Consider the following 144179-nt stretch of genomic DNA (forward strand, 5'->3'; position numbering starts at 1 on the left):
GCGCCAGGGCTTCCAGCCTCTGCAAACGAACTCCAGACGCGTGCGCCCCCTTGTGCATCTGGCTAACGTGGGACCTGGGGAACCGAGCCTCGAACCGGGGTCCTTAGGCTTCACAGGCAAGCACTTAACCGCTAAGCCATCTCTCCAGCCCCCCTTTCTTTCTTTCTTTCTTTCTTTCTTTCTTTCTTTCTTTCTTTCTTTCTTTCTTTCTTTCTTTCTTTCGTTTTGATATCAGGGTGATACTGGCTTTGTAGAAGGAGTTTGGTAGGATTCCTTCCTTTTCAACTTTATGGAAAAGTTTGAGAAGCAATGGTGTTAGTTGTTCCATGAAGGTCTGGTAAAATTCACTGGTGAATCCATCTGGGCCTGGACTTTTTTTAGTTGGGAGATTTTTTTTTTTTTAATAACTGCTTGGCTGTCCATACTTGTTATAGGCCTATTCAAGTGGTTAATCTCATCTTGATTTAATTTTAGTGGATCATATAAATCAAGGAAATTGTCCCTTTCAGGTTTTCAAATTTGGTGGAGTATATGTTCTTAAAGTATTTCCTTATGATTTCCTGAGTTTCTTTGGTATCATGTATAATTTTATCAGTTTGTGTCTCTTCTCTCTTTTGGTCAGATTTGCTAAGGGTTTAGCAATCTTGTTTATCCTTTCAAAGAAACTCTTTGTTTCATTGATTCTTTGGATTTTTTTTTTTTTTTTTTTTTTTTTGTGATTGGGTCTCACTCTAGCAGCTCAGGCTGACCTGGAATTCACTATGTAGTCTCAGGGTGGCCTTGAACTCCCAGTGATCCTCCTGCTTCTGCCTCTTGAGGGCTAGGATTAAAGACATGCACCACCACACCTGCCTCTTGGTTTCTATTTTATTAATTTCTGCCCTAAACTTATTATTTCTTCTCATCTACTTTTTCAAAGACATTAAGGTGAAGCATTAAGTCATTTACTTGTGAACTTTCTAAATTTTTTTTTTTCAAGTTAGTGTCTCACTCTGGTCCAAGCTGACCTGGAATTAACTATGTAGTCTCATTGTAGCCTCAAACTCTTGGTGATCCTCCTACCTTTGCCTCCCAAGTGCTAGGATTAAGGGCATGAGCCACCATGACCTGCTCTTTGATTTCTTAATATAGGCACTTAAAGCTATAAATGTCCCTCTTAGGACTGCCTTCATTGTGTCCCAGAGGTTTAGGTATACTGTGTTCTCATTATCATTTGATTCTGTGAGCTTTTTGATTTCCTTTTTGATTACTTTAATAACCCATTCATCATTTAGTAGTGTACTATTTAGTCTCCATTAATTTGTAGTTTTTCTTATTGCTGACTTATAGTTTAATGCCATTGTGATCAGAAAGAGTACAAAGAATTATTTTCATTTTCCTGTGTTTATTAAGATTTGCATTGTTGGAGAGCCAGGCAGAGGCCCCACGTGGGGCGGCGGCGGGCAGGAGCGGTTCCCACCCGAGCCCGTGGGCTTCCTGAGCTCTCCTCCCACCAGATGACCCGTTGCTAAGGACTCTAGCGCCTGTGCTTTCGTCTCGGTCCCCGCCTTCCCTGACTTACGACCTTGGCCGAGAGTAGCCTTCCTAGGCCTTAAATGCAGCTGCCCACCCCATCTCTTCCAATTTAAAACTTCATTTTCCGCTACTGGTTTCTACAGGACTTCCTCATTTTCCAGCCTTGACGGCACCTGGGTGTGGACGCTACTGCCCTTGGTTATCTGAAAGTGCTAGTGCTGTTAGGGGTTGGAAAGGTGGGATTTAAGGGGTGAAAGGGAAGCAATGCAGAAATCTGAGTGTCCCGGACGTGTGCAGTTGAGAAACAAAGCAACAGGAACTTGTGCTGACAGGACATCTTCTTGAGCCCAAGTGCAGCCAAGAAGTACCATTCAGCAGAGCAAGTCCTCATCTTCCACCAGTTCTCCTGAGGCTGCAAGGAGACTCCATCCTCCACCCAGTGATAAACTCAACCCAAGGACAATTAACCCTTTTGGGGAGCAGTTGAGAGCCCTTTCTGCATTTGCAGCTATTTACTCTAAAGGAGGCACTCCTTGCAGATTGGTACGTGGATCAGTGAAACAGACTGCAGTGGGAATGCCCTCCTGAAAGTCTCCCATTTGATCCTCTTCTTGTCACTTTAGCTGAGGGTCTGAGAGAGACAAAGCATCCTTATACCTTTGTGTCCGAGGAAGGCTTTAGAGAATTACTTTTAGTCAGAGGTGCTTGTGAAAAAGCTGTACCATTGCTCCCAAGACTGATCCCTGTGCTAAAGGCTGCTCTGGTCCATCCAGATGATGATGTGTTTGAAAGAGGACTTGGTGCACTGGTACAGTTAAGTGTGGTTGTTGGTCCTGCTCTGAATGATCACTTGAAGCATCTACTTACAAGTCTTTCCAAGAGGCTAATGGACAAGAAATTCAAAGAGCAGATCACCAGTGCATTACAGAAGCTTGAGCAGCATGGCGGGAGTGGAAGCCTTATTATTATCAAATCCAAAATACCCACATATTGCTCCATTGGTTGTTGAATAAGGAAGCCAACGAAAGTCATCTCTTTTATCATATACAGCAGATTTCCATGGAACCTTTATTCAGCTCAGTTTGCTGTGAATCACAGCCACCATTCATTATTTACTAGGTGAAAAGAGTGTGTGTGATCCAGCTGAATCACAGTAAGATAAAACTTTTTCCCCAAGAAAGGACCGCTGATAATGGCAAGTAATTAAAATAATTTCAATAAAAGTTCCAATTTTCTTTAAAAAAAAGATTTGCTTTGTGTCCTAATATGTGGTCTATTTTAGAAAATGTTCTATGTGCTGCTGAAAAGAAGGTGCATTCTGTTGCATATGTGTTAAATGTTCTGTACATATCTATTAGGTCCATTTGTTCTGTGATCTCATTTAATCCAGATGCTTCTCAGTTTATTTTTTGCCAGAATGACTTGTCAAATTGATGAGAGTGGGTTGTTAAAGTCACCCACTACAACTGTATTTGGTGTTACCAGTGACTTTAATTCTAATAGTGTTTGTTTTCTGAACCTGGGAGCCCCCATGTTAGGTGCATATATGTTTAGGATTGTAATGTCCTCCTAATGGAGTGTTCCTTTAATCAATATAAAGTGCCCTTCTTTATCTTTCCTAACTATTGTTGGTTTGATGTCCACCCTGTCAGATATTAGGATAGTAACACCTGCTTGTTTTTGAGGTGTATTTGCTTGAAATATCATTGTCTTAACTTTTACCCTAAGATCATGTCCATCTTTTATGGAAATGGGAGTTTCTTGAAGGCAACAAATGGAGGATCCTGCTTTATTTATTTATTTATTTACTTATGTTTTCCACTATAGAAGTTTAGTTTAATAGACATTGCAGTGCATACTGAAAGTTGGATAACAATGAAAATGAAAAATGTTACATTAATAAGGAAGCCCAGTCTGTTGAAAGCAGCATTACCATTCATATCAGATTATAATCTATCACATATACTTCTATACTTAAGCAAACTCTATTATAATGACGATGTTATCTGAACAAAACTCACTTGATCTACACAAAATGGGGGAAGGAGGTCTTTAGTGTGCTTATTGAATTCAGAAACAATTTTTGTGACTGTGAGAAGAATGAAAATACTCAGACACTAACAGAAACTTGTTACTGTGTGTAAATGTTTATGCAACTTGTAGATCCATTAAATGTATTGATTCTAGTTTATTAATTCAATCTCTCATTTCATTAAAGTTTGAGCACAAAAGCAGCAAAGTTTGCTTTACCTATTAAATGTTTCTAATCATTGACTTGCATAAATCTACTACTAATTAGATTTGAACAATACCTCAGGTTTAAAAACAACCATAAAAATACCTGATTGTTTTAAATTCTACAAATACCTAGCATCCAAAGTATACTGTAAACAAACCTCCTCTGCTCACATACAAATTCAGAAAAGCCAGCAGCATTTTTTAATATATTCAAAGTAAGATTTGGCCTAAGCCCTAGATGCCTTTTTGACCAGCCATACAACCAAACAGACTCAGAAAATGTTACATAAAGGAGAAGAACTGGCACAAGTTTTACTTTTTTCCCTGAACAACAGAAACAAGGTAAAGCAAATTCAGATATTTTGTGAATGAATGGCTGTCATATTTAATATACTTGGAGCTCTTTAAAACTAGAGCCACTGTCATATCTGCTTATATTGATATATACTTTTTCTTTCCAAGGTAGGGTCTCACTCTAGCACAGGCTGACATGGAATTCACTCGAACTCACGGCGATCCTCCTCCCTCTGCCTCCTGAGTGCTGGGATTAAACACGCTGGCTGATATATACCTATTTCTAATAAATTCTTTTGCTTGCTTCAGAATTCATTTTTCCTGGTCAATCATTTCAGGGGAACAACAAATAAAGTATAAAATGGTGAAATGTTTTACATATTTCTGTGGAAAATCGGAAAACATACTTTGAGAGGTTCAGAAAATCAACTGTACAGAATGAACAGCTTATATACACTGGTCCTGCTCTGAATGATTTTTTTTTTTTTTTTGGCTAGGTACTTAAATGCAAGAGCTCCTCCAGTACAAGAAGCCAATTTCATTTTTGTCCAAATTCCTGTCTTTTCTACTGCAAAAAGAAGGTTTTTTTTTTTTTCCTTTAGTTGTTCATAACTGTTACATGGTGATAGGTCCAAGCTATTAAAACATGTGTGGCTTTTAGGTAACCAGATGTCTTTGCCAACTTTTTCAGTACAAAACTTTGGAGGATCAGTCCTTCCCATGAGCTCAGCAAATCCTCCTAGAAGTAAGCAGCAGGTTCCAGTGACAAACTGCAATAGTTGAATTCTAACGTCATTATCTGTTTCTTTCACAAACTGCCAAAAACCAAATAATTTGCTTGCTGTTTCTTGTATAATGTTGATACATAGCATTTCTCTGCCAGTCTGCCAAGTCAGCCTCCTGCATACCACACAGCATAACCTCCAGTTCCTCATCAAAGTGCTGTAGCCACTGACGGGAACAACTTCATTAGAACCACTAAGGAAGGCTTTGGTTTGTTCTTGTGCTCCTCGAGAAAAATGCCATTCTGTCATTAAACCAAGATATTCATCCTTGTTCTCCTTGGTCACCAAGATGTTGGAGCCTCCTAACTTCAGGTCATGTGCAGTGACTTTTCCCAGGACCTCCATGTCAACAGAACAGTACATTTCTAAGCCACATTCCTCAATGTCATTGTCTCTTACCCAGACAAGGGAGTTATAAAATTCTGTATCAATAGATCCAAATACTTAATAGTAAGTTGTTTTTTTTTTTTTAATTAGGTTACGCTTATAGAATGGTAAAGAGAAACCAGTATCAAACTTTCCATGAAATAGTGCCACTGCAATAAAGCAACCAATGAAACAGAAGTATGAAAGATGGCCTGGATTTATAGTTGATGCTGGATTTATCTGTAAACAATAGTTATTCTTTCCTGCATACTCAAATAAGCAATACACTGGGTTCAAAACTTCATGGAAAAGCAAGAAAAACCATTCTCTTGACTGACCACCACAATTAAGACCTTCTTCTCCTCTAAATATTACATATAATCACCTCTTCAAGTCACATGGTTTTAATGCCATAATTTGTTGAAAGCAATCTGCAAGTCATGTCTGCCAGGACACATTGATCTTTACATGACTTGGTAGTGCATTAGACTGACATGAGTAGCGGAAATGAGCAACTTTCCACCTAAAGCTGCATTCATAAGCAATCTGTGGACCACCTTTAGTTACAGACGACTTCCCATTGCAAGGCTCTTTGAAGGTCGTCATTCTGGTATGATAACAAAGTACCTAACACTGTCTGGGGTATACCTAAGGGGTTCTTCATTTGGTAAGCCTTGAGTTCTTGGATCTTCCCATTGGGCTGTTTTCGTATTATGATTCACAAAGTAAACCCTGTCTGTTGAATCCAGTCTTTTTTCCCTCCCGGGTGGTCAAGGTCCATATGGGTCATTTTCTGCAGTTAACATTGAGGCCGAATAGAGGTATCATTGATTGAACTGTTGCATAGCTCCCTGCAATTGGTTCCGCTGGGATTGCCACTGTTCAAAATTTCGAACAGATTCCATAGTAGGCCTCTGCCATGTCTTTGTTCTGGTGTTGTGATCCACATAATAAACTCTTCCATGGTTATCAACTCTTCCGTTGATAACCAGCCTGGAGGTAAAGGCTGTCTCTCCCAAGTGGTAGGTCTAGTATTATGATCCACATAATACGTTCTAACATGAGCATCTTTTCTCGATTCCCACCCTGATGAAGATTTTATATTGGCATTTCCACATTGCTGCCAGAGAAGCTCCACATACCCATCTGGCTGCTTTACTTTGTCAGAAATGGCAATATTTCCAGAACTACAGTTGGGGTCTACTAGGCTCTGAGCTTCAGATCCCAGTTCTCCACTGCTGGAAGGAGCTCATTTGTTGAGCTCTGAGGAAGCCTGGGTCTCCTGAACAAGAGGATATTTGATGGAGGTGCGAGTGCAGCCTGGAACCAAGGTGGTGTCTTCAGATGGTGCTGGCAGAAGCATTTCGGTCAGCACAGATGAGGACGGTTCTCCCTTCACAGTGACCTACCTGTAACTGCAGCCTTCCACTGTGGTTATTCCCAGTCCCAGACCTCGGTGAAACAGTGGCCATGTCCCAAACTAACTCGAGTTGTGTGTCAGGGACAGTGCCAGACACCAGGGACACACAGCTGAGTAAGACACGATTCCTTCCGTCAAGGAGCTCAGAGTCTGGCGAGGCAAACCCGCGATGCTGCCAGCTCGTCCCTCTGGTGGCGGGCACTCTCAGCCGGCGGCGCCCAGGATCGCCACCTCACAGCTGGCCAGCGTAGGCCCCGGCAGCCAATTTGTTTTTTTTTTTTTTTTTTTCTTATTGACAACTTCCATGATTATAGACAATACACCATGGTAATTCCTTGCTCCCACTTTCCCCTTTGTAACTCCACTGCCCATTATATTTCCTCCCCTTCTCAATCAGTCTCTCTTTTATTTTGATGTCATCATCTTTTCCTTCTATTATGATGGACTTGTGTAGGTAGTGTCAGGCACTGTGAAGTCATGGATATCCAGGCCATTTTGTGTCTGGCATTGTAAGGAGTCCTACTCTTTTTTTTGGCTCTTACATTCTTTCTGCCACCTCTTCCACAATGGACCCTCAGCCTTGCATTCCCCCCAACAGTGTAGAAGGATTCCTCTTTTTGTAACCTGCTTTTAAAATATATATTCATATATGATTTTATTGAAAATACCTACTATTCCTTTGGATTGAAATTATTCTCTTCCTAATGTGCCCTGGATTCTTATTTCATCTCTTCATAGTGTCCTGAATGTCTTGAAATTTTCATTCATGCTTTCCTATTAGTTTGTCTTTCTCTTTGTTGGACTGTGTTAGATCTGCCACCTGATCTTCTAGTTTAGATATTTTGTCCTCTCCTTGATCCATTCTACTGGTGAGACTTTCTACAGAGTTTTCTATTTAATTCGCTTTCTTTTTCACTTCTAGTATTTCTGATTGGTATTTTTTTCATTGTTTCTATTTTCTTACTCATATCTTATATTGACCTTCTTATTTCCTTAAGATGGTTTCCTGTTTTCTCCTTCAGGGGTTTGCTTTCTTTGATTCCTTTAATTTCTTTGAGTATAGATATAAGCAGATTAAAAAAAAAAACTTTGTCAGCCATTTCATCTAAAACAATCTCAATGAAGGTCATTTCTGATGGATTTATTGTTTTTGGACTGAGTGTATTCTCTTGATTTTCATGTTTCTTGCATTATAATGTATAGATTTTTGCATCTTGAGTTAATTTGATGCTTGTGTTTTCTTCTTATCTGTAGTTTTCTTAGCCATGTATATCTGGCTTTATATATCTGAAGGGTAGGAGTTTAAGGTGCCAAGTGTAGCTCTTATACTCCAAGAAAAGATTAGAAGTGGCCCTAGGTGTTGAGTTTTCTGGCTATTGAAATATTCTAGTATACTGGGTGGAGCTATTTACTGGCAAATTCTAATATCCATCTGAGTAGTATACACATTCAATCTAAACCAGCACAGACTGTTTATGAAAGAGGGGATTAAGACAAACAGATAATCTAATAATGCCAAAGTCCCTAAGGGTGTATGTTGCCCCACACCCTTAATCCTGTCAACTAGCAAGTTGAGATTTCTGGTCAGGAATAGGCTTTAGGTCAGCCTGTGCCCGAGTCAGACTCTGCCCCCAATAATGAGAGCAGAAAAGGACAAAGCCCTATGAATCATGTAACATCAAAGGCAGTAATAGACAGCACCAAGATAAAGTTTATTTGAGAATGGAAAGCCAACCAAGAATATGTAACACAAAACCTGCCCTGACAAAGAAAGAGAGATTAGCCTTTCCAATGCAGGCCTATGTACCTGCCTCTGTATAAGTAGGACCTATTACCTTTTGGGATGGCCTCCAATCTCACCAATGCTGAATGCCCTTCTTGATCCCTCTCTTTTGCACTGTGGATCCAGGGTTCTGATTGGCTGTGCTGAATGCCCTGTGGCCAGGGGTCAATGAGTTCTCTGGAGGTTCATGGCACTGGCGGTTGGGGGATGGAAGGCTGTGCAGGATGCCTGGAGTTGCACTGGAGCTGCTCAGTTGGTCCCATTTATGTTCTCCTTCAGCAGCTGCACATCTGGTCCCTGCTGTCCTCCCCTTCCGTTTTCTTGCCTTTGTGAGGAGGTTGAGTGAGGGGGAAATCCTTCCACCTTGTTTCTACTTCTGCAGCTTTGGGCTTGCCAGGTGGGCAGGTGCCCAGACCAGGGCCTCTGAGGCCTCAGCAGGATTCCAGCCAGTTTCCTCCTTGCTGGAAGATCTTATTGTCTCCTGCTTCTCTGTTGTGATTAATAACAACCTATGCACCTTCGTTTTTCAGTAGAAGCGTTATCTTGCTGTTTTTCTTATTTGCTTCCCTAGGCTGCCTTGGGAAGGCTATCATGCCCCCATCTTACTGAGAAGTCCCAGTGTGTCTTTTCTATAAGTACACTTTCTGTTAAATAAAATGTGCCCATTTAAAGTATCCAGATAAAGCTGGGCATTCACATACACACTGGTGATCACTGTGCTTGCTGTAGAGGCAGGAGGATCAGAAATTCAAAGCAGCTTGGGATATATAAAAAATCTAAGACCAGGCCAGGCATGGTGGCACACGCTTTTAATCCCAGCACTCAGGAGGCAGAGGTAGGAGGATTGCCATGAGTTTGAGGCCACCCTGAGACTCCATAGTGAATTCCAGGTCAGCCTATGCCGAAAAAACAAAAAAACAAAAAAAAAAAAAAAAGAAAAAAAATCTAAGACCAGCCTGATTTACATGAGACGCTTCTTTAATAAAAAATTTAAAAGTATATAGAGCATCACTTGGCAGGTATTGTACTTAACTTCACATTGCTGAGAGAAACCACCTGATCAAAAGCAGCTGATGGGAGGTTTATTTTTGACTTACAGTCTCAAAAGGAGGTTTCAGAATGGCAGGGAAAGAATGGTAGAGCAGAAAATGGACACCATTTCTTGCCAAAGAAGCTGGTAGAAAGCAGCAAGAGAGTGAGCTGAACTCAGGCAGGGTGGAACATGGGCTGTAACACTCTCGAACACTCCTTCTCCAGAAACACTCCACCTCCCAAATTGCTACCAGCTAGGGACCAAAGGATATCTGATTCAAACCACCACAGGAGGCTAAAGCAGAAAGAGCGTGTTCAAGGCCAAGCTGGGCTCCATGAGATCCTGTTTCAAAAGAAAGAAAAAAAGAGGAAGACAAAAGAGAGAAAGGAAGGCAAGGGAGGAAAAATGTAGGAGATAGGTGGGGGAGGGAGGGGTTCCAGGGTTGTGAGCACAGTTCAGGTGTAAAGTGCTTGCCTAACAGGTGACAAACCTGTGTTTTATCCCCAGTACCACACACACACACACACACACACACACACACACACACACAAACACACAGAGTACACAGATCACAGAACACTGAAAGATACATAACTACAGCCACAATCAAGATACAAAATGTCTCCATCATGACAAAATTCTCTTATGCCCTCTTTCTTCTGTCTCCCACTGACCCTGGCAACCATTGCTGGTGTCTTGACCACTAAGGAGGATTGGTTTGCATGTTCGAGAACTCAGTGTGTACTTGTTTGTGTCTGGATTCTCCCCCTCTGTGAAGTTGTTTTGAGATTAGCCCATGCTGGTGAAATTAGCAGTGCACTGCTTCCTGTCGCCAGCACTGACGTGTGTGGGCATCTCTCTCACAGTTTGCTCATCAGTTTATCTGCTAATAGAAAGTGAGCTGTAATCATGCTCAGCCTTTCATGCACCAGCCACTCACCCAGTTGCTTTGTGAGCATACGAAATTTTTCTTTTATTATATTTTTAGACACTGGATCTCACTTTATAGCCCAAGTTGGCCTCAAATTCACTATGTAGCACAGGTGGCCCTCAAATTCAAAGCAATTCTCCTGCCTTAGCCTCCCAAGTGCTAGGATTAGAGGCATGTGCCATCAAGCCACTGATTTATACTTTTCTTTTTTTGTAGGCTGAATTCTTTTTTCTTTTCTTTTTCTAGGCAGGACCTCACTCTAACCCAGGCTGACCTCAAACTCACTCTGTAGTCCCAGGTTGGCCTCAGACTCTTGGTGATCTTCCTACCTCTGCCTCTTGAGTGCTGAGATTAAAGACCTGCACTACCATGCCTGGCCATATGTTTTTGAAACTTGCTGAAGTTTGAGTGTATTGCATAAGTCTCTAGATTACTCACAGTAGAATTGGCACCTTAATAATATTTAGTCTTCCATTTCATACACATAGTAAACTCTCCATTTATTTAGGTAAATCTCTTCTATTTTAATTGACTTAATAAAAGATTTGTATACAGACTTACAAAAGTTTACACATCTCTTTTGTAATGTTAAAATTACCAGTATATAGGTGTTGTGCATATCTTATTAATTTTATTCCTCAGTAATTTATGTTTTCTCATGCTATTTATTATAAATTAAATTGTTACTAATACATAGAAATGCTTTTTTTTTTTTTTTTTTTTTTTTTTGGTTTTATGAGGTAGGGTCTCACTCTAGCCCAGGCTTCCCTGGAATTCACTATGGAGTCTCAGAGTGGCCTTGAACCCATGGCGATCCTCCTATCTCTGCCTCCCGAGTTCTGGGATTAAAGGCGAGTGCCACCATGCCTGGCTTGTTTTTGGCTTTTTTGAGGTAGGCTGCCACTGTAGCCTGTGCTGACCTGGAACTCACTCTGCAATTCCCTACTGGCCTCAAACTCACAATGATCCTTTTACCTCTGTCTTGGTGCTGGAATTAAAGACGTGCACCACTACAGCCCAGTATACTACTGATTTTTAAGCCAGGTATGGTGGCGCATGCCTCGCCTTTAATTCCAGTACTAAGGGAGCTGAGACAGGTGGATCTCTCTGGATTTGAGGTCAGTCTGGTCTAGAAGGTGAGTACAGGATAGCCTAGACCTGCATATCAAAGCAGCAACAAAAATTTTGCTTCAAGCCTTGAATTTTTTTTTTTAAATGCTTCAACTAAAATATAAGAAGCAGGGCTGGAGAGATGGCTTAGCGGTTAAGCGCTTGCCTGTGAAGCCTAAGGACCCCGGTTCGAGGCTCGGTTCCCCAGGTCCCACGTTAGCCAGATGCACAAGGGGGTGCACGAGTCTGGAGTTCGTTTGCAAAGGCTGGAAGCCCTGGTGCGCCCATTCTCTCTCTCTCCCTCTATCTGTCTTTCTCTCTGTGTCTGTCGCTCTCAAATAAATAAATAAATAATTAAAAAAAATATATATATATAAGAAGCAGGGCTGGGGAGATTGCTCAGTGATCAAAGGCACTTACAGAAATATATTTTAAAGTATATAAGAAACATCTGGGGGAGAGGTATTACCATGGGATATTTTTTATAATTATGGAAAATGTTAATAAAAATTGTGAAAATTAAAAAAAAGAAACATCTGGGTGTTGTATGTACACACACACACATACAATGCATACAGTCTATTTTTTGTTTGTTTGCTTTTTTCAAGGTAGGGTCTCACTTTAGCACGGGCTGACCTGGAACTCAATCTGCAGTCCCAGGCTGGCCTCTGACTCACAGTGGCCCTCCTACCTCTGCCTTCCATGTGCTGGGATTAAATGCATGCACCACCCATATGGTCTCTTTGATCATAGATATTTATTTAATTTATTTATTAGAGAGTGAGAGAGAAAGAGACAGAGAGAGAGATTGGGCATGCCAGGGTCTCTAGTGACTGCAAATGAACTCCAGACACATCTACCACCTTGTTCATCATGGGTACTGGGGACTCAACATGGGTCCTTAGGTTTCATAGACAAGCACCATAACTGCTAAGCTACCTCTCCAGCCCTAATCATGGATTTAAAAAATACTTTTATTTATTTGAGAGAAAGAAATTACGTGTGTGGGGGGGGGGTCGGGGCACACCAGGATCTCCTGCCACTGCAAACAAACTCCGGACACATGTGCCATGCTGTGTATCTGGCTTTACCCAGGTCTTGAGGAATCAAACTTTGGCAGTTAAGCTTTATAAGCTAGTGCCTGTACCTACTGAGCAATCTCCCCAGCCCTGATCATAAATACTTTCTGCATTTTTTTTCATTGAGCGTTTAAAATATGGTGCTAAAACAAAACAAAATAAAAGAATGAAAAAAAAAAAACAGACAAAATATGGTGCTAACCTCTTGAACAATTTATTTGATTTTTCAGCACTATTTTTTAAATGATTTATTTATTTGAGAGAGAAAGAGGTAGAGAGAAAGAGAGAGGGATTGGGTGCATTAGGGCCTGTAGCCACTGCAAACTAACTCCAGACACATGTGCCACCTTGTGCACCTGACTTATGTGGGTCTTAGGGAATCAAACCTGGGACCTTTCACTTTGCACCTTAACCACGAAGCCATCTCTCCAGCCCAGTGCTAAGTTATTATGTACTGATATTCTAAATCAGCTCTAGTTGTCTTCTCAAATGCCTTGTATTATTTCCTAGTTTCTTGTTATTTTCTGTGTGTTTCTGAATTTATACATACTTATGCACACTAATCTAGCAGAATCATGTAAGCCATTAAACTAGTGCTCATCTCACACATGCATTCACTTGTTGAACAAGACAAATGGTGTGTGTGTGTGTGCGTGTGCCTATGTGTGTGCGCGCGTGTGTGCGCACTTGTGAGTGCCAGTGTCCAGGTGCCACTACAAGCTGAGAGGCAACTTTGGGTCTCAGTTTTCACTTTCTACCTTGTTTGAGGCAGGGTCTCCTTTTGCTGATCACTGCTGCATATACCAGGCTAGCTGGCCTTAGAGCATCTGAGAGGATAATATAATATTATATTTAAGATATGAAGAGGAAGCCAGGTGTGGTGGCTCATGCCTGCAATGCTATACTTGAGAGGAGGGTCAGGAGTTCAAGGCCATCCTCAACTGTGAGTTTGAGGAGAGCCTGGAGTGCATGAGACTTTGCCTGAAAAAAATAAATAGCAACACAAAGAAGCTAGTAATCAGAGGCATTTTTCAAGATCATTGGCCTATTTTATGGAAAAGCCAAAATTCTAAATGTATACTTGTGAATCTAAACTATTCTTATGTCATTTCTTTTATTTTCATTCCTTTTATAGTATTTCATTTATTTATTTGCAGAGGAAAAGGAGAGAGAGAGTGTGAGCGCTAGAGCCTCTAGCCACTGCAAACCAACTCCAGACTTTGTACATCTGGCTTTATGTGGGTATTGGGGAAACAAACCCAGGTCATTTCACATTGGAGGCAAGTGCCTTAACCGCTGAGCCATCTCTCCAGCCCTTACATTTATCCTTTCAGTGTGTGTGTCTATGTGTTCATGTGTGTGAGCAAATGTGCATGTGTGGATATCAGAGGACAAGCTTGGATGACAAGCTCTCACTTTGAGGCAGTCCCTCAGTGACTGCTGCATTTGCCAGAGTAGCTGGTCTACAAACTACCAGGTGCTTCTCCTGACTCTCCCTACCATCTTACCCCCCACAAACTGGGCTTGCAGGCACTGGCTAGAGCCTTCCTAGTGCTAAGATTACCTGGGATTTCAGGCATGTGTGGCTATGCCCAGCTCTGCTCCTTTATTTGAAGAACGGACATATTTGGTTACAGATGAGAACATGATAAAATTGATGTCATTCCACCATGACACAGACGACTAGAACTTTGTCTCTCATATGCGCCGAGGATGTGAATTTTACAAGGGGGAAATTAGAGATGAATGAAAGAGGTTGGAATGTTCACCTCCAGATATCATCTACTTCCAGGTGCTCCTACAGTTAGGCTGTGGAAGACCCAACTATAAAAAGCTCCAGAGCAAATTTCTCTGAGATGTCTCCCCTGCCAAACTGCTCCAAGGTGATTGCATTCCTTTCTGTGAAAATCACAGTCCTTTTGAGTGGCCTTCTATGCTTGACCCTCTCTGGGTCCTGATAATTCCTTCCAGCCTTTATAACTCCCTTCAGGCCTGAAGGCATAAATTTTCACTAGAGTACTGTGCTATTTTTTGCTTTGCTGAAATACTGCTCACATGTTTGAAAATAGTCCCTTTATCGAACCCTCCTGAAAGCAATTTATGTTTTACTGGAACCCAGCAGCTGTGCGATTTATGGTGGTGTGTCCTTGTGTCCTTACAGCGGTGTGTCATGTCCTTATAGTCCCTGTACAAAGTTCAGCTCACAGATGTCAGCATGGACATCTGTGTGTTTGGCAGTATATGGTATATGTTGAAAGAAGGGAATCCCTGCTCCCATGTAACACTCATCCTGGAGCCAATATTCAGCTGCTCATTTCCTGGATGGGCAGAATTTCTAGGCCCGACAGATACGAGCTACAGATAGCTGATCACAGTAGACTCTGTCTTTTCAGAGATTTTAAGTCTAAATAGCCCTTGAAAGGGAACCCGTTGCTGCCAGTTGCCAGAAGATTCCTAAGGGGTAAAACATAATAGCTAAGGCCTTCTACAGCCCGAATTTCAACATGTTGGCAATTCCCTATGTTTTACCACTGATATAAACATATTAGCTTCTATACTGAGTTAGCCATGCATAATGATAACACTGAGACATGGTCACTTTTCCTTGCAGATATTGTCACACTGGGAAGCTCCTTGGTCCCAAACTGTGTTTATCCTCCTGGGATCTCCTGTCAGGAAATGCCCACAGGCAACAGCCTAACACTAGCAACCTCACCATTTACATCCAGAGCTGCACAGTAGAGATGACACATTTCCACAGGAGTCTGGAGTCTGCAGGTCTATGAATGATAACACACATGCCTGACATACTTTACCAATTCAGGGCTCAAGTGTGTCTGAGGGAGGAGGGAAGACAGAGTCTCACCACAGTAGCTTATCTTAGCCTCAAACTCATGGTGACCCTCCATCCTCAGCCTCCCAGTACTGGATTTACAGGTGTCAGCACTGAGGGTTTTTGTTGTTGGTTTTAATATTTTTATTTATTTATTTGAGAGAGAGAGAGAGTATGTGCATCAGGGCCTCCCGCCACTACAAAGTCTAGACACACGTGCCACCCTGTGTACCCGGCTCTATGTGGGTATTAGGGAATCAAATCAGGACGATCAGGAATTGCAAGCAAGTGCCTTTAAACAGCTGAGCCATCTCTTCAGCCCCCATTGTTTTTGAGACAGGATCTTGCCATAGTAGCCCAGGCTGGCCTCAAACTTTCAATCCTGCCTTGGCTTCTGGAGTGCTTAGATTAGAAATGCATACCCCCTACCATACTGGACAATCTACTTCCTTTGACTCTTCCAAACCTTCTTCCATTTTCTTTTTCTTTTCTTTTTTTTTTTTTTTTTTTTTTTTTTTGGTTTTATGAGGTAGGGTCTCACTCTAGCTCAGGCTGACCTGGAATTCTCTATGTAGTCTCAGGGTGGCCTTGAACTCACAGCAATCCTCCTACCTCTGCCTCCCGAGTGCTGGGATTAAAGGCATGTGCCACCACGCCCGGCTTTTCTTCCATTTTCTTGACCTCTTCTTCTTAGGATGCTTTCCTTCCATTATTTGGTTGGACTGGTTTTTTTTGTTGTTGTTGTTGTTGTTGTTGTAGCTTGTTTGTTTTGTTTTGTTTTTGTTTGTTTTTGTTTTGTTTTTTTGAGGTAGAGTCTCACTTCTGCCCAGGAAGACCTGGAATTCACTATGTAGCCTCAGGGTGGCCTCAAATTCACGTGATTCTCCTATCTCTGCCTCCCGAGTGCTGGGATTAGAGGTGTGTGCCACTATGCCCAACCTAACTGGTTCTTTTATTGTTTTCTCCTCCAAGTTTCAAGTGAAGCTCAACTCAAGTGAACAAATTCAACTGCCTCTGCAAGCTTAATTTAGTAACTGTATTTTTGGGTGGAGATAGCATAATTGACAGTGTGGGGCTTTACAGATGGCTTAGCAGTTAAGGCACTTGCCGGCAAAGCCTAAGGACCCAGCTTGGATTCCCTAGTACCTATGTAACCCAGATGCACAAGGTAGCACACGTGTCTGAAGTTCTTTTGCAGTGGCTGGATGCCCTGGCGCACCCATTCTATTTGCCTCTTCCTCTCTCCCTCATGAATGAATGAATAAATAAAATATTTTAAAATAACTATAAAAAGATTTAAGTGTGAAACCAGGCATAGTGGTGCACACCTTTAATTCCAGTACTCGAGAGGCAGAGGTAGGAGGATCACTGTGAGTTCAAGGCCACCCTGAGAATATATAGTGAATTTCAGGTCAACCTGGGCTAGAGAGAGACCCTATCTTGAAAAGACAAAAAATAAAACAAAATAAAAAACTCATGTGGGCTAGAGAGATAGCTTAGTGGTTAAGCACTTGCCTGTGAAGCCTAAGGACCCTGGTTCGAGGCTCGGTTCCCCAGGACCCACGTTAGTCAGATGCACAAGGGGGCGCACGTGTCTGGAATTCGTTTGCAGTGGCTGGAAGCCCTGGCATGCCCATTCTCTCTGTCTACCTTCCTATTTCTGTGTATCTCTTTCTCTCTCAAATAAATAAATAAAAATAAAATATTTTTTAATAATTTATGTGATGGACTATTTTACAACTTCTCTTGAGGAACTAAATTAAAAATAACTAGCCCCTAGACTAAAAATAACTTAGCCCTCGTTCTTTAATTGAACCAGCATGCACACACATGTTCCGGCTGAAGCAGTACCCTGGACCTTAGTGCTTCATGGAAAATGCAAATAAGTAGCCAGGTTTTCAGTCTGATCATACTTGAGATAAAGAAAGCATGTTTTCAATGCAAGCAGATGGATTTGTTTAGATGAACAAAGGCTTCCATTGATTTTAGTATGATTGGTTCATATTCAAGTTTCTTTAGAGTCCTGGCCAATGCTGACCTACACATATATTTAAAATCTTATCCAAAATAAAAGCTCACAAAGTAGGGGCTAGCAGGTGGGCCTTTAAGTCTCAGCATTTTTTGATGTTGTTTTTGCTTGTTTTGTTTTGTTTCCCGCCCCAGGTAGGGTCTTACTCTAGCCCAGGCTGACCTGGAATTCACTATGTAGTTTCAGAATGGTCTTGAACTCACAGCGATCCTCCTACCTCTCTGCCTCCCAAATGCTGGGATTAAAGGCGTGCACCACCACACCCAGCTAGTCCCAGCATTTGGGAGGCTGGAAAAGGAGGTATCATGTGAGTTTGAAGCCAGACTGGGACTGCAGAGCAAATTCCAGGTCAGCCTGGACTAGAGTGAGACCCTACCTTGAAAAAAAATAGAACAAACAAACAAAAAGAACCAGTGGGCTAATGTTGCATGTAAAACACTGTTGGCTACTAGAAGTTTATTTTTCTTTTCTAATTTTAAAGGATATTAGAAAGGTCTGTATTCCCAGACTTAGAAAAGAGTTACATTTTACTGGGTCCCTAAGCACCGTGACTACGAAGCTTGGTGAATAAATCATCTTTAAGAAACTTATAATCCGGGCTGGAGAGATGGCTTAGCGGTTAAACGCTCGCCTGTGAAGCCTAAGGACCCCGGTTCGAGGCTCGGTTCCCCAGGTCCCACGTTAGCCAGATGCACAAGGGGGCGCACGCGTCTGGAGTTCGTTTGCAGAGGCTGGAAGCCCTGGTGCGCCCATTCTCTCTCTCCCCCTCTATCTGTCTTTCTCTCTGTGTCTGTCGCTCTCAAATAAATAAATAAAAAATTTTAAAAAATAAAAATAAATAAATAAAAAAGAAACTTATAATCCATTCTTCACTTTGCCACCAGAGAATAGTAAATGGATGGACCACAGAGAAGCTCAAAGGAGAGTCACATAATGTTTCCTAGATCCTTAACTTGGAACTCAGGACTTCACTAAAGCTGGCTCTGTCTGCCATGAAAACCTGACACCCAAATTCACCTTTCCTTTCTTCAGGCCTTTCTCTGAAGCCCAGTTTAGTTAGGTGCTAGAATAACCTTAAATCATTTTGTTTGTTTGTTTTTATTAGATATGGACATATTTAGTATATCAACAACACATGTTTATTTTTAATCTTGATTCCTAAAACCAATCAAATCTAAATCTCTGGATATGAAAGACAAACATAAATGCTCTTTTTCTCCCTCTCTCCTCCATACCTGTTCCTCCCCCCCCCCCCCCTTCCTACTCTCTGTAGCCCAGACTAGCCTGAAACTCTGGCTTGGCCTTCTGACTACGTAAATATAGTCATGCACCACAATTTACACTCAGCTCTATCACTCATTTTTTTCTTGGTTTGTCGAGGTAGGGTCTCACTGTAGTCCAGGCTGGCCTCAGACTCACAGCAATCCTCCTACCTCTGCCTCCTGAGTGCTGAGATTAAAGGCGTGCGCCACCACACCCAACATCATCGGTAATTTTTTTTTTGTTTTGTTTTTTGTTTTTTTGTTTTTTGAGGTAGGGTCTCACTTTAGCTCAGGCTGACCTGGAATTCTCTATGTAGTTTCAGGGAAGCCTCGAACTCATGGTGATCCTCCTACTTCTGCCTCCTGAGTGCTGGGATTAAAGGCGTGCGCCACCACGCCCAGCTATCAGCAGTAATTTTTAAAGCTTTTCAGGCAACTCTAACTTGTAACCAAGTTTGAGAACCTGTTCTGTAGTCAAGACAAAAAGCCATTCATTCTGAAACACAGTCATTGTGAAACACAGGATGGAGATGTGTGTGCACATATATGCAAGAATCATATCACATCATAATAATTGTTTGACTAAGTCTTTTCTAGGTGGAACACTTCAAGCATCTTTCCACAGTCATTTCTATTTGACCCACCACCCAGTTCAATGACTAGCATTGCGTACACAATGACTGTTTTTACTGAGTAAGTGGATGAACATGTTCTTAAACGGTTACTTTTCCTTTTTCCCTTTCTTCTGCATCGATTTACTCATGCCTGCACATTAAAACTCCCTTGAGGTTGGGGACTGGCATGATGGTTTAGTGGTTAAAGGTGCTTGCTTACAACGCATGATAGCCCAGGTTTGATTCCCCAGGACCCATATAAAGCCACATGCATATGTGGCATATGTGTCTGGAGTTCATTTGCAGTAGCATGAGGCCCTGGTGAACCCATTCTCTCTCTCCCTCTCTCTCTCCCTCTCTCTCTCTCTCTCTCTCTCTCTCTCTCCCCCGCACACACATGCATATGCTTTGTCCCCCCTCTCTCTTTTGTAAAATAGCCTGGGCCCCACACAATTAAACCAGGATCTTGGAAAGTAAAGATCTGTAGGCAGTTTTAGTGCTTAGCTAGGGTTGAGGATCACTGACTGATCCCCCCTCCTTTTTTTTTTTTGAAGTAGGGTCTCGCTCTAGCCCAGGCTGATTTGGAATTAACTCTGAAATCTCAGGGTGGCCTTAAACTCAAGGTAATCCTCCTACCTTTGCCTTCCAAATTCTGGGATTAAAGCCATCCACCACCCTATCTGACTTATCATTTTTTAAAGGCCCTCTTTAATGTCTGACATTTCCAGGAAAGTTTCTGGTACTATCTTATAAACACCTTTCAATTTCATAAATTCTGCTTGATCTTCTTTTGTTTTGTCTTTTCTTTTTTCCCTGCCTTTCTCCTTTCTTTCCTTCTTTCTTTCTTTCTTTCTTTCTTTCTTTCTTTCTTTCTTTCTTTCTTTCTTCCTTCCTTCCTTCCTTCCTTCCTTCCTTCCTCCCTTCCTTTCTTTCTTTCCCTCTTTCTTTTATTCAAGGTAGGGTCTCATTGTAGCCCAGGCTGACCTGGAATTCACTCTATAATCCTAGACCAGCATCCAACTCATGGGGATCCTCCTACTCCTGCCTCCCAAATGCTGGGCTTAAAGGCGTGGGCCATCACACATGGCTTGGTTGTTTTTGTTTTTTTAATATTTTTATTTATGTAAGAAGGGAGTGTGTCGGTGTCTCTTGCCACAGAGAATGAACCCAGATGCATGGGCCACTTTGCATAACTGGCTTTTTGTGCATACTGGGGAATTGAACCTGGACTGGCAGCCTTGCAGGCATGATCCTTCAACCACTGGGTCTCCTCTCCAGCCCTTGGTTGTTCTTTATAGAGAAATGTAATTAGGGGCTAGGATGCCCATATTCTTTTTCTGTCTCTCAAATAGATAAAATAAATATTAACAGGGAGAAACACAATGATAGCCTTATGTTCTTGCTTCCTGTGCGCTGTGTGTGAAGCCAGCACTTGAGAGCAAGCTTCATGCTTTTGATTATTTTGCTGTCCTTAGAGATGAGGCCAGGGTGGAGCCTAAATCCAATAATTAATGACTGTAGGGCTTTAGATGGCTTTTGTGTTAATATTGCGTGTTTCCTCAGCCAGACTTGACATATACACTTAGAAGATCTCAGATTGTGCAAGCAGTATGTTGTTAAAATGCTCAGTGTATTATCACCATCAATTCATTTTCTTAACCAGTCCCGACTTCTCAAAGTTTTGCTCTGCCTGTCATCCCCAGCACTGGGGAGGCTGACCCGGGAGGACAAGGCAGGCCTGGCTAACATAGCAAGTACACGCTGGGAAGACTTCTCTTCAAAATGAAAGAAGCAGAAAAGTTTTGGCTTAAACCAGAATTAGAGTGCATGATGAAACTGAGTTTGGTGTCACACGTGATGAACAACTCCTGAAAGACAAGAGTTCAGCTCATCCAATGAGAAGCAACAGGCTCATTTCAGTTTGATAAGGGAAAAGACAAGGAAGCTCAAAATTCCCATCTCAACATTGTAGCACGGTGCCTACTCTTACTAGATTATTTTCCCAGGGGAAGTGAAGATGGTGCAAGAATTTAGGAGGTTCCTCTTGGCATTCACCTTGGGCATGTGAACACCTGATTAGTGCGGTGGCTCGCTCAGGGAATACCATGACGCTTGATAAAAAGTGCTGATGGCTTTGTTACTCAGCATTACTGTGCCACTCAGTGCATGACTGGCAACTTCGCAGTTAAGGGTATACATTTGTCAGTGGCTAATTTAGTCCAGCACATTACGTATAGATTGTAGTTAACGTATTTTGTCATATTGTAGCATTTGGAAATTCACTCTCATTTCTCAAATCTCTTCATGAAATATTTATTAAAATAACACATTTAGTTGGGGATGTATCACAGTGGTAGAGTCCTTTCCTAGCATGCTCAAGATGGGTTTAATACCCAGTAAAATCGAGTAAATAAATACATCACAGTAAATTACACCAAGGGGAAAATCAGTTCAAATGTCAACATCATTACTGAAAATGTTTACTATCATACCCAAAAGGACTTTATTTGGGAGGAAATTTATTTCCAACTTAAGGCAAGTTCTCCTTTCAAACAGAGAGCCACAGAGCAGCATAATCTTTTAAGGGCCAGCATGCAAGCTGGGCATGACTGCTACTCTTTGTGGAGGGCTTTTGTCATCTCGGTATGGTTCTAGGCACTTCTTTAAGCTCAGTACCAGTGCTGGCATGTAGCTCTGTGGTAGCAGAATCACTTGCCTAGTGTGGGCAATGCCCTGGGTTGGATCCCTGGCACCGCAGGAAAACAAATGAAAACAAACCTTGGTAGCTCAGCCACGAGAACCTACACAGCTACACCAGCCAGTGCTTTCTTCAGTTCCCTCTCCACCGAGAGCCGTCAGCGGATCCTCACGGCCGCAAGCAGCTACCTGAGGCGTCCTTTCTCCAGGCTAATGCTGCCTCATTGCACCATTGCTTATCTTGGTGACCTCTGCCATGGCAGCCAGGCTGCCCTCCCACCAAGGAAGACCAGCTCTGAAGACCATCATCCCCACCCTCAGCACCCTAGACTTCACCCTTAGATTTTAACTTAACTTTTAAAAAAATTTTATTAGCATTTTCCATGATTATAAAAAAATCCCATGTTAATTCCCTCCCTCCTCCCACACTTTCCCCTTTGAAATTCCATTCTCCATCATATTACCTCTCCATCACAATCATTGTACTTACATATATACAATAACAATTAACTTAATTTTTGATAACAGTTTTTGTTGCTTTTAACTTGTTTTTCTCTCTTTTGGACAGGTCCTTGCTATGAAGCCCTGAGTGACCCTAGAACTTACTAAACCAGGCTGATCTGGAAATGATGGGCAATCCTCCTGCCTCAGCCTCCTAAATGGTAGAATTACAGGTGTATGCAACCATGCCTGGCTGGGTTACATTCTTTTCTTTTCTTTCTTTCTTTCTTTTTTTTTTTTTTTTTTGACATAAGATTTTGCTGGGCCTCAAACCCTTAAGTTCAAGGGACCCTTCTGTCTTTGCCTCTAGAGCAGCTGAGCCTTAGGGCATGCATGACCATGCTGTGCTAGAACCTAATTTTCAAGAGGTATTTAGTAATCCATACCTTTTTAAAACAGCAACTTTTTATTGACACCGTCCATACATATAAACAATATACCATGATCCTAATCCCCTTCTGCCCCATTCTTTTGATAGTAAGGATACCTGCTGTTCCTCCATTAATGCTGTTCTTGTTTGTTTTTCTTATTTATTTATTTTGTTTTATTGAGGTAGGATCTTACTGTAGCCCAGGCTGACCTAGAAGTCACTGTATTCTCAGGGTGGCCTCGAACTCACGGCAATCCTCCTACCTCTGCCTCCAAGTGCTGAAATTAAAGAAGGCATGTGCCACCGTGCCCAGCTTCTTGTTTGTTTATTTATTTGTTTGTTTGTTTGTTTGTTTATTTCCAAGCAGGGAGACAGAGATAAAGAATGAGAGAAAGACAAGTAGGACAGGCATGCTCACAGCTTCATGCCCACCAAGAAGTGCAGCACTTTGAACAGTCAGGTAGGCCTTTGACAGCCCTGCACACTTGCAATTTTCCCATTATTAACTTATAACACAAATAATCAGCTATTAATCTACAATATGACTATGATGATAAGTCTTAGAACATGTCCTACAAGTCATGTTACACTTACTAATTAATACTCTGATGTTAATAAGTATTAAATACAGACTGTGTGTGCCTTCTTTATACAGCGTCTCTGTGAATGGTCATACTTAGCTTACCCAATCAGTACTTTCAAAAATGCAGAAATTGTCATAAGTCTTAATCAATTCATGCTCTGCTGAGTATTATATTTTGTCGTCTCTTATCTGTTTTACAGTCCAGTGCATGCGGTTTGCTAAGGTTAAGAAATAATTTTTTTTAAAAGATGGGCATGGTGGCACACACCTTTAATCCCAGCACCCGGGAGACAGAGGTAGGAGGATCGCCGTGATTTCGAGGCTACCCTGAGACTCCATATTGAATTCCAGGTCAGCCTGGGCTAGAGTGAGACCCTACTTCGAAAAACCAAAACAAAAAGAAGAAATAATTTTTTTTTAAAGTATACCAGTTTTAAAGTTGGGATAAAAATTGTGCAAATATACTTCTTGATACTCTGAAATATATTTTGTGGCTGAGTTATCTTATTCTATATATTTCACTTGGTTTTTACTTTCTAATCTAAGGAATTATTGTTCCTTAATAAATATATCTTTCTTTCTTTCTTATAATTTTGGTTAAACTGCTTCATTCAACCAAGAACATTGTAAAACCAGAATACCTTATTTTAACTGTGAAAAAATGTCAATAGGTTTGATCACTTGATATGTTGTTTCCTTGTATTTGATTTCAGCTACTTAAAGAGGCTTACACCTTATAATAAATATAAAACCTTTGCAGGGAAAAAAAAAAAAAGAATGAGAGAAAGAAACAATGGGTGCACCAGAGCCTCTAGCAACTGTAAATGAACTCCAGATGCAAGTTCCACTCTGTGCATCTGGTTTTACATGAGTACTAGGGAATTGAACTCAGGCAGTCAGGCTTGGTAAGCAAGTGCCTTTAACCAATGTACCATTTTCCCAACACCCCTAATATTGTTCTTGAAGTTGTTTAATCTTGTTAAGCACCAATTTTTGGTCAAGCAAAAATCTGCTAATTACCAAATATTTGAAAAATACTCAAGCCCATGCAGACATAAACATAAGGGGCTTGGTTTATAGTCTGAGAAGCAAATAGAGAAAAGATTAAGAAGGAAATTCTCAATGTGGGCTCTTGCACTTGAATGGAAAAACTAATTTCAATGCCTCATATTAAGTCAAATATTTATAGTCTGATATACCAAAACAAATAATAAAAATGAGGCTTCTACTCAGACATTCATTTCATTTTCTTGAAAAACTCTGAATGGATGTTTTTACCCAGGACTGAACCAAATTATCGACCTCTATTTGTGAGCACTGTACTCATGTGGGTACAGTGGTTCAAGTCATCACAAAGCCTGAAGCCAGGTTTGTTCATACTGCTCCCATATCGACCCTTTATATGAGGACCCTTTACATGAGGACCCAGCGTATGCTTCGTAATCTAAAAATCACCTGTTCTTTTTCCATGCACACATAGTTAGTATGTGTGTGGGCGCACATGTATGTGTAGGTATGCTTGCACGTGTGTGTTCCTCAGCCACTTTCTGCTTTATTATGATATCTTCAAGGCAGGGTCTCATTCTAGCCCAGACTGGCCTGGAACTCATTTTGTAGCCCAGACTGGCCCTGAATTCATTGCAATCCTACAGCTCACTCTCTTGAGTGTTTGGATTAGAGGCATAGACCACTATGTCTGGCTCTCTACTTTTCTTTCTTTCTTTCTTTTTAATGTAAGATCTCGCTTTAGCCCAGGATAACCTGGAATTTACTATGTAGTCTCAGAGTGGCCTCGAACTCACAGCAACCCTCCCGAGTGCTGGGGTCAAAGGTGTGCGCCACCACGCCCTACTTCACCTTACTTTTTTTTTATTTATTTATTTATTTTAAATTTTTATTAACATTTTCCATGATTATAAAAAAATATCCCATGGTAATTCCCTCTCTCCCCCCTGACACTTTCCCCTTTGAAATTCCATTCACCTTACTTTTTTTTTTAATTTAATTTATTAGTTTTCTTTTCAGTAAATACAGGCAGTTTGGTACCATTATTTAGGCTCATCTGTGATCTACCCCTTCCCATCAGACCCTCCTTGTTAATGAAAATGGGTCGTGCATTGTGGAGTTAGCCCCCAGTTATTGGTATGGTAAATGTCTCTGCAAATCATGACCCAACATGTGACTCTGACATTCTTTCTGCCCCCTCTTCCGCAAAATTTCCCTGAGCCATGTTGGGTTCATTTTTGGTCTGCTTCAGTGCTGAGGTGTTGGGGGCCTCTGAGGCTCTGGCTCTCTGCTTTGGTAGGAGTTGATTTTTCTCTGCGTTGATCTCCTTCCCCTTTGTGCTGGTATCCGGTTCACAGGAAAATATCACTCTTGCTTATTTCGCCAGTTGTCCTTAGTTTCAGTTGGGCCCCTTTTGAGGTATGTTGGGGCAGGTCTCTTCTTAGGATCTGCATCTATCTGGAAAAGAGAAGCAGATTCTCCAACGGAGAGTAAGTTAGCACCCGGAAAATTGAGATAAGACTTATTTTTTGATAGACAGTATGGTAGGTTTAGGCCCTCTTATACCCCGTGATTGATGGTAGCCTGATATTGTAGAGTGGGCTTGTGTTTGGGTATGGTTCTGACTTGTTTCCCAGCTCCAGCTATGGGTCTAGTACCACTGAGTGGATCAGTTAGCCAAATAAGAGCAATTGATTCCTCACCATGGCTGTGTACCACTATTGCACTTGTGTGGGCATCACATCCGGTTATTTGTTGCTAATTAGGTTAAACAATGTGTCGCTTGGACAGATCTTGGTCATTTCCCCCAGTCGCCTATGTAGCGCCTTCTGGCACTAGACACGCTGACTGTCTGGGGACTGACTCTCTCCTGGCTTCCAGCCATGTCATTCCATTTTACGCGTCAGCTGTGTATGGAGTCTGATGGATGGGAGGGCGGGGAGGGAATCAAAGGGTGGGAAACAGTAATCCGGACACAAACGGCAATGGTACCATAAAATTCTACTTCCTAAAAGACAGACCAAACGGCTGAACCTTCACTAGACCCTTACAGGAAACACCTGAACCACAAGACACTGGAGAGGGTAGGATCAAAACTGACCTAAATCTTCTACATCTTCCCTCCCTCCCTCTCCCCCTCTCCCCTCTATCTCTACCCTCTCTAACTCTTGTATATTAGTTATCTTTTTCCTCAATTTCTTAGTGGACACTGACCTGTAACCCCCACTTCCAGCTTGGGCCTACCATCCAAAATGAGCTTTTGATCAGAGAAACCTACAAGGTTTCCCAAAACAATGACAGACTTCTGTCAGAGTACTTGATGACTCACCTTACTTTTTGAGGTAGGTTTTCCCTTTGAGCATTGTCTTATGGATTGGGCTAAATCCCGAGGCTCCTCCTACCTCTGTCTCCCCAGTGTTCAGATTAGAGATGCAATACCTGGCTTTTATGTGGGTGCTGGGGATCTGAACTCAGGTCCTCATCTTGTGCAGCAAGTACTTTACCCACTGAGCAATTTCCCAGTCCTCTAAAATCATTTTAATATGTAAGTTTTTCCCATAGGAGACTCCAGTTTTACTTTCTCAAATTCCTTTAACCTGTAAACTCAGTAGTAATTGATTTTTGTTGCTGTTGTTGTTGTTTTCGAAGTAGGATCTCACCTCTCTAGCCCAGGCTGACCTGGAATTCACTATGTAGTCTCAGGGTGGCTTTGAGCTCACGGTGATGTACTTACCTCTGCTTCCCGAGTGCTGGGAAAGGCATAGGCCACCACACCCTGCTGGCAATTGATTTTTATATTTGTTATGAACAGAGCTACTTTATGATAGAAAGCTGCTATAAAGAGACATAACTTGATTTTATGATCAGAATTTGACCACTCTATACCTCTCACTTCAATAAAACCTTGACATGAACAAAACCTTTCACCAAACTCCCCAAGCAGGCCACAAAGACTTGGAAAGTACCCCCACCCCCACCCCGGCTTGCTCATTAAGCAGTCATTGTTGAGGTCAGTCCTAAATAAAAGTCCAGATAACCCCAGCAACGGAGAACAGAGCCCATTCATGCTCACTGCCAGCCATCTCTTCAGGCTCAAGAACTGGCATGAAACTGGCAGCATTTCTTCACAAAGTGGTTTTAATAAGTGTTGGTTCCTCACACCACGGTGCTTGTAAACGAGAATAAACTTCCTACAAGGGAACTAGAAGTGGAAAGTTTGATTGGTCCATATTTTATACTCCACTTGGTTAGCATGGACAATTACCCAGTTCCCTGAGGCACATATTATTCCTTGAGTGTTTAGCAGTTAATGAATATAAATAGTACCAAGCCAGTAACTTTCAAAACCTTAAGTAATCGTTCTTCTAAAAGCTCATACTAATGGAAACGTTAAAAAAAACTGATGTAGCAAAATAGGTACATAGGAACTAAGGCCAAAATTGAGGCCTTGAAAAGTTGTACTGTCCCAGGACATTGTAAATCTATCCAACCCATTTAGAAATGGAGCTTAATAAAGATTTGTGCTAAGCAAATGCTTCTCGTCTGTCTACAATATTTATTCATTATATAAAACAGGCATTGATTATTGTCTAACAATGCACTATCTATCATTGATGAGCAATTTTTAAATTATTTATTTATTGATTTGAGAGAGCGAGAGAGGGAAAGAGGCAGACACAGACAGAGAGAGAGAGAGAGAGAGAATGGGTGCGCCAGGGCCTCCAGCCCCTGCAAACGAACTCCAGACACGTGTGCCCCCTTGTGCATCTGGCTAACGTGGGTCGTGGGGAATCGAGCCTCAAACCGGGGTCCTTAGGCTTCACAGGCAAGCACTTAACCGCTAAGCCATCTCTCCAGGCCTATTAGCGTTATTTTGAGGTAGAGTCTCACTCTAGCCCAAGATGACCTGGAACTCACTGTAGTCCCAGGCTGGCCTCAAACTCACAGTGATCCTCCTACTTCTGCCTCTGAGGGCTGGGACTAAAAGCAGGTACCCCCATGCCCAGCTTCAGCTTTTTTTTTTTTTTTTTTGAATGTTTATTGACAACTTCCATACATATAGACAATATAACATGATCATAATTCCCTTGTACCACACTCACTTTTCTTCATCCTGAATCCAGCCTCCACTGAATCTCTTCTTTTCAACTAATCTCTCTTCTAATTTGATGTCATCATGTTTTCCTATTATGTATCTTGTGAAGGTAGCAGAAGCTACTATGAGGTCATGAATACCATGGTCTCTTTGTGTCTGGAAGACAGGATTTCAAAGCACTACTCCCCTTCTTTGGCTCTTACAAGGGCTGAGATTATAGCATGCACTACCATGCCTATCTCTCTCTTTATCTCTCTCTCTTTTTTTTTTTTTTTTTTTTTAGTTTTTGCAGGTAGGGTCTCAATCTAGCCCAGGCTGACCTCCTTCCTGCCTGCCTATCTCTTAATATATGCCATTTAACATCCTGTTTGCATGAGACTGAGAGGCTTAGTGGGTTAGAACTTACTTTGGGATTTATATCATATATGTCACTCATTCTTACACTTTTTTCCTTTGTGCCAAAATGTAAAAACACAAAGGCACAAGAACCACGCCCACAAGCAGAAAGACACATGAAGGAAAACACCCAAAACCCAAACTATGACCTTAAGTACATTTGTCAAACAAAATTCATGGGTATATTGCTGTTAACTTTACTCCAGACTTTATTCAGATTTGGCTAATTTCTCCTAAAAGTCTTTTTTTTTTTTTTTTAACTCCAGACCCCTACCCAAAGTCCTACATGGCATGTGGTTATCACGTCTCTAGTCTTCTCTAGTCTGTCATAGTTTCCTTTCTTCTCGCTCTTAAAGGCCTTGGAACATTTGAAGAGTGCCGATCAAGCATTTTATTATGTTCTTCAGGCTAGGTTTCTCTCATCCTTTCCCCATGGCTACTGGGGCAGTGGGTTTGGGAAAAGCATCACAGAGGTGGCACGCCATCATCACCATATATCACCAGAAATACATCCCTGGCAAAAGTAACGTGGTCACTTGGTTAAGTAAGTGTTTGCCTATTTTCTCCAGCTCACTGTTACTTGTACCTTCCCACACTCTATTCCTTTTTTGTTTGTTTGTTTTTGGAGGTAGGGTCTCACTCTAGCCCAGGCTGACCTGGAATTCACTATGTAGTCTCAGGGTGGCCTCGAACTCACGGCGATCCTCCTACCTCTGCCTCCCGGGTGCTGGGATTAAAGGCGTGCGCCACCATGCCCGGCACTTTTTTTTTTGAGACAAGGTATCTTGTAACTGAGGCTGGCCTCAATGACCTTGGTCTTCTGATTCTCCTCCTGAGTGCTGAGACTGCAGACGAGTGTGCTGCCACGCCCAGCGTCTGCCTTGTGCTGGGGCTCCAAGCCAGCCTTGATGCATACTAGACAAGCACTCCACAGGCTAAGCTACATCCCCAGACCGTGATTCAGCAGTTTTTGAAAACCTTAACCAAACCAGGAATGCTTGCCCAACTTTCCTATTGTGAGAGCCCAGAGTAGAAATGAAGTTATTAATCTTTGCCTCCAGTTTCCTCTAATATGCTGAACCATTTCTTTAATTTCAGTAAACTGTATAAGAAAAGCATCGCGATTCAAGAGAGGAGGTAAGAATGAAAGGGAGCCCGGTGTGGTGGCACCTTTAACCCCAGCACTTGGGAGGCAGAGGCAGGAGGATTGTCATGAGTTCAAGGCCACCCTGAGACTACATAGTGAATTCCAGGTCAGCCTGGGCTAGAGTGAGACCCTACCTTGAACCCCCCCCCCCCAAAAAAAAAGAAGCAAAAGAATAAAAATAAAAGGTCAACACTTGTTAAATATTTGTCTCATTGCATAGCTCTTTTGCATTAGTTTATGAATGTAGCCCAGACTAGTCTCAAACTCACTATGCCTCCAAGGATCACCTGAGTGCTTGAGCTACCTGCCTCACCTCCCAAATGCAGGGATTTGCCATGATGCCTGGCTAATTATAACTATCTTTTTGTTGTTGTTGTTGTTGTTTGGTTTTTTGAGGTAGGGTCTCGCTCTAGCTCAGGCTGACCTGCAATTCACTATGTAGTCTCAGGGTGGCCTTGAACTCACGGCAATCCTCCTACCTCTGCCTCCCAAGTGCTGGGATTAAAGGCATGCACCACCATACCCGGCTAATTATAACTATCTTAATGCACCTCAGGATTTTTTTTTTTAAATAAGGTCTCACTATGTAGCCCAAGTTTGGTTTGGGTTTCACTTTGTAGCCTTTGCTGGCCTCAGACTTACAGCAATTCTCCTGCCTCAGCCTCGTGAGTTTTAAAATTCTAAGTGTGGGCCAACGCTTCTAGCTAACCTCAGATTTTGAAGATAATTTAGCAGAGTGTGTCTAAAATGAAATGGAGGCCAGGCATGGTGACACTTTCTTGAAATCTCAGCAAGGAGATGCTTAAGCAAAATGATGCTAAGTTTGAGGGTAGCTTGGTGTGGTGGTTTGATTTAGGTGTCCCCCACAAACTTAGGTATTCTGAATGCTAGGTTCCCAGCTGAAGGATATTTGGGAATTAATGCCTCCTGGAGGGAGTGTATTGTTGGGGGCGGGCTTATGGGCTTTATAGCCAGTTTCCCCATGCCAGTGTTTGGCACACCCTCCTGTTGCTGTGGTCCACCTTATGTTGGCCCGGGGGTGATGTCCACCCTCTGCTCATGCCATCCTTTTCTCCTGCCATCGTGGAGCTTCCCCTCGAGCCTGTAAGCCAAAATAAATCTCTTTTTCCCAGAAGCTGCTCTTGGTTGGGTGATTTCTACCAGCAATGCGAACTGGACTGCAACCGTAAAGTGGTACCGAGGAGTGGGATTGCTGCTAGACACCTGACTGTGTGGCTTTGGCCTTTTGGTGCTGATTTTCAAGAGGAATGTGGAAGGATTTGAAACCTTGGCCTAAGAGATGCCTCGCAGTGCTGTAAGTACAGCTTGATGGTCTGAACTGCAAGACCTGAATGCAGAAAGAACTATGGACTGTGAGGTTTGGCTTATGAGGGTGAGAAAGAGCTTTGCTTGGACTAGGCTAGCAGTTTGTGTGAGAAGCTTGCTCTTATGCCCGTGTCCTGAGAAGTTGTGCAGGGTTGCTTTGCGTAGAAATGAACTGGTGTGAGCAGAGGGATATGGCACAGAAAGAAAAAAAATCTTTGGGTGAACTGTTGCCCATTCAGCTGCAACTGAGAGATAACAACCTTTGAGACTGGGCTAGCTGACCTGCGCTGGGGCAACAAGAAAAATGTAGACTCTTTTGAAAGGGCCTGAGTGCTCAAGGAGTGTCCTGTTCTTCAAAGTCTGCTTTATCCCCCCCTGGATTAACAAATTGGCACCTACCTGGTATTGTAGAGTATAAAATGCTGGAAAGAGGGTCATTGAGTTTGCAACACGGTCTTGTGTTTTGGAAATGGCCATGGGCAGTGTGAAGCAGGTTTGCTGGTTGCCTACATAGAGACCCCATGGGGCCATGAGGATGAACCGTGGCTTGCAGTGGAGACCCAGTGGAGATGCCGGGACCATGAGATGGCTGCCGAGGAGCTGCCGGCCCCGATGAAGTTTCCCAGGACTGTGAGTAGCCTAGCTGGAGGGGCGGAATTGGAATGCCAGAGACTTGTTGCTGGTTAGAATTATCGGACTTGGAGATTTGTCACTGGCTAGAGTTGCTGGACTTGAAGCTACAGTTTGATATTTGCCCTGGTTGTTTTAAATCTTGTATTGGTTGCCGGGCGTGGTGGCGCACGCCTTTAATCCCAGCACTCGGGAGGCAAAGGTAGGAGGATCGCCGAGAGTTCAAGGCCACCCTGAGACTACATAGTGAATTCCAGGTCAGCCTGAGCCAGAGTGAGACCCTACCTCGAAAAACCAAAAAAAAAAAAAAAAAAAATCTTGTATTGGTTGAATGTTTCTTTGCTATGCCCAGTGCCATCTATTGCAGTGTGGTATTTATTCTGTGCCATTATGGGTTTTTTGAGGTTATTTTTTGGTATTATGGCTCAGTTAAAAGATCTTGAACTATGGGGATATATGAACATCATTGGAATTGATAAAAACTATAGGGACTTTTAAAGTCAGACTGAATGCATTGTATTTTACATCATGTATAGATATCAGTTTATGGGGGCCAGGGGCGGAATGTGGTGGTTTGATTCAGGTGTCCCCCACAAACTTAGGTATTCTGAATGCTAGGTTCCCAGCTGAAGGATATTTGGGAATTAATGCCTCCTGGAGGGAGTGTATTGTTGGGGGCGGGCTTATGGGCTTTATAGCCAGTTTCCCCATGCCAGTGTTTGGCACACCCTCCTGTTGCTGTGGTCCACCTTATGTTGGCCAGGGGGTGATGTCCACCCTCTGCTCATACCATCGTTTTCCCCTGCCATCGTGGAGCTTCCCCTCGAGCCTGTAAGCCAAAATAAATCTCTTTTTCCCAGAAGCTGCTCTTGGTTGGGTGATTTCTACCAGCAATGCGACCCGGACTGCAACACTTGGGATACATATGGAAAATTGCCCAGTTAGCTTGGGCTATACAGTGAGTGAGACCTTGTCTCAAAATAAGTAATTAAAGATTTAGGAGAGAGATAGAAGGGAAAGTAAACATAAGCTGATGGAAAATAAAATCCTCAAGGTTACTTTTTTTCCTTTTTCTTTTCTTCTTTCTTTCTTTCTTTCTTTCTTTCTTTCTTTCTTTCTTTCTTTCTTTCTTTCTTTCTTTTGTGTGTGTGTGTGTGTGTGTGTGTGTGTGTGTGTGTTTTTTTCGAGGTAGGGTCTCATTCTAGTTCCAGGCTGATCTGGAATTCACTCTGTAGTCTCAGGCTGGTCTAGAACTCACAGTGGTTCTCCTACGTCTGCCTCCCGAGTGCTGGGGTTAAAGGCGTGTGCCACCATGTCTGGCTCAAGGTTGCTTTTAAAAGACTCTGAAATGTTATTCCTGGTATTTCAGTAGCCACAAAGACAACTTGAAAGAAATAATAATGTATATAGAACTTGGCTTTTCATATTATTTGAACTCCTCACCCATCCAATTCATAGCGACGGAACACGTAGACATGGTTCTGGGCCCAGAATGAGCAGTGAACAATACAGTCACTGAAGTCATATGCTTTCATGAGAAAAAGCAACCCAGGGGAAAAAGAAAAGTAGGAGGGTGACAGAGACAGACAATAAACAAGCCAACAATGACATAACGTGAGGGAAGGAAGTGTAAACAGTGTTCTCTGGATAATAAAATGGAGGCGGGTGTGGGGAAAGCTCAGGTTACTTTGTATTCTTCCTGTTGGCTTGTTAAACTGATAATGAGGTCATAGTTTGGGCTGTGGGTGTTTTCCTTCATGGGTCTTTTGGCCTGTGGGTGTGGTTCTTGTGTCTTTGTGTTTTTGCATTTTGGTAGGAAGGGGAAAAAAATATTAAGAGTGAGTGACACAGATAATATAAATCACAAAGTGAGTTCTAGCCCACTAAGCCTCTGGATCTCATGCGAACGGGATGGTTAGATTACACACTAACATTGAAACTCTACTACAGACATATTTAAGGACGTCTACATAATGATTCAGAGATTAAAAAAAAAAAGCAAAAGAATGAATTTTTAGTAGAAGTACAAACACATCCACATGAATGCTTTCAGGTAAGAAGCAAACTCCTTAAGACGTTAAATGGTATGTATCAAGAGATAGGTGCATGCCTCTAATCTCAGGTCTCGGGAGCTGGGGGCAGGAGGATCCGAGTTCAAGGTTGTCTACACGGCTAGTTAAACTACATGAGACTCTGTTTCAAAAGAGAGATTGTGAGATTGAAAGAAAAAGATACTGAAAATTTCCTATGAAGTTAGAAAATAAGCTAAATGGAGGGAACTATGTGTCCTGAAATGAACAATTTTGAATACTTTAGTTTTTAAAAATTGAATCATCCCGCTTTGCAATGGCTCTGCATATTCTAGCATAAGTCACTTGTAAATAACATTAGTGGTCATTCATTTTGACCTTGTCATCTCTGTTACACTGTATGGTTTTATAGGTCTTTCTTTAATATTTACACATTATATGTAAATAGAAAGATGTAATGACTCAAAAGTTTAATAAAGGTATGTTGAAGAAATCTTTTAAATAATATAGCTTTATAATTGATGAAGTATAGGCTCATAAAAATATAAAATTAATTTCTTACATAAAAATTCAAAAGCAGAGGCTTATGGCTGGAATGTAGCTCACTTGGTAGCATACTTGCCTACTATGCACAAAGCCCTGGGTTTAAGGCCCACATAAGCCAGCATGGTGGGGTGCGCCTGTAATTCCAGCACCTGGTAGGCAGAGGTAGAAGGTTCACTCATGAGTTCAAGGCCAACCTGATTTACATAGTGAGTTCCAGACTAGTCCTACACAGTACGACCCTGCCTCAAATAAATAAATAAATAAATACAATAAAAGTGGAGGTTTGCTCTTATCTATAGAGAAGACACAGCTTAATGAGATTTCAGAAGTCCTACAAACAAAAGCTATAAAGTTAGTTTTTACTATTAATAAATAACAGTTATTTTGATTAAAATTAGAGTGACTTATGATTTCTGTCTAACCATGCAATTACCGATAACATATAACAATAGTTACTCATTTAATAACTTGGTATTAGGCTTATAGCCTGTTTTAAAGACTTCCACTATAAAAGGAATGGCAAAGAATATGTAATTCTTTAAACATAGTAAGGAAATACATCTTTGATTTTAACAAAAATCTCAGGAGCCCGTGGCCAGTCTTTGTCGAGTTATAGAACTTAGTGGTGCACATCTCACTACCTTTGCAACCAGCTCATCCATAAAAACCTTAGGAAAATTACAAGCTCTCCATTGATAAAGTCTAATTGAAGTGGGCATAGCTGACTAATGACAGCTTCTCACTTCTCACTCATTTGCTTAGCTAGCATTGGGTTGTTCTTTTGCCCTCAGGTAACTGGCACACCTAGATATCCCACGAGGAAGACAATCATTTTGGACTGTCCAAACAAGCTGCTCTGAATCGGAAGTGAACCAAATGAGGCAGAAACATGAGACTTTGTCATTAAAGATGACTCACTGATTCTTGCTAGATCTGGCTACTCCCTGACATCCACCCTAGTTTTTGTTAGCCTGAAAAGGTTAAACTTCTGGCACAAAAGATGCACCTTTCAATTAATTTCACTTGGTTACTATTATCCCTGCTCTCTTCCTCTGTTCCAGGTATTGTGCAAGGCACAACATCAATCACACTCAATTTTACCCTTGAGGCATGTATAATTCAGAAAAGTCAGATAAGCACAAGAATAACTTTGAAACTTTTGGATAAGTGAAAAAAGATAGATGTGATATGCTACATCTTGAGGCAGTCTGAATCCAGCTTTGTAAAGTCCGGAAAAACAGTCAAGCAGAAGTGGAATCTAAGCTTAGACCTTAAATAACTCAACTTTATCCAGCACTGGTCACTATTGCACTCCACAGTGCTGAGTCGATCCAAACTTCGTCTGGAACTATTGAAAACCTTCACATGCTAGGCCTCTCCCATAACTATCTTCATATTGGCAGAAGAAAATCACATTTCACTGGCTTTCTTACCACACACATATGTTATCCCATTTCCTTTATTCCTCAAATATTCTGAATATTACAGCAGTAATAGGCCCAGCCTTTGAATTATTTGTCTCTCTCTTTTTCATTTCTTGAGGTAAGGTCTTACTTTAGTCCAGGCTGACCATTTTAGCCCCTGCTGGCCTTGAACTCATGGAGCTCCTTCTACCTCAACTCGCTAAAGGCTGTGATTATAGACGTGATCCATATGCTAATTCCCAAATTATACTTCCAGCCCAATCTTCTTCCATGAATCCAGAATTACCAAAAATCATACTCAACTTCTCCACCTCCAGTACTAGTAGACACTGCAAACTTAACATCCTCAAAAGCCAAATTTTGACCAGGCATGGTGGCCCATGTCTATAATCCCAGCACTTGAGAGGTGGAGACAAGAGGATCTTGAGTTCAAAATCATCCTTGGCTACACAGTGAGTTTAAGGCTAGTCTGGACTACATGTAATCCTGTCTTAAAAAGAAGAAGAAGGGGCAAAGAAAGGAAGGGAGGAGGGTACTTAATAGGTTGGTATTGTATATATGTAAGTACAATGATTGTGATGGGGAGGTAATATGATGGAGAATGGAATTTCAAAGGGGAAAGTGTGGGGGGAGGGAGGGTATTACCAGGGGATTTTTTTATAATCATGGGACATGTTAATAAAAATTAAATTTAAATAAAAAGGAAAAATGAAAAAAAAAAAAAAGAAGAAGCCAGGCATGGTGACACACGCCTTTAATCCCATCATTCAGGAGGCAGAGGTAGGAGGATTGTCATGAGTTTGAGTCCACCCTGAGACTACATAGTGAGTTCCAGGTCAGCCTGGGCTAGAGTGAAACCTTACCTTGAAAAAACAAACAAACAAAAAAAAAAATGCCGGGCATAGTGGTGCACACCTTTAATCCCAACACTTGGGAGTCAGAGGTAGGTGGATTGCCATGAGTTCGAGGCCACCCTGAAACTACATAGTGAGTTCCAGGTCAGCCTGGACTAGAATGAGACCATACCTCAAAAAACAAACAAACAAAAAAAAGTCAAAAGTAAACTAATATTCTGTGCTAATATCTGCCCTCTCTGTATTCTTTCCCATTCTCTGGTCACAGAAACTCCACACTTCCAGCTACTCAGCCCCAAAACCATTTGCTGTACATTTTGATTCTTCCCTTCATGTTTCATCTCACAGGAATCCAGTAGTAACCACTATCTCCATCCTCAAATATCATCCTAAATTAACTTCCTGTCAATACCACAGGCTCATTTTCATTATCCTAATGGGTTCTCTTTTATTTTTGTTTGTTTGTTTTGGTTTTGTTTTTGTTTTTTTGAGAAAGGCTGGCCTGGAATACACTATGTAGTTTCTGGCTGGGCTCACCCTCACAGCAATTCTACTGCCTCAGCCTCCTGAGTGCTGGGATTATAGGCGTGTGCGCTCCACTGACTGAGCTATGTCCCTGGTCCCTCTGTCTCTCCTTTTTACTAATGAGCATCAGAGTTGTAGACATCCATTTCATACAACTAATTCAAAGGCTGAGAGCACTTAGAAGCTCTCTAGCAGATTCCCTTCCATGTTTTGTTACAAGACTGGTTTATAGGTGCTCTCTCAAATCAATCTCCTAAACTGGTCTATGTCATTGAAGAATGAGTCACTGGGACTTGCTAAACCTGGCTAGATTTGCATGCACATTTTTATTTTACTGGAAAGAGTTGCTTTCACTGGGAAATCACATCCCTTGAATAGGGTGTCACTTGATCCTTAAAGACAAAATACCTGGATGTGTTAAAAAATAAACATTGATTTAGCTAAATGGAGCAATTTCTATCATCTACAAATGTATATACATACATATGTATATGGATTTTAGAGACAGATATTGCTATGTAACTTAGGGGAGCCTGAAACTTAGTATGTGGCCCACATTGGTCTCAAAATCATGGCAATCCTCCTGCTCCAGCCTCCATAGTACTAGGATGGCAGGTGTGAGCTCCCACACACAGATGTAATGATGCTACTACCATGGAAACTTTGAGAAAGCTATGCTTCAAAAATGAAAGGAATGACATACTGTTTTATGGGGTTTAGGGTCTGGGTGATTCAGCCTTTAAGACACTTGCCTATGAAGCTTGCAAGCCTGGCTTCATTTCCCCAGTACCCAGGTAGAGCCAGATGCATAAAGTAGTGCATTCCTCTGGAGTTTGTTTATAGCATCAAGAGGCTCTGGCACTCCATACTCTCCATTTCTTTCTTTTTCTTTTTTTTTTTTCCCTCTCTCTCTCTTATAAATAAATAAATAATAAAATATTTTTTCAAAGACAATCAGAGCTTAGGAGTACTATTTAGGCTTTCATCCTTCCAGTTCAGTCATGGTAGCAGGACTATGCCTCATCTTCCTGAAGGGTCTGAGGGTCTTTTGAGACACTGAATGTGACTGGGAGAATGGAGACAAGGGTCCAGAGGGTAAGCAGGAGAAAGTCCTAAACTTCCCTAGTCTTTGCATGATGAAGCACTGGGTAGAGTTTGGGATTTTCTGGCTGTAAGCCAAACTAGCCTGTTGAAAAAAAAGAAGTCACTCCTGTCTTTGTCAGTGGAAAACTTGGTACATCCCTTAAATGTCTACTACTGAAGGTACCCATGGTTCTCTTAAGCTACAAAACATTTCCCAAGCATCAGGCCTGAAGTGTCCCTGATGCTGGCCCCTGAGGCTATGTGGTCAAATTCTTTGAGCTGCCCTGGTCCTGCTCAACTAAGGATGTACAAAACATTGTCTCTGGCAGCCTAATTCACAGTGGGATGGGTGGTGAGCCTTCCACTCACTCTAGTGAAGGCAGGAGAGAGATGAGGCTTTTGTTGAACTTAAGTCAAAAGACGATGTAAAATTGGCCCTGTTAAAAGACAAGGACAAGCTGGAGAGATAGCTTAGCTGCTAAGGTGCTTGTCTGCAAAGCCAAAAGAACCTCTCTATTCGAGTCCCTAGATGTACAAATTGGCACATGTATTTGGAGTTTGTTTGCAGTGGCTGGAAGCCCTGGTGTACCCATTCTTCCTCTTTCTCTCTCTCTCTATCTCTCCCTCTTTCCTCTCTCAAATAATTAAATTAAATTAAATGTTTAAAAAAAAAGACAATAAAAAGCCAGGAGTGGTGGCAAACACCTTTATTCCCAGCACTCGGGAGGTAGAATTAGGTAGATTACTGAGTTCGAGGTCAGCCTGAGACTACAGTGAGCTCCAAGTTGGCCTGGGCTACAGAATGAGACCCTACCTTGAAGAAAGTAATAAATAAATAACAAGGAAGCATGTGGTACATGCATACAGAATGTTCACATGACATACAACCAGGCTGGATTGGGTGTGGAAGCTAGACTGATTGAGAAGGGGAGGGGATAGGATGGAGAGTGGAGTTTCAAAGGGGAAAGTGGGGGAGGGAGGGAATTACCATGGGATATTGTTTATGATTATGGAGGTTGCCAATAAAAATAAAATTCTTAAAAAGTGTATGTAAATGCTGATAGGTGGGAGCTGAGAGAAGAAAGTGAGCTTCTTGTGAAAGAGGGGAGGCTAGGGCATGACAGTAAGTATCAGGAAGTTTTCTCTCCCACTGATGTAATTAGAAAACACATAAGTTTAAGAAAATTACAAATATAACATAGAAGTTTGAGTTTGGCTTCTATTTAATAACTACCTTTCTATCCTGACAGAAGTTCAAGGTGGTAGGATATTTCCTACATTTGATGAAAAAGGTCAGCATCCTAAATGCCTATTAATACTGCTCATAAAAATACAAAGATCTGGGTATGGTGGTATTGGCTGAAATTACAGCACTGGAGAGGATACAGAAGGAAGGTCATGAGCTAAGAGCAAGATGCCATCTTTTAAATTGCTACTCATTGTCTTAAATGTTTTATTTATTTACTTACTTACTTGTCTATTTGAGAGAGAAACAGAGACAAAGAGGCAGACAGAGAGAGAAGGAGTATGCGTGTCAGGGCCCCCAGCCACTGCAAAGGAACGCCAGATGCATGCACACTCTGTGTATTTGGCTTTACATGGGTACTGGGGAATCAAACCAGGGCCATCAGGCTTTGCAAGCAAGCACCCTTAACCACTGAGCCATCTCTCTGATCTGGAAAATGCCATCTTGAAAACAACAGATAAAATTGTCATTTTTTTTTTCTGTGCTCACTTTGCCAGCACATATACTAAAATTGGAACACTACAGAGATAGCATGGCCCCCACGCAAGGATGACACACAAATTTGTGAAGTTTTCCATATTTTTTTGCACATTGAAAATTCTAACTATATTTGGATATTTTTGAAAGACAAAACTTCAGGTATGGATAATATATCAATGGAGAAGTACAGTGGATATAGGGCCATGCATGCAGTACAGTATGAAGGAAATGGTCTACCTCCTGCTTGTTGTGTACCATATTGTGTAAAATTCTCAGACATTATGACCCACTGTCTCTGAGATGGTCCCCACTTGACTCAGCTCCAGGTATTAACATCCTTGAATGGTGAAGTAACCTAAGAAATTGCCTCTAAGAGAATCTACAAAGAGCATCACTTCCATGGTGATGCCATGCCTTTGAATCTGGGTCTTACAGTTGAGACTGCTCTCTCTTTCTCTGAGTTATGAAGAAGTTGACCCCTGCTGAGGCCTCTGCAGCAAACAAAGGCAGGCAGATATTACCTGTGAAGTAGTCAGCTCAACTAAGCGACAACTATATTGCAATAGGTTTGAGGAACTGACCCCTCAAACAACCCTGTAAGTTTGAAAATGGATCCTGACTTAGCTGAGCCTTCGTCCAGCCTGACCTCACCTTAACTGATATGGGCTAGTAATCAAAATTAAAACTATATATATAAATCCTACTGCGTAAAATCTTAATAACTAAACTTTGAGGGGAGTAGGGAGAAAATGTAGTCAGCTGAATGCCAAGTACTGAATTCAATCTCTAACCCCAATGTCAAAATAAATGCTGCTAGTGTGTGGCTGTAATCTCAGCTCTGAGGGACAGAAACAGGCAGACCCAGGCTCTACATTTAACCAGTTTAGGCTAATTGGTGATTACCAAACCACTGAGAGACCCTCTCAAAATAATTAGCACACTTGAAAAACTCTTGAGGTTGTCCTCTAGCCATATTTTTTTAAAAGTCATTTTTTTTCTTTTTTATTATGGGCTATGTTTTTCTGAATGGATTTGAATCCTCTCAGAAGTAGAAATTTTTTCTTTATATCACCTCCTGATACGGGATTGTGTGACTAATGGATATACAATAGCATCAAATGATTGTGGCCCTCACATTTTTTAAATAAGACTCTAGGGTTTCCACATAAAAGTGGGAATTTTGTAAGTTAGTTTTCCATGTGTGATGAATAAATTCCTATGGGGTAGTAGGCCTAGCATTTGGGACTTAATGAGATTTGAAGTCCAGACAAAATTGGGCATCAGAATTGAACAAAGATTCTACACTAACAGATTATTAGGTGTAGCACATCACCTCAGATGAGCATGTGAATCATCAATGATGAAAAGTCAATTTATGCCTAAGGAGAAACATCAGTCTCTAAATAGCCAGAACAGGTGGGAGGGAATGAAGGGTGAAGCATAAGAGTAAACTTCTACCTATTTAAAACGAATCATAATGCATAAAATGTCACTGGGCAATTAATTGTAGCAGGCCCTATCCTGTCTTGAATTTAATTTTAGTCACACAGTTGGAGCTGACATTTATTGTCTTAGCAGTCAAGTGTGTCACTTCACATTTTATAACTTGCTGCAATTCTTGAATGCATGCATGCATATTGTTCTCCTTTTATAGAGCATTGAATGCAGCATTGATTCAACAGTATTTGATAAATACCAATGCCAACTTCACTCCAAGAGCCAGGAATTCAGACAAATGTGGGCACCTTTGTTTCCAAGTACTTCACAATTCAGTACTGAATGATTTCAACTGGATAGCTTCCACCTAACTAATCATTGCTGCTTAGAAGATTCATTTCTCTGAGCTTGTGTAGTTAATGTAGAAAAAAAAAAGAACCTCCAAATTTTCTGTTCTTTCATCTGTGTGTAAAAAGCAACTTTTAAAAGGCAATTGTAGAATACTGGTTTTAAAATAGTGGCCCGCTGACCTGAAATTCACTCTGTATTCTCAGGGTGGCCTTGAACTCATGGCGATCCTCCTACCTCTGCCTCCCAAGTGCTGGGATTAAAGGCGTGCGCCACCATGCCTGGCTCATTACTATTTGTTGTTGTTGTCTTTGCTTTTGTTTTTCAAGGTAGGGACTCACTCTAGCCCAGGCTGACCTGGAATTCACTATGTTGTTTCAGGGTGGCCTCAAATTCACGGTGATCCTCCTACCTCTGCCTCCCAAGTGCTGGGATTAAAGGCGTCCACCACCACACCCAGCTACACTGGCATATTTTGTCTCAAAATAAAAGAAAAGAAAAGAAAAAGAAAAAGAAAAAGAAAATAAAAGGGGAGGATGGAGAGATGGCTTAGAGATTAAGGCACTTGCCTGCAAAGCCAAAGGACCCAGGGTTCAATTCCCCAGCACCCAAGTAAGCCAGAATGCACAAGGGGGTAAGGCATCTGGGGTTCATTTGCAGTGGCTAGAGGCCCTAGAGCACCCGTTCTCTCTCTGTCTGTCTCTTCTCTTTCTTTCTCTCATTCAAATAACTAAATTATAAAATATATATTAAAAGAAAAAAAGAAAAGGCTGGGAAGATAGCGCAGTTGCTGTGAAAATGTGAGGAGGAGAGTTCTCATTCCCAGCACCCACATACATGTGGGCTTTGGGAGACGGAGAAAGGGAATTAGCTACAGTCAGCCAGCCCCAGGCTCACCCGGCAGGCCCTGCCTCAGGAAACCAAAAGGGGAGTAATCAAGGAAGACACAGATGTCCACCCCCGCCTCCATGTGCACCTACACACACGTGCGCCCACAGTCACACAGACGGACGCGAGTGAAAAAGAAAATAAGGGAAAAAAGACAAATGGATAAATCAGTGGGAATGTCCATAATGGTTTTAGATATATCACAAATTAGTTATATAACAAATATTTCTTGGCAGGTGCTCAAAGCTCTTCATTGCTATACCTTCCCGCTTCTGAGTTCTAACTAAAAAAGCATTATCTTTCCTTTCTCCCTTTCTGTCCCTTCTTTGGATATTGGTCCATATGCCTGCCCTGGCACTCTGGGCTTGCTTTCACTGTTTTTTCAATAAATTTCCTTTGATTTGCTCATCAGGAAGAAAGAAAGAAAGAAAGAAAGAAAGAAAGAAAGAAAGGAAGGAAGGAAGGAAGGAAGGAAGGAAGGAAGGAAGGAAGGAAGGAGGAGGGAGGGAGGGAGAGAGGAAGGGAGGGAGGGAGGGAGGCAGGGAGGGAGGCAGGGAGGGAAGGCATAGCACATGCACAAGTACTTGGGTTCCATCCCCAGCATGACATGCCTAACTGGGTGTGACAGTGCCGCCCGGAACTCCCAACACCTGAAGGTAAAGTCAGGCAGATCATAACTTCAAGGTCATCCTGGTCATATAGAAAGTTTGAGGTAAGATATATGCTAAGATACATGAAAGAGAGACAGAGAGATTAGAAAATAATAAGGAAAATGAACAGAAAAATATGCTAAAGGAGCATTAAATGGATGATTCTAGGCAGAGTCGGAGACAGAAACCGTGGATTGTGCATGACCTCAGCAGACTGGTTTTTCTAACTATGAAGAAGATTAATTCTATGAATTAGTTCATCTAAACCAAGTATATTTCCTTGATATCTTATTTCCTACGTAAGTTAGCAGGAATATTCGTGTACTTCTGAAATTCAAATAACCATTCAGACTTTCCATGGTTATGCGTAACCATGGCTAATTAACTATGACTTAACAATCAATAGCAGGGTGATGATGTGCCGCCCAGCACAGCTACTTCAGAGTCTCCTTGCTTTCTTACCCTCCTCAGTCATTTGCTTAAATAATATTACCAAGCATCAAATAAATACAAGGACATAGGCTAGAAATGTTCAACTAATGTATAATTTAACAGTCACAAATACATGAAACCACACACTGCCACAAAATCCAGGTAGATGTAACAGAATTAAAGAAATACAGAGCGCTCATCTACTAATTACAAACCACCTCTTCCTCCCTGCCCACCGCTAACTGCTTTTACATTGTGCAAAGCAAAAAAAAAAGGACTGTCACGAATCAGTCAAGATGTGCCATGCAAGGTGTGGTTGGGAGAGGCTATCCGAAGTCTTCTTTACTTGCCAGAAACACATTCATGCTGAAATTATTCCAAATCACTGTTGTACCTACATGACAGGACTCATCTCAGTGAGTCAGTCTATGAGTCATGGCAGCTCATGGCATGACCAGTGCAGTTACAATGCAAAGTATTTAATATTTCCATCAATAAAAGGTATTCCATGCAGTGGTATGTCCATATCATGGTCTATCACACAATCACTGAAAGTGACTTAGAGCTACTTATATTGACCTGAAGGAGTTTCTTGGGGCGGGGAGGGGCAGGTGACAAATACTACTAAAAACCAATTGCTGGGACACACACACACACATATCAGATGTCCCCATATATTATCCTTCGTAATCCTTAATTGACCTTTATCAGATGTACAAAATGCTACATCTATCTGGAATTTGTTCACAGTGGTAAGAAGCCCTGGCATACCCATTTTCTCCTCTCTTTCTCTCTCTCTCTCTTTTATCAGTCTTTTACTTGAAAATAAAATATTTTTAAAATGAAATAGAATTAATTAAATGTTTAAAATTCAAAAAATATGATCTTTATCTTATGTCGTTACATTTTTACTTATCTTTTCAACAGAGGAAAACACAGGAACACCCCCCTCTGCCGACACACACACACAATACTACAAGGTATGGAGTAGAGTTTTTCCTGCATTTAAGGAAATGGCAGGTCCGCCTATCTGGTGAGCAGTGGACCAGTGTTGCCCTGGAAAAACCATCTTCCCAATCCTGGCATCTCCCTTGCCAGGTATTTATTATCTCATCTTACAAACAGAACCAAACCACAGAAACATTCAGAAATGTGCCTAAGCTCACATACTTAGAAACTGATATGACTGGGATTCGTGGCACTTTTCTTAAGAACTGCTTGATTGTTTTACTGTTTTTATTTACATTTGGCTTTGAGTTTTTTTGAGACAGGGTATCATGGAGCCCAAGCTAGTCATGGTTTTCTGTGTAACTTAAGGTTGGCCTTGAGTTCCTGATCTTCCTGCCTCCACAATCCAAATGCTGAGATTGTAGGCATGCACCACTTTAGCAGGCTTTCCATTGCCTGTTTCCTAGGGTTGGGTTTGTTAAAATTCCCACGTGGCTGGTTGTCACAGCTTAGGTCCCCAAATGCCACTATACTAGCACTAAATACCATACAATCAGAGGCTAAAGAGGTAGCTCAGTGATTAAAGGCACTTGCTTGCAAAGTCCAGTGGCCAGGGTTTGAATCCCCAGTACCCACACAAAGCCTGATGCACAAAGTGGTGCATGCATCCAGAGTTCATTTGCAAATAAATAAAAATGTTTTTTAAGAAAATATGCAATCAAATATTGACTTTCACAGTACTATGAATTTTTAATATTTTGAATGTGAAACCTCTGATATCAGCTTCTTTTTTTCCATTTAGAATTCTTTTCAGGTGAAGATGTAGAGCTGTGGGTGCAGCCGTTACTTTGCACAAAAGGCCTTTAGTATGTTCTCTGTTAAGCAAAAAACATTTTATTTCCCCACTTGTCCCATTTTTACCTAATATGTTACTTTTGCCTGTCACATTGGTTGAAATGCATTAGTAAGTATAATTTAACTTCTAATTTTATAAGGATCATTTTTGTTTACTGTGAAGCAGGGTCTCACTTTAGTCCAGCTGACATGGAACTCACTCTATAGCCCAGGCTGGTCCCAAATGCATGGCAATGCTCTCACCTCAGCTTTCCAAGGGTTGGGATTAAATATGCGTGCCACCATGTCTGGCTGCACTTTTAATTTATTTGTACATGTGTGTGTGAAGATGGGTGTGCACATGCCATGGTGTCTTGCTACCACAAACAGATGTCAGCCCAGCTTTGTATGTGTAACTGGAGAATTGAATGAAGGCCAACAGGCTTTAGCCATGTATGCTGGTGCCCCCCTTTAATCCTAGAATTTAGGAGTCTGATATAGGAGGATCACCATGAGTTCCAGGGCAGACTAGGCAACAGCATGAGTCCCAGGTCAGCCTCAGTTAGAGTGAGACCCGGCCTTATTTTTTTTTTCTTATTATAATTGCCCATTTCTCCTTGTACTTCTAGAAATTTTTGCTTTATGTGTTTTAAAAGTATGTTACTACACATATGATACATTCAAATTTACTTCTTTTTTTGAAAAAAAACAATGGTGTAAATTTTGCTTTTGAGTTCATTTATTTTATTAATCCCATGGTATTACATACATATAAATATATATATATGTGTGTATATATATGTATATATTTGTATAAAACAAATTATATGTATATATACATATAATTTGATTTTATTCACTTATTTTCAAGCAGAGACAAAAAGATAGAGGGGGGATGGGCATGCCAGGGCCTCTATCTGTTGCAAACAAGCTCCAGATATGTGTGACTCTTTGTACATCAGTCTTCACATGGGGCCTGGGGAATCAAACCCAAGCTCTTAGGATTTGCAACAAGCAAGTGCCTTGACCACAGAAGCATTTCTCCAGCACAAATTTACTTCTTTATTTTTTTTCCAAGGTGGGGTCTCACTCTAGCCGAGGCTGACCTAGAATTCACTCTGTAGTCTCAGGCTGGCCTCCACTCATAGCGATCCTCCTACCTCTGCCTCTCGAGTGCTGGGATTAAAGGTGTGCACCACCACACCCAGCTCCACTATTTTTTTCTTGAGACAGGTCTCATGTATCTCAGACTAGTGCTGAGTTTACTACTTAGCCAAAACTTACCTTGGACTCCACATACTCCTGCCTCTACCTCCTGAGTACAGAGATTGCAGGCATGCACTTGGCTACTAGAAGCATCCATATTGCAAATAGGATATAGTAGACTCTATATTGTGCCAAAAATGACATTTTCTGTCCTTCAATTGTAATATTTACTGATACATCTGTGTCAAATATTCTTATAGAGAGAAACTATTCTAAAAGTAAGAAACATGATATAGCTAAGCATGGTAAACTCAGTACTTGGGAGGTTGAGGCAGGAGGATTGCTAAGAGCATGATGCCAACCTGGGCTTCATAGTGAGTTCCAGACCAGCCTGTGATATAATGAGAGATCTTGCCTCCAGGTTCGATTCCCCAGGACCCATGTTAGCCAGATGCACAAGAGGGCACACATGTCTGGAGTTCATTTGCAGTGGCTGGAGGCTCTGGCATGCCCATTTATACTTTCTCTCTTTCTTTCTCTCTCTCTCTCTCCCTCCCTCCCTCTTTCTCTGTCAAATAAATAAATAAAATATTTTTTTAAAACAGGGGCTAGAGAGAGGTGCCTGAGAAGCCTAATAACCCAGGTTTGATTCCGCAGTACCCACATAAGCCAGATGCACAAGTGGCACATGCCTCCTGTGTTCTTTTGCAGTAGCTGGAGGCCCAGGCTCACCCATTCTCTCCCTCCTGCTCCCTCTTTCTCTCTCTCAAATAAAAAAATATAAAATATTTAAAAAACAAACAGAGAGCCAAGCATGGTACTGTATGTCTTTAATCTCAGCACTTGGGATGCCAGGCATGGTGGCAGAGGCAGGAGGATCACTGTGAGTTCAAGGCTACCCTGAGACTATGGAGTGAATTTCAGGTCTTCCTGGGCTAGAGTGAGACCCTACCTCAAAAAAAGAAAAGAAAGAAAGAAACATTATGAATGAATAAAATATTTTATATATTTGACTTAGAAATAGCACATAGTTTGAACCTTCTTCAAACGTTTTCACAAACTGAAAGTGAATTTCCTTCTATAATATAGTCTATTGTGTAATGAGCAAATTACATGGGATAATATTTGCTTTTGTCTTTATTCTCTGATTCGTGCAATCCTGGTATCTCTTTGGTGCTTCAGCTCCACTCCTAGGAACTCCTCGGTATATTTCTCACCAGCACATTCTACAGTAACAACATACATTGCAGATTGCCTTCCTAGCACTAGTATAATCTTCCTTCAATGCTCCCAAGTCATGGCTTGTTGTAGTCCGGTTCACATTGCTGGTAGAAATCACCCAACCAAGAGTAGCTTCTGGGAAAAAGAGGTTTATTTTGGATTACAGGCTCGAGGGGAAGCTCCACGATGGCAGGGGAAAACGATGGCATGAGCAGAGGGTGGACATCACCCTCTGGCCAACATAAGGTGGAACACAGCAACAGGAGGGTGTGCCAAACACTGGCATGGGGAAACTGGCTATAAAGCCCATAAGCCCGCCCCCAACAATACACTCCCTCCAGGAGGCATTAATTCCCAAATATCCATCAGCTGGGAACCTAGCATTCAGAACACCTAAGTTTATGGGGGACACCTGAATCAAACCACCACATGGCTAAACACTAATATTCACAATACACAGTTTTCATCATATCATCCTCTAATCCAAAATATTATGCACGTGTGGTGGTGCACACCAGTAAGCCCAGCACACAGGAAGTTGTAGGATAGAAGGTGTGAAGTTGGTCATCCTAGGTTGCATATGGATTTCCAGGTAAGCCTGTCTGGGTAGTAAGACATTCAATAATAATAATTATTATTATAAATCAATAAACAAAATATCCAGACATGAAAATGAATGAGATCACAGCTAGACCACCAGGGGATATATATTTCAGTTCACAATAATTTTCACACTATATTTTTAGCTTAATTCTTTTTTTTTTTTTTTTTTTTTGGCTCAAGGTAGGGTCTTGCTCTCACTCAGGCTGACCTGGAATTCACTATGTAGACTCAGGGTAGCCTTGAACTCACAGTGATCCTCTTACCTCTGCCTCCCAAGTGCTGGGATTAAAGGCATACACCACCACACCCAGCTTTAGGTCAATTCTTGACTGTAAGTCCTAATAATTGTGTCCTAGTGAATTTCTGTTCTGTTTAGCACCAATTATCTGTGTCTACACAGTATTTCTCTTGGGTTCTATTCTATCTGTTTTCCAAGCTTGAGAGAGCAGGAATAGTAAGAAACTCACCCCTAGTTGCCTGAAGGTGATAAAAAAAATTCCAACACACAGAGTGCTAGAGAAAAAAATTGAGGGGAAGATCTCTATTCAGTTCTCTCATCTCAGATTTATTATATAGCCTGAAACATTCTTCAGCCTCCAGCTTCTGCTGGGATTGTAGGAGCACAGCATGTATCTTGTCTAGTTCTTTTTATAATCCATTTACTCCCTACCCCCACTGAAGGCTGAAGACATAATGAGCACCAAGTCTCCCTGCGCTTCCAGAGGCTGAAGGGTGTGCTAATACTCACCATCCTCCCAAGCGAATTCATGATCCTCATCCTGTTTAGACCACACCATGGTCATCCCAGCATCAGTTACCTGTAATCAGTAGCAGAAATACAGAGAAGCCAAGAATGCTGAATCATTTCTGTAATCCCAGCATGGAGGAGGCTGAGGTAGGAAAATTACAACCAGCTTGGGTATAGCCTGGGCTACATAACAAATACCAGATCAGCGTGGACTAAAGAGTAAGACCTTGTCTTACCTTCCCCGTCCCAAAATCAAACATAAGCAGAGTGCTAAAGACATTGAAAACCTTTATATATCTAGGATAACTTTTGATTGTTTCATTCATGCATTCAATTCAACCTTGGGATGGAAAATAAGCTTTACCTTGTGATTTTAACAACATTGTCTCCCAATAGATACAAATTATAGGGTCTAGTAGAAAGGAAATGTCAAGAAAGTATCTGGATCGGGTGTGGTGGCGCAGGCCTTTAATCCCAGCACTTGGGAGGCAGAGGTAGGAGGATTGCCATGAGTTCAAGGCCACCCTGAGACTACATAGTGAATTCCAGCTCAACCTGGATGAGAGTGAGACCTTACCTCGAAAACCCGAAAAAAAAAAAGTATTTGGAAAGTGAAGCATAGCAGAACAAAAATCTCAATATAATAAACATTCAATTTGCCTGATTTGTTAACTAATGTATTCCTTCATTCAATATTGGTGAGCACTTATGATATCTCTGGCTTCAGAATAGTAATTTGACAGTGAACACTGTCCTTGCATAGTTGATAATCTAGTATAGCTGGTAGAATATGTGTAAAGTGGAGTCACATGACATGGCATCTGAAAATGAATAAAGAAGACAGAAGAAAGCAACGAGGAGCAGGGTTTTGAGGCAGGTTATGTAGCTCGATTGATAGAGTGCTTATCTATCATGCACAGAGCCCTGTGTTTGATCCCTGCCAGTACATTCCTTTTAGAAGTGGGCTGGAGAGTTAAGGTGCTTGCCTGCAAAGCCTAACAATCTGGGTTTGATTCCCCAATACCCATGTAAAGAGAGATGCACAAAGTGGCACATGCACCTGGAATTCATTTGCAGGGGCTGCAGGCTCTGGCATGCCCATTCTCTGTCTCTCTTCTCTCTCTCTCTGCTAATAAATAAGTAACTTTTTAAAGTATTGATGGCACACCTGTAATCCCAGTTCTGGAAAGGAAGACAAATCCATCATCCTTGGCTATGTAATAAGATGGAGGCAAGTCTGGGCTACATGAGACCCTTTCCTAAAAAAGAAAAAAATAAGACTCTTCACCATATAAAGTTGATATTTTACAAAAAGTACCTATATTGATCTAGAAATATCAAACTTATTTTTTGTTTATACAATATTAAATATGTAAGTTTTTCTCTAAATAATGAATTTTTTAAATTTTTTTTGAGAAGAATGTGACATTTCACTTGAATTGTTAAAGAATGAATAGAATAGAGTTGGGTTAATTAGAGGTAGGGAATAAAGGGCACTGGATAATGTCAAATGTTTCCTAAATGTATCATAGACCAGTGAACAAACTGGAAATTTACATTTGACTCCTGTGAGACATTTATTACAGGATATTTTTTTTTAACTTAACGTCAGAGAAAAGTTAAGAAAGAAAATCCCATAGCTCCTGGCTGGTGGCTTTGAAAGATCAGAAGCAGTAGAAACTCAGAGGAAAGATACTGAGAAAGGATACTGTTGCAGTCAGCTTCACATTGCTGGTAGAAATCACCTAACCAAGAGCAGCTTGTGGGAAAAAGAGCTTTATATTGGCTTACAGGCTTGAAATGAAGCTCCACAATAGCAGGGAAAACGATGGCACGAGCAGAGGGTGGACATCACCCCCTGGCCAACATAAGGTGGACAATAGCAACAGGAGACTATGCCAAATGCTGGTATGGGGAAACTGGCTATAACATCTGTAATACACTCAACCCAACAGTACACTCTCTCCAGGAGGCATTAATTCCCAAATCTCCTTCAGCTGGGGAACCTAGCATTCAGAACACCTAAGTTTATGGGGACACCTGAATCAAACCACCACAGATGCATTAAAGAAAAATTCTATTTAAGATTAAGGTTATACAAAAAATGTTCAACAACAGGGCTAGAGAAACAGTGTAGCACTTAAGGCACTTGCCTGCAAAGCCTAACAACCCAGACTGGATTCTCTAGTATCCACATAAAGCCAGACCCACAAAGTAGTGCATGCTTCTGGAGTTCATTAGCAGTGGCTAGAGGCCCTTGCATGAACATTCTCTCTGTTTTTAAATATAAATAAAATGTAAAAGAAAAATAAGAAAAAAAAAGATTAAGGTTATAGCTGATTATTGCAGTGACTCCTTAACAGTATCAAAAACATTGCACACTTCAATTAAGCCATGCAGGTGCATACCTATAACCCTAATACTCAGGAGGCAGAGCTAGAGAGATTGCTGACAGTTGGAGGACAGCCAGCTCTACTTAGCAAGACCCATCTGATAAAAACCAAAGCATCCTTTTCATGTATCAATTATTCAATAAACAAGTTTCCTTCTACTAGCCAGTGCCTTACATTTAGGAGACTTGAGAAGTCACAAGAGGTTAAGGCAGAAGAATTGCCATATGCGTGAAGCTAACCTAGGCTACATGGTGAATACTAGGCCAGCCTGAACTTTTCATAAACCAACTTAAAATAAAGATTCTTACCTGGGGCTAGAGAGGTGGCTCAGCAGTTAAGGGTCTTTCCTGCAAAGCCTGAGGACCCAGGTTTGATTCTCCAGGTCCCACAGAAGCCTGATGCACAAAGGTATTACACACATCTGGAGTTCGTTTGCAGTGGCTGGAGGCCTGGAAAGCCCATTCTCTCCCCCCTGCCCCACCTCTCTGTCTCAAATAAAGTTAAAAAAAATTAAAGATTCTTACTTAAATAAGAGAAAACAAAGACCTGAGAAACTCACAGTTGCATCAAGATCAAGGCAAGGACAAGAAGACAGAATATAATTCAGTAGTGTGTCACATATACCAGTGAGAATCCATCAAAATACATATCTAGCTCAGTGTGATGCACGCCTTTAATCCCAGCACTCTGGAGGCAGAGGTAGGAGGATTGTTATGAATTCAAAGCCAGCCTGGAACTATATAGAGTGAGTTCCAGGTCTGGTCTATAGTAAAACTCTGCCTTGAAAAAAAAAATGTATGTGAAAAATATTATAAAGGGCTACATTAGAATCATTTGCTTCCATAATCATTGCTAACATTTTTATTTATTTTTACATTTACCATTTTCTGGTTTTCTTTGTTTTGGGACAAGATTGAGATTTCTAAACACACATGATTTTATTAGTGAAATAATTAAAAATAAATGCTTTCTCAAGATCTGGAAATTTCCATTTTACAAATTCTCACCATGTCAAATAAAGATGGAAAAATACAGATTCGCCAAAAACTTCTTCACAGAGATAATGCATCCTCATTCAAAATGTGCCAAGTAAGGACACTCACTTGCAGTTAATTTTTATGAATTCCACAGTCATCAATGATTTATTAAGCATCCACTATGTGTACGGACAGTACCAAATTCTAAGGATAAAATAAGGGGAACTGTCATGAGACAGATCTATGTCTTGTTCTTATAACAAACAATCCAGTAAATAATGTATGCTCCAAACAGAATCATTTTCAAAATTACTTATTTTAAGCATAAGTCTTTATTGTCTTTCAATGTTTCTGTAGTCTTTATTAAAAATCGAATCAACAAGGGCTGGAGGAATGGCTTAGCTATTAAGGTGTTTGCCTGCAAAGCCAAAATACCCTGGTTTGATTCCCTAGGACCCACGTTAGCCAGATGCACAAGGGAGCACATGTGTCTGGAGTTCATTTGCAGTGGCTGGAGGCCCTGGCATGCCCATTCTCTCTCGCCACCTCTTTCTCTGTTAAATAAATACATAAAAATAAAATAAAATTGGGCTGGAGAGATGGCTTAGCGGTTAAGCGCTTGCCTGTGAAGCCTAAGGACCCCGGTTCAAGGCTCAACTACCCAGGACCCACATTAGCCAGATGGACAAGGGGGCGCAACGCATCTGGAGTTTGTTTGCAGTGGCTGGAGGCCCTGGCCTGCCCATTCTCTCTCTCTGTCTGTTTGCCTCTTTCTCTCTCTGTCTGTTGCTCTCAAATAAATAAATAAACAATTAAAATTTTTTTTAAATAAATAAATAAAATAAAATTGAATCAACAAAGTTACAAGTTAGGCACAGTAAGTACACATCTGTAAACCTAGCACTTAGAAGGCTGAGGCAAGAGGATTAGGAGTTCAAGGTCATCTTTGGCTGTGTAGTATGTTTTAGGCCAGCCTGAACTACAAAAGGAGCAAACACACACAGAAACAAAGCAAAAAAAAAAACCACCTAAAATAAAGAAAAAGGAAAAAAGTTCTCTAACCCCAAATACATTCCTACTAGATCCTTAAAAGTACTAATTAACTTTTTAAATTTTTGTTTTTATTTTGTTTTGTTTTGTTTTTCGAGGTAGCCCAGACTGACCTGGAATTTACTGTGTAGTCTCAGGGTGGCCTTGAACTCACAGTGGTCCTCCTACCTCTGCCTCCCAAGTGCTGGGATTAAAGGCGTGCGCCACAACGCCTGGCAACTTTTTAATTTTTGACAACTAGAGGGATATAAATGGATATATCACTGGGTTTAGAATTTGCATATAATGGACAACTAATAAGGTGGAGCATCTTTTAGCATATTTATGAACTAGCCTCTCCGGGGTCAGCCCCTTGAGTCCTTGAACTAATCAGGTCTCTCCTGACACAGCTGAGTCTGATAACAAAGTTCACTCTAATTGGATGTCTGATCCATACAATGCAGATGGACCACGTGCACCTCTCTCTCCTCTTCCCTGTGACTTCGTGTCTGTTGCCTTCCAAGCCTGACACTTCTCTGCCCGGCTATTCTCCTGCTTGCAGCCTATCTGTGTCATGTTTGGGGCACTCTCTCCTTTGACTACATGTATGATTTTTCTTTCATCTCTGGGTCCTTACCTTAAAAAAACAAATATATATATTTATTTGGGGCTGGAGTGATGGCTTAGTGTTAAGGCACTTGCCTGCAAAGTCAAAGGACCCAGGTTCAATTCCCTAGGACCCACATAAGCCAGATGGACAAGGTGGCACATGCATCTGGAATTCATTTGCAATGGCTGAAGGCCCTGGCATGCCCTCTCTCTCTCTTTCTTTCTCTCTCTTTCTCATATAAATAAAATAAAATGAATTTTAAAGAAATTTTAAAAATATATTTATTTGCACATGTGTGGGTGTGCCAGGGCCTCTTGCTGCTGCAAATGAGCACCAGGTGCTTGCACATTTTTTAAAAATATTTTTTAATTTAATTTTTTTTCATTTATTAGGCATAGAGAAGCAGAGAGAGAGAGAGAGAATGGGCATGCCAGGGCCTCTAGCCACTGCAAATGAACTCCAGATGCATGTATCACCTTGTGCATCTGGCTTACGTGGGTCCTGGGGAATTGAACCTGGGTCCTTTGGCTTTGCAGGATAATGTCCTAACCACTGGACCATCACTCCAGCCCCTTGCACAACTTTTTGTATACATATGAGTGGGTTGGGAATTGAACCTTAGCTGGCAGACTTTGCAAGCAAGCTCTAGTTCTTCCTAGTTCCTAGCCCCCTCTAATACATTCTTTGGTTTTGTTTGTTTTTGTTTTGTTTTGTTTGAGGCAGGGTCTCAGTCTAACCCATGCTGACTTGGAACTTACTCTATAGCCCTAAGCTAGCATCAAACTCATAGTGATCCTCCTACCTCAACTGCGACTAATGTAATGGTGTGTACCACCAAGCCTGACTAATGCATTCTTTCTTTTAAAAAATTATTTATCTATTTATTATTTATTTGAGATAGAGAAAGTCAGGCAAATAGAGAGAGGATGGGAATGCCAGGCCTCCTGGCCACTGCAAATGAACTCCAGACATATGTGCCACTTTGTACATCTGTCTTATGTGGGTTCTAGGAAATCAAACCTGGCTCCTTAAGCTTCACAGGCATGTTCCTTAACCACTAAGCCATCTCTCCAGCTCTCTAATACATTCTTGGTAGTAACGCATATTAGCCTTGTACCCTAGGTTTCATAACAAAACCTGTACATTGGACCAGAGTCTGCCTTCTAATAATAGAAAGATTTTCCCAGAACTCCCTGCTCCCAAGCCTGAGGTTCTTTCTTCTTCCTATTCATGTTCTCTCCTTGGTAATTGTGACCCCTAAAGAAGTGTCCCCTGTGAAAATTAACTCTCATGTTATGATTTTTTGTCATTAACCAACTAAGAAGGGTTTTGAAATACATTATCTTTTTAACTTTTCCCTCATTATCCTACTCACCATCCACAAGGACCCATACAATGTTTCCTGGAAGAGCTGTTTCCAAGTTCATAAATGCAGAGACGCTGTGTTGGCTAAAACTTGAATTTCTTTTATTACTGCTTCTAGAACAGCATAGTTTCTTTCTGCCTCCTAACTGACCCATACCACATAAAACCCAAATGTAGACATCATATATAATGAAAGCTACATTTTGGCAGGGCGTGGTGGCACACGCCTCTGATCCCAGCATTTGGGAGGCAGAGGTAGGAGGATTGCTGTGAGTTTGAGGCCACCCTGAGACTACATAGTGAATTCCATGTCAGCCTGGGCTAGAGTGATACTCTACCTCAAAAAAACAAAAAAAGGAAAGGTTAAATTTTGTTTGGTTTAGTTTGTTTTGGCCTTTGAGGCAGAGTATTATTATATAGCATTATGTGTCTCCATAGAACACTCCTACCCCAAAAACTGCTATGTTGTAAATTATTTTTCTTATTAGTATATAGATCTTGATATTTCCTTAAATATTGACAACTAATAGGTCACAACCCAGATTAGTAAGTATTTAATAAATATTATGCAGTAAAACTGGTGTTAGACTGAATGTATCTAGTTAATCATGATTTTCTTCAGTGTTTTACATTGCTATGAAAGATTTCCATACTTAGCTTGTCTCTTCAATATTATACTATATCTGACCACCATAATCTATCAGTATTTTAGTATGTGTACTGCTTTGCCAGCCTCTTCCTCTCTGTTTCATCTTTTCTGGTATAAAATTATGCATATATATGTTAATTTGAGGATAAAAAGCCTTTAAAAACAAGATGTTGGGAGGATTCCAGCTGGTACAATGCACTGAGAGCTCTAAAGCTAAGTCTTGAGAAATTGGGTTCCAATCAGTTGAGTCAGACAAATTATAAAGATCATATTTTAAATATTTATCTAATTGCAGCCTATTATCATTAGTCCTCTGGACTCTGTTTATAAGTAGATTTGGGTCTTAAGTGAGGTTTCTCCAAACACTTCCATAGTTCTAGATCACAGGAAGCAGATGCTTAGGGATAATAGTAACTGATTTAAAAAGAAAAGAAAACAACTTTTTTTAGAGAGGACTCAGTCTATGACTACTAAATTGATTGGCTTTTTAAACAAAAAAAAGTCATGAAAATGATAAACAAAGATCCTCTTCTTGAGTTTCCTCATAGATTTGATTTATTGACTAATGTGAAATGTCTAATGCTCACTCTTTCCCTAGATCATTTCCTTCCTCATTCTTTTTTTAAAATTTTATTTATTTATGTGTTTAAGACTGTGAGAGAAAGAGAGAGAATGGGCACACCAGGGCCTTCAGACACTGCAAATGAACTCCAGGTAAATGTGCCACCATGTGCATCAGGCTTATATGGGTTCTGGGGAGTCAAACCTGGGTCCTTGGGCTTCTCAGGTAAGTGCCTTAACCACTAAACCATTTCTCCAGCCCCTTTCCTCATTCTTTATCTAGCAAGGATGCGGCTTTTGCTCATATCAGAGACAGCTATTGTTCCCAGAGATTTAGCAAACCCTAACTTTCACTATTTTAGCACATTTTAAGAATTTAAAGTACCATTTCTTTCATTTTAAAAAATACCTTTTTACATTCTCATTTCTTAGCTTTATTTAGCTCTTTGAAAGCAAGTGATATATGGTGATTTGGTGGGCAAGACTCACTCCGCAGCCTTGAACTCCTGGTGATCGCACTGCCTCAGCCTTCTAGATGCCGGCATGGCGGGCACTCACTGCAGCTAGTGCATGGCTATTTGTAACAAAATGCTTAGATATTCATTTGCCCAACGTACTTCTAACATCCTAAGAAAGGCTCACTCATGAAAGTTAATTAAGACAAGCATCAGGAAATAAGGTCAACAATCAACAAATGACCAACAAATGAAATCTTCATGAAATTAAAAATAAAATTCTGTGTAGCAAAGGTAATTGTTCCAGCAAGTAGGCAGCTTACAGAATGGAGGAAGGAAAATCTTTGCTACTTACCATCTGATAGGATTCATATGTAGAATATACAATGAACTCAAAAAACTAAACAAGAGGGCTGGAGAGATGGCTTAGAGGTTAAGGTGCTTGCCTACAAAGCCAAAGGACCAAGTTTTGATGCCCCAGGACCCATATAAGCCAGATGCACAAGCTGGTGCATGCATATGGAGTTGGTTTGCAGTGGCTAGAGGCCCTGCCCTGCCATTCTCTGTCTCTTTCTTTTCTCTCAAATATTTTTTTTTAAGTTAAGAAAAAAAAAACTAAACAAGAAACCAAGCAACCCAACCAAAACTATGGTCTATAAAAATGAACAGAGAATTCTCAAAAGAAGAAATACAAATGGCCAACATTTTTTTTGTTTTGTTTTTCTGAGGTAGGCTAGCCCAGGCTAACTTGGAACTCACTCTGTAGTCCCAGGCTGGCCTTGAACTAACAGCGATCCTCCTACCTGTGCCTCTTGAGTGCTGGGGTTAAAGGCGTGCACCGCCACACCTGGCTAGGCAACAAATATTTTTAACAGTGTTCATCATCCTTAGCCATCGGAGAAACACAAACTGAAACTTCTTTGAGATTCCATTTTACCCTTATCAATATGGTGGTCATTAAGGAAACAAATGACAACAAATGCTGAGAAAGAGGGAAAAAAGGAACTGTTGGTGGGGGTGTAAACTGGTGTATCCAGTATGGAAATCATTGTGGAGGTTTCCCAAAAATCTAAAAATAGAGCTATCATGTGACCCAGCTATAAGTGCTCCTGGACATACGCCCGAAGGACTTTGCACCCTGCTACAGAGGTGCTTTCTCCTCCATGTTGATCGCCGCTGTGTTCACAGTAGCAAGGAAAAAGTTAGGCTAGACAGCCAGAAACTGATAATGGATAATAAAGATGTGATACACAAAGGAAATGGAATTTTATCCCTGTAAAGAAAACTGAAACTATGAAAACTTTCAGGAAAATGGATGATCTGAAAATTATTTTACTAGTGAAGTAACTCGAGCTCAAAAAAACTCAAAAAAACCAAATACCATATGTGATTTCACACGCTGATCCTAGGGTTGTTTTTTTTTTTTTTTTTTTTTTTTTGGAGGTAGGGTCTCTTTCTAGCACAGGCTGACCTGGAATTCCCTCTGTAGTCTCAGAGTGGCCTTGAACTCACAGAAATCCTCCTACCTCTGCCTCCCAAGTGCTGAGATTAAGGGTGTGCACCACCACACCTGATCTTAGTTTTGTAGCTTTAGATTTGTATGTTTAAGTTGGAGTGAGAGTCAGTAGATGCTGGAACGCTAGAAAGGGTCTATGAGGAGGAGGGAAGCTTAAATATAATACATGTGATATAAAGAGGACAAAATATTGGATTAGAAAGGTTTAGGTATAGAGGAAAGGTGGTACAGAAAAGGGAATGGAGAGGGGAGGTTTAACCAATACCAAAAATGTATTTTAAAAACCATATGGAAATCATATTGAAAGCTAATTCATTGTTAGTTAACTAAAAATAAATTTAAAAGGGGGCTAGAGAGATGGCTTAGCAGTTAAGGCGTTTGCCTGCAAAGCCAAAGGACCCAGGTTCAATTCCCCAGGACCCACATAAGCCAGATGCATAAGGTGGCACATGCATCTGTAGTTCGTTTACAGTGGCTGAAGACCCTGGCATGCCCATGCTCTCTCTGTCTCTTTCTATCTTTCTCCCAAATAAATAAAATGAAATTTAAAAATACTTAAAAATAAATAAATAGATAAATAAATTTAAAAGGCTGGAGAGATGGCTTAGCATATGCTTGGCTGTGAAGCCTAAGAATTCAGGTTTGATTCCCCAGATCCCACATAAGCCATATGCACAAGGTGGCACATACATCTGGAGTTTGTTTGCAGTGGCTGGAGGCCCTCACACACCCATTCTCTCTCTCTCTGATAAATAAATATTTAGTTATTCAATGTAAATATTTATTTATTAAATAGATAAATAAATTTAAAAAGAGTTTGGATGGAAGTACCCTGGGTGGTAATGCTGCTCTCAGAAGCCATAGTCTATTAATGGAAAAGTCCAGTACCAGAGGTTGGTTGCTTCTCAGTGAGCTGTTGGTCAAAGGGCCCCTCAAGCTCTCCCGTTCCCCCCCCACCCAAAATGTAGGCTTTTCATGGTTCTAGATTACCTAGCAAAATTAGATGGAAGGACCTTATTACTGAAGACAACACAAGTTTCTGTTGCAGAACACAGAGGAACCAAGCAGGGACTGAACTGGGAGTTTCTTCCATGCTGGCTAGTGTCATAGTGTCAGAAGGTGCTATGCAGGCTGCCGGGAAGAAAAGTTAGCAATGAGCCGGGCATGGTGGTGCACGCCTTTAATCCCAGCACTCGGGGGGCAGAGGTAGGAGGATCGCCATGAGTTTGGGGCCACTCTGAGACTACAGAGTGAATTCGAGGTCAAGCTGGGCTAAAGTGAGACCCTACCTCACAAAACAAAATAAATAAATAAGTAAGTAAAAAGAAAAGTTGGCAGTGGTCTTACTCAGCTTTGCATCCCATGTGCTGTTCAACCCAGCTTCCAGGCAAGATGTGTCCCACTACAGCAATGGTGACATGCCTGTTATGGTGGCAACAAACTGCTTTCTAATTGGATTTAAAGCCTGATCTACAGGATGAACTTATTGCCTTGTTCTGAAAATCTAGTTAAGAGCCTGTGGCTGGGAAGGTGGTGGGTTCTGGGAGGAAAGCCACTTCTGTTGTTTAGCTAAATGGACATGTGTTCCTCAAACTGCCTTGTAAATATTTGTGTCCGTACCCATAAATCAATACTGCTCTCATCTTTGGTCAGAGAAGCAGCAGTGACTGAGGAGATGAAAAACTCATCAAAGTGCTGGGCATAAATGATTGTTGAATGCTCAACCATAAATGGGGCATTCATATCACCCCTTCCAAGACTCAGGGAACATGACAGAAAAGGAGGCATAAAGAAAATATGAAGCTGGGCGTGGTGGCACACGCCTTTAATCCCAGCACTCGGGAGGCAGAAGTAGGAAGATCCCCGTGAGTTCAAGGCCACCCTTAGACTACATAGTGAATTCCAGGAGAGCATCAGCTAGAGTGAAACCCTACCTCGAAAAACCAAAAAAAGAAAAAGAAAAGAAAGAAAGAAAATATGAGCTGCGTATGGTGGTGCACGCCTTTAATCTCAGCACCCGAGAGGCAGAGGTTGGATGGCTATGAGTCTGAGGCCAGCCTGCAACTGCATAGTGAAGCCAGGGCAGTCTGGGCTAGAGCGAGACCCAACTCAACATACACAGGAGGCCGGGGGAGGGCTGCGGCACTGCTGTGGACATGCGAGAGCTGCGCAGTCATGAACGCGGGGTCACTGAAACCGAGACGACCTCCGCGAGGCCTGCTCAGGACCCAGTGAGTCGGCCTTTCTGTCTTGGGTGGTGGAGGAGCTCATGAGGCCTCATGCCTCTCAGGTATCCTTGGTAGTTAGTGGTCGCTGGGAGAACAGGAAACATTTCCTTCAGTGCTGTAGCAGCTGGTATGCTGCCCCTATTCTGGTAAATAGCTCCAAACTCAGGTTCATGCAAGCAACCCTAATTAAACTCAGTGGGTCAGAAAAATAAAAAGGATCAAAATCAAAGAGGAAAATGGACCTAGAAAACAAAAAAATAAATAAATAAATAAAATAAAATAAAATAAAGTACAAATAAAAAAAATAAAAATAAATCAAAGAGGGACTAGTTGGGAAGAAAAGGGGGTTCAGTGTGAGCAGGAGGGTAATAAGAGAAGTAGTAGAGGTGAATTTAATCAAAATACATTACATACATGCACAAAAAATTGTTTTTTAAAGCCAGTGGGGTGGCTCATACTTTTAACTTGGGAGACTTAGGTAGGAGGATTACCAAGAGTTCCAGACCAGCCTAGGATAGAGTGAGACTCTGCTCTGAAAAACATCTAATTAATTTAAAAAACTACTGAAAGAAAGACTGGAGAAGGGCTGGATGTTCCCATTGTGCTCAACACTAATTGGGATTGTATATGTGAAAGTGCTTTCTAAGTACCGACATGACATGCACACGTACATGTATCATAAGGCATAAAACAGCACACATAAATACACATACTTAATTCTGTTCTGTTTTTTATTTTGAAATAGCACCTTATGTAGCCCAGGCTGGCCCCCTGCTTTGTAGTCTTGTAGTAGAATCATGCTTGCCTGATAAATGAAAGTATAAATTAGCAACTACATTATTTGAGTTAATAGTTTATTTCAATAGCCATGCCTAACTCATTAATTCCCATAGACAAATTTCCAAAATTTACAGACCCATAGAGCACAAGCCAACATGCATTTTTGAGGTATTTCATATTGCATTCTTTCATTAATATTAATAAACCTCTTGTGAAAATTCTTGGAATATCATGTATTATCTGTGATTTACCTTAAAGGATACTGCAGTTTAGACAAATAAATATCTTTATTCAGAATTACAAAGCTAGAATGTCAGGAGAGAGATTGGTTCCTGACATTCCGCGTAGAACTCGATGCTTACCATTTCCTAAATGCTCCTGTTCCCTGGTGTCTGGATGAACCTGGCTGGCAGGTATTCTATCCAAGAGTTTGAGCACATTCACCAAATCCATGTTTTTCAGTGACTGGGGATAGAGATGTTGCATAGACGATCAAGAAAAAGAACTTCAACGTCTGTGAACACCTGATTCCTGCCCTGTCCTCCCAAGGTACTTGCCCTGGTGTCATAGACACATCAGCCAGTGCTTGTGCAGAGCAGAGAGGCTGTGGGATTGCTGTGAGTCCCCGCACCTGGCTCAGCCCCCCGGGCTCACTAAGCAGCAGCTGCAGAGAAAGTGGAGAGGACCAGCAGGGGCGGAAGACCCGGGCTCTCCACCACGACGACTTGTAGAACTTTCGAAAGCTCTTTATACATTGGGTCAGAACAAAACCAGCCAACACTGATAACAACACTGTGAGACAGATATTTTCTCCCCAGGAAAGAGGGTTGATGCAAGCCTGAATTAGGTCTGAACCCTGTCTAAACGTCGTCCGTCCACACAGCATGTTGCTACATACTCACATTTGCTGCAGCTGTGACATATGTTGTCACTGAGGCTGTCTTCATAGTTAATGTAATTATGGCAATGACGTGCTTCTGAACCATAAAATCTTTGATTCTGATTAATGTCGCATGAGGTGAATACGGTGGAAATATACAGCATTGTGTAAATGGTTAGATTTCTTTTGAAGGGCCATAGTTGTTTACTTATTTCTCAAGACTGGGTTTCTGGACATAGACTATTCATTCAACTTTAGTGAATCATTTCTTCTCCAATGATATCACCATAGATGTCATTTTCAAGTAGAAGATTCTTTTACTCAGCTTCTTTCAATAAAACTATACTTATGTGAAAGTTCACCCTCAAAACTACCTAAATGTATAGTTGTAAATGTATATGTTTATTCTGTAAACTGCCTACAATAAAGTATCCATTACTTTATAAAAATAGTTAACTGATGGGCTGGAGAGATGGCTTAGCAGTTAAGGCAGTTGCCTGTGAAGCTAAGGGATCCAGGTTTAATTCCTCAGGACCCACGTAAGTCAGATGCACTAGATGGCTCATGCATCTGGAGCTTGGGTTTGTTTATAGCAACTGAAGGCCCTGGAGCACCTGTTTTCTCTCTCTCTCGCTCTCTCTCTCTCTCAAATAAATAAATAAAATATTTTTTAAAATTTAACTGTTTTAAGGAAGTAGTTCTGATATTAAGTTTCAATAGATAGCTTAATGGATGTATAGACAGTAATGACCATATAATCAATTAACATTCATTTGCATACACATTCACCAAATGAAGGAAACATGATGTTAAGAATACAATGATGGAACCAGGTCTATTAGCTCATGCCTATAATCCCAGCACTTGAGAGGCTGAGACAGAAGGATTACCATGAGTACAAGTCTATCCTGGTCTGCCTAGAAAATTGCAGATTATCCTGGCAAACAGTTATATCCTGTCCTATTATATATATAACATATATTATATATGATGGTGAGACCAGGTGTGGTGGCACACTCCTTTAACCTTGGCACTTGGAAGGCAGAAGTAGGAGGATCACTCTGCATTTGAGGCCAGCCTGGAACTGAAGAGTTCCAGGTCTGTCTGGGCTACAGTGAGACCCTACCTCAAAAAAAAAAAAAAAAAAAAACTACAATGGTGAATAAAAGCAGGAGAGTTATGAAGTTTACATTAAACAATCTAGATGTAGAGATAGGTCTTATTCAAGTATTCACATGAATAGTGTCAAAAGCAACTGTCAAGGCTGGGAAATGTAGAAGCAAGAAGACCTGAGTTCAGATCCCCAGTTCCCACATTAGTGCCTGGCGTGGTGGTGCACGTCTGTCATCCTTCTGCTGGGGACATGGAGATGGGGATCCCTGGGACTCACTGGCTACCAGTCTAGCGGAGTCAGTGAGCTCCAGGGCCAGTGAGAGACCCTGTCTCAGAATAAGTTGGAGAGTGATAGAGGAAGCCACCCAGTGTTGACCCTGGCTCCACATACATGTGCACATGCACCCACACACAGACAAGCAAGCATGTACACATGCATGCTCACCATGCACACGCACACACGTGTGTGTAACAGAACTGCCATCAGTACCTTGAAGGTATACAGTGCCATAGGAAGTTATAATTAGAAGATTTTTGTTTGTTTGTTTTTAATTTTTTAGAGGTAAGAACTCAGTCTAGCCCAGGCTGACCTGGAATTTACTCTGTAGCCCCAGGCTGGCCTTGAACTCAGTCCTTCCTATCCCAGTGCTGAGCCCAAAGCTGTGTGCCACTCCTTTATGATAAAGTTACACTAAATGAGGTCTGAAGGAAGAAAAACTTTCTTTTTAGGTGAAAAATAAAAAAGAGCCAGGCATGGTGGCGCATGCCTTTTATACCAGCACTCTGGAGGCAGAGGTAGGAGGATCGCCATGAGTTCAAGGCCACCCTGAGACTACATAGTGAATTTCAGGTCGGTCTGGGCTGGAGCAAGCCCCTACCTCAAAAAACAAAAATAAATAAATAAATAAAAATAAAAATGAGAAATGATATGCCAGCCACAGAAAGGAATCTGTGTGAATGTTCAATTATAAGACCTAAAAGAAAATGAGTGTGATTAACATAGAGGAAACTGAGGCATAAAGTCAGTGGAAACAGGCTGTATAAAGCCTTGCAGGTGGTGTACAAGGTTTCTGTTTTTGAGCTAGGGTCTTTCTCTGTAGCCCAGGCTGGCCTTGGACTCATTATGTAGCCAAGGATATCCTTGAACTCCTCTCTACATCCTCACCGTCATGCCGGCCTGGGCTACGTAGCAAAACCCTGACCCGAGGTAATTAAATTCAGATTAATTCTAAACAAGAACAGCCAGGCATGGTGTCGCATGCCTTTAATCCCAGCACTTGAGAGGCAGCAGAAGGAGGGTTGCTGTGAGTTCTAGACCAGCCTGAGACTACATAATAAACTCCAGGTCAACCTGGGCTAGAGTGAGACCCTACATTGAGAAACAAAAACAAAAACCAGACCAGTCACTTTACATACACATATCAGTAACGAAGTTAGTTAGTAGGGTACAGCAACATTAAAAAACAAAAAACAACAACAACAACAAAAAAAACCAATTCACAGGCTAGAGGGATGGCTTAGTGGTTAAAGCATTTGCCTGCAAAGCCAATGGACCCAGGTTGGATTCCCCAGGACCCATGTTAGTTAGCCAGAAGCACAAGGGGCCACATACGTCTGGAGTTCGTTTGCAGTGGCTGGAGACCCTAGTGCGCCCATTCTCCCTCTCTCTTTCCCTCTTTCTCTGTCAAATAAATTAATAAATAAAAATAAAAATATTAAAAAATAATAATTCATTATGACTTACATGGGCTTTTCCTAGGAAAGATTTTCAGTATTAGGAAATCTATTGGTATAATGAATATAAGTAAAAGGCCAAAGGAAATAAGCCATTTAATCATCACAAAATATGCCAAAATCACAAACAAATGTCCATCAGATATTCAGAATAAACGTTTCATGGAAATGAAAGGATAGCTTTCTTTCTAGCATAATTTCCTTCAAACACAAATTGTATCATGCCTAATAAAGAAAACTAAAACCTCAGTCCTACCAACATCAGGACTAAGAAAACATGCGTGCTCACTGCCTTAATATTAGCTAACATATGTTTTTAAGAATGGGACAAATTAATTAGGAAAAAGAAAACATGAAACTGGACATGGTGACACACGCCTGTAATCCCAGCACAAGAAGGTAGAAAGACAAGAGGATCAGGAGTTCAAAGCCAGCCTGGTCTCAAAAAAAAAAAAAAAAGAGAGAGAGAGACAGAGAGAGAGAGAGAGAGAAAGAAGGGTTGGGGAGATGGCTAAGTAGGTGAAATGCTTTCTCAGCAAGCAGGAAGACCTGAGTTCTGATCCCCAGCACCCACATAAAATGCCAGTTGGGGTGGCACAAGCCTGCAATAGCAACACTGGGGAGACAAACTCAGGTAGAACCCTTGACTTGGTGACTAGCTAGTCTAGCTGGCTCAGCAAACTCTAAGTTCAGTGAATGACCCTTTCTCAAAAAAAAAAAAAAAAAAAGAGGCAGAAAGCAATAGGGGAAGACATCTGATGGGAAGACACCAATATCTATTTACAGTCAGCTCAGTTGGTAGAGTGCTTGCCTAGCAAGTTTCAAATATACAAATATTTTATATACACAGAGGAAATTTCCTATAGAAAAGCCTAGTATGGTCTCCAAATCAATAAAAAGCACATTACACTGGGCATGGTGGCACACGCCTTGAAGCCCAGCACTCAGGAGGCAGAGGTAGGAGGATTGCCATGAGTTCCAGGCCACCCTGAGCGTACAGAGTGAATTCCAGGTCAGCTTGGGCTACAGTGAGACCCTACCTTGAAAAACAAAAAAGATAGCTGTTATTTGCGATTAGTACTGACACACACATAGACACACACACACACATATATGTATCAAAACAGCAAAGGTTTACAGAATGTTTACTGGGTATTTTACATGCATTATCTTCTTTCTTGGGGGGGAGAGGTAGAGGTAGAGTCTCACTCTAGCCCAGGCTGACCTGGAATTCACTATATAATCTCAGGGTGGCCTCAACTCACGGTGACCCTCTGACCTCTGCTCCCGAGTGCTGGGATTAAAGGCTGTGCCACCACGCCTGGCCTATTATTATATTTTTATACCCATTAAAGAACAGGAGAGGGCTGGAGAGATGGCCTAGCGGTTAAGCGTTTGCCTGTGAAGCCTAAGGACCCTAGTTCGAGGCTCGATTCCCCAGGACCCACGTTAGCCAGATGCACAAGGGGGTGCATGCATCTGGAGTTTGTTTGCAGTGGCTGGAGGCCCTAGCATGCCCATTCTCTCTCTCTCTCTCTCTCTCTGTCACTTTCAAACAAATAAATAAAAAATAAATAAATAAATAAATAAACCAAAGAACAGAAGAGAAACAGAAGTCAAGTAATTTTTCCAAGACCAAACAAGAAATCAAACTTTACCAAACCCACAGCCAATACAAGGTCCTACTGCTAGGCAGTTTATTTAGTGTAAGCAAAAAAAAAAAAAAAAAAGTATAAATAATTAAATCTCAGGTTTGTCATCCTATGTGGCCATAGTCCTTTTGGGGCTTTGTGTGATTATGCTATAATTTTATATCAAAATGAAAAAAAATTTCCTAAACCATTTTTGACTTCATAACGGTTTTTAATCAGTACCATAATACTATAAAGGATGATTTATGTCATAGTGTCACACAATTCATTTTTCATAGTATTCAGCACAGAAATCCTGACTTTTCTCTCTTTTATTTTAAGGTGATGGAATACAATAAACACCCAATAACTAGATTCCTCTGTTAACAACTGTTACCCTAGGAAAGAGCCACAGAAGGGATTAATTAAATTATTAATTAATTAAAGTGGTGTTTTCAAGTCAAATAATAGCCAGGTGTGGTGGTGCATGCCTTTAATCCCAGCACTTGGGAGGCAGAGGACTGCCTTGAGTTCAAGGCTACCCTGAGACTACATAGTGAATTCCAGGTCAGCCTGGACTACAGCAAGACCCTACCTCAAAAAAAAAAAAACAAGCCAGGCGTGGTGGCGCACGCCTTTAATCCCAGCACTCGGGAGGCAGAGGTAGAAGGATCGCATGAGTTCAAGGCCAGCCTGAGACTCTGTAGTGAATTCCAGGCCAGCCGGGGCTAGAGTGAAACCCTACCTTGAAAAATAAAACAAAACAAAGCAACAACAACAACAAAAAAAAAAAAAACCCAAAAAATCAAACCAAATAACACAAAAAGAGGAATGCTGTTTTCTGCCATAGGTTGGTACATTAGGCTTCTATTGTGGCAGGGTTTCCCTCCAGTCCACACTGACCTTGAACTGACTTGGGAGCCCAGTCTGGCCTTGAACTCAATAGTGATCCTCTTATCTCAACTTCCTAAATACCAGGATTACAGGTTTGAACCTCCACACACAACTTCTTTGTGATTCTCTAACAGAAACTTTTACTCCAAAGCTCAAATATTTTATACTAAAACAGTTTGTTGCTTATCATGTGTTTCAGTGGTTTGTCCACAAAGCAGTGCACAGGAGAACAACGGTGCTATGAGTGCCCGTCATCTGCAGTGATGGGCCCTCCCTGAACAACGCTCTGTCTGTCTGTCCCTGAACGCCTCTCCATGCCTTCACATGACTTACCTCAACTCCACAGTGGATTCCAGGTCAGCCTGGGCTAGAGTGAGACCCTACCGCGAGAAACCACAGAACACAAAAAGGGAAAAAAAAAAAAAAAAAGATGATTGATATGGGTTCAAAAAAATAGAATAATAAGGTGGGAGAGATGGCTGAGTTGTGAAAGGCACTTGCTTGCAAGCCTGATGGCCTGGGTTCAATTCCCCAGTACCCAATACACAACTGGCCCATTCACCTATAGTTCATTTGCATCAGCAGGGTGCTCTGGCTTGCCCACACTCACTCTGTCTTTCAAATAAAGAAATAAATAGCTTAAAAATAACAAAATCTAATCAAGATACCTGCTGAAAGATTAAAAATAATTACTAGTTTCCACCCCCAACACCACAAAACAAAGACTATAGAATAATGAAAGCCATGTCCACCAGTATCTGCCACACATATGTTGAGTAATTGCTGTGACTAGGACTTACCACTGTCCTCAGTGGCATATTCATACATAAAACCAGACTTTTGTCCTATGATTTGTTTCATTCAATATCACACTATATATTTTGAGTCATACATAAACTTAGTATCTTCCATTCATGGAAACCAGTAAATAAGGGAATAAGAAATACATATTAAACAAAAATATACACTTCATAAAATGAATAAATATAGCTGGACATGATGGTGCAGTTTGAAGCCCTTGAACTTGAGAAGTAAAGACAGGAAGATCAGGAATTAAATTCATGGACATCCAACGCTACATAGCAACTTTGTCTAAAATGAGAGAGACAAGCCAGGTGTTTTGGCACACGCCTTTAATCCCAGCACTAGGGAGGCAGAGGTAGGAGGATCGTAGAGCGTTCAAAGCCACCTTGAGACTACATAGTGAATTCCAGCCTGAACTAGAGTGAGACCCTACCTTGAAAAACCAAAGTAGTAGTAATAATAATAATAATGATAGTAAATAAAATAAGAAAGTATAAAATGAATTTAATATTAAGTGAAATATATAAAAATTATTTCAGGTTAAAATATTAAAATAAGTTATAAGTAGCCTGGTTAATAATAAATATAGCCATTAATTTTTTGTGTTTGTTTTTTTCAAGGTAGTGTGTCATTTTGGCCCAGGCTGACCTGGATGGAACTCACAGAGATCCTCCTACCTCTGCCTCCTGACTGTTGGGATCAAAGGTGTGTGCACATCAAATTATTATTGTTATTATTATCATTAATTTTGGTTTTTTGAAGTAGGGTCTCATTCTAGTCCAGGCTGACCTGGAATTCACTCTGTAGTCTCAGGGTAGCCTCAAATTCATGGGGATCCCCCTACCTCTGCCTCCCGAGTGCTGGGATGAAAGGTGTGTGCCACCAGGCTTGGCTATATCAAATTATTTTATAGTTGTTTTTCTGACACAGGTTGTTTTTCTCAGGAAGCCCAGGTTGACCTTGATCTTGCTACACAGTCAAGAATGACTATGACCTTTTAATCCTCCTCCTAGGAGTGCTAGTATGACAGACATGCCTCAAATACTTTGGACATAACAAAGGATGGACAGGGACACCTAGTTTCAAAATTATTATTATTATTTTTGTTTGTTTTTCTTTTTTGTTTTTCGAGGTAGGGTCTCACTCTAGCCCAGGCTGACCTGGAATTCACTATGGAGTCTCAGGGTGGCCTCGAACTCACGGCAATCCTCCTACCTCTGCCTCCCGAGTGCTGGGATTAAAGGCGTGCGCCACCATGCCCAGCTTCAAAATTATCTATAACATGAAGATAATTGGTAATAAACATGGAAGTTGGGGTCAGGCTAAAGAGATGGCCTAGCAGTTACGGTGCTTGCATGCAAAGCCAAATTACCCAGTTTCAGTTCCCTAGGACCCACATAAGCCAGATGCACAAGGTGGTACGTGCATGTGGAGTTCCATTTGCAGTGGTTAGAGGCCCCAGTATGCCCATTCTCTCTCTGTCTCTTTCTCCTTCTCTCTCTACTAAATAAATAAAAATTTTAAAAATGCCTAAAGGAAAAATAAAAATAAATGCTTAAAGAAAAGGTTGAAGTGGACATTTTCTTTAAATAGATTTTTTTTCCACTTGCTTCTAAAATAAATGGCCTTCAGCTCTTATAAGTGAAAACAGCTGAGCAGAGAGAGTACTGACTTAAATGTCAGTCGTAAAGCCTAACCTTAGAAGCCACTTGTGACTTCAAACAGCACTGAAATGGAATCACATTGACCCACATAAGGAGACATGTTCTGGACTGCTGAATGTTTTATCAGCCCATGATCAACTCTGAAGAAGAAAAGCTTTTGTCATAACCAGCAGCCCCAAGAATAATTCAAAGTATAAAATGAAAAAGGTGAAAGTAGAAATGAAAAAACACACCACATTTCAACAGTCATGAGTGGCTTGGATTTGAAGGGATTTCAGGAAGTCAGTGGATATTATGGGACTTAGGTTTCTTCTCCGATAATTCAAAGGGTTCACTTCAAATGATGCACTTCAAATGGATGGAGGAACTGAGGATTCACAAATGTAAAGACTTGTTTGAGGCCATATAGTCAGTGCCTCAAGTGTGCTTTCTTTAAACTATGTTAGCAATTAATAAACAGGATTTTTAAATATATTTTTATATTTACTTTCATTTGAGAGAGAGAGGGAGGGAGAAAGAGGCAGGTAGAGAGAGAGATTTGATAGAGTGAGAACAGGCATGCCAAGGCCTCAGCCTCTGCAAAAGAACTCCAGACACATGTGCCACCTTGTGCATCTGGTTTATGTGGGTTTTGGGGAATCAAACCTGGGTTCTTTGGTTTTGCAGGCAAACACCTCAACCACTAACCCACCTTTCCAGCCCAATAAACAGTATTTAAACTTTTACCAAAAAGAAGAAGGGGGAGGAGAAGAAGGAGGGGAGAAAGAAGAAGAAGAGGAGGAGGAAAAGGAGGAGGAGGAAGGAAAGAAAAGTAGAGGCTGGAGAGATGGTTCAGTGAAAAAAAAGCTTACCAAGCAAGTATGAGTACCTGAATTTGGACCCCCAGAACCCATGGAAAACCATCCTCTGGAATTCCAGGACACCTAGGACCAGAAGGCCAATGGAGACAAAGGAATGGTCTGGCAAAGTCAGTGTTGAACAAAGAGAGACCCTGTCTCAATCAAGGTGTTCAGTGGGAATGACACCAGGACCAGGAGTTGTTCTCTGACTCTGGCCATGCTACCTGACACACAGGCACAGAGGGAGAGAGAGAGAGAGAGAGAGAGAAAGAGAGAGAGAGAGAGAGAGAGAGAGAGAGAGAACAAAACAAATTAAACAAGCTGGGCCCAGCACTCAGGAGGCAGACATAGGAGGATTGCTGTGAGTTCAAGGCCAGCCTAGGACTACAGAGTGAGTGCCAGGTCAGCCTGGGCTGGAGTGAAACCCCCCACCTCCAAAAAAGGCAAACAAAACCCCACAAATTAAACAAGTTTGGTGTAGTGGCACATGTCTGTCAGGAGACCAGACAGCAAGATCAGGAGGTCAAAGTCAGCCTGCACTACTGAGAAGTCTCAAAGCACAAACAAAAAAAATTAAATTGTTATGTAAATAAGATGTCACTGATAAAATGGAAGTAGGAAAAAGATATTTTATCTATGGAAATTAGGCATTCTTTGTATCTAACAAAACACAATCACTTATCTCAAATTCATGGATTAATACATTTGTTTTCTGTTTTGTTTTTGCTTTTCGTGGTAGGGTCTCACTCTAGCACTGGCTGACCTGGAATTCACTATATAGTTTCAGGGTGGCCTCAGAGATCCTCCTACCTCTGCCTCGAGTGCTGGGATTAAGGGCGTGTGTCACCCCACCTGGCTATTGTGGACATTTTTTTTTTTTTTTTTTTTATATTACACTTTTTAGCTAACAATTTATTGGTCACTTTTACATGCCGTTATATGTGTGTATTTTATTTTCCCATTTTAAATGGCTGCTTATTTTCCATTGCCTTCTAGCACTATAATTTGTATCCCAATTCCCTTTATTGGACATTTCCATTATAAAATGTTTTATCATCAACTGATTGCCATAAACAACCTCATAGGGTGATTGTTAGACATTGTTTAGTACCTAATTGACCATGAATTTATTTGGGTGACAATCTTTATGATTATGCTTGTTTTTCTCCCAGCCACAGTCAATAACGTGAATGTTGGCAACACAGGGGTTGAATATTTAGATTCTTTCATGGTTGCGAGATTATGCCAGAGACATGTGACAAAAGAAATACAAAGTGTCAGTCTATTTCTAGCAATAGTAGAGATTCTGAGATACTGTGCCTAAGCTGAGGAAGGGTGGCAATGAAGATGAGAAGGAAGTGAGAGGGACAGAGGAGCACAGAGAGCCAAGTCCTTAGAAGTACAGAAAGAGAAGAAAGAGGAAATACAACTCAGACCATCTGCAGCCGTTACTCTCTCACTGCTGGGACAAAACACCCGATCAGAAGCAGTTTATGGAAGGAAAGGGCCCATTTTGGCTTACAGTTTCTGGGGGAAGTTTCATTATGATGGGGAGACCATGGCACAGCAGACAGCCAGGGTGTCACATCTTGTCACACCAGCAGGAAAGAAGCAGCAAGCGTGAGCTTGACCCGCGGTGGGCTGGACTGACACACGTCAAGGCGCACTTTTTTTTTGAAGCAGGGTCTCACTCTAGCTCAGGCTGACCCTGGAATTCCCTATGTAATCTCAGGGTGGCCTCGAACTCATGGTGATTCTCCCACCTCTGCCTCCCGAGTGCTGAGACTAAAGGCATGCGCCACCACGCCCGGTTTATTGTGGACATTTTTAATAGCATTTGATAGTCCCTTGTCTACCTCAGGAGGATTGAAAATTCAAGGCCAGTCTGAGCTACATAGTGAGATCTTGTCCTTTCCTTGCCCCATCCTCCCAATCTCCCCAAACCTAAGAGAGTGGGAAAGATGGCCCAGCAATTAAAGTCTCTTGCTTGCAAAGCCCGACAGTTTGCGTTCATACTGGGGACAGTATGCACATAAACCCAGACACATAAAGTGGCACATGTGTCTGAGGCAGTTAGGGTGACTGGACCCCCGAAAGTAAAGGCAATAACATCCTTAAGTCCGCCCTTGCAGTCTCCACTTTGCTAGAGATCAGAGAGGCCGATGTCTTTCTCCTCACCTCTAGACAAAAGGAGTTCCTAGATCTGTTTTTCCACAAACAACCTGAGCCACTCCTGGAAGGAAGTTCCCCTTTCCTAGGATTTAAATCTAATCCTGAAATTATGGTATCATGGCTGGCCTGAAGGGGAAGCCCACCACAGTAAGATTATGAATAGATGTGTCCCAGGGGACAAACCTCTCTCTTGGCAGGCTTCTGAACTTCTAGGTTCTGGTCAACTTCCTCATCTCAACCCAGCCAGGCTAAGACCAGCAGAGACAACCCCCTTTTCTCCTCTTAATCTAATCTAGTTTCTCTAAACTTTACTCTCTGGACTATGGATTTTAATTCAAGACAAGAATCTGGGGTACCTTAAGTTTATTGGTGCATTGGCATATTGGTATATTGGCAAGGAACCCCAAAATTCCCATTTCATGTCTAAAGTGCTTTTGCAGTGGCAGGAGGCCCTGGCATGCTCATTTTCATCCTCTCTCTCTTTCTTTTAAAAATATTTTATTTATTTACTTGTTTGTTTATGCATTTGAGAGAGAAAGATGGTGATATAGACTGGGCATGACAGAGTCTGTAGCCACCATAAACTAACTCTAGACACATGTGCCACCTTGTGCATCTGGTTTACATTGTTACAGGGGAATCAAACCTTGGTCCTTAGGTTTTGCAGGCAAATGCCTTAACAACTAAGTCGTCTTTCCACCCCCTCTTTTTCTATTAAATAAATAAATATATGTATGCATATATATATTTACATGTATAACTTATAAAATAAATAAATATTTTATAAAAACTTAAAAAATAAAAACCTTAAAATTGCCATCAGCTCAGCCCACTATCTTTGTTCTTTCCAAGGGTCTCACTCTAGTCCAAGGTGATCTATAAGTCACTCCATAGCCCTCAGCTTGGCTTCAAGTCACTGCAATCCTCCTTCCTCAGCCTTCTCAGCGTTATTTTAATTTTTTTTCTGAGACAGGGGACTCAGGTAGTCTAGCTTGTTCTCAAACTTGCTATGTAGCTGGGAATGGACTTGAACTGATTCTCCTGCCTCCACCTCGAAGTGCTGAGACTACCAGTGTATGCCACCATGCCCTGACCAATTGCTTGTATGTATAACTCTTGGAAGTCATTCATAAGAAAACCCTTCCTTCCTTTCCCTCTCTTTTCTTTTTCTAATTGCTTTATTTATTTACTTACTTACTTATTAGATGCAGAGGGAGAGAGAGAGAGAGAGAGAGAGAGAGAGAGAATGGGTTCGCCAGGGCCTCTAGCCAGTGCAAACAAACGCCAGGTGCATGCCCCACAATGTGCACCTGGCTAACGTGGGACCTGGAGAATCCAACCTGGGTCTTTAGGTTTCATAGGCAAGCGCCTTAACCCCTAAGCCATCTCTCCAGCCCTCTTTTCTTTTTCTGGCCAACACTGAACTCACTCTGCAGCCTAACCTGGACTTAATTCAAGGAGATCCTCCCACTTCAGCTTCCTGAGCGCTGGGATTGCAGGTGTGAGACAACACACCCAGCTAAATTGGATTTTTAGTATGATCACATGAAGAGACCCATGGGGAGATTAGACCAGTGGCTTTGAGATCCAGGTGGGAAGAAAGGAGGACATGCAGATGTGCCTGCTGAGGCTGTGGGAAAGGAAGAGAGCGATTCCAGAAGGAGAGAAGGAGGCTTTCTCTAGACAGAGGAGGGAGGAAGGAATGCATCTTCAGCTGTTTGCCAAGGAATCGCTGCCCTTGGGGAGGATAACCTTTTAGTTCAAAGAGAAATGGACTTCCCACGAGGGCCATATGGAGCATCTGACACTGTTTAAGACTATGGTGTGCACCCTTTTGAGATTTCTCCAGAGGTTGTCAGCACCTCCAAACCCGAATCCCCTGCAGCAGAGCTGCCTGGTGTCTCCTGTGGTAGAACTGCTTCCTCGCATCACCCAAAACGAGGTGTGACGTCTGCCAGAAGTGGCGCAAACCAAAAAGCACTGGATAGAATCAAAACTCATTATTTGCGGGTTGAAGTTCAGTTTTATATGAAGCTTGTAATTTAGTACAGTAATTTAGTACCTTTGTCCGTCCACACTCACAGCCTCTTCTCACCTCCTCAGTGACTCTATACTGTCATGTCATTACAGCCAACATCAAAAGTTGACATGAGGGTGCATTCTTACTGCTCCAGATTAAGTGGGTTTGGACAAATGTCTAAGGGCATCTGTCCATCATCATGCCTCAGCCTGTATGGTTTCACTGGTCTCAGAGTTCTCTGTAATCTGCCTTCACACACACACACAGGCACACACACACCACTCTTTTTTCTAGAAATGCCTTCTTGTTGGAATCCTGTAGTATCCAGCTTTTTCTGATTGTCTTTCCTGTAAACCAAATTTCCTGGGGGGAGGGGCACACCTAGGTTAGATTTTTACACAGTTACATGAATGATGAGAATGTTCCCATTGTGCAGTTAGAGCCAAGGCAAACTATTCTGAGCTATTTTTGGTCCCTTTAATTACTGTTTCTTGACAATCAGGTAAAAACCTTCAAAATGTATTCTTACAGACCATTATCTTCCACCAATCCAAAAGCTAAGAATGTCACCAGATAACATCTAACACCTGTAATAGTCTTCATTGCTTTGCTGTAACCTAACCGGCCACTGTGCAGTCCCGTCTACCTAGTAAGTGCCGTGATTTATGACTTTCTTTGTTCTGCAACTAATAAAATCTCATGCAACTGCCTCCACGGTGCAACATGTTGTTCAGGCAATGTAAATCAGTGTTTCTGGTCCATGGTCACTCATATTTAGCTCAGAATAATCTCTTTGTCCCTTTGAGGGGAGAGCTGTGTTTTGCCATTCATATTTTTAGTAATGAGCATTTACAATTCCACCATCTCTATTAGGTCTGAATAAATGTCCCATCCTTTATTCATCTCTTCACCCTCTGAAGACTATCTTGGCTGTTTCCAAGTTTGGACAATTAAAGGTAAAGTTGTAAACATCTGGATGCCACTTTTGTGTGAACCTAAGTTTTCAGCTCATTTTGGGAAATTTCTAAGTTTCTGGCTGTAAATCAGAGCGAGGGTCTTCCAATTCTCCTCTGAGGGCTGGACCATTTTGTGTTCATACCAGCCACAGTTCCTGCAGCTCCCTGTTCTCATGAGCATTTATTTTGTTAATGCCTGTATTGGGGGCATCCTACTAGGTATATAGTAATAGTTGTTTTATTTATTTATTTATATGTTTATTTATTTATTGATTTTTCAAGGTAGGGTCTCACTCTAGCCCAGGCTGACATGGAGTTGACTATGTCGTCTCAGGGTGGCCTCGAACTCACAGTGATCCTCCTACCTCTGCCTCCTGAGTGCTGGAATTAAAGGAGTGTGCCACCATGCCCGGCTAGTTGTTTTATTTTATCTACTTCATTTTAATTTTATTTTGATATTATTTTACTATTTTGAGGGTCATGGACCATACCATGTAGCTCAGGCTGGCCTTGAACTCACAGCACTGCCTCACCCTCTAGTGTGCCAGGATTACCGGCATATACCACTTCACCTGCTGTATATGTTCTTTGGCAGGTGTTTATTCAGGTCTTTGATTTATTGTTAGCTGGCAACTAGGGTCTTGCTCTAGCCCAAGCTGACCTGAAATTCACTAGGTAATCATAATCTCAGGGTGGCCTTGAACTCATGGGGATCCTCCTACCTCTGCCTCCCAAGAGTGTTGGGATTAAAGGTGTGCACCACCACACCTGGCTCAGGTCTTTCTTTTCTAATGAATGTATTCAATGATATGAGTTTCACTACATTCTAAAAGTTTGCAGTTTATTTTCATTTGGCTCAAAATGTTTCAAATATTTTTTCTTTCATTTTTTTAAAATTTTTTATTTATTTATTTGAGAGCGACAGACACAGAGAGAAAGACAGATAGAGGGAGAGAGAGAGAATGGGCGCGCCAGGGTTTCCAGCCTCTGCAAACGAACTCCAGATGCGTGCGGCCGCTCGTGCATCTGGCTAACGTGGGACCTGGGGAACTGAGCCTTGAACCGGGGTCCTTAGGCTTCACAGGCAAGCACTTAACCGCTAACCCATCTCTCCAGCCCTGTTTCAAATATTTTTTGAGATTCCTCCTTGAACCATGAGCTGAGAAGATGACTCAGTCAGGAAAATGCTGGCTTCGTAAGCATGAGAACCAGAGTTCAGATCCACAGCACCCACATCAAGTGCTGGGCATGGTGGTGTGAGCCTGTAATTCCAGCACCAGAGAGGTGAGACAGGAGGATTCTCGAGGCTTGCTTGCAAGTGAGTCTAGGCAAATAGTCAAGCTCTGGGTTCAGTGAGAGAACCTGTCTCAAAAAATGATGTGGAGAGCACTCAAGACAGACACCCAATGTCCATCTCTGACCTGCACAGGAACCCCCCTCACGTGTGTGCCCACACATAGCTTAATAGTTTAATTCTCTTGTAGTCTGACAGTATATGTGTATAATTTCTACTTTCATATGCATAAAGGTGTGTGTTTTACAGCCTAGAATGTGGTTTACCTTGTGCATGTTCCACATAATTTATAGTGTATATTCTGTTATTGTAGGATGAAACTGTCTAGAAATGTCAATTATATTCAGTTGATTCACAGTGCTGCTGAGTTCAGCGATGTTCCAAATGATTTTTTTTTTAACCAAATGAATATATCTCTTTTAATTTTTGGATCTGTCCATTTCATTTTATTTTTAATTGATTCATTTTTATTTTATTTTTTGAGGTAGGGTCTCTAGCTCAGGCTGACCTGAACTTCACCATGTACTCTCAAGGCGGCCTCACAGCAATCCTCCTACCTCTGCCTCCCAATGCTGGGACTAAAGGTATGTGCTCCCATGCCTGGCTTCATTTTGTTTCTAATTTATTATTTATTTTCAAGGAGAGATAGATAGATAGATAGATAGATAGATAGATAGATAGATAGATAGATAGATAGATGGAGACATACATACATACATACATGCATACATACATACATACATAGAGGGAGAGAGAGAGAGAGAAGAGAGAGAAGGGGCCCACTAGGGCCTCTTACTACAGCAAATGAACTCCAGACACATGTGCCACTTTGGGCATCTGGCTTTACATGGGTACTGGGTATTGAACCTGAGCCGTAGGCTTTGCAAGCACCTTGGCCACTGCATCATCTCTTCAGCCCTGGATTTGTCCATTCTTTATAGAGTGGTATTAAAGTGCCTATTGTCCTTTTCTCATCAGTTTTGCTTCAAGCATATCGATTTTTTTCATTGTATCTTTTTGGAAAATTTATACTACCATCATATATAATGTTCTTCTTTGTTTGTAACTTTTCTTTCTCTAAAGTCTACCCTGTTTGAAATTAATAGAGCTATTTTAGCTTTCTATCATTAGTATTAGCATGGTTTACCTTTCTACACACTTTTACTACTTATTTATTTGACAGGGAAAGAGGGAGAGAGAGAGAATGGGCGCACCAGGGCTTCCAGCCACTGCAAACAAACTCCAAACGCTTTCGCCCCTTGTGCATCTGGCTAACATGGGTCCTGGAGAATTGAACCTGGGTCCTTTGGTTTTGCAGGCAAACACCTTAACCACTAAGCCATCCCTCCAGCCCCATCTTTTTACTTTTAACCTGCATATTTCTTTATTGACTTTATGAATTCAAATTGACTTTGAATGAGTCAAGACTTCACTTATTTCTAGTACATTAATGAACTTGAAAATTTAAAATGAATATGGCATGTGTGATTGTATAGGAGCAACACTATAACATTAGATGCAAAATCTGCCTAATAATCTATCTCCTTAGAATAAACATTCAAGTCGCAGAAGGGGGCAGTCAAACTCAATGGCATGCTCTGGAAGATGACAGTGTTCTTTGTTTCCTTTTCCCTTGGAGAGTTTTGTTTTGTTTTGTTTTAAACAAATAAAAGTTAAGATTTTTGTACAACATACATACATATATATGGCAAAATATATATGGAAATATTAAATTTCCACAAAATCAAGAGCTATAAGTTTTTTGTTTTTTTTTTTTTAAATTTTCATTTATTTACTTTGTTTTTCAAGGTAGGGTCTCACTCTAGCTCAAGCTAACCTGGAATTCACTATGTAGTCTCAGGGTGGCCTCAAACTCATGATGATCCTCCTACCTCTGCCTCCCGAGTGCTGGGATTAAAGGCGTGCACCACCATGCCTGGCTGAGAGCTATAACTTTTACATAAACAAAATCTTCATAAGGCATATGTTTCCTCATAAAACAGGTTCAACCATCTTGGTTTGGTTTGGGATATTCAGTATTCCCTTGTGACCAACATGCAAAATGTACCTATTCACTTTATTTTAGTACATCAGACTCATCAAAAATTAATGTTACATAATAATTTCCAATTAGGCCCTTATTTGGACTTCTTTTCAAAAGTGTTCTTAACCTTAAAGTGTAAGTTCCTCTGAAATCTCTGATATAGTAGGTGCATTGAGTTCTCTATATTCTACTTTTTAAAAAAATATTTTACTTTTATTTATTTATTTGAGAGAGAGAGAGTCAGACAGAAGGAGAGAGAAGAGAGGGAGAGAGAAAATGGGCATGCCTGGGCCGGGCCTCAGGCCACTGCACACGAACTCCAGATACTCCAGATACATGCACCCCCTTGTGCATCTGACTGACATGACTCCTGGAAAATCAAACTGGGGTCCTTTGACTTTGCAGGCAAACGCCTTGACGGCTAAGCAATCTCTCTAACCCTCTACTCTTTCTGAAAAATAGGTTTTTATTTATTTGCAATCAGAGAGAGAGAGAGAGAGAGAGAGAGAGAGAGGGAGAGAGAGAGAGAGACAGAGAGAGAGAATGGGCATGCCTGGCCCTCCAGCCACTGCAAAGGAACTCCAGACTCTTGTGCCACCTTGTGCATCTGGCTTTACATGAGTACTGAGGAACTGCAGGGAGGTCACTAGCCTTTGCAGGCAAGCTTCTTAACTGCTGAGCCTCCTCTCCTGCCCTTTATCCTACTCTTAAAGTTACAGGTTAAATCAAGCAATTGACCTACATAGATGCTCACTGAATTTCCACCGTGTCTAAACAGATTATTCTCTAGTTCTACTTTACTTCCCCTTACACAGTGGGTAACAATTCTCTACATAGTAGGTACCCAACTAATATCTGATAAGAGTAGGAGGAATGTTTCAAGATTACACTGTAAAAATTCAGTAGACTATAAGAGTGAGGGTATAGGCCATTTTATTTTATTTTATTTTATTTTATTTTATTTTATTTTATTTTATTTTATTTTATTTTATTTGTTTAGTTTAGTTTAGTTTTTGAAAAAGGTTCTCACTGTAGCCCAGGTGACCTAGAACTCATTCTGTGGTCCAGACTGTCCTTGAACGTCTGGTGATCCACCTACCATGGGCCCAGCATGCTGGGATTGAAGGTGTGTGCCTTCATGCTTTGCTAAAGGGTATGGACTTTTATATGGTACAATAGTTCTACTAATCATAAAATCTGAGTCCATTTAACATAAACAGAAGGGCTGGAGAGATAGTTTAGTGGTTAAGGGGCCTGCCTGCAAAGCCAAAGGACCCAAGTTCAATTCTCCAGGACCCACATAAGCCACATGCACAAGGTGGCACATGCCTCTGGAGTTCGTTTGCAATAGCTAAAGGCCCTGGCATGCCCATTCTATCTGTGTCTTTCTCGCTCTCTCTCCCCTCTCATAACTAACTAAATATTTTTTAAAAGATGAAACAGAAAACCAAGGTTATTATGAAAGGAGTTACTAAAAAACTACTCAAGTACTCTTAATGGAATTTCACATCCGAATCAGTGCAGTAAATGGGAGTGCCAGAATCAGAGTGATTAAACATGAACAGAACAGAGACTTTCATGAAGGAGGATTTCAGTCACTTATGTCTCATGTAGACCACGACTAGTGTGTCATGAAGCAGAAAAGTTGTCAAAGTTCCATAATAAATTTTTATTTTTCTGCAAGCCTTCTACAAATATAGGTGTCTGGTAAGAAGATGTGTGTGTGTGTGTGTGTGTGTGTGTGTGTTTGAGTTTTTGTTGGTCTCTTTTTCTTTTTTTTTTTTTTTTTTTTAGTTTTGGCTTTTCCAAGTAGGGTTTCAATCTAGGCCAGACTGACCTGGAATTCACTATGTACTCTCAGGGTGGCAATCCTCCTGCCTCTGCCAGGGTTAAAAGTTGCCTGTCGGTTTTTTTGAGGCAGAGTCTTGCTAGGTCGCTCAGGCTGGTCTAGGACTCACCAACTCAAGCATCCTCCTGCATCAGCTTCCATCATTTTAATTTCAGATTTTAAGTCATCTTTTTATTTCATTCACGATAAGAATGTATGGCTTAACTTTCTTCTTATTTTTTTTTGTTGTTGTTTGTTTTTGATATTTCATTCTTGCACTCTTCTCTGGCACTAAAAATAGACATTAAAAACAAAAGAAGAAGAAATTCAAAGCTATCAAAATTACCCTTCTATTCAATTAATTTCTTTTTTTTGTTTTTGGTTTTCCGAGGTAGGGTCTCAGTCTAGCCCAGGCTGGCCTGGGATTCACTATGGAGTCTCAGGGTGGCCTCGAACTCATGGCAATCCTCCTACCTCTGCCTCCCGAGTGCTGGGATAAAAGGTGTGCACAACCACTCCCGTCCTAAATTTTATATCTTTTTGCTATACCAAAGATTGAATCTGGGGCCTAACATGTTAGGTAAATTATCTGCCTCTAAGCTATATTTCCAATCCTCTCTTTTACTTTTGTTTTGTTGTTTGTTTGTTGTTGTTTTTCGAGGTGGGATTTCAGTCCAACTCAGGTTGAGATAGAATTCACTATGTAATCTCAAAGTGGCCATGAAGTCATGACAATCTTATCTCTGCCTCTAGAGTGCTGGATTAAAGACATGCCACCACCACGCCCCGCAAGAAGTAAATTTTAAAAACTAATTTCTTTTATCCTTTTGGCAAAGCCCGGTGACTTAAAAGGTGAAAGCTGTGTGCCCCCCCCCCCCAAAAAAAAGTCTCCAAGCATCGCCAGGGGCATTTTGCATTCCTGAGAAGTAGATCTCGCACTTCCATTCCCCTTCGGGGAGCCCCTCCGGTGATCTCTGGAGGAAGGACGGGGTTTGGGGCGGCCGGCTTTCCCCTCTGCGGTCCACGGGAAGCAGTGGAAAGCAGCTCCCGGTGCAAATTCCCGTAGTCCCTCCACCGGCTAACACCGAGATAAGAAGGTGCGTGCGCGCTCGCCCCACGCAGCAGCCCGGGGAGGTCTCCCGTGCCCCTCGGGCGGCTCCCGGGAGAGCGCAGCCAGCCGGGCGCGCGGGGCCGGGGCTCGGGGTGGCCCGAGAGCCCGAGCCGGGCCGCGAACCCGGCGCCGGGCGGGGAGGGAGAGGGATGCGCGCGGCGCCGGGGACCCTGCGCCCCGCAGCACCTCGGGGCGGCCGACGGCGGCTTCCCGGGCTTCCGATGTTCTCATTTGCGTGGGTCCAGTCCTGCCCCCCGCCGGGCTTACGCAACTCCGAAGTGGAGAGGGGAAAAAGTTGCAGGGGGTGGGGGTGGGGGTGAGGGCCAGGGAGGCGGAAAGAAACAGTCACGTAGTCACGTGGGCCTGCTTTTCAGGCATAAAAGGAAGGTTCTCCCCGTTAGCCGGCAGTTGTCAAAGCGCTCGCTCGCTCGCTTTCACACGCACCGCACGCCCGGAGCCAGTGGAAGGAACGCCGCGCCCGCCCGCCCGCCGCCCGCCCGCCGCGATGCTCGTCCGCGCTCTGCTGCTCTGCGCCGCGCTGGCGCTCGGCCACGCAGGTGAGTCCCGCCGCCCGCACCCCGCCGCCCGCACCCCGCCGCCCGCACCCCGCCGCCCGCACCCCGCTCCCCGCTCGCTGCGCCCGCCGCGGACGGCCCGCTTCGCCTGTCCCAACCCGAACTGCCCGTGGTGATGCTGAAGGAGGGCTCTGATCAACATATGGGAAATGTATTGTTACGGAATAGGACTCATGGATTATTATTTTCCCTCTCAATTTTGACTAATGGGCTAGATCCTTTTTTTTTTTTTTACTTTGAATGTGCTACTTAATCCTTCTTATTTGGAACAACTAAGAAGTTACTGTGAAATGTTAGTAATGTGAATTATGACTCTGGGAATTGTTACACTTATTTACAAAAATAAATTGCTATTGTACATGGCAACCATGTGGTAAGGCAGACTTAGGATTTTTTTTTTCAGTGATCACCTGTATATTTTTTGAATTTATTAAACAACTCAATCGCTAAGACAAAAACACCAACGAATGATTTATTTGCCTGCCTTTTATTGTAGTGAATCCATGCTGTTCCAACCCATGCCAAAACCGAGGTGAATGCATGAGTGTAGGATTTGACAAGTATAAGTGCGATTGTACCCGGACAGGATTCTATGGTGAAAACTGTTCAACGCGTAAGTTCCTTGGGTTTCCCCGTCTGGAATGGGGCCATTTGGAGTTGCCCTCACTTCTCCCTAATTTCTCTCTCATTTTCTCTTAACCTGCAGCTGAGTTTCTGACAAGAATAAAGTTACTGCTGAAGCCCACCCCAAACACAGTGCACTACATTCTTACGCATTTCAAGGGAGTCTGGAACATTATCAATAACATTCCTTTCCTGCGAAATTCAATCATGAGCTACGTGTTGATGTGTAAGTACAAATCTCTCCGGTCTTATTTCCTCAGTAAATAAATAAATAAATAAATAAGTAAATGCATTAAAAGATTGAACATTGCTAACACTATCCCAGAGAATTATTTTAACCTCTTCAGTATGACTTTAAATGGATATTTTTTTCAATTTTCCTTCCTTCCTTCCTTTCTTTTTTCTTTTTTCTTCTTCTTTCTTTTTTTTTTTTTTGTTTGGGTTTTCGAGGTGTAGGAGCTCGCTGTGGCCCAGGCTGACCTGGAATTCACTATGTAGTCAAAGGGTGGCCTTGAACTCACTGCAATCCTGCTACCCCTGCTTTTATTAAAGGCGTGTGCCACCATCCATGCCTGGCCAATTTTCCTTCTTTCTGAAAAGCTAAAAATGGTAACACGTAGTCCCATTGTCAGATTTTCACCCACAATCTGCGAATCTCAAAACTCTACTCTTCCAGCCAATTGCTGGAGGAAGTATGATCTTATTCTAGAGCATAATGACCTGTGTAAAGCTTGTATATTTTATTGAGAATGTATTTTCGTTGTTGGTAAAACATATCTTTGCTGAAATTAAATCTAGTCTTGGTGTCACTTTGCTCATTTTGCAATGTGAATGAACACTGACTTGTTTGGAATATGAAAACTAATCAATTTTTCTTGAAAATTTCAGCCAGATCACATTTGATTGATAGTCCGCCAACTTATAATGCACACTATGACTACAAAAACTGGGAAGCCTTCTCTAATATCTCCTACTATACCAGATCCCTTCCTCCTGTAGCTGATGACTGCCCCACTCCAATGGGTGTGAAAGGTGAGAGAGAACTGATTAGAGATATATGAATTGCATTAAGGGTTGTGTGACTGCCTAGAAAATTGGATCTTAAACTGCCATTTATGTGTTAAAACAGTGCAATTTTCCTTTATTATGATTATCCAAAGTCTTTTTAAAGTGCTACATTATATTTTAATATAAAGTTCTAAACTAAATTAATGCTATATTAATTAAGTATATTTATTCTGTGTGTGTCTACTCTCATATCAGGGTCTCTTGTGGCTGCAAACAAATATTTGAGCCACTTTGGGTTTGGTTTTACATGTGTACTGGGGAATTAAACCTAGGCCATAAGGCTTTGCAAACAAGTGCCTCTAATTTCTGAGCCATCTCTCCAGCCCCATATAAAATTATTTAATAAATTGTTCCCCAATATCTTAGATCATTTTTCCCCTTTACACTGGATGTGATGGCTCATGCTTGTAATTTCAGCACTAGGGAGGCTGAGTTAGGAGAATCACCCTAAGTTTGAGGACAGCCTGAGCTACCAAGTGAGACCCAATCTCAAAGCCAAACAAAGCAACTTTCATTTATGTTTTACAAAAGGCAAATGTCCACATCTATGTGAACTCTCTGTCATGAAATATTGAGATGTAGGGATATTTTTTACTTAACCTTTCTTGTGTTTTAGGAAAGAAGGAGCTTCCTGATTCCAAAGAGGTTCTGGAAAAGGTTCTCCTGAGAAGGAAGTTCATCCCTGACCCTCAAGGCACAAACATGATGTTTGCCTTCTTCGCCCAGCACTTCACTCATCAGTTCTTCAAAACAGACCATAAACGAGGGCCTGCATTCACCAAGGGACTGGGTCATGGGGTAAGCTCCAGCAAATCTTAACGAGATGTTAACATCTCTGCCACACCAAACAGTTCATACTCACTGAAAAAATTACCATGACTATAAAAAACACAATAGAATTTTCCATAGTTATTTACTGGCTTAGTAAAAAGAAACACACGCATAGATGGAAATATTTTTATTCTTTGTAAGTTTTCCTTTTTTTTTTTTTTTTTTTTTTGAGGTAGGATCTTGATCTAGCTCAGGCTGACCTGGAATTCACTGTGGAGTCTTAGGGTGGCCTTGAACTCACAGTGAACCTCCTACCTCTGCCTCCCAGGTGCTGGGGTTAAAGGCATGTGCCACCATGCCCAACTTCCTTACATTTATAGTTTAACTTTTTGGTGCTACAAAATGTTTTGTCTTCCAAAACATCTTTATAATATGATCATGGTGTTTTATGAAATATTTAAGGTCCATATAGGATACTAATACTGTATAATCAAAGAAACAAATAGACTTGTGGCTGAGGCAAAAATCATTTGCTGAAAATGTTTTAATGAAGTTATAACATGCAAAATTGATAATAAATGATACTAAGACATTCACAAATGAAATTTTCTGAATTTTCTAGGTGGACTTAAGCCACATTTATGGTGACACTCTAGATAGACAACATAAACTGCGCCTTTTCAAGGATGGAAAATTGAAATATCAGGTATGCTACCTGCCTTTTAAGCCTTAGTTATTTCTCAGTGTTATACCTAGATTTTAAAATTGTTAGAGATAAGGATTTGTCCTTTAATGCTGTTATTTATGTTATGGTTGTGGTTTAGGTTATTGATGGAGAGGTGTACCCACCTACAGTCAGAGACACTCAGGTGGAAATGATTTACCCTCCTCACACCCCTGATCACCTGCGGTTTGCTGTGGGGCATGAGGTCTTTGGTCTGGTGCCTGGCCTGATGATGTACGCCACGATCTGGCTGCGGGAACACAACAGAGTGTGTGACGTGCTGAGACAGGAACACCCAGAGTGGAATGATGAGCGGCTCTTCCAGACCAGCAGGCTCATTCTGATAGGTGAGCAAGGAGAGAAAGTAACGGAAATGGATCCCCTTGGCCAGTGGAGTGGGGCAGGGGATTCATTTGTAACTATGTGATGCCTTGAGTCATTCTAAGGGAACATTTATTGTGGATGAAAACCCGTATTTAAATTCATCCAGTTGCTGAGCATGAGAAGTTACATGAGTCCCTTTTGTTTTGAGATTAGCAAGGGAAAAATAAATAGAAATGATGCAACAGCAAAAGAACTGATATGTCAGCTGCTTGAAAGCTTGTGATCAAAAAAGCTAAGAGTTATACTTCTTTCTTTCGTGCCAATAGGAGAGACCATCAAGATTGTGATTGAAGACTATGTCCAGCACTTGAGTGGTTATCACTTCAAACTAAAGTTTGACCCAGAGCTGCTCTTCAACAAACAGTTCCAGTACCAGAACCGGATCGCTGCTGAGTTCAACACCCTTTATCACTGGCACCCCCTGCTGCCTGACACCTTTCACATTGAAGACCAGGAGTACAACTTTAAACAGTTTCTCTACAACAACTCCATACTGGTCGAGCATGGACTGACCCACTTCATCGAGTCATTCACCAAGCAGTCCGCGGGCAGGGTGAGCATCACTCCCAAAAGACGGACAAGCAAATGCCAAGGCTTGCCCAGTTTAGAATGTCCGCCACATAGATGACTTTTTCTCTAAAAGAGTAGAATTATCTTACTGGAAAAGGTAGTCTCTTGACATAAGCAATCTGGACATCTTTTGAAAAGTCTATAGTTTTAGCTGACAACCAGCAGTCCAGCAAATAGTAATATGTACCTATACTTCAAAAAAAATTTGAGAGAGAAAGAGGTATATTGAGACAGACAGACAGAGAGAAAGTACTAAAAAGAAAGAGGGAGGGAGAGAATAGGTACACCAGGGCCTCCTGCCACAGCAAATGAACTCCAGATGCATGTGCCACTTTGTATCTGGCTTTATGTGGGCATCTGGCTTTACCTGGGTCCATTAGGCTTTGCAGGTAAGTGCCGTAACCACTGAGCCATCTTTCCGGTCCCACATCTATAATTAAAGACTAAGTTAGTCCTAGTTCCATGGAAGCACAAGTCCTATGAAATGGATGCAAGCATCTTCCCATGACTTTGTCTCTTACCTTCCTTGCACCTAAATAATGCTTTTTAAAATAACAGTAAATATGCCTAAAAATCTTAGTTTACAGCTTAACTCATTTTCCTCAGGTTGCTGGTGGCAGAAATGTTCCGCTTGCAGTACAAACAGTGGCAAAGGCATCCATTGACCAGAGCAGACAGATGAGATACCAGTCTCTTAATGAGTACCGCAAGCGCTTCTCCCTGAAGCCCTATGAATCATTTGAGGAACTTACAGGTAAGAAACAGCTTCTGAACTTCTTACAAGAATCAAAGGTCAGTTGGGAACACAGAATTTGAGAACAGATAGGGTGACAGGATGAACTGATTTCTATTTCGTGAAAGTCTTATGTGCACTGTATCTCTACCTTCACCCTCCCAGGAGAGAAGGAAATGGCTGCAGAGCTGGAAGCCCTCTATGGGGACATTGATGCAATGGAGCTATATCCTGCCCTTCTGGTAGAAAAGCCTCGTCCTGACGCTATCTTCGGGGAGACCATGGTAGAACTTGGAGCGCCATTCTCCTTGAAAGGACTTATGGGTAATCCCATATGTTCTCCTCAATACTGGAAGCCAAGCACTTTTGGAGGAGAAGTGGGTTTTGAAATCATCAACACAGCCTCCATTCAGTCTCTCATCTGCAATAACGTGAAGGACTGTCCCTTTACGGCCTTCAGTGTTCAAGAGCCCCAGCCGGCCAAAGCTGTCACCATTAATGCAAGTTCTTCCCACTCCAGGCTAGATGACATCAACCCCACAGTGCTACTTAAAAGGCGCTCAACCGAACTGTAAAAGTTTATTGATCATATTTATTTATTTATATGAACAATTTCTTTTAATTTAATTATTTAATATTTATAGTAAATGCCTTCTGTTACTTAACATCTTCTATCACAGAAGGCAGTTTTCTGGAAGATGCCATATTTGTGAAGACTTCTGTGTCACCACTTTAAAATGTATTGTTTTCAAGTTAAAGGGAAGACAGCTTTTATTCTTTTTCAAAAGCCAGCGGAAAGTGAGTCTGACACTTCTTACTTGAATTTCAATGCATATCATGTTTTAATAAGAGTAAAAGCAAAGATTTAAATGCTATTGTAAGATGGACAATGCTGCAAGTATCTACAGGGTTCCTGTTTTCATTATGTTTCCTATGCTACATGAGAAGCAGCTAAGGTGGAATTTCAAAAGAAATTCTGGACATCTATATGCCACCAAAAAGAAAAGGTACAAGTGCATTTTAAATGATAAAAGCCAAATCACTCCATCTTTAAAAACTGTCTTGAAACAAAAATTTGAAATTTCTAAATTCACAGTTTAACATTACTTTTGAAAACTTTTATTTTGTAGACTATGGTTATAAAACTTGTACCCATATATAAAAAAGTGATCATCAAGTCTTTTAAGTTAGAAATTATACTATAATTTCTGGTTAAAAGATTTTGTATCAGAGATTGATTTTTTTTCAGTAGGGGTAAACATCTATTTACTGTGACTATTACAACTCCCTTTTAAATCAAAATACCAATGTGTTAAGGTGATGGACCACTGTAGTTCTATCTTATATTTTCTATAAAGGGTTTGTTTCTATGAATAAGCAAAACCTATTATTGCAGCTAAAGATTTTACAAATAAAACACGAAGAGCAAAGAAGGATTCTAAATTAAAGATGAAACTTGGATTTAAACATTTGAAGGCAACTTTCTTACCCTGTCTACTATGGGTGGGCCTGCTACTAAACAGATTTTGCTGTGAGGTTAATGATTTACCAAGAAGACTTGAGAGTAAACTATTTTCTTTGATTTTTTTTTCTCTTGTACAATGTGGTTGGGTGGTCCATATCACAATGCAAAAGGTTTCAGTACTGTCATATAAGCCTCTTCCAAATGTTTAAATCCATGTCATATTAATTTCATCTGGATCTAAATAAGCAAATCTCAATAAGTGAATCAAGCCTGGCTACTGACATGCTACTGTTAGTTTTCTCTTCTAGCCATTTTGCTAGAGAAAATCTATTGCTCAATTTCCCTTTGGATTCATTTTTCTGATTTTATGATCAGAGCTCTTCTGTCTTTGAACTCTGCTAATATTTTGTACTTGAATTTTTACACATTCATGTAAACCTCAGCACAGGACTACTACTTACCTCCTCTTTGGAGGAATAAACTTATTTTAAGTGAAAGGCAAAAATTTTTATTTATAATTAATTTTACCTATTAATACTCAAGGACTCTATAAAGAGATAGTGCCTTAGAAAGAACTGTAGGAGATTCCTCAGTATAAGAAAGTTAAGTTAGTGTTCTGATGAATGCCTTTCCATATTTAAAAACAAAACCAATTAGTGAGTAGTTCTGGGCAATAATAATAAATATAAAATAATAATGGTGACAATTTTCTACATCTCATTGTCAACTGAGGTACTGTATATTACTTAATTTATTGAAATAATTATTTATGTCTTTTGGACATTATTGTTATAAACTATGTTTAAGCCTACAATTGTTGATTTTTCATTATGTCAAAATCAATGTTTGTGATTACCTCTATGAATGATGATGTAAACAATTAAAGGAGATTATTAGTTTGTTTCATGAGGAAAATTTTAAGAGACTGATATGGTATAGTGAGATGTGTAAGGTTAGAATGAATGTTTTTATACTTTACCTCTGTGCCAGACCACAGAGAACACTGTCTTGTTTAATTTTTTTAAAATTTATTTTATTTGAGACAGTAAGAGAGAAAGAGAGAATGGGCACACCAGGGCCTCTAGCCACTGTAAACAAACCCCAGATGCATGTGCTACCTTGTGCATCTGGTTTATGTGGGACCTGGAGAATCAAACCTGGTTCCTTAGACTTCACAGGCAAGTACCTTAAATGGCTGACATCTTTCCAGCCCAACACTGTCTCATTGACCTGAACATGCCACAATGATGACTTTTATTAAACTCATTTTTGTAGGACTTGTGGATGCTTAATTCATTAAGACTTAACTTATTGAGAAAATGTCCTGTGTAAAACACTAGGAATATTTTGTAAATAACACAAAAACGTGTGCCTTAGGAAGAGAAAGAAAGGACAAACCAATTTGATTAAAGGGAAATTGCTCAGGAAAACATTTCACATTTTATACTAAAAGGTTTAAGATTAAGAAATAGTCAATATTCAGAAAGATTGTATAAAAAAATGTTAACCATATGTTGCTAAACAGACCGAGTTGGTTGAACCTGCTGACTGAGCCTGGAAATTCAGGCTGTGTTCGTGAATGTTTCAGTGCCTCAGACAAATGTGTATTTAAGTTAACTTATGTAAAATACAAGTCTTGAAACAAATGGTTGTTTATTTTTATACTATTTCAGAATCTTCTGAAAATAAATTTTGACTATTTATGTCTTTGTGTAGCTTCTTTTATTCTGAAACATGGCGCTCAATAAGTAAGCTAGTATCTCATTCACTTCCAAAGTTAAGCTGGAGAGGGAATGTAGCTTATGGGGAAAGTGCTTACCTGGCACGTGTAAGGTGCCATGTCCTCAGCACTGAAGGGGAAAGCCTGGACCCCTCAGTGTATGGAGTGCTTCTGTCCTCAGTCCTGGGGAAGCTCCAAAGAATCACTACGTATGAACTATTTGCTGAAAAAAAAAAAAAAATCATGGAAATATGGGCTGTGTGCTCTAGGATATAACAGCTTTTCATTGCCTGACCCCCTGGCTCTGACGTTCTTCCTGCCCACTCTCCTACAATGTTCAGAGCCTTAAAGGCTGAGATAGAAATGTCTCAGGGCAAAGAGATGGCTCAAATATTTTATAAAGGCATTTGCAAAGCCCGACAGCGTGGGTTCAATTCCGCAGCACCTGTGTAAAGCCAGATGCACAAGATGGCACATGTATCTCGAGTTCATTTGCAGTGGCAAAAGGTCCTGGCATGCCCATATTCATTTATTGTTTCTTCTTACAAATAAGATAGCCTTTAAAGAAGAAATGTCTCATTTAGCTGTGAGCTCTCAGCCTCATTATGAGCATTTTGATAAAGTTTGAGTCTCCTTAGTTATTTGCAAAAAGAAGCTTCTCTGGTCAAGGGTGAGAAGAGCAGCATTAGTATTCTGCTATGCCCCGCACAGTGTTCCCTGAGCCCTGGCAGGTGTGAAAGATGTCTCACCAGTGTAGAGCACTCAACTGTTGATGAGTCTTGAGTCTCAGCAGTCATGAGCATCTGCAAAAGGAAGGTTCTCTGACCGAGGCTGAGAACAGCACTTAAACAGGAATAAGCAGAAATATTTAAAAGATAATTTGATCATAATATACCCATTTAGCCAAATACCAGTCATAGCTTCCTTTTGGGGTCTATGACTATCCAAGCCACTGGCTTTTGATTAGGTTTTCAATACCAAGCATGAATTCCCTCTTATGGAGCAGGCCTCTCATCCAACCAGAGAGTAGTTGGCTATCTCCATAACTGACATGCCACTATTGCACTAGTGGGCACAACTTCTTTGTTTTGTTTGAGGTAGGGTTTCACTCTTGCCCAGGCTGACTGGAATTCATTATGCAGTCTCAGGGTGACTCCCCACATCTGCCTCCTGAGTGCTGGGGTTAAAGGGGTGCGCCACCACACCTAGCTCCGACTATTGATGACTTTTCTCTCCAGCAGCCTGTGTGGCACTTTCCAGCACAATAATGGAAAGAAAAGCCAGGGTGGAGGAGACTTTCAGCTTGATTTCTCAGTGTCCTACAACCAAAGCATGTGGTATTTTCAGCAATATTTCTGGTGGGCAACCAACACATTGACAATGGCCAGTCATCTGAACCTACATATGAGAGGAACATGTCACATTTGTGTTTCTGAGCCTGAGTTACCTCACTCAGTATCACGTCACATGATCATCTCAATAGATGTAGGCATTTGACAAAATCCATTTTTTTTTTTTTTTTTTGAGGTAGTGTCTCACTCCACCTCAGGTTGGCCTGGAATTCACTAGGTAGTCTCAGGGTGGCCTCAAACTCATAGCAATACTCCTACCTCTGCCTCCCAAATGCTGGGATTAAAAGTATGTGCCACCATGCCCAGCCTAAACTCCAATATTCTTTCATGATAAAACTCATCAGGTTTCCCACTCCTGGCACTGGCATTTTCTTGTAACAAGTTATGGCTTCTGGGCATAGCATCCATTCCCATAGGGTACTTCTGCCAAAAATGTCTTTTTAAATTATACTTTAAAATTAGCTGACAAGGGGCTGGAAGTTGGCTTAGCGGGTAAGCGCTTGCCTGTGAAGCCTAAGTACCCCAGTTCAAGGCTCCTTTCCCAGGACCCACATTAGCCAGATTCACAAGGGGGTGCATGCGTCTGGAGTTCCTTTGCAGTGGCTGGAGGCCCTGGTGTGCCCATTCTTGCTCTCTCCCTCTCCCTCTCTCTCTCTCTCTCTCTCTCTCTCTCTGCCTCTTTATTTCTCTGTCTATTGCTCTCAAATAAGTAAATAAAAATAAACCAAAAAAAGTTTTTAAAAAACTTAGCTGACAAGTTTCCATATGGCTTATTTAGAACATTTTTAGTTCTGTGAGACCCCATTCCTACTCCTGTCTCTCTTCTGTCCCTTCTCTTCCGACTGCCTGGACTCTTCCATCCACAGGACATCTTGTTTACGTCTCTACTATCCCTTCCCCTAAGCCCAGCACTTTCCTCTCCCCTCATGGTCTCTTTCTAGCTTCCTGGGCTTTACTACCGACTCTTATTCTAACTTACACACAATTCTAAAACTCCAGGCTTAGAACCTACATATGAGAGGGAACATGTAACATTTGTGTTTCTGAGCCTGAGTTACCTCACTCAGTATTACATCACATGATCATCTCAATAGATGAGGACAAAATCCAATATTCTTTCATGATAAAAATGATGGAGAGACTGGGGATGAAGGGAACATATCTCAAGATAATAAAGCCTATATCTAACAAGTCTATAGCCAACATAGTGATAAATGAAGAAAATCCTGAAGCAATTTCACTAAGATCTGGAAAAATATGAATGGCCACTTCTCAGGTGCTAGTTTTAACTTGTTTTCTGGTTTTATTATTTATTTATTTTGGTTTTTCGAGATAGGGTCTCTCTGTAACCCAGGCCAACCTGGAATTCACTATGTAGTCTCAGGGTGGCCTCGAACTCATGGTGATCCTCCTACCTCTGCCTCCTGAGTGCTGGGATTAAAGGCATGTGCCACCATGCCCGGATTTCTTTATTCTTTCTTTCTTTCTTTTTTTCTTTTTTCTTTTTTTTTTTCTTTTTGGTTTTTCAATGATTTATTTATTTATTAGAGGCAGAGAGGGACAGAGAGAGAGAGAGAAAGTGAGAATGGACATGCCAGGGTCTCCAGCCACTGCAAATGAACTCCAGATACATGTGCCACCATGTGCATCTGGCTTATGTGGGACCTGGAGAATTGAGCCTGGGTCCTTAGGCTTTGCAGGCAAGCATCTTAACCAAGAAGCCATCTCTCCAGCCCTCAGCTGCTATTTAATATAGTACTTGACATTTTAGCCAGAGTGATTAAACAAGAGAAAAAAATAAAAGGTATATAGGCAGGAAAGGAAGAAGTTAAACTACATTATTTGTAGATGATACGAATATATATCCATCCCCAAAGACTCCCAGAAAACTCCTAGAGCTGATAAAATACTTTAAGCAAAGTGCATGATAAATAATTAACACACAAAAGTCAGTAGACTTCTTATATACCAATGGCAAACATATTGAAAAGTATATCATGAAAATAGTTTCATTCACAATAGCCTCAAAAATTAAAATATCTCAGAATATCTCTAACCAATGAAGTGAAGGACCTATACAATGGAACTTTAAAATACTGGAGAAAGATATTGAAGAAGACACCAAAAGATAGAAATACCTCCCATCCTCATAAATTGGGAAAATTCATATAATGATAATGGCCATCCCACCAAAAGAAATATACAGATTCAATGTAATTACAATCAAAATTCCAGCACCATTCTTTATAGAAACAAAAAAATCTAAAAATCAATATGGAAGCACAAAAAGACCTAAAATAGCCAAAAATATCTTCAATAAAAAATATATTGCTAGGATCACCCATATGTGATTTCAAGTTATTATACAGAGGCATAGTTATGAACAACACAGCATGGTACTGGCACAAAACAGACATATTGATCATTGTAATAGAATAGATGATCTAGATATGCATCCATGTAACTACAGCCACCTAATTTTTTGGCAAAGAGGCCAAAAATACATTGGAGAAAAGACAGCATTTTCAACAGATGGTTCTAGAAAAAGTGGGCATCTACAAATACAAGAAAGATTTAGACCCTTACCTCTCACCTTGCAAAAAGAAAAGAAAAATTATAGTTTTTAAGCAAAATCTTTTTCTTTATCCTCCATATCTGATCCAGGAGCAATCCTCTTGATGACATCCCACAAACAAATCCTAAACTTATCACTTTTCCCTCTAACTTCACTGCTATCAACCTAGTTAGTACAACATCTCTGAACTGCTTCTATTTTGTCCTTCCCTCAGTCCCAAATATTCTCTCTCTCTCTCTCTCTCTCTCTTTTGTTTTTTTTGAGGTAGGGTCTCACTCTAGCCCAGGCTGACCTGGAATTATACATAATCTCAGGGTGGCCTAGAATTTACAGTGATCCTCCTACCTCTGGCTCCTGAGTGCTGGGATTAAAGTCATGTGTCACCATGCCTGGCTCTAAAAATTCTCTTGTAAGTAGTAAGAATAACAATATTTAGACATAGATCAGATCATAGCTCTACTATGTCTGAAAATTAAGTGTCTTTTTATTACATAATGGATAAATATAAACTCCTTATTCTATCCTACTGGGATCCCAATGATCCATCCCCTGCCTATCCATCTGATCTCACCAACTCTGATGCTCTTGCCTGTCTTGGGTCACCTTCTGTTGTTATAACAGAATACCTGAGACAGAGTGATCTGACATGTTCTGGAGCTATGGTGCTTCTTGCAAAGGCCCAAACTGCATTAATTTATGGGGGGGGAGGAGAACAAGCTGGCTCATACAAAGGGGACATGGTAACACCTAATTTGGGGTGGAGGTATGTTAATCTCTTTATGGCGATGGACTGTCATCAACTTCTTGCCTGTATAATAGCTAGTACTCCTTTAATCCCAGCACTCAGAAGGCTGAGGTAGGAGGATCATAATGAATATGAGACCACTAACCTGGACTAGAGTGAATCACTTCCTAAATAAATAAATACCTTTAGGGCTGGAGAGATGGCTTAGTGGTTAAGGCACTTGCCTGCAAAGCCAAAGAACCCAGTTTCAATTTCCCAAGACCCATGTAAGCCAGATGTAAAATGTGGCACATGCAGTTGGAGTTCGCTTGCAGTAGCTTGGGGCACTGGAGCACCCATTCTCCTCTCTCTCTCTCTCTCTCTCTCTCTCTCTCTCTCTCTCTCTCTCAAATAAATAAATAAAAATTTAAAACTAAGTAAATAAATACCTATAAAATGACCAGCCACTTCTCAATATTGTTATATAGACAATTAAATGTCAATGTGAGTTGAAAACCACATCCAAATTACAGGTGCACCTTCATGTGGCATATTTGCATAGATGACACAAAAAACGTGTGCATAATGATACAATCCAAGTGAGCTCTGTGAAATATGCCAATGTCAGTTTCCTGGTTTTGATATTTTTCTGGAATCATGCAAGATGCCAACATTTAAGAAGGTACTGTGATGTTCCTCTACGTATTCCTTTGCAACTTCCTATGAATGCATAGTTATTTTAAAAACCTGTGGTGTTTTATTTTTGTTTTCAAACAGGTTCTTGCCAATGTAAGCCACGCTGAATTCAGAATCACAGCAATCTTTCTGCCTTAGCCTCCCCTTCCTGAGTGGGGGTTATGACAACAGCTAGCTAAAACAGTTTTTAATCATTTATTTACTTAGGTATTTAGGACAAGGTCTTGCTATATTCCTTTAGCTGGCCTGGAACTCATTTAACAGATCAGACTGGCTTCAATTCTGCTACTATCCTCTTCCCTTTGCTTCCAAGTACTAGGGTTACAGGCACATGCCACCACACCAAACTAGGCTGAAGTTCTTTTTTGTTTTTTCTCTCTTTTTTATTTATTATTTTATTTTATTTTATTTTAATTTATTTTATTTTTGAGGTAGGGTCTGACTGAACTCCAGGCTGACCTGGAACTCACTGTGTCATCTCAGGGTCTCAGGGTGGCCTTGAACTCACAGTGATCCACCTATCTCTGTCTCTCAAGTGCTGTGATTAAAGGCATGCACCACCACTCTCAGCTTTGAAGTTCTTAATTATAAGCATTTAAAACCAGGCTGGAGAAATGGCTTAACAGTTAAGGCACTTGCCTGCGAAGCTTAAGGACCCATGTTTGGCTCTCTAGATCCCATGTAAACCAGACATACAAAGGTGAGGCAAGCATGCAAGGTTGCAAGTGCACATGAGATGGTGCACACGTCAGGAGTTTGATTGAAGTGGCTGGGGGTCCTGGAGCAATTCTCTCTCACTCTCTTTTATACTTTCTCTCTCTCATAAAAGATACAAAAAAAAGTTTAAAAGCAAAATTGTTCCCCAACTGCACTTAGACTTCAAATACACTGTAAAGGACCTGCCTTATTCCCTCCCTTCTTTGCTTTTTTCCTCCCTCCTTCCCTCCTTCCTTTACTACCTTCCTTTCTTACTTTGTTCTTTTCTTTTTTTTTTTTTTTAGACACTGTCTTGGAACTCACTATGTAGCCCAGGCTAGCCCCAATCTGGTTTGTCTCAGCCTCCTCAGTGCTGTCATTGTAAGTGTGTACCACCCCCCCCACTTTTTCCCTTCTTGAAATTAATTTTTAAAGTTAGTACACAAAGCAAGGGGTTTCATTATGGCATGGCATACATATGTGTCATTACACTTTGTTTTAATTTGTCCCATTTCTGCCCTTGGAGCTGTCCTTACCTCCTCTTGCCCTGCCGTTTGGTTTCCGCAGAGTCCTCTTTCTTTCATGTCACATGTGTACTCCATTCCCCTTGCTCATTCTCCCCTCCTTCTCCTCTCATGGCAGGATTCTGACTTCTGCAGCATCTAGCCACAAGCTAAATACAAAGGAAAAGAGAGTTGTATAAAACAAATAGCGAAAATTTGGCAAATCATTCTGCTATTTAACTCAGACCAAAGAATCATTCCAAAAAGCATGGAGTAGCTGTATTGAACACAACTGGCATTTAAAATGATTATTCTTACCAGACATGGTGGTGCATGTCCTTAATCCCAGCACTCGGGAGGCAGAGATAGGAGGATCTCCATGAGTTCCAGGTCAGCCTGGGCCAGAGTGAGACCCTACTTCAAAAAAACAAAACAAAAAAACTAATCTTCTTATAATATGACAATTATTATTTTTTATTTATTTGAGAGCAACAGACAGATTTTTTTAAAGGCAGATAGAGAATGGGAGTGCCAGGGTCTCCAGCCACTGCAAAGGAACTCCAGACGCATGCGCCCCCTTGAGCATCTGGCTAACGTGGGTCCTGGGGTATTGAACCTGGAACTGAGGTCCTTAGGCTCAATAGGCAAGTGCTTAACCACTAAACCATCTCTACAGCCCTTCTTATATGTTATATCAATACTTAGTCTTGTAAATTTTTGTTCATTTTTACTTATTTATTTGAGAGTGACAGAGAGAAAGAGGCAGAGAGAGAGAGAGAGGGAGAGAGGGTGAGAATGGGCACACCAGGGCTTCCAACCACTGCAAATGAACTCCAGACGCGTGTGCCCTCTTGTGCATCTGGCAAACGTGAGTCCTGGAGAATCGAGCCTTGAACCGGGGTCCTTAGGCTTCAAAGGCAAGCGCTTAACTGCTAAGCCTTCTCTCCAGCCCTATTCATGTATTTTTTTTAAAAATATTTTATTTATTTGAGAGAGAGAGAGAGGAGAGAATGGGCGTGCCAGGGGCTCCAGCCACTGCGAACGAACTCCAGATGCATGTGCCCCCTTGTGCATCTGGTTTACTTGGGCCCTGGGGAATCAAACCTGAGTCCTTTGGCTTTGCAGGCAAACACCTTAACCACTAAGCCATCTCCCCAGCCTTTATTCATGTATTTTTTTTTTGAGGTAGGGTCTCATTCTAGTTCAGGCTGACCTGGAATTCACTGTGTATTCTCAGAGTGGCCTTGAACTCATGGTGATCCTCCTATCTCTGCTTCACAAGTGTTGGGATTAAAGACATGCGCCAGCACGCCTGGCTATGTATTATTTTTTCAATTGCTTGTATCTAATGATAATAGTAGATGAACATTGTTTTCAATCATTGTTATTCTGAATGAAGGAGAAATGGTGAATGAGGATGTTAATAAAAAAAAAGGCTGCATGAGAAAGAATTAAAAAACACACTAGAATACAAGAGCAAAACAATAGTAACTAAAATAAAGAGGGTTAAAATAAAAATATGAAGAGCATCACAATATAAAATAAAGTGAAAACAAAGTTATTAATGTTGAAAAATAACAAACTGGAGAACACCTATATTTGTTCTCCCAAGTGGTTGTTTTTGGAAGTAATGATGTTTCATCTGTAGCTGGATATACTCATTCTTTGCTCACTGTTGAAATTTGTGGTGTATGTGCTGATGGATGACCTCATAAGCAAGGTCAGTGGCAGGTCTGAACTCAAAAAATGTATTTTATTTTCTTCTTTTTTTTAAATTATTTAAGAGTGACAGACAGAGAGAGAGAGAGAGAGAAAGAGGCAGTTAGAGAGAGAAAGAGAAAGAATGGTTGCGCCAAGGCCTCCAGCCACTGCAAACGAACTCCAGACACGTGCGCCCCCTTGTGCATCTGGCTAAGGTGAGTCCTGGAATCAAGCCTCTAACCAGGGTCCTTAGGCTTCACAGGCAAGTGCTTAACTGCTAAGCCATCTCTCCAGCCCCCCAAAAATGTGTTTTCATACAAAAGGACACACTTGAGATCAATATAACAGAGTCCAACATTTACTCTATATACAGACAAAAATAATAGGCATCTCCCCTGTGTATCACACAATGACAAACCAGAAAACAGGACTCTAGCTCAATTCAAAGACTTAAATACCCAAGGAAAAATCAACTACATACATGGTAAGTGGTTAGGGTCCACCCATGTAATTGTCCTCCATTCAAAATTTTCAGATCCACATTACAACTCAACATGTGAAGCTACAATGAATGTCTAAAGGCCAAGCAACATGATCAATAGCATTGCATTATTAAACATCAGTAAGCTATGTGGATAACTCTTCACTATGAAGGGTGAAATGCCCAAATGCTTCTCCCTTGGGCCCCCTAATGAAAGCTTGATCAGAAAGTCTACACTTAACACCTTCAGATAAAATATTTCTTCTTGTGTTCATCTCCCACACATAAATATTCAATGTTCCAGTCCCCTGCATTATCTGTTTTCAGGTTTCAAAAATTTCAAATGTGGGCTGGAGAGATGGCTTAGCGGTTAAGCGTTTGCCTGTGAAGCCTAAGGACCCCGGTTCGAGGCTCGGTTCCCCAGGTCCCACGTTAGCCAGATGCACAAGGGGGCGCACGCGTCTGGAGTTCGTTTGCAGAGGCTGGAAGCCCTGGCGCGCCCATTCTCTCTCTCTCCCTCTATCTGTCTTTCTCTCTGTGTCTGTCGCTCTCAAAATAAATAAATAAATAAATAAAATTTTAAAAAAAAATTTCAAATGAAGGGAGGAGGGTACTTAATAGGTTGATATTGTACATATGTAAGTACAATGATTGTGATGGGGAGGTAATATGATGGAGAATGGAATTTCAAAGGAGAAAGTGGGGAGGGGAGGGAATTATGAAAAATGCTAATAAAAATTTTTAAAAAAGAAAGAAAAAGAAAAAAATTCAAATGTTTTCTTCTAGCATATCTCTAATGTTAGTCTGCTGTTATACAATATGCTGTCAGCATATTGAAATGAACCTCTAAAATTAACCATTGTAAGAGACAAATATTTCTACTAATACTAAAGATACCACTAGTTTGGCACAAGATCTCTTTCTATTGTACTTGTGGCTTTATCTTGTATTTCCATATAGAACATTAGAAGGGACTATTTTCTACTTTTCTTTGCACAAGCATTCAGATTTCCTTCACATTAAAGCCTCAAATGTTCTTTAAGTCTCTGACACATTTATTCTTCATAAATGTAGTACACATTTGTCACCTACACTCTTCTCATGGACTGTGGTGGTTTGAATAGAATAGGTGACCCCCAATATATTCCGTGGATTATTTGTTTGTAGTTTGCATTCTGTAGGCACTTAGCTGGATTCAGTGCCATTGTGTGGATCTTAAGGTGTGATGGTGGGTGTCAGATTTCAATCTAAAGATATGCAAAGTGTGCCTAGCTGGAGTTCCTGAAGTGTGCTGTGTGGTTTTTGGCTTTTGCCTCTCTCTTTCTGCTTGGTCCTGCGAAGGCAAGCCAGCTTTTGCTGCCATTTATGGAACTTCCCCTTGATCTGTAAGCTTTAATAAATATCCCTTCCTCCATAACTGTTCTTGGTCTGGAAGTTAATCTCAGCAAACCTGAAGCTGTCTGCTACATGGACATTTCACAAAAGGGTACTAGTCCCTTATGAAATCTCAGATGCTCTTTTCTTCTAAATTTCACAGGTGACTATAAATATCATTATGTTAAATACTCTATACAACAACCATTATAAAAAGGTGTTTCTTTTAAGGATTTTTTTCACAGCAGAGAAACTGACTAATAGAACTCTAATATTGAAACATACAGAAAATGGACAAGTGAGAATTTAGGTACATGTAACACATAATATTTTCCAAGACCACCTGTATATGAAATTAAATTTTGGAATGCATAAAAAGTAAAAAAGCATTTTTCAGCAGGGCATGGTGCCCACACCTTTAATCCCAGCACTCAGGAGGTATGGGTAGTGAATTCCAGGGCAGTTTGAGCTAGGGTGAGACTCTGGAATATTCTGAATTGCATCTTCTTTTACATTCCATGGTGCAAGTCCATGCTCCAACTTAAAGATCAAATCTGGTTTGGTTATACAGTTCCCCAAGGACATCAGGCTGGTGTAGTTCTCCAGCATCGCATCTCTGTAGAGGTTTTTCTGAACAACATCCAAGTCCTGCCACTCTTGCCAGGTGAAGTCCACAGCTATGTTTTCAAATGACACCAACTCCATGTCTAAATCCTGGGGTTTAAAGTGTCCTCAGTTGATCCTACTCCAGCAATATTTCAAACAGAATTCTGGAAAATTTCAAGTTTCCATCATGTCTACATCCTAGGGTATAGTGTCCTCTCTTGATCCCGTCACAGCAAAGTTTCACAGGAAATTTTAAATTTCTATTGAAAGCACAGCCCCTGTGTGTCCCACGGTAGCAGGCAATGAGGGACAATCCCATGAAATTCCCAAGCCTTGGCATCAGCTTCCTTTCCTGTACAGTAGGTTAAGCTCCATAGGCCACTGTTCTCCTAGGTCTTATGGTCCCAGGGGAGGGCTGATGGAATGAAAAGCAGGTTTAGTCTCCACAGAACAATTTTTTTTTAAACTCATGCCATGCTGAAGCCACACCACACTGTCCAGCAGGGAGCAATTACTCCATTCATTCCCGGCTTCTGGGGCTCCCTCCTCCTACACCGAAGCTCCGTGGCCTAGGCCACAGTCCGTGACCCAAACTCCCCAACCTCCAGAGAAGGAAACGACCGAGCACAGACCAAGGAGGCGGACGGGCAGCGTGTGCCACACAAAGGCCCCACTCTGGCTATGTATTTTTTAAAAATATTTTAGTTATTTATTTGCAAGCAGAGAGAGACAGAGAAGACATGGGAGGTGGCAGGGAGAGGGGGAGAGAAAATGGGTAGACCAGGGCCTTCAACCACTGCAAACAAATTCCAGATGCATGTGCCACCTTGTGTATGTGGCTTACCTGGGTCCTTTGTCTTTGCAGGCAAGCACCTTAACCGCTATGCCATGTATCCAGCCCTGTATTTTTAAAAATATTTTTATTTTTATTTATTTATTTGACAGAGAGAGAGAGAGAGTGAGAGAGAGAGAGAGAATGGGTGCACCAGGCCTGTAGACAATGCAAACTAACTCCAGATGCATGTGCCACCTTGTGCATCTGCCTACATGGGTCCTGGGGAATTGAACCTGGGTCCTTTGGCTTTGTAGGCAAGCACCTTAACTGCTAAGCCATCCCTCCAGCCCCACATATTTTTTTAAAATTTATTTATTTACTTATTTGAGAAAGAAAGACACACACACACACACACACACACACACACACACACACAGAGAGAGAGAGAGAGAGAGAGAGAGAGAGAGAGAGAGGGAGGGCATGCCACAACTTCAGCCACTGCAAATGAACTCCAGACACTTGTACCACCTTGTGTATCTGGCTTATGTGGGTCCTGAGGAATTGAACCTGGGTCCTTAGGCTTACCAGGCAAGCACCTTAACCACTAAGCAATCTCCAGCCCTGTGGGTTTTTGTATTTTGAAATAGTCTCACTCAGTAGCACAGTCTGGCCCAGAAGTCACTATATAGCCCAGGCTGCCCTTGAACTCATGGTGGTACTATTCTTTTTCCAGCCTGAGATTGCTGAGATTGCAGGTGAGAACCACCATGCTCAGCCAGCATAGGATTTGCTCAGAAAATAAGTGTCCAAATTATGCATGAACCAAATCCCTGGAAAGAACTCAAGAAATGGATCATTATTTCACAAATTTAAGGAAACGGGCAACCATCCCCAGCTCACATGCCAATCAGTTTCTTCCCTTGACTACTCATCATGGAAATGAAATGGAAGCCAAGGCCTGGGCTTCTGTTTGTGTGACTCTAGCTGAGTGGCTGGTGTTCACCTGCCCTTTCATGTTGCCTATTGTTCCAAACAGGTGAGGTGGTAGCATTATAGCGTGACTTTTCCCTGGCTGTGACCCAAAGGTCTGTTCACAATGACACCACTCACGAACACAGGGTAGATATACTGTGCATGCCTTTGATGGTGTCTTTCTCTTACTCTGAAAGAAGCAGGGAAAACAGCCACTGGGAAAACAATCTTGCTCTGTCAGCAGAAAAAAGGAGGAAGTGATGCATCAAAGAAGAATTTTCCTTTCACCTACACCCTGAAACCTGTCCTTAAAAAATGTGAAATTTCTGTACCTTATAATATTTATTCAGACTTGATTGATCACTATTATGTAATATGGTAAACACTGGGTTTTGAAATGTTCTTTATTATTATCATTTTAGTTTTTGGAGGTTGGGTCTTGCTCTAGCCCAGGCTGACCTGGTATTCACTATGTAATCAGATTGGCCTCAAACTCACAGCCATCTTCCTTCCTCTGCCTCCCTAGTGAGTGCTGGAATTAAAGGGATGAGCTTTGAAATGGTCTTTAAATTACAAGTTGCTTAGGCTTGAAGAAAAGACAGAGCCTTTGAATGATAGAAATGGTATTATTGGAGCAAGCCTGATGGGTACTCTAGCATTTGGGATGTGGAGGTAGGAGCATCAGTATTTTCAATATCAACCTACACTTAGACCCTTTCTCAAGAAAACAATTAAATTAAGTAAAAAAGTTCATTATTATTATGATTTAAATTTTCACTTATTTATTTGAGAGACAGAAAAGCAGAGAGAGAGGGGGGAAGAGAGAGAATGGGCACACCAGGGCCTCCAGCCACTGCATACGAACTCCAGACGCATGCACCTCCTCATGCATCTGACTTACATGGGTCCTGGGGAATCAAACCTGGGTCTTTTGGCTTTGCAGGCAAATGCCTTAACTACTAAGCCATCTCTCCAGCCCAAAAATGTTTATTATTTTAAAGCTCCAATTTTGGAGAGTTTTAAACCAGATAGGTTGACATGTATGTCTATTTTCTCATTAATTCTCTGTATTCATTTACAAGATGATGTGTATTGTAAGTACTCTTGAAATGAACTCACATAAATAGGTTAATTTAGAGAGGAACTTCTTGTATTTGTTCTTTGTAATTTATAGTATTGTTTGAAATATCTAGAGGTCTAATCATTATGAAACCATTGTGGAGGTTTAGGCCAATTAAGACGCCACAAGTCAAACACACTCCCCATCACGTGACATTCTGATGGTGAGCACACGGCAGAGCTCTGGGCTTTGCAATTCAGTAAATCTGCCTTGCCTCGGCTCCCCCTGGTCAGCAGCATGCTCAATAAGACCTCCACATTCCTCACCTTCAAGAGGTAAAAGTGAATTAAAAGTCACTTGCACGCAAAGCCTGCTGCTGCTGCTGCGTGCACGCGCATGCACACACACACACAAATTAGTAACAAAAAGCCGGGCGTGGTGGCGCACGCCTTTAATCCCAGCACTCGGGAGGCAGAGGTAGGAGGATCGCCGTGAGCTCGAGGCCACCCTGAGACTCCATAGTGAATTCCAGGTCAGCCTGGGCTAGAGTGAGCCCCTACCTCGAAAACCCCCCCAAAAAAACCAAAAAACAAAAAATAAGTAACAATAAGTAAAGGTAAAATGGGAACAGTGCTGGCTACTATATTTGTAAGGATTGTCATGCAACTCGTCAGCTGCTTTTCTGTTTCAAACTATAATTCATGTCAAATTGGCATCTTATTTATTTATTTAATGTTTATTATTATTATTATTATTAAAACATATTTTATATGGATACATCATGTGTTGGTACCTTCTTTTCTTTTCCCTCGTCCCTGACCCCATTCCCTTAGGGACAGTCCTCAGAGGGGTTGCGGATTAGGTTTTGTGGGAGCATCAGTCAGTTATTTTGGGGGGAAGGTAATGCCTCTGGGCATGATGTCTCAACCTATGGCTCTTACAATATTTCCTCCCCATCTTCCACAAAATTCCCTGAGCCGAAGTGGATGAGTTTTAAGTCTACTTCAGTGACAAGCTCTTAGGAGTGTCTGGATCTCTGCTTTGGTAAGTGTCGAGTATCCTCAGGGTCTGTCTCCAACACCCTGGCGCTGGTTATCAGGTTCAGCATGGAAGCAGCGCTCTTGCTCGTCTCCCCAATTCCTCTGAGGTTTCAGCTGAGGTTTGGCTGAAGTGTGAGGGGTAGTTTATCTCCTCTGGTCTTGCTACCTTCTGAAAAAGAACAGATCCTCCAATGAAGAGTGAAGCCAGCACAGTTTAAATGGGATAAACATTATTAGCCCCTCTTTTAGTCAAAGACCAGTGAGAACTTGACACTGGAGAACATAATTTTTGTCTCCATAAGATTCTGATCTGGTTTCCAATTCCAGATTATGGGTTCCTTTACACTGAGCAGATCTCTTAGCCAATCAGAAAGCTATTGATTACCCTTTGAGTCAGGGTTCTGGTATGTAGTTCTGGCTGGCTTTAAACCTGTGCTGATCTCCCTGCCTCTGCCAGTGCTGGAATTACAGGAGTGATTCACTGTGCCCCACCAAACGTTTTTAAAAATATTTTTATTTATTTATTTCATACAGAGATGGAGAAAAAGGGAGAGACAAAGAGAGAATGGGTACACCAGGGCCTGTAGCCACTGCAAATGAACTTAAGACGCATGCACCATCTTGTGTATCTGGTTTACGTGATTATGGGGAAGTGAACCTGGGTCCTTAGGTTTCACAGGGAAGCACTTTAACTGCTAAGCCATCTCTCTAGCCCACACTCTTTTGCTGTTATAGACTGCTGTGAGAATCTGATAAAAATTTATACACCTAGAAAAAATAAACACCTAAAAATTGTCATAAAACCTAATGCCCACTGTGGAATCTCAGACTGTGAAAGAGCATCAGTAGTGACCTGGGAAAGAGAGTTATCCACATGCAGAAAACAGCAATGTCACAGAGAGAGCTTTCACCCAGGACGTAACTAAGAAATTCAACCTTGCCATATATTCATGGTCAAGTTATTTAAAAAAAACTTTAGTACAAATCATGAAAGTGCTAATCAATGGAAATAATATTTTGGTCAAGCATAGTGCCACACGCCTTTACTCCCAGCACTCGAGAGGCACAGGTGGGGGATCACTGTGAGTTTGAGGCCAACCTGAGAGTACAAAGTGAATTCCAGGTCAGCCTGGGCTTAGAGCAAGACCCTACCTTGGAAAAAAGAAAGAAAGAGAAAGAGAGACAGAGAGAGAAAGAAAGGAAGCAAGAAAGACAGACAGACAGACTTTTGTTGTGGTTGTTGAGCATTTTTTGTTTTCTTTTGAGGCAGGATCTCATGTAGCCTAGACTGACCTTGAACTTCCTATGTAGAGGAAGAATGACCTTTAACTTCTGTGTGTGTCTATGTGTGTATGCATGTGTGTTTGTATATGTATAGGTGTGTGTGCATGTGTGTATGCACACACCCATGTGGAGGCCATCAGGTACCTTCCTCTATTGCTCTACACCTTATTTTGAGACATGGTCTCTTACTGAGCCCAGAACTCACTGATTAGCCTAATCAAACTAGCTATCAAGCCCAGGAGAAACACCTGTATCCTCCTCACTAGGGTTGGGATTATAGGCACATGCCATCATGCCTGGCTTAAAAAAAAAAATTTATTGACAACTTCTGTAAATATAGGCAATATATCATCATCATAATCCCCTCTCACCACCCTCCCTTTTCCCCCCTCCTGAGCACCACATCCATTGAGTCCCATCATTTGTTCTAAGTAGTGTCTCTTCTATTTTGAATGCCTTGCTTTTTTTTTTTCTAATTTTTAAAAATTTTTTTTTTTTTTTTATTTGAGAGCGACAGACACAGAGAGAAAGACAGATAGAGGGAGAGAGAGAGAATGGGCACGCCAGGGCTTCCAGCCTCTGCAAACGAACTCCAGACGCGTGCGCCCCCTTGTGCATCTGGCTAACGTGGGACCTGGGGAACCGAGCCTCGAACCAGGGTCCTTAGGTTTCACAGGCAAGCACTTAACTGCTAAGCCATCTCTCCAGCCCCTGAATGCCTTGCTTTTAATGTGGATTCTGGGGATCCAAACTCAGGTTGTCATGCTTGTGTGGTCAGCTCTTTTCCTACTGAGCTATTTCCCCAGCTGATCTTTTAACTTCAGGTCCTCCTGGCTTCATTTTGTAAAGGTTGGAATTACAGACATGTCCCATTATAACCAACTCATGCAATTCTGGGCATTACATTCTGGCTGCATGAAGGCACTCTTCCAACTGATCTACATCACCATAACAAAATAATCTTTAGGGGCTGGAGAGATTCCTTAGTGGTTAAGGTGCTTGCCTGCAAAGCCAAAGGGCCCCGGTTTGATTCCCCAGTACCCACGTAAGCCAGATGCACAGGGTGGTGCATGCATCTGGAGTTTTTTTTGCAGTGGCTGGAAGCCCTGGTGCACCTATTCTTTCTGTGTGTCTCTCATTCTCTCTCTCTCTCTCTCTCTCTCTCTCTCTCTCTCTCTCTCTCTCTCTCCCTCTTTCCCTTTCTCAAATAAATAAATAAAAATAAAATATTAAAAAATAATCTTTAGGATGGCCTTAGACCTCTGATCTTTCCATTTCCATCTCCCAAATGCTGGGATTACAGGTGAGTGCTACCACACCTGGCTAGTATTCTGTCTTAAACTGTTGTTAATGTTTATAAAGTTCAGAGTGTTGTGGTATAGACTGAATGTTTATGCCCTTCTAACATGGATATGTTGAAGTTCCAGTACCATGACTCAGCCATCTAAGGAAACAATTGAAGTTAAATGGGGTCCTGAGGGTGGGACTTAATTATAAAAGATTATGAGCCTTACAAGAAGGACAGTAGAGAACTGATTCATTCATTCTCTCTGCCTCCCCCTCCCACTCCATCTTTCTCTCCCCTTGGTTCCCTCTGCCTTTATCTACATATGCACAGACAGGAAGTGATAGGACCATGTATACATGTATAATACATGCAAAAACAAAAGATTTAAACTGTAAAGCTACTTAAAATAGATCCATGAATAATGATGATTTTGTCATAAAATAATTATGATATTAATAATTTAGTACCTTTTTTATTTTTTGTGTTTGGGTCTCACTCTAGCTCAGGCTGACCTGGAATTCACTATGTAGTCTCAGGGTGTCCTCAAACTCACGGTGATCCTCCTACCTCTGCCTCTCAAGTGCTGGGATTAAAGGCGTGCACCACCACACCTGGCTATTTTAGTACATTTTTCACCTTGTTTTATGTACATATATAAAACTAGCATTCTAACAACAAGTATATCCCTGGCCCAATATATTATATTTTAAATTTGAGGCATCAAACATTCTATTATTTTTACATTTTTATTTATATTTATTTCTTTATTAAAGACAGAGAGAGGGAGAGAGAGAGAGAGAGAGAGAGAGAGAAAATGAGTGAGAATGGGCACACCATGACCTCTAGCCATTGCAAATGAACTCCAGATGCATGCACCACCATGTGCATCTGGCTTACATGGGACCTGGAGAATCAAACCTGGGTCCTTAGGCTTCACATGCAAACACCTTAAACACTAAGCAATCTCTCTAGTCCCAAATATTCTATTTTTAATCAATCAAGATGAAGGCCTTTTTTTTAAGATGAAGGACTTTTAATTCATTATTGTTTGCTTATTTATTTGTGTGTGTATGTGTGTGTGTGTGTGTGTGTGTGTATGTAGAGAAAGAGAATGGCAGGGATTGTTGCCACTACAAATGAATGCCAGGAATTTGCACCACTTTTTGCATCTGGCTTACATGGGCATCTTGGAAGTTAACATATTATTTTTTATTCTTTCCTTTTTTCCTTTTTTTCGAGGTAGGGTCTCACTCTAGTCCAGGCTGACCTGGAATTCACTATGTAATCTCAGGGTGGCCTTGAACTCACAGTGACCCTCCTACCTCTGCCTCCCAAGTGCTGGGATTCAAGGCGTGCACCACCATGCCCAGATGTGGAAATTAGCATATTCTTTATTGTCTAAGAACAGAAAATGTGCTTTGTTTCTAGGAGAACTAAAGTAAGTATCATATACATACATACATACATACATACATACATACATATGTAAACTTATACACAAGTTTTGAGAGTAGTGTGGTTTGAATGTAAATATCCTCACAGCCTGAGGTATTTGTAGTTGAATGTCCTGCTTGGTCCCAGCTGGAAGCACATTTGAGGTGGAGCCTTGCTGTAGAAGGTATATTGCTGGGGGTGGACCTTGGACCTGGAGTCCAGCTTATTGTGTGTTCAGAGCCAGCTTGTGCTTCTATTGTCTCTCTGCTGTGGATGTGTGACAAAGTGAGCCAGCTTCCTCTGCCAGGATGAAGTGTCCCCTCGAAACTATCTGCCTGAAATAAACCCTTTCTTCTCAAAATCTGCTTTTGGTTTCTTTTACAATTGTATCAGTTGTCTTGTATTTTTTATTATTGTGAAAACAATCCATTGATCCTGACTGCAAGCCATGTCAGTGGATCTCTGGAAGCATATTGGTGTGGCAGTGTGATAGAGTTAGAAATATGTATGTGGTCTATGCCCTGAGGTCCTGCCACGGCTTCCCAATGCCCTTGAAATCTCTGAGAAGGAGGAACACATGACTGACAGTGGGGCTCACAGGTAGTTACACAATAGGAACTGGTCACCAGAAAGACCAAGGTTCAGCTAGAAGGTGAGGACTTTCAGCCTCCCCTGTCAACTTCTGGCACAGGAAAAGAGGCTAAGATTGGATTGACCCCAATGGCAGATGACATAATTAGCCAGCGTAAGGTGGTTTTCATAAAACCTCAAAAGAACATGGTTTGTAGAGCTTCTAGGAATGGAAACCATCAAGACCCTCCCAAGTCTTGCCCTAGGTGTCTCTTATCCGATTGTTCATTTTTCTGTTTTTAAATATCCTTGTATTAGACATCAACAAAATGGTCAACTAGAGATGCCTGATTCACTTTCCTCCACAACAAATGACCAGCTCAAAGAAAACACTATAACTCCTTCACTTACATCCTTGTTGCCATAAAGCAGAAAACACATAGCAAAAGCATAGTCCAAGTTTTATCAGCCAAACTTGTGTGCTCACACACTAAACTTTTGACAAACTGTGTTTACTGAAAAACGATCCAAATTCTAAGGCTGGAGATGTGGCTTGGTGCCAGCGCACTTGTGTAGCATTACAGCAGTGTGAACGAGATGGCCCCCATAGCCTCATGTGGTTTGGATGCTCCATCCCCAACTCCTGGCACTTTGGGAGGTGGAGTCATGTTGGAGGAGTTGTGCTACTGGGAGCAGGCTTAAGGTAGATCAGTTCCCCCTTGCCAGTGCAAGTTCACAGAGATGATTTCCATCCAGGTATGTGTGCCTGCGCATTCTTGCTGCTTTCTGCCAGCTGCTGTGGCAAGATGTGACGTCCACCCTCTACCCATCCTTCCCTGCCATGATGAAGCTTCCCCTCAAGACTGGAAGCCAAAATAAAATTTTTCCTTCCATCGGCTGCTTTTGATTGGGTGTTTTGTCCAAGCAATGCAAATGTAACATGAATAAGTATGTATAAGGTCCTGGGTTTGATCCTAGCACCAAGTGGGGCTAAGGAAATAAAGGAGAGAGAGATAGAGACCCTACTGCTAATAGAGGCTGCTTCCTAATACCTATGTTATTTCATTGAACCTGAGATGATATTGATTTGAAGATCTGTGTACAACTAAGAAAACAAAACAAGCTAGTTAATTGCAAGATGCTATCAACCATAAAATACATGAATAGTAATTTCTTTCATGTTTAAATGTGTACATAAGAAGCAATGAAATGTTGCTACACAATCCATACTTAATGATTACAGTTCTCTCCTTACAGAAATCACTTAAGGGACAATGAATTGAAGGCTGAGAAATATAATAAAATGGGACTAAATGGGGAGCTAGGGAGCTCGCTGAATGATTAAAAGTGCTTGCTTGAAAAGCCTGCTGGTCCAGGTTCAATTCCCAGTACCCACATAAAGCCAGATTCACAAAAGTGGCACATGTGGCAAAGGTTCGTTTGTAGCAACAAGAGTCCCTGGAATTCCCACTCATTTTCTTCTCTCTCAAAAATAAATACTTAAAAAATATTTTATCTATTCGTTTGAGAGAGAAAAAAAGCAAAGAGAGATTGAGAATGGGGTGCTAGGGTCTGGAGCCACTGCAAGCAAACCCCAGACACATGAGCCCTTTTGTGCATCTGGCTTACATGGGTACTGGATAACAGAATTTGGGTCCTTAGGCTTTGCTAGCAAGCACCTTAACTGCTAGCCCATATTTCCAGCCCAGATACATTTAAAAAAAGATATGACTAAATGTAAAAGAAATGTAGACTAATTAATGCTTCTAAATGGCTAATGAGAGTATGTTAAGTAAGGCAATCTGCTCTGTTGGCAGCATAGAAAGCAGTGACCCATACCCAAGACACAGCTCAGATGCTGCTGATAGAAATTAAAGCATCTTCATATTGCTTACTGAGAGAAAGTAGAGCTTTGACCCACTCAGAATTGTATTCCCTGGGCACCAGAGTAATAAAAGTAAATCCCCTTGACTCTGAATTTCTTAATAACTTATTTTAATAAATTTATGTAGGAGAAAAATATGGTTACAATATTGAAAGGACAATAGCAGACTATATACTCTAATTTTTGGAAGTTCAAATTTGCACTTGGGCCTGGCATGGTGGCACATTCCTTTAATACCGGCATTTGGGAAGCTGAGGTAGGAGTTTTGAGAACAGCCTGGGTTACAGAGTGGGTTCCAGGCCAGCCTGGGCTAGAGTGAGACCCTGTTTCAAACCAAAAATGAAAATAAGAAAATACATTTTCCCTTGAAAAAAAAATGAATGACAAACCAGGCATGGTAGCACATGCATTTAATCCCAGCACTTGGAAGGCAGAGGTAGGAGGGTCATCATGAGTTCAGGGCCAGCCTGAGACAAAATAATGAATTCCAGGTCAGCTTGGGCCTTGGCTAGAGAAAAACCCTATCCCAAAAAAAGAAAAAAAAAAAAAAACTGGTGGTGCACACCTGTACCAACCACACTGGGAGGTAAAGGTAGAGGTAGAAGGATTTTGAGTTCAAAGCCAGCCTGGATTACATTGTAACACTGCCCCCCCCCACCAAAGAAAACAAAGCAAGTGTGTATGTGTGTGAGCATGTGTGTTACTTATATGAAAGTCACTCTGCATCTTTCATTTAGTGGTAGGAAGTGAGTAGAACTGAAAAACTTCTGGTAGCAAACTGTATCCTCTGAATATTCAAACTATATGGGGCCCTGGATTTCATTAGGGAGAAAATAGTATCTAAAAATACTGAATAGCAATGATGCATCCAAAAGCCGATTGTTACTAGAAAATTTTCAGTGTCAGGGAAGGGATACCTTCCAGTGAGTTGTTGGCCAGGAAGGTCTCTGATACACCCCCACCCCCACCAAACATTACAAAGTCATTGCTGAGGCTCTTGGTTTCCCACAAGGAATAGATAGACGGTAAGACCCTACTGCTGAAGATGCCACATACTTGGGCTGCAAGGTCACTAAGAAATCTTGCTGGAGCTGAGCTGAAAACCTCCTCCATGTAGACCAGCTGACAGAAAGCTGGAGAAAGCTACATTGCATGTAGCTCCATGGGAGAGAAATCACCAATGGAAATAAACAATAGTAGACACTGCAAGCCTTAAGTTGGGCCAGCCAGGTCAAATAAGTCAATGGGTGCAATAGTGGCTAGTCTGTTAGAAGGGAAACAAACTGCTCTCTAATTGGACTGTAGACCCATTCCACAGCAGGAAATACATGCCTGATACTGAAAACCTATGATGGGGGAAGTCATAAACCCTAAGGGTGTAATGTCTGTTAATGTCTGGATAAATCATATATTATGCTCACCAAACTGCCCAGTAAACACTTCTTAATGCTCATACCCATATATTAATGCTACTCTCACTTTTGGTTAGAGAACCTTCTCTTTTCAGATGACCTCTGGGATGACTCAAAAGGCACCATAGTGCTGAGAAGTGACAGAGGAGTGCTCAGCACTGAAATATCTCTATTACATCTTCCAAGGCGCAGGGTCCATTGCTGAAGAAGCAGCAGAAAGAATGTAGGAGCCAAAGGAAGGGTAGAACTCCTTACAACTCTCTCCTCCAGACACAAGATGGTCTGGATATCCATGACCTCATAGTGCCTGACACTACATACACAAGACCCTCATTATATAGGAGGAAAAGATTATGACATCACAAGAGATATTGATTGAGAGTATGATGGAGAGTGGAGTTGTGAAGGGGAAAGTGAGGGGGTAGGAATTATCATGGCTTATTGTTTATAATTGTGGAAGTTTTTAATAGTAACAAATTAGCCGGGCATGGTAGCATACACCTTTAATCCTAGTACTCAAAAGGCGGAAGCAGGAGGATTGCTATGTGTTTGAGGCCAGCCTGGACTACATAGTAAATTTCAGGTCAGACGGACTAGACTGAGACCCTACCTCAAAAAAACAAAACAACAACAAAAAGGTTTAATGAAAATTAAAAACTAGGGGCTGGAGAGGTGGCTTAGTGGTTAAGCACTTGCCTGCAAAGCCAAAATACCCTGGTTTGATTCCCTAGGACCCACGTTAGCCAGATGCACAAGGGGGCGCACACGTCTGGAGTTCGTTTACAGTGGCTAGAGGCCCTGGCACGCCCATTCTCTCTCTCTCTGCCTTGTTCTCTCTCTGTCTGTCGCTATCAAATAAATAAATAAAAATAAAAACTAAAAATAAAAAAAAATTAAAAAATAAAAAAATAAAATAAAACTGAATGGCCAGGGAGGCATCTGGTGCCCCCAAAATGTTATAGGCTATTGTTAGGGCTGTTGGTTGTCCACTAGAACTAGATGGTAAGATCCTAATGCTGGGCTGCAGGTAACTGAGAAATCAAGGTGGAGCTGAACTGGAAGTCTCCTCCCTGTTGACTACCTGTCAGGATGCTGGAAAGAGTTATGCTGCCTACTGGGGGAGACAAGTCATCAGTAGGTTTAACTAGCAGTGGATCCTGTAAGCTTTATAGCTGGACATCCAGGCCAAATGTACCAACTGGCACAATATGGCGGTATGTTTGTGATGGTGGAAATAAGCTGCTCTCTGATTGGATTTGAGACCTGCTCCATGTAAGGGAATGCCTACCTGGTACTGAAAACAATTAAAAGCCCCCACTTTGGGTTACAGAAGCTTCTCTTTTTCAGATGGCAGTGACCATTGAGGTGACTTACAACTCATCATAATGTTGAGAAGGGACAGTGGTATATTCAGCACTGAGACCTATTACACACCCTCTAGGACTCAGGACCATTGCTGAGGAGGTGGCTAAAAGAATGTACGAGCCAAAGGAAGGGGAGAAATGCTTATAATACTGTCTTCTAGACACAAAGCGGCCTTGATCTTCATGACTTCATAGTGGCTGATGCTATCTGCACAAGACTTGCATAATATGAGGGGGAAAATGACATTAAAATTGAAGTACTTGGGAAGAAAAGGGATTCAATGGAGGGGAGATTTGGGAAGGGTGAAAAGACAGAGCAGTGGGAGGGAATTATGATCATGGTATATTATTTATACTTACGGAAGTGTCATTAAAATGTTGAAAAAAATAAAAATATTCAATAAATATAAAAGACGATGGAGTCAGAAAAAGAAATGAACATCAGGATTGTAGGGAACTGTCCACTTGGCAGGCTTACATTTTTACTTTTCCTCCGTATCATGGAAAGAGAAGAGAAACTGTCCAGGAATAACAAGTAATGGTTGGCATTGGTCACAATCACTGGACCACCCACAGAGAACCAGAACTTGTTTGTTTGACTGTAACTGTCTTTTTGCGGGGTGGAGGGAGTCTGCACTGTTTAGGTAAAGGGTAGGGGTGGAAATGTTTATAAAGGAACATAAAATGAGTTCTGAAATAACTTCCTCTGAATGAATCTGACTAACGTTGCCGGTGCTTGGTACTTTCTTGGTTTCCAAGCAAACTTTATCAAACCAGGAAGTGTGTCAGCCAGACCTGGGGTAGACAGGGGACAATTGGTAGTAGGTAAATAATTGTAAGTCTTCTCCTGTAAACCAGTAGGAGGTTTGTCAAACTTTCTTAGACTTAAAAGGTCCTAAGGCTCTCCCCACCTTTTCCTCTTCTTGCACTGTGAGATCAGTGATTCGATTAGGTGACAATACAGATTGAGAAGTAGAAATAAATAATAGGCAGCTGCTTGCCAATTCTCACAGCTAAACTGGCCTGCTTTTCCAAGTTCTAAGTAACGCAAAAGGCAGAACTTTTCCTTTCTCCCTTTCTGTCTTTTCTGAGGATACCAGCTGAAATCTGAAGCATGCTTGCCCTGACACTCTGGTCTTTCTCACTATTTTCTAAAAAAAAAAAAAAAAAAAAAATTTTCTTTACTTTACTTTCAAAAATAAATACAAAACAAATAAATACATAAATGACAATTTTTAAACATTTTCTTTATTTGAGAGGGAAAGAGAGAGAGGAAAGAATGGGCATGTCAGGGCCTCCAGTCACTGCAAATGAACTCCAGATGTATATACCCCCTCGTGCATCTGGCTAACATGGGCCCTGGGGAATTGAACCTGGGTCCTTTGGCTTTGCAGGCAAACATTTTAACCACTAAGCCATCTCCCCAGCTCAGAAAATATTTTAAATATTTTATTTATCTTTTTATTTGAGAGAGAAAGAGGCAGAGAGAGTGTATGTGTGTGTGTCAGGGCCTCTAGCTGCTTAAAAGGAACTGTGAATGCATGTGTGCCACCTTGTGCATCTGGTTTTATGTGGGAACAGGGGAATTGAACCTGGGTCCTTTGGCTTTGCCAGATAGAGCCTTAACCACTAGGCAATCTCTTCAGCCCCATAAATAACATTTAAAAAAATATTTCATTTTTATTTATTCATTTGAGAGAGAGATACAGACATAGGCAGGGAGAGAGAGAGGGAAAGAGAGAATGGATATGCCAGGACCCTCAGCCACTACGAACGAACTCCAGATGCATGTGCCCCCTTGTGCATCTGGCTTACGTGCTTCCGGGGGAATCAAACCTGGGTCCTTTGGCTTTGCAGGCAAGTGCCTTAATCACCAAGTCATCTCTCCAGCCTTAAATAACAATTTTTCTAAGCTAGTAGAAATATTAAGATACTGTCATCTTTACAAGAAAGTAGAAGTGGGTGGTGTACGTTCCTGCATCCTGGCATTTAGGAGACTAGCGCAAGAGGATTGTGAGTTTAAGGGCAGCCTGAGATAAATAGTGAAACCTCAACTCCAGAAAGAAAAAAAATCAGGTTTTTCAATACCACATAAAATGTATACTACATAGATAAAGTTAAACAAAGGGGAAACACAGTTGATATCAAATATAACTGTTGATTTATTGTTAAAAACATATGTCTATTCAGACTTGGTGACATATTCCTACAATCACAAAACTCAGGAGATGGATGTAGTAGGATCTTCAATAGCTTAATAGCTTGCTATAAAGTCAGTTCAAGGCCAGCCTGGGATATGTCATTACACCCTGTCTCAAAAAGCCAAAACCAGCTCTTGGGAAGCAGAGGTAGGAGGATCGCTGTGAGTTCAAGGCCACGCTGAGACAACATAGTGAATTCCAGGTCAGCCTGAGCTGCTAGAGTGAGACCCTACCTCGAAAAACCAAAAAAAAAAAAAAAAAAAAAAAGCCCAAACCAAGTAAAACCCTCATGATCAATCCTAGAAGCTTCCATTTATGAATAGCAAGTTCTAGTTATAGGTGAATATGAGGGAATTTTTTTGTATATTTTTCTTTATTTATTTGAGAGAGACAGAAAGAGAAAGAGGCAGAGAGAGAGAGACAGAGAGAGAGAGAGAGGGAGAGAGGGAGAGAAAATGGGCACACCAGGGCTTCCAGCCACTGCAAATGAACTCCAGATGCATGTGCCACCATGTGCTTCTAACTTACTGGGTTCTGGGGAATAGAGCCTTGAATGGAGGTCCTTGGGCTTCCCAGGCAAGCACTTAATCACTAATCCATCTCTCCAATCCGAGGGAATATTTTTTAAATAAAATAGCAAAGCCTCAAAGTATTGCCATATTACTCTTGGACAGTCCTTACTTAAACATTGGGGATTTTGATGCACAGCTGAGAGTTTTGTACCTCCCCACAACTCTCATCCACCTTTTAGATGATTCCGGGGCTGTGTAAATAGCTCACTTGATGTGTGGGGGAAATTCTCTGACTACTTATATTTGGTGTGTAAAACACAGGACATTGATCACTAAATAGAAAAAGTTTCAATCACAAAATAAAGGAATCCATGAAAAAATTCACATGGAGGGCTGGAGAGATGGCTCAGAGGTTAAGGCGTTTGCCTACAAAGCCTAAGGACCCACGTTTGATTCCCCAGTACCCACATAAAGCCAGTTGCACAGGTGGCACATGTGTCTGGAGTTTGTTCGCAGTGGCTAGAGGCCTTGGAGTGCCCATTCTCTGCAGGAGAGATGGCTTAGCGGTTAAGTGCTTGCCTGTGAAGCCTAAGGACCCCAGTTCAAGGCTTGATTCCCCAGGACCCACATTAGCCAGATGCACAAGGTGGCGCATGTGTCTGGAGTTTGTTTGTAGTGGCTAGAGGCCCTGGTTTGCCCATAGTCTCTCTCTACCTGCCTCTTCCTCTCTCTCTCCTCTCAATAAGTAAATACATTATTTTAAAAATTCAAATGGAAAAGGATAATGCTGGATCTGAAGAGATGCCTTGTTTGGAAAAAGTGTTTCCAGCACAAACATGTGGACCTGAGTTCAAATCCCAATGACTATCTTTGTCTACATAACGAGTTCATGATTCAACTTTTTTCCTTTTTTTTTTTTCTTTTAAGGTAGAGGTAGGGTCCCACTCTAAACCAGGCTAATCTAGAACTTACTCAGTAGTGCCAAGCTGGCCTTAATGACTCTCTTTTTTTTTTTTTTTTTTTTTCGAAGTAGGGTCTCACTTCAAGGTCATCTTTGGCTACATAGCAAGTTAATAGTTTGTGGGCTTCATGAGAATGTCTCAAAAAAAAAAGAAAAAGAAAAACAAACAACAGCAAAAGAAATGGAATTCTAGCTGTGCACATGCCTTTAATCCCAGCATTTGAGAGGCAGAGGTAGGAGGATTGCTGTGAGTTCAAGGCAACCCTGAGACTATATAATGAATTATTCCAGGTCAGCCTGGGCAAGAGTGAGACCCTACCTTGAAAAACCAGAGAAAAATAAAAAAGAAAGAAAAGAAAAGGAATTCTACATTCTATCGCTAGCCAAATTCTCAAATGTAAGGACAGAAAAACTTCAGCTATATAAACACTAAAAATTGAAATAATATCAAGAGAAAACGTGTAGGGGATTGCCATAGTAAAATGTTGGCATAAGACAAAAATAAAACAACAGCTTTTTGAAACCAATTACTCACTGTAGCAGAGTGACAGAAGTTCACACTGATGGTGAGGTGTAAGGCCCCACGAGAGCTACTCAGTGAATTTGCTAAACTGAAACAAAGGACTTGGATCTCCAGAGAAAAAAACAGAAAATATGGAATTGAGTGATGTGACAATTTTAAACTTTGGGGAAAGAATGTTAACAACAATTTGTTAGGATTGCTAGTATATTTGCAACAATGAAGGGATCATTCTAAAAAAAATAAAAAAGAAAAGAAAAAGCAAAATAATTTTAGAGGAAGAGAAAGTTGGGCTAAACATGAAAGCTAAGTAAGCTCTCTACACTCCTTAGTTCTAGAACTGATATTAACCCAGTGACAGCAATGTCAGCACTTGATTTCAACCTAAACCATCAGAGTTATATCCAGGTGACAGGAGATGCAGCAGTAGATGCGTCACATATAGAAATATGAAGACTCACGTCAGGTGGCAGAGGGAAGGGCGAAGGAGCGTGTGTGGCAGTGATTCACAGGGAGACGGCTGTTCTTAGGAGACACTTTGCTCGGCCGGGCAGGGGATGGAGCTCAGTAGAGTACGTGGACTTTTCCGAAACCTTGATCTTGAAGCAAGTGAACTCCATACGTCTTTCTACCCATAAAACAATGACTGCTGAAGCTATCACTTGAACAGTAACACAAAAGGAGAGGCAGGAGCACAGGTGGCTGCTGCTTCCATAATTTTATTTTTTTATGTGTGTGTGACTATATTTACAGATTTGGGGGTGAAACGGAATACAGGACACTGAAGTTTAACTCTAAGGACTGTGGCTTGGCCCCGTGCAACCAGTTATGTGCTGATCATGTCTCTTTGGGTGGGAGCTTCACATTTCTTTTTCCTTGAGGTAGGGCTGACCTGGAATTCAGTATGTAGTCTCAGGGTGGCCTCAAACTCACATCAATCCACCTACCTCTGCCTCCCAAGTGCTTAGATTAAAGCCGTGAGCCACCATCCCCAGCTTACTTAAAGTTCTACTTTTTCTACTTGTTCACTTTTGTTTGGGGGCACACACCTTTAATCCTAGCACTCAGGAGGCGAGTTCAAGGCCACTCTGAAACTACACATAGTGAAGTCCAGGTCAGCTCGGGCTAGAGTACAACTCTACCACGGAAAACCAAAAATAAAACAACACAATAAGAGAGTTCACTTCCAAGGAGGGGAAGCAGGCTGGAACAGAGAATTCAGTAGCTCACTTGGTCCCGCTGTACAAAGGACTGGAGCTTTTACATCATGTTGCAAGGGCTTTGGGGGCCATTTGATTGCACAGCCTTTCTCTAGGTACTGTAATTTGTGACATGTGGTTCCACAAGCAACTTCATGAGTCACATGTCTCATCAGCATCTTAAAACTCTGCCCCATGGTCACCTTCACGAACTCTGGAGAGCCTCTGCTCCTGTGCTCCAGTAGCCGTAACTACTTCCACACTTCTAGTAGGCCTTCTCTGGCAGTTTCCAGGTTTTTCTTGTGAGCCAGTTCTGTAGCCTTCCTGTAAACCCTTCCAGACCTCACTCTGCCTCTCCGGCTTGCCTTTCCTCCTCAAAAGTGTCTAGAGTATGTGCGGATCAGCAGGGAGGACCATGGGTGGAGTGGTGAGCATGATAAGGATGAGATTGGAGAGGAAGTGGGATGCTGGATCATCCAGGGCTTCATAGGGCCTGGTGATGAATGAAAATTCTCTAGGGACTTTGGACAATCCTGACTAATTAATTATGTCTCATAAATGTTTCTCTTTTGAGTCTTATAAATTTAATATCTGACATCTCTTCTGACCTTCCTGGTTTCTTGATGCCTTTTATTTATTTGAGAGAGAGAGAGAGAAAGAGACAAAGAGAGAGAGAGAGAGAGAGAATAGGTACGCTGGGGCCTCTAGCCACTGAAAATGAACTCCAGATGCATGTGCCACTTTGTGCAACTGGCTTATGTGGATCCTCGGGAATCAAACATGGGTCCTTTGACTTTGCAGCAAACACCTTAACCACTAAGCCATCTCTCCAGCCCTCTGATGTGTTTTTATTGTTTGATTTTGTTACTCGTGGCAGGATCTCATGTAGCTCAGAGTGGCCTCAAATTCATAACAATTCTCCTACTTCTGCCTCCTTGAGTATTGGGATTAAAAGCGTGTGCCACCATCGCTGCTTCTTCTGATCCTATTGCCTCTACCTCCCAGCACTAGGATTACAGTTGTGCCCCACACCCAGCATTGCACTGTGTTTGTGAAAAGAAGGCTTTTACTGTTTGTTGATTTACCAGGTAAATTTGGAAGCAGGAGGTGGAATGTCCATTCTCTTTCAATACATGAACATGCCTAAGGTGAAAGCGTGACTTTATTTAGTAAACTAACTGCTGCAGAAAGAGAAACAGACACTCACTAATCCATCTTGGTCTTTTTTTAGAGCAGGCTAGTATCAATATGTGCCATGGGGTTATGCAAAACGAGCATGCATTTCCTCCTTCCACCCAGATCTGGATTACGTTACCCAGCATTCCTGAGATGACTAACAGTGGAGAGTGGATTTCTTGTGAAAAGAAAGATAATTGATGGTATTTCCTGATTTCTTAGTGCTTCTTCCCCAGGACCCAGACAGAATGTGCTTCCCTAGTTTCAATCACAGTTCCCAGCAGAAAGCTTCAAGTAAGCTTGGCTGGGACCATTCATTCACCCTCATTTACTGTGAGGCCAGGGTCTGATGGGTGCCCATGGCAGCCTCAAGGAGGTGTCATGATGGACAGCTTAACAAAACCTCAGACAATCTGAAGGCCACCAACTTCTACAGCCTCATTGTATCCCACTCTACTTTACAGTCACATTTTTCTTCTCCTTCTCCTCCTCTCCCCTTCTTTTAAAAACTATTGCATTGGGGGATGGAGAGATGGTTTAGCACTTAAGGTGCTTGCCTGCAAAGTCTAATGACCTGGGCTGGAGAGATGGCTTAGCGGTTAAGCGCTTGCCTGTGAAGCCTAAGGACCCCGGTTCGAGGCTCGGTTCCCCAGGTCCCACGTTAGCCAGATGCACAAGGGGGCGCACGCGTCTGAAGTTCGTTTGCAGAGGCTGGAAGCCCTGGTGCGCCCATCCTCTCTCTCCCTCTGTCTGTCTTTCTCTCTGTGTCTGTCGCACTCAAATAAATAAATTAAAAAAAAAAAAAAGTCTAATGACCTGGGTTTAATTCCCCAGGACCCACGTAAAGCCAGAGCACAAAGTGGCGCATCTGTCTGAAGTTTGTTTGCAGCAGCTGGAGGCCCTGGTGTGTCCATTCTCTCTCTCTCTCTCTCCCCCCTTGCAAATAAATAAATAAATAGTTGATGGATGAGCTGGGTGTGGTGGTGCTTGCCTTTAATCCCAGCACTTGGGAGGAAGAGGTAGCAGGATCACTGTGAGTTCAAGACTACCCTGAGACTACCTAATGAATGCAGGTCAGCCTGGGCCATAGTGAGACCCTATCTTGAAAAAAAATTACTTATTTATTTGAGAGAGAGAGAGAAAGAGGCAGATATGGCAGGAATGGGCACACCAGGGCCTCTAGCCAGGGCAAACCAACTCCAGACACGTGCACCAGCCTGTGCATCTGGCTTACACGAGTACTGGGTGTTAGGTTCAGGAGTGACCAAGACCACAGAAGCCACTCTGAGGCAAAGATGGAAGCTTTTATTTGGGAAAAGTACAAGCTGCGAGTACTGACTCTCAAAAGTGGAGCACAGCCAACCTGAGATTCCAGATAGTGGGCTTTATAGGGCTCTTCAGTTGGGGGAAGATGAGGAAGGGAAAAGAATTCTTTTTTTTTTTTTTTTTTTCTTGGTTTTCCGAGGTAGTGTCTCACTCTAGCTCAGGCTGATCTGGAATTCACTCTGTAGTCCCAGGGTGGCCTCGAACTCATACTCATGGTGATCCTCCTACCTCTGCTTCCTGAGTGCTGGGATTAAAGGTGTGCGCACCACCACGCCTGGCTTCCTTTGTTCTTTACATTAGCCATTTCAAATAGCTAGGGTGTGAGACCAGAACAGTGAGCAGGTGACTTCATGACCTGTGATGGGGGGGGTGGCATTGTTAGGCAAGGAAGAAATAATGGCTGGGCAGTTTCTTGAGGAGCCCATCCTTACCTAACACTGGGGAATCAATCCTGGGTCCTTAGGCTTTACAGGCAAGTGCATTAACCACTAAGCCATCTCTCCAGCTGCTCCTCCTCCTCCTCCTCTTCTTCTTTGAGGTAGTATCTTGTTCTATAGCCCAGGTTGGCATGGCATATTTGCTTCAGTTTCCAAATTGCTGGGACCATAATGGGCATGCACCACCGGAGCAGGTCTTGTTTCATTCTAGTTCACCTCTTGTACCCCGCAAGTAGAGCAGAGCTTAGTAGGACCAGGATTTTTAAGGTTAGCAGATCTAGGTTTGTAAAAAACCTTAGTAATTAAGCAACAATTGTTTTGTCTCCTTGTTTCTTTTTTTCTTTTTCTTTTTTTTTTTTTTTTTTTTTGGTTTTTCAAGGTAGGGTCTCTCACTCTGGCTCAGGCTGACCTGGAATTCACTGTGTAGTCTCAGGGTGGCCTTGAACTCATGGCGATCCTCCTACCTCTGCCTCCCGAGTGCTGGGATTAAAGGCATGCGCCACCACGCCCGGCTTCCTTGTTTCTTAAGTAGGGTAACTAATGAAACCAAAGGAAAAGAAACAAGTAAAATGTGGGTTTGATAAGTGTGGGACTTTAGGGAGCTGATTGATTAACACCATTTTTTTTCCTTCAATTTTGTTTAGTTAGAGAGATGCTCAAGACTCGAGAACATGGAAATGCCTTCTAAACCTGTCAGATCATGTTTTCGTGCTCCAAATCCTGAACAGGTTTCTTTTCCATCTTACGTGGCCCTGAAGTCACCATTCCCACTCCCCACGCGTTGTTGGCTTTCGCGCTCACTTATGGTTAGCATCCTTGCTCTCTTTATCCAGAACACTTTCTCAAACGTGCAGAAAGTTTCCAACTTCAGATTGTGGGTCTTTGTTTTTACCACACACGCAAGTGGCTCACTTTCTCTTAGGGAAGGAAATACCATCATCTTTGCTCTCACTGGGCTTGTAAGCAAGTGGGCAGAGGAGCATTCAATGCCTCAGCAAATACACTAGAACAGAAAATGCCTGTACTCTGAGGAAAAACCATGGGGCCGCAGTACTGAATTCTGGATGGTAGAGAAGGTGAGGGCCCCGTGAGGAAGTGTCACTTAAGATGGGAGTGGTATGCAAATAAGATAGTCAGAAAGTACAGACTTCGAGAGATGGAGCAATAGCACACTGTCATCTGAGAGGCGAGCAGGTGGGAAGTGTCTGTGATGTTAGTCATAGCACGTTACTGACAGGCAGTTAATTCAGAAGCAGAAATTCAGTATAGGTAGAATCCGATAAAATGGAACTAGCCTAGCGAGTTCAGAGCAGAAATAAGAGCAAGACTGACTCTGGTTTATTGAGAGCTAATCTCTGGGCCTCCTTATAACCTCTGCTCTCAGGAAAAACTGTCCTCATCACAAAGTGGGCCCATTCTTTACCTCACCATCTGAATGTCAATAAGAAAAGCTTACAACCCAGGAAAAATATATGCCCACTTTGTATATGTCCACTTTGGCCTGATCTCAGAGCTAAGCAGGTTGGGCCAAGGGATGGGAGAGTTCAAATAAGAAGGATGATGTAATTTTAGGCGAAATTGTGGTTATTCTCTAATTCATTTTTTAAATCCTTTTTATTTTAAATAACTGTGGACACAGGAAATTACAAGATAGCAAGTAGATTCCTGTGCGCCCTTTTCCTATATCCTCATAACAGTGGCATCTTATACAAATGTGTCATAATATTGACACCAGAAAACTAACATTGCTGTAATATTGTCTATTAGATGGATGACTTTTAAGTTTTTATTAATTTTTTAATGTATCACACTCAAATAAAAAGTTTGGGGGGGGTCAAAGTAAGATTTCACCCTACTTTGACTGGACTTCACTCTAGTCCAGGCTGACCTGGAATTCACTATGAAGTCTCAGGGTGGCCTCGAAATCATGGCGATCCTCCTACCTCTGCCTCCCGAGTGCTGGGATTAAAGGCATGTGCCACCACGCCTAGCAACCACACTCAAATTTTGATAAAAGAAACATACAAGTATATGGGAACTTCAAATTCTCTGCTCAATTTTTCTGAAACTTGAAATTGCAAAAAAAAAAAAAAAAAAAAAGGTCTATTAAAACAATGTGCCAGGCATGGTGGCACACGCCTTTAATCCCAGCACTCAAGAGGCAGAGGGAGGAAGATTGCCGTGAGTTTAAGGCCACCCTGTGACTTCATAGTGAATTCCAGGTCAGCCTAGGCTAGAGTGAAACTTTACCTCGGGGGGAAAAAAATGAATAAATCCGCTAAAATCACCCCCTCTATAGCTAAATACCTAGTAAGCCCAACCCAAGACATCAGAAGGCACTGAAGATGCTCAGAACACACACAGGCATGATCAGGGTGCATGTTGATTTATCTGTGGATTCTCCACTATTTGTCCTTGTAGAGATGGAGGAGGCACCTTTGCAGATTAATGTCCTGTTTTTGTTTGTTTGCTTCAGGCCATTAGAAGAAAGGCAGGGGCTGGAGGGATGGCTTAGCGGTTAAGGCGTTTGCCTGCAAAGCCAGAGGATCCTGGTTTGACTCCCCAGGACCCACGTAAGCCAGATGCACAAGGGGGCACATGTATCTGGAGTTCATTTGCGGTGGCTGGAGGCCCTGGTTTACCTGTTCTCCTCTCCTCCCCCACCCCGCCTCTTTCTCTCAAATAAATAAATAAATAATTTTTTTTTTTAAAGAAGAAAGGCAGAATGTTTTTATTTTACCATTAGCATAGTCATTACATTTCAGTTGCTTCCTTTCAAATTTAATTTTCTTTTTTTGGTTTTCCAAGATAGGGTTTCACTCTAGCCCAGGCTAACCTGGGATTCACTACGTAGTTTCAGGGTGGCCTCGAACTCATGGCCATCGATCCTCCTACCTCTGCCTCCCAAGTGCTAGGATTAAAGGCATGCACCACCACTCCCAGCTGAAATTTAATTTTCAAAAGCAAGTGTTTTTAACCACTGAACTATCTCTCCGTCCCATCAAATTTAGTTTTTAAATTAATAAACACCTCATCTTTTACTTTTAAAAATAATGTTTGGCCTACCTAAGCAACAATTAGGTGGCTGAGCAATATAAATGCATTTAAAAGTAGAAGTAGGAGCCAGGCGCATTGGCGCATGCCTTTAATCCCAGCACTCAAGAGGCAGAGGTAGGGGGATCGCTGTGAGTTTAAGGCCACCCTGAGACTACATAGTGAATTCCAGGTCAGCCTGGGCTAGAGTGAGACTCTACTTCAAAAAATATAAATAAATAAAAAATAAATAAAAGCAAGGTAGACAGGAAATGTGGATTTTTGTTTGTTTGTTTGTTTTTGTTTTTGTTTTTCGAGGTAGGGTCTCACTCTGGTCCAGGCTGACCTGGAATTAACTCTGTAGTCTCAGGGTGGCCTTGAACTCATGGCAATCCTCCTACCTCTGCCTCCTGAGTGCTGGGATTAAAGGCATGCGCCACCACGCCCGGCGAAAAGTGGATTTATATGCAGCCAACAAGTAGGTAGTTGGTCTAAAAACAACTGATTTGCCCATTGTCAGAGAGAAAATCAGCCAAGCATTAATGGCTGATATACACACCTGAATGTATTTTTATATTTTTTATTATTAATTATTAATTATATTTTTATATTTTGTTGGTGGTAGAAGGGTGCTAGGCATTGAACTCAAGTCCTCACACATGTTTTGAAAACACCTTCCCTCTGATCCCCACCTTAGCTCCTCAGAAGACTGTCTTAATGACTTGGCATGTCTTACAGGACCTCAGATGCACAGTCACCTCATGGGCAAAATGATAGTGACAACCCAGATTTTTATAATCATGTCAGAATGGGTGCCTGCAGCTTACTTCTAAACTTAGTCAAGTCTGGGGAGCCTGTGAGAAGAGGGAACAAAGCATGGTGGTATGAGGCTGGTCCCGTCAAGATGTTACTACAGAGAAAGGAAGGGTGATTGGAGGAAATGGTGTGCAAATAAGGAACGTCACCTTTCCTGAGGTTCTGAAACAGGAAAGGTGATGTCACAGGCATCTAGTACACTTCCCTTTTCCCTCAAGTTACCAGTAGCTGCTCTGTCACTATCAAGTCATTGCCACGCCCCTTTGAGCCTGCACTCTACCTGGAAGTGGCCATTTCATTACTGATTCTACAAAGCTATGTATGGAAATAAGGCAAAATGACAAGGTGGCATACTATAACAAATCCAGAAGAATCTTTTCAGGAATTTTTTGTTTTGTGTTGCCTTTTGAGGTAGGGTCTCACTTTAGCCCAGGCTGACCTGGAATTCATCTGTACTCTCAGGATGGCCTTGAACTCACAGCAGTCTTCCTACCTCTGCCTCCTGAGTGCTGGAATTAAAGGTGTGCACCACCATACCTGGCTGTTTTTCTTTTTGAACATAGGGTTTCATGTATCTCAGGCTAGTCACAAACGTTCTATATACCTGAGGATTGCTTTGAACTTCTGACCCTCCTGCCTCCACCATCCAAGTGCTAAGAAGAATTTGTCTTCTTTTTAACCAAGTAAGTTTCTATACATTTGAATTTAGGCTTATCCCATCTTGGGTAAATAATTTACCCATTCAAAACTTCAGTACCGAGGGAGGGAATTACCATGGGATATATTTTATAATCATGGAAAATGTTAATAAAAATTAAAAAAAAAAACTTCAGTACCTACCACCACCACCTGGCTCATCAACATCATTTTTATTTTATTTTATTATTTTTTAAAATTTATTTATTTGAGAGTGACAGACACAGAGAGAAAGACAGATAGAGGGAGAGAGAGAATGGGCATGCCAGGGCTTCCAGCCTCTGCAAACAAACTCCAGACGCGTGTGCCCCCTTGTGCATCTGGCTAACGTGGGACCTGGGGAACCGAGCCTTGAACCGGGTCCTTAGGCTTCACAGGCAAGCGCTTAACCGCTAAGCCATCTCTCCAGCCCATCAACATCATTTTTGATGGGGACAAATTTCACCAGAGCAATAGCACTCTACTTGATTCAGTTACCCACTCCCATGATGACTATCTTTCATAATCATCAAACCATTTTGTCTAACCGCATGCTCTGTGACCATGGCCTTCTATTCTTTTTGTTGTTGTTGTTTGTTTTTGTTTTGAGGTAGAGTCTTAGCCCAGGCTGACCTGGAATTCACTGTGTAGTCTCAGGGTGACCCAGAACTCATGGTGATCCTCCTACCTCTGCCTCGAAGGTGCTGGGGTTAAAGGCGTTGGCCATCACACCTGGCTACACAACCTTCTGTTCTATATTGGTTGTTTACTATTTCCACTGAGATTGCTACAGGAATTCCCTGGGTTTTCCAATCATTTAACATGTTGATTCTCTCTCCCTTCCATATTTTGTTCTCTCTTTTTCCAGAACATATATCATGGTCCATTTCCTCAATAATTTTCTTTCCAGAATCTTAAGCTCTATCATCCTCACTTTCATGCCATCTATTTCAAAAATATCTAGAAGAAATTGTCAATTTACTCAACATTCTTTCTGAATGTTTTCCTCATATTTTCTGCATGCTTTCACTATATACTTCATCCATACATATGCATCAGGATTTGAATGTAAAGGCTCCACAAGAGAAAAAGGGGGTATTCTTACAAATGTATGTTGCTAAATTAAAATGTACTTTTAGCACCTTTGGTAATCCCACAATTTCTCCCTTCCTTGTTTCTCCTTTCCAAGCAGGCATTTTTACACCTTCTCTCTTCTCAAAAATGCTGCGCTAACTCTTCTTCTCTTTCTATTATTCTCTAAAGATAGCCTACCCTAACATAGAAAGTAGAGTAGGCCATTAGAGAGGAATTCCCATAATTTATTTATATTGTACTATTTTGTTTGTTTGTTTTTTTGAGGTAGGGTCTCACTCTAGCCCAGGCTGACCTGGAATTCACTATGTAGTCTCAGGGTGGCCTCAAACTCATGGCGATCCTCCTACCTCTGCCTCCTGAGTGCTGGGATTAAAGGCGTGTACCACCACACCTGGCCTAATTATATTGTACCTTTAACATGTCTCTGTTCCTATAATAGCTTCTATCCAGTCTCTTCCAGCAAATGTGTCCCTCCTTGTATGCAAGGCTAGCCTCAGCCTGGATTTCCATACTTGAACATGCAATCCAACTCATAACAAAGCTCTCCTTAAACCTCATTTTCCCTAATCTCAGTTATCACTTTCCCTCCTTTTTTCTACAGTTTTTCCCTCCACCCCCCAAAAAATATATGTAGAAAACTTGCCAACTTCAGTAGTGTTGGGAGCTGGGGCCCAAAGGGAGGTGATTGTGTAGCCATGTCCTCTGAACCAGTGTTCCTTTTTGGAGGGAGAAAGAATGCCATAAGGCTAGGGAAGCTAATGAAACTCAGAACGCTACAAGATTCACAAGGCTGCTCCCCAAACTTATAACAAGCAATACATAATAGCTGGGGAGTGGAGACCCTATCTGGTGGAGCTGCCTGTAAGTTATTCAGGGAAGCAGTGTTCATGAGTCATCACCCATGCTGTGGTGGGCTTTTTAGTGGTGCAGCTATGTTTGAGTCATCCACGCTCCTGTAAGGAACCCCTCACACGTACAGCTGCAAATAACCACAGTCAACTCACTGGTTCACTAAGCTAGACTTTGGTGGAATAGTTTCACTGGTCTGCTGTTGGCACCTTATCTTGGATGAACAGACATTTGTCCACATATCCCAGGGAAAAGTCCCACAAAATGAGTCTAGATCAATAGGAACCTTTTTATTTCTTCATTGCTCATGATGCTGGGAAGATTGCTCTCTAGCCATAGGCCACCATGCTCCAAACACACAGAAAGGCCCAAAACAGAACAAAACAAAATATACCAGGCACTACCCAGACTTAAGTCTCTGAAGTCCAAGGAGAAAAGGAATGAGATCTCCAATACTATCCACGTGAGGCAGAGAGAGGTGGTCCTAACATTAAACTTTAGAATATTTTTTGTTTGTTTTTGAGGCAGAGTCTTATTCTAGTTCAACTCACTCCATAACCCAGGTCGACCTTGAACTCACAGTGATCCTCCTGCCTCAGCCTTCTGAGTGCTAGGATTAAAGGTGTGACACACCATGCACAACTCAAGAGTATTTTGAATAATAAAGGCTATGCTTTGATTATGCCAGTAATGTGCTTGTTAATTGTAACAGTTACCCAGGGAAGTTGCAGGCTGAAGAAGGGAAAGCCAGGGAAAGGGGCAGATATGTTCTTGTTGGGACACCAGAAAGATCAAAATGAATCTTGGAAGTCTAAGCAGAGCAGAGCTCAAGGGCTGGACAGTGATACCCCACAGATGACTCTCCCAGGGTGAATGATGAATAATTAGGGTAACAATTGGTTATTAGCAGTCACATGCTGAACTTGGATAATCAATGATCCATTTTCAAAATACTCTAATGACAAACCTAAAACTCTGTCAACAAATTCTAGATTCCTAATTCAAATTGGTGAGAAGAGTCTTGACTAATAATTTTCAGAAATTACATTTTTTTGTTAGTTTTGTTGTTGTTGTTGTTGTTTTCAAACAGGACCTCATTCTATAACCCAGTTTGGTCTCAAACTCACAATCATCCTTATGCCTCAGCATTAGGGTTTGGGATTCTGGTACAAACCACCACACCCATGTAAATGTATGTTTTCTTTTATGAAAAAATCAGATAAACAATTGAAGACCTAATGGTGACAGCACCATGCTTGTATTCACAGAAGGCACAGAAGGTAAGATGATGGCTCACATCCTCCTCTGTCAGCCTGCTGGAAAGACTTTCCTGATGTAAATTGACAAGCTATGGAACATCAACCAACTTCAGAAGACAGCCAAAAAAATTTCCTAGGACTGGAGAGTTAGTTAAGGCACTTCCCTGCAAAGCTGAATGACCCTGGTTCGATTCCCCAGTACCCATGTAAAGTCAGATGCACAAAGTTGTACATGCATCTGGAGTTCATTTGCAGTGTCTAGAGGCCCTGATGTGCCCATTATCTTACTCTCTCTCTCTCTCTCTCTCTCTCTCTCTCTCTCTGCAAATAAATAAATATTAAAAATATAATTTTCTAAAGCAGATGTTAGACATACTCTTCTAACCCTCAGAAAATGCCTAGTAGGTAATTAATTATACTGTACCCTGTTTGCTGGGGTTACCATAACACAATACCATTGACTGCAAGGAATGAGGATAGTCCTATAATTCACTAAGCATCTTACTTTTTGAAGAAATTAGAAATATCACATTATTTAATGTCAAAAAAATTCTTTTCCAGGAGGAAATACCATCTGCTTAATAAATATTAGCATTTCTAATTGGACTCCTTTCACTTTCAGCCAAGTTATCTGCTGGCACAAAACTTCTGAACTTGTGCCAGTTCCTTTGCTTCTCATGGAAACAGTTGCATGGGCCATCTGCCATCCTTGATCTGGTCCAGTTCAAGAACAGCCCTTAGCAGTATATATACTGTTTACTCATTACAGCCCTGCATGGCAACAGGCTTTGGTGTCTTCTCCTATTAAAGGCTCTTTTCCATGACCCTCACAAGGCCCTGTAGGAGGAAGACACTCTCAGCACATTTTGCTCATGTATCTTAGTAGCTGATTACACCCATTCGCTTGTTTCCAAAATACTGCCAGTCACAACTTGCACAACTTGGAACCAGACATATCAGTTCATTATGCAAAAGTCTAATGAAAATTTGCCTTCTCCTGCAGGCACCAAGTTGCAATACCCTGTCCTTCCAAACCATTCACAGGGTTTGAAGGGTAGGGCAATCACAGACTACATACTCATACCACATTGCCATAGCTGAGGAACTGGCTTGAGGTAAACACCCCAAGGCAATGTTCTATTAGGAGACAGGGAGGGAAGCCCTGCGTGGCTTACTCCAAGGATTCCGCTGCAGAGCCGGGTGATGCTGCAACCTGCCACCAAGGACGAGACTCTTGCCTAGAAACAGCAAAAGCCAAACAAGACTGCAAACAAAAGTCCTTGATGGATAATTGTCTTACTAATTGTCAGCAAAAGTGAATGACTGTGCAGATCTTAGATCCAAATCTGAAATCAATCCTGATTAATAAGCAATGTGACAAATGTAGTGTTTGAGAAACTAGACCTAAGAAATACATTCCCTCTCCCAAAGCAGGTACTCACTTTGCAGCCTGGCTGGGTTTGTTTTCTTTCTTTTTTTTTTTTTTTCATTTTTGTGCTAATAAGGAGAGCTGGGTGGCATCCTTTCCCAATCACAAGTGTTGCCCTCTTGCCAGGTCCTCACAGTGTGTACTCAAACTGTCCTTCTTTCAACTTTAGTTTAGCTGAAGCCCACGGCTGATGATCCAGGCTCTTCTCTTCTCGCCTCATCCCTGAAAGCAATTCCATTATTCTGTGTTGGGATATTCCACAGGGAGGCTCTGCTGTAACCAAATATTTTCACCTTTGGTGCTTTTTGTGGTTGTTTTTGAAGTAGGGTCTGACTCTGGTCCAGGCTGACCTGGAATTTACTATGAAGTCTCCAGGTAGCCTCAAACTCACAGCGATCCTCCTACCTCTGCCTCCTGAGTGCTGCGATTAAAGGCATGTGCCACCACGCCCAGCTACTTTTTGTTCTTTATATGCCAGAAAGCACTGAGGACGATGTTAAATACAACTACATAAATTATCAGAGTGGGATTTATTTTCTTTTCCCAGTTTGCTCTTTCGATTTTATAACCTTTATCTTGAACGTCCTCTGTGCATGTAAATCAAATATTTTTAGAAAAACTAAGATAAAACTTTCTTTCTTTCTTTTTCTTTTTCTTTTCTTTTTTCTTTTTCCTTTTTTTTTTTTTTTTTTTTTTTCCAACATAGGGTCTCTGGCCCAGGGTGACCTGAAATTCATTATGAAGTCTCAGGGTGGCCTCATACTTCATGGTGATCCTCCTACCTATGACTCCCAAGTGCTGGGATTAAAGGCATATGCCACCATGCCCAGCTCAAGATAAAAGTTTCTTTTTTTATTATTTTTATTTATTTATTTATTTAGTTTTTTGTTTGTTTGTTTTTCAAGGTAGGGTCTCACTCTGGCTCAGTATGACCTGAAATTCACTCTGTAGTCTCAGGGTGGCCTCGAACTCTCAGCGATCCTCCTACCTCTGCCTCCCGAGTGCTGGGATTAAAGGTGTGTGCCACCACGCCCGGCTTATTATTTTTATTTTTTTAAATTTATTTATTAAAGCCGGTGTGGTGGTGCACACCTTTAATTCCAACACTCGGGAGGCAGAGGTAGGAGGATCGCCATGAGTTCAAGGCCACCCTGAGACTACACAGTAAATTCCTGGTCACTCTGGGCTAGAGTGAGACCCTACCTCAAAAAAAGAAATATTTATTAGAGACTGAGAGAGGTAGTGAGGGAGAGAGAGAGGGAGAGAATGGGCATGCCAGGGCCTCTAGCCACTGCAGATGAACTCCAGATGCATATGTTCCTTGTGCATCTGGCTTATGTGAGACCTGGAGAATCGAACCTGGCTTCTTAGGCTTCATAGGCAAATGCCTTGACCACTAAGCCATCATTTTTTTTTTTTTAATTTTTATTTATTTGAGAGCGACAGACACAGAGAGAAAGACATAGAGGGAGAGAGAGAGAATGGGCGCGCCAGGGCTTCCAGCCTCTGCAAACGAACTCCAGACACGTGCGCCCCCTTGTGCATCTGGCTAACGTGGGACCTGGGGAACCGAGCCTCGAACCAGGGTCCTTAAGCTTCACAGGCAAGCGCTTAACCGGTAAGCCATCTCTCCAGCCCTCAAGGTAAAATTTTCTACTGGTGACTTTAGACAGCTTGAAATATGAAATCTAGTCATACAAACATAGTCTTGGTTGCTTAGCAAAAAGAAAGAAAAGGAAGAAGGAAAGAGAGAGAGAGAAAGAAAGAAAGAAAGAAAGAAAGAAAGAAAGAAAGAAAGAAAGAAAGAAAGAAAGGAAGGAAGAAAGAAAGAAAGAAAGAGAGAAAGAAAGAAAGAGATGATCAGTCTATCATAAAAGGAATTGTAGGGCCCCAGGAGATGGTTTGGTGGGTTCAGTGGTTAAAGACACTTGCAAAGCCTGCTGGCCCCAGTTCTTCAAGCCACTCACAGAAAACCTAGACGAGCATTCATTTGCAGTGGCAAGAGACCCTGGCACACTTGTTGTATGACACACACACACACAAATAAATAAAATATTTTTTTAAAAAGGAACTTTAAAGTCAGAAGTGGCAACGCAGGCTGGGCATAATGGTGTATGCCTTTAATCCCAGTACTTGGAAGGCACAGATAGGAAGATCTCCATGAGTTCGAGGCCACCCTGACACTACATAGTGAGTTCCAGGTCAGCCTGAACTAGAGTGAGACCCTACCTTAAAAAAAAAAAAAAAAAAAAAAGTGGCAATGCATACCGTTAGTCCCATCATTGAGAGGTTGAAGTAAGAGGATCACCATGAGTTTGGGGCCAGCCTGGGGCTACAGAGGGAGTTCCAGGCAAACATGGGCTAGAGTGAGACCTTTCCAAGAACCCTGATGTGGTGGTTTGATTAAGGTGCCCCCATGTACTTAGGTATTCTGAATGCTAGGTTCCTAGCTAATGGAGATTTGGGAATTAATGCCTCCTGGAGGCAGTGTATTATGGGGACGGGGCAGGCTTATGGGTGCCAGTTTCTCCTTGCCAGTGTTTGACACACTCTCCTGCTGGTATTGTCCACCTTGTGTTGGCCAGGGTGTGATGTCCACCTTCTGCACATGTCATCATCTTCCCCTGCCATCATGGAGCTTCATCTTGAGTTTGTAAGCCAAAATGCTCCCCCTCCCCCCCCAAACCTTCTCTTGATTGGGTGATTTCTGCCAGCATTGTGAACCTGACTTCAATAGTAATAGTTGGCACCGAGGAGTGGTGTCATTTGCTGCTAAACATGTGATTGGTCTTTTGGAACTGATTTTCAAGAGGAATGTGGACGAATTTGAAGCCTTAGCCTAAGAGGTGCCTTGTGGGGAGCCCCTCAGCCCGCATGGCCAAGGCCTATGGGGAGAGTACCCCTGGCCAAGCCCTAAAGATGGCGCCTTACGGAAGTTCAGTGCTTGGGACAAACAAGTCCATATTTGGAGGAGTTTGCCATCTCTGCCACTCATTGGTTTCTGATGCTCGTCTGGAGGGGTTACGTGGCCTGGAGTGATTGGGCGGAGTGAGTGCGCTTATAAGGAATCCCCGCCCGAGGCTCGGGGGAGATGAAGCTTGAAGTTGCCTGAATAAACTGCTGTAAGAAGAACTGGTGGTTGTGTCTTCCTTGCTGGTCGAGGCGGACGCAACAGTGCCTTGCGATGCTGTCTTGATGGACTACTCTGGTCAGAGTTGAAAAACCTGAATGCGGTAACAACTATGGTCTGTGAGGTTTGGCTGGTAAAGGTTAGAAAGAGCTTTGCCTGGACCGGAGTACAAGCAGTTTGTATGAGAGGCTTGCTGTTTTGCCCATGTCCTGAGAAGTTGTGCAGGGTTGCACTGCATAGAAATGAACTGGTGTATGCAGAGGGATATAGCACAAAATGAAATCTTTGGGCTGAAGCGTCTGCCCATTCAGCTGCAATTATATGAGAGATTGCAACCATCGAGATTGGCCAGCTGACGTGCACTGGGGCAACAGGAAGGATGTAGACTCTTTTGAAGGGGCCTGAGTGATCAAGGAGTGTCCTGTTCTCCAAGGTCTGCTTTATTCCTCCCTGGATTAACAAATTGGCACCCTACCTGGTATTGTGGAGTTTAAGAAATGCAGGAAAGAGAGGGTCACTGAATTTGCAACATGGTCTTGTGCTTTGGAAATGGCCATGGGCAATGTGAAGCAGGTTTGCTGGATGCCTGCATGGAAACCCGATGAAGCCATGAGGATGAACCATGGATTGCAGTGGAGACCCTGTGGAGATGCTGGGACCACGAGATGGCTGCTAAGGAAAGCTGTTTCCAGGACTGTGCTGGAGGGGTGGAATTGGAACTCCAGAGACTTGTTGCTGGTTAGAATTATCAGACTTGGAGACTTGTTACTGACTAGAGTTATTGGATTTGGAGTTACAGAGTTTGGTATTTGCTCTGTTTAAATCTTGTATTGGTTGAATATTTCTTCGCTATGCCCAATGCCATCTTTTGCAGTGTGAATGTTTATTCTGTGCCATTATGGGTTTGGGGGAGTTTTTTTTTATAAGGGCTCAGTTAAGAGACCTTGGACTATGGGGATATTTGAACATCATTAGGAGTGATTTTAAAAAATGGGGACCTTTAAATTTGAATGAATGCATTTTATTTTATACCATGTATGGTTATCAGTTTATGGGGGCCAGGGGCAGAATGTGGTGGTTTGATTCAGGTGCCCCCATAATCTTAGGTGTTCTGAATGCTGGGCTCCCAGCTGATGGAGATTTGGGAATTAACACCTCCTGGAGGCAGTGTATTGTTGGGAGTGGGTTTATGAGTATTTGTTGCAGTCCAGTTCACATTGCTGGTAGAAATCACCCAACAAAGAGCAGCTAGCTTCTGGGGAAAAGAGATTTATTTTGGCTTACAGGCTCAAGGGGAAGCTCCACGATGGCAGGGGAAAACGATGGCATGAGCAGAGGGTGGACATCACCCCCTGGCCAATATAAGGTGCACCACAGCAACAGGAGGGTGTGCCCAACACTGGCATGGGGAAACTGGCTATAAAGCCCATAAGCCCACCCCAACAATACACTCCCTCCAGGAGGTGTTAATTCCCAAATCTCCATCAGCTGGGAACCTAGCATTCAGAACACCTAAGTTTACAGGGGTCACCTGAATCAAACCACCACAGTATTATAGCCAGTTTCCTCTCACCAGTGTTTGACACATTCTCCTGTTGTTATTGTCCACCTTGTGTTGGCCAGGGAGTGATGTACACCCTCTGCTTATGCCATCGTTTTTTCCTGCCATCATGGAGCATCCCCTCGAGTCTATAAACCAAAATAAACCCTTCCCTTCTCCCCCACAAAAAAGTTGGGTGATTTCTGCTAGCAGTGGGAAAAGCTGCTCTTGGTTGGGTGATTTCTGCCAGCAATCTGAACCTTAACCCGACACCTGACAACTAAAGCCTCTACACAAACAGCTTGTTATGAATGACCAGAGGGCTTGGAGAAGGTTTGCTTGGTATTATAAGGCAAGGAAACCAAGAATTCTTCAATCTACTCTTTGATTCATGATTTCTATCCCCTCTCCACTGATGTTTACAGAGAAGAAACAAGCATGATGATCAATGGGAAATGGTAACAAAAAACGGTTACCAGTTTATTATAAGCTGGGCCTGTGCTCACATTCTGATGCTGAGATCTCTTGCTAGCTGGGATTATAAATGTGGCCTGGCAAGGTGCCTTTCTCATCAATTTAGATACAAACCTATATCTCATGATCTTACTAACTCCATGATGTCCACTTGGTACAAAAGACTAGAAATGAGGAGTTGGGGAGATAGCTTAATGGTTAAGGCACTTGTCTGCAAAGCCAAAGACATAGTTTTGATTCCCCAGTACCAACATAGCCAGACGCACAAGGTGGTGCGTATGTCTGGAGTTTGTTTGCAGGGAGCAGATCCCTGGCATGCCCATGATCTTGCTCTCTCTCTCTCAAATAAATAAAAATAAAAACTGGTTTAAAGAAAAAGACTAGAAAGGAGAGTGCCTGTGGGTATTAAAAATAACAAAGGAGGGCTGGAGAGATGGCTTAGAGGTTAAGCGCTTGCCTGTGAAGCCTAAGGACCCCGGTTCGAGGCTCGGTTCCCCAGGTCCCACGTTAGCCAGATGCACAAGGGGGTGCACTTGTCTGGAGTTCGTTTGCAGAGGCTGGAAGCCCTGGCGCGCCCATTCTCTCTCTCTCCCTCTATCTGCCTTTCTCTCTATGTCTGTCGCTCTCAAATTAAAAAAAAAAATGAACAAAATTAAAAAAAAATGAACAAAATTAAAAAAAAAACAAAGAAATAACAAAGGAAGGGAACAGGATTGCAGTTTACCTCTCTAGTTCTTGTCCCATGAGACTAGAGGAAGAACGGACGTGCGTGCCTGGCCTCCTAGTGTGCTATAACACTCCCCAGAGTCCGAGACTTGGTTCCAATCAGATAAGTGTCCCCTAAGAATATTCAGATTTCCTTGAAACAAGGACCAAGATATCTATCTCCCTGTACTTTGTTTTTCAGCCAGTGGTTCCATAACTCACAGAACCGAAACCTTAAAGAAGAAATATAAAATGGCTGTACAATGCATCAAGGAACAAAAAAATAATTGTTCAAAACTGTTTAGAAAACATGTTTTGTGGAACTAGCTGGAAAGATCCAACATTTATAGAAGATTATCTCTTCCTGAGGACTGGTAGCTCAGTGATACAGTGCTTGCCTAGCATATGCAAGGCATGGGTTCAATCCCTACTACCACAAAACAAACAAAAAACAAAAGAACAGTCAATGACCCATCTAGCTCTTCCTGGATTTAAGGACTATGGATGGTATAAAGGATGCTGGTGCATACTTTTAATCCCAGCACTTGGGAGGCAGAGGTAGGAGGGTTGCCGTGAGTTCGAGGCCATTCTGAGACTACATTGTCAATTCCAGGTCAGCCTGGGCTAGAGTAAGACCCTACCTTGAAAAACCAAAAAACTGTGTGTGTGTGTGCGTGCAGTATGTGTGACATGGAATATATGGTTATACACTTAAAAGTGCAGATGCACACACTCCATGCACACATATGTAGAGGCCAGAGAAGAACATAGGGTGTCTTCTATCACTTACCTGCATGTTTCCTTGAGACAGTCTCACACTAAAACCACAGCTGCTGTTTTTTGTTTGTTTGTTTGTCTTCTTTGGTATTTCTAAGGTAGGGTCTCACTCCAGCCTAGGCTGGCCTCAGATTCGTGACATTCATCCTACCATTGCCTCCCCGATGATGGGATTAAAGGTATGAGCCACTATACCTAGGCAGAGCTGCTATGTTTGCAATCAGACTAGCTGACCATTGAGCCCTAGGGATTTTTCCAGTCTCTGTTCCTCCCAGGACTGGGGTTACAGGTATGCATGGCTGTAACTGGCTAGGTGCAGAGAAATCAAACTTAGGGCAAATCAGGCCTCTCGGGTCCTCATGCTTATGCAGCAAGCATTCTTACCCATTGAGCCATCTCCCAGCCCCAAGACATTATTTAAAGACATTGATTATTGGATTAACTCTCATAAAAAAAAAAAAAACAAACATAATGATTAGCGGGGCATAGTGGTGCATGACTTTAATCCCAGCGCTGGAGAGGCAGAGGTAGTAGGATCACTATGAGTTTGAGGTTAATCTGGAACTATAGCAAGAGTTCCAGGTCAGTCTGGACTAGAGTGAGACGCTACCTTAAAAATACCACACACACACACACACATACACACACGCAAGCATGCACGCACACACACACACACACAAGCCCAACCAAACAAAAACCACTATAGTAATTAATTATCACTAGATATTTCTAAAAAATAAAAATAAAAGCTGGATGTGGTGGTGCATGTCTTTAATCCTAGCACTGGAGGCAAAGGTAGGAGGATTGTTATGAGTTCATAGCCAGCCAGGGACTACAGAGTGAGTCCCAGGCCAGCCTGGGCTAGAGTGAGACCCTACCTTGAAAAACACAAACAAATAAACAACAAAAAAACAAAGAGCTATCTCTATGGAAATTGTCTTTGGTAGCTTTGGTAGTCTGTGAAGGTAACAACCAAGAGGAAAAATCTCCCAAAGGCACTTTGGGCTGATGAAATATCTCACCAAGCCCCTGATTATCATATAAGTGGTTCTAAAGTAGGGTCCTAATTGTGCCTTCAGTCTAACCTCAGTTTATATATTTATTTATGAAAGAAAAAATAAAATAGGCACATCAGGGCCTTAAGCCTCTCCAAATGAACTCCAGACACATGCACCTCCTTGTGCATCTGGCTTATATGGGTCCTGGGAAACTGAACCTGGGTCCTCTGGCTTTGCAGGCAAGCACCTTAACCACTAAGATATCTCTCCACCCTCTTTTCTTGTTTTGGGTATTAAATATATTCCAAAAGTTCTGAAGATTGTGAGATAAAATAACAAAAAGAAAGCCCCTAACTTTCCTTATTTAGCCATAGAGCATAAGAAGATCAGTAAAAAGAGAGAACTCAATGTCCTTGTTTAAACTGGGTTTCCTGGGACTTAAATCACAGAACTCGCAATCACTTCACAGATCACTGTTTACATCAGCTACACTTAAAGTTTTGACTTATCAGAGCCTTAAAAAAAAAAAAAAAAAAAACAGATTTTTTGTTTTGTTTTGTTTTGTTTGTTTTTCGAGGTAGGGTCTCACTCTGGCTCAGGCTGACCTGGAATTCACTATGTAGTCTCAGGGTGGCCTCAAACTCATGGCAATCATCCTACCTCTGCCTCCGGAGTGCTGGGATTAAAGGCATGAAAAAAAAAAACAGATTTTATTTACAAGTGTATTCACAGGCTGTGGATACAGCTCAAATTGTAGGGTGCTTGCTTACCATGCACAAATCCTGAGCCCAGTCCCTAGTATTGCATAAAACTGGGCACAATGGTACACACCTGTAATTCCAGCTATAGCAAAGGCAGAAGGAAAATCAACAGTTCAAGTCATCCTCAGCTATATTAGTTCTAGGTCAGCCTGAGTTATATGAGACCCTGACTGGATAAAAATAACAACAACCAAAAACCAAACCAAAAAGAAAAAAAAAGAAAAAAGAGAGAGAAGACAAGAAAAAATGTTTTCAGATTTGCAATGAAGTAGAAAGGAAAGTGTAAGACTTCCTACTGACTGACCACTTTGTGAAGCCATTCCGATTATGAACATCCCCCACTACAGTGTAACATATGTGTACATAAATATTTATTATAAAGTTGCCCAAACATAGAATTCACCATACCAAAAGTGAGCTCTAAAATAATCCACAGACTCTGTGTAATAACGTGTCAGTGTAGGTCCTTGAGGTATTCAGACAGTTTTAAGCTGGTTTTCTATCCCAAAAGACTCCATCATTTATCTTCAAAAGTCATATCAACAGGCAGATAATTATACAATAATTAGCATGATGTAGATACAATGTTAAGGGAGTAGAAAAAGCCATCATCTGGTGTGTGTGGGGGGGAGTGTGGGAAGGATTCAAGGGGAAGGTGGAATGTCTTAAAATATTTTTAAATATTTTATTAATTTGCAAGCAGAGACAGATTATGGGCAGACCAGGCCCTCCAGCTGTTGCAAATAAACTCCAGATGCATGCACCACTTGGTGCATCTGGCTTGATGTGGGTACTGGAGAATCGAACCTGGTGGTTAGGTTTTGCAGGCAAGTGTCTTAACCACCGACTCATCTCTTCAGCCCCTAGAACATGGTCTCTAAGCATGACTAAGAAGCAGGTGGACAGACAGGGTATGAGGCGTGGCAGAGGTGGAGGAAAGACTTGCATGGAAGCATGGTATATTATGGGGTGCTTGAAAAGCTGGCAAACCTTTTGGCACAGAAATCACAGGAGAAATTATTTTTTCAAGTCAGAGGATGGTAGTTAGCAGACATATGAGATGTAAAGAAAATTACTCAGGAGTCCGGTGATGCAAATAAGCTACAGTAAAGTAGGAAGTCTGAAATTGACTCTGATAAGGTATGAGGAGGACTTGGAGGTAGTTAACTAGAAAACTAACAGGACGTATTTGGAAAGAGAAGCATGAAGTAAATAAAAAGTCCAGTGCAAAAATGAGTGTGCTATCAAACTTTGGCAATGGAAACGGAGAGAAGGCAATCTTCCAAGACAAAATAGGATGGAAGGGAAAGAGTAGATGCTGAGCATATAGGATCACATGAGTCCCTGCTACAACATTAATTGATGAACTGTAGAAATTCAGGGAATATCAAATTTTGGAAGGAAGCCTATGAGTTCAATTTTGCATTACTGACATTCTTTTGTGAAAATAAGGTGAAGCTACTCCATTGTCTTTACGTAAAAGAAAGAAGTCTGAGCCCTGGAAGAGAACATGGGCAAAACACAGATTTGTAAGTATTGGCATCTGGTTGCCAGTATAAGTAACAAGATTAGAAAAGACAGCTCAGGGAGAAAATGTAAACTGAAGAGTAGTGAATCACAGTCATTGCGTAATGGCTGAGTCATTCTCTGGTCTGTCTACAGATTGTGCTAAACACAAAGTGGGGGATGGAGCTCAGTGACCCGGCATTGAGATATGGAGGAAATTCTTTTATAGCAGCTGGGCGGGGGGCATTACTTGATTTTATCATTGTTCTCTTTTTTAAATCTTACCTGTTGAGACTCTTGTGGGACTACATGTAAGGGGACAGGTATCCCTCTTGTCATCTTGCTAAGTGGTGAATTTTATGGTGGAAGTTGCTTTCCCACTCAGGTCAGGTGTCACAAACACTGTTTCACACTCCCAGTCATCTCACTCCCTCTTCCCTCCTCAGGCCACCCACATTAATCAGATATGGCACCACAACGCCATTAGATGGATACATTTATGTTTGCTTAGTTCTGGAGAGAGAGAAGCTTTTTGACCATCATTTTCCCAAGATCTACTGCTGATCATGCTGTCCTTCCATACTGTCAAATATTATTTATACTAGTACACTAGTTTTACTACCAATATCCTAACTTCCTCCACTAGCTGTAAATATTTTGACCCAAATCCTCTATAACTTGGAAAACTGGTGCTTTAGCTTTAGGTAGCTGTCAATTTAAACACAGGCCACCACAGGTTTGAGGGAGATGGCTTACTCACGTCCTGTCTTCATCAAGTAAAGGAAACACTGATAGAAAAGCATCATCATTGTGATGTGCTTTTCCCACCAATTTAATGGAATACATTCATAGGCAGCATTTGGCTGTTGTCACTTACAAAGTCGTCCCCGGTCCTCCATTTCTTCCAACAGGACATTGTAGGCATTTTGCATTTGGTGCATGGACCCTTAATTGTCTGCATAACTTTCTGTCTCATTAAACTATAAGCTCATCCAATTCAGCAAATCTTTACTTTTTTTTTTTTTTTTTTTTTTTGAGATAGGCACTCACTCTAGCCCAGGCTGACCTGAAATGCACTATATAGTTTCAGGGTGGCCTCAAACTAATGGCAGTTCACCTATCTCTACCTCCCAAGTGCTGGGATTAAAGGCATGTGCCACCGTTGCCACCATGCTTAGCAAATCTTTAGTTTTAATTTACTTTATATTCTTTATTTAAAAATTTATTTCTTTAAGAAAGGGAGAGACAGAAAGAGGCAGAGAGAGAGATAAAATCGTTACA

The 144179-nt window shown here is 41.6% G+C and overlaps 1 protein-coding gene, 1 non-coding gene and 2 pseudogenes across 2 annotated transcripts; 3 read left to right on the top strand and 1 right to left on the bottom strand.

Moving 5' to 3' along the window:
* The first annotated feature begins 1764 nt into the window (after positions 1-1764).
* On the top strand, positions 1765-2537 carry LOC123457635 (annotated as a pseudogene).
* A 1884-nt stretch (positions 2538-4421) lies between these two features.
* On the bottom strand, positions 4422-65273 carry LOC101593902 (annotated as a pseudogene).
* On the top strand, positions 40233-40335 carry LOC123458246. Its single transcript, XR_006635543.1, has one exon. It is a non-coding gene; the product is annotated as a U6 spliceosomal RNA (small nuclear RNA).
* Positions 65274-83598: 18325 nt separating the features above from the next.
* Positions 83599-89117, top strand: Ptgs2 (prostaglandin-endoperoxide synthase 2). Its single transcript, XM_045143519.1, has 10 exons — positions 83599-83773; positions 84165-84281; positions 84375-84518; positions 85181-85324; positions 85977-86158; positions 86754-86837; positions 86956-87202; positions 87506-87792; positions 88416-88563; positions 88708-89117. Exons 1-10 carry the CDS (start codon positions 83599-83601, stop codon positions 89115-89117), a joined length of 1938 nt encoding a protein of 645 aa, XP_044999454.1.
* Positions 89118-144179: the final 55062 nt, after the last annotated feature.

The sequence above is a fragment of the Jaculus jaculus genome, chromosome 1 (genome assembly GCF_020740685.1).
Source record: "Jaculus jaculus isolate mJacJac1 chromosome 1, mJacJac1.mat.Y.cur, whole genome shotgun sequence".
Taxonomy (NCBI): domain Eukaryota; kingdom Metazoa; phylum Chordata; class Mammalia; order Rodentia; family Dipodidae; genus Jaculus; species Jaculus jaculus.

Bases quoted from the DNA above. Each gene is read 5' to 3' on its own strand.
- Ptgs2 (XM_045143519.1), top strand. From the start codon at position 83,599: ATGCTCGTCCGCGCTCTGCTGCTCTGCGCCGCGCTGGCGCTCGGCCAC. The intron at 83,774-84,164 runs GCCCGTGGTGAT...CTTTTATTGTAG, and splicing joins CGCCTGTCCCAACCCGAACT to TGAATCCATGCTGTTCCAAC. The intron at 86,159-86,753 runs GTAAGCTCCAGC...TGAATTTTCTAG, and splicing joins CCAAGGGACTGGGTCATGGG to GTGGACTTAAGCCACATTTA.